The sequence below is a fragment of the Nuphar pumila genome, chromosome 10 (genome assembly GCF_984573655.1).
Source record: "Nuphar pumila chromosome 10, dmNupPumi1.hap1.1, whole genome shotgun sequence".
Classification (NCBI taxonomy): Eukaryota; Viridiplantae; Streptophyta; class Magnoliopsida; order Nymphaeales; family Nymphaeaceae; genus Nuphar; species Nuphar pumila.
In genome coordinates, this window is record NC_143258.1 from 10149180 (window position 1) to 10293358 (window position 144179).

At 38.2% G+C, this 144179-nt stretch overlaps 3 protein-coding genes and 1 pseudogene across 4 annotated transcripts; 1 reads left to right on the forward strand and 3 right to left on the reverse strand.

Annotated features, from left to right (window-relative positions):
• Window positions 1–5904: 5904 nt before the first annotated feature.
• LOC149823470 (BTB/POZ domain-containing protein At2g24240 pseudogene) lies at window positions 5905–6619 on the reverse strand (annotated as a pseudogene).
• A 13462-nt stretch (window positions 6620–20081) lies between these two features.
• Window positions 20082–24490, forward strand: LOC149823471 (putative WRKY transcription factor 4). Of its 2 annotated transcripts, XM_090020056.1 has the most exons (5): window positions 20082–20449; window positions 20742–20879; window positions 21856–22523; window positions 23307–23456; window positions 24009–24490. In XM_090020056.1, the coding sequence occupies exons 1-5, from the start codon at window positions 20255–20257 to the stop codon at window positions 24193–24195; spliced, it is 1338 nt and encodes a 445-aa protein (XP_089876182.1). In that variant the 5' UTR covers window positions 20082–20254; the 3' UTR covers window positions 24196–24490. The 2 variants fall into 2 exon arrangements, with proteins under 2 accessions (XP_089876182.1, XP_089876183.1); XM_090020057.1 differs by lacking the exon at window positions 20742–20879.
• A 23027-nt stretch (window positions 24491–47517) lies between these two features.
• Window positions 47518–74124, reverse strand: LOC149823472 (protein TONNEAU 1a-like). Its single transcript, XM_090018855.1, has 8 exons — window positions 73891–74124; window positions 60849–60981; window positions 58422–58510; window positions 58183–58305; window positions 48661–48803; window positions 48541–48566; window positions 48308–48461; window positions 47518–47698 (listed from the first exon to the last, which is right to left on the reverse strand). Exons 1-8 carry the CDS (start codon window positions 73975–73977, stop codon window positions 47641–47643), a joined length of 813 nt encoding a protein of 270 aa, XP_089874981.1. The 5' UTR covers window positions 73978–74124; the 3' UTR covers window positions 47518–47640.
• Window positions 74125–127660: 53536 nt separating this feature from the next.
• Window positions 127661–131494, reverse strand: LOC149823473 (peptidase M1 family protein). The gene is made up of 4 exons (XM_090020058.1): window positions 130443–131494; window positions 129211–129444; window positions 128740–129066; window positions 127661–128162 (listed from the first exon to the last, which is right to left on the reverse strand). Exons 1-4 carry the CDS (start codon window positions 131412–131414, stop codon window positions 127866–127868), a joined length of 1830 nt encoding a protein of 609 aa, XP_089876184.1. The 5' UTR covers window positions 131415–131494; the 3' UTR covers window positions 127661–127865.
• Between the last annotated feature and the right edge of the window lie 12685 nt (window positions 131495–144179).

A 144179-nucleotide genomic window follows, 5' to 3' on the forward strand; every position in this document is an offset into this window, starting at 1 on the left:
TCTGGATGTCGATTAAATTCAGGATGTTCGTTGGATTCAGTAGCAGAAAATCAAAACCATATCAGCATCCCAGTACAATCTATGGTTTTAGCTTGCCAAATCAGACTAAAGGAACTCGGATCCGGTCAGCTATGGAATAAAAACCGATTCATTGACATCCCTACGAGTGACAGAACTCACAAGCTCAGGGTGCTTCTGTCACTTTGGAAAATCAAAGGCCAATATGGTCTTTCTATTTCTCTTCATTAGGCAGCCAATCCGAGACGCCCTCGCCCTCCACCAACCGAGACGGTTCGCCTGGCAGGACCCCCCATAACTAACGGTCCTGTATGCCGGATGACTGTGAAGGAGATTGTGTGTTTTGAGGGGGGAGACATTGGCACGTGTGCCAACCATCTTCACATACCAACTCTTCCAACCTCACCTAATTCCAGTCTTAGGGTTTTGGACCAACCTGATAGGTAGACCCACCCTAATAACGATCTTCCCATACCAACTCTTCCAACCTCACCTAGTTCCAGTCCTAGGGTTTTGGACCAACCTGATAGGTAGACTCACCCTAATAAAGGGATGGTTTAACGGATCATATGAAAAGGTTGCTGTGGTGGGGTATGGGATTGGGCATTTTTTTTTTAATTTATAACTCGAAGAAACCGCACCCTGCACGAAGACCTGGTCGCGCTGGCTCAGCCCGTCATACCTATGGATGTCATGCGTAAAACTTTGAGGTTAGGACCCCTGCCCTTAGGCCCTATGCTAGGCATTGGCTTATGTAGAGGGGTGACACTCATGAACATGAAACCTTGACTGCCCATCTAACAAGGCCCCACCCCACTAAGGCAACCCCACTTGGGGCAAGGGAAAGGGTGTTTGGATATCATTTTCCAGTATGAAGATGCATGAACTGTCTGTCTCGGGATCTCTTTCTTGTATCGTCATCTTGGGGGACAACATATATAGTCATAAGTCTAGGTCTTCGTTCATTTTCCTAGGAAGAGATAATCTCTTGATTTTTTAGAAATTTTTTTTCTCACAAAAAATTGGTTATTAAATTTTAAAATTATAAAGAAACCATATGAATTAAACTAAAGTAAAAATGTAAAAATATAAAAATATGTAGGAAAAGGTTCATATTATGTTCATAAAACAAAAATATCGTGATAAAAATGCCATATTTTCAAAATAACTGATTTTTTTAAAAATATCACAATTTTTTTTAGATTATATCAAGCTTTGAAAATATTGTGATGTTATCACGTGCCTTCAAAATAACTTAGATATTTGGTACTATGCTTTGGAGTTTGGACAATAAATAAATACAAATCCCTAAGCAGAAATGACGAAGATGATGCTCAACCAGTGCATGCTAAACCAATCCTTTACTTCGTCGTGCTTAAAAAGTTGGCCAATAACATAAGTACTAGAATATTTTATTGCAGATTGAATCAACTGCTTAGAGTTTAAGGTTGGAAATTGTGCTTTCCTTTCACTGAATATGATGCAGATTCTCTGAGATATGTTGGTGTGTATGTATACGTGCAGGGGAAGGACCGAGAATGGCAGTTCCATCAGGCTTATACTTTCTTTCTTTTTTCCTGCCAGCCTCCTGTTACGTCGCACCATTGGGCGCCAAGGTTTAGTTTTCTAGTTGATTCTCTTCCATTTTATTATCAAAATTCTCGGCGATGGGTAGGGATGGCAGTGGACCTGGGGAAAACGGGCTCCCCTTCCTGCCTTGTTTCGTTTTGACCAGAGATGAAGGACATGAAATGAAGATGGCGGCGGGGATGAAGGTTACAATCAAAACCTATGCGAGGATGGAGGTGTGGGGATGGACTTATGCTTCCCCCTGCCCCGTCTCCGATCTCTGTTAGTAAAATAACTAAAATACCTTTAAAGATGGCAGTGGATCGATGAGAAACGGAGCCCCGCCCTGTTTAGACCAAGGATAGAGGACATGAACAGGAATGGAGGCGGGGATGGAGGTTAAAATCAAAACCCATGCAGGAATGAAAGCGAAAATGAAGGGCAGAATTTTGAGACGGGGCAGGGGTGGAAACCTTGTCCCCCCGCCTCTGCCCTTGTCCACTGCCATTCCCTAGTGATGGGTTTTGTGACATAAGAAGATAATGGCTTTGTGATGATACATATCTTAGTAGTAGGTACATTTCACTCTCCCAAATAACTCTTTCATGGCAAGGCATATTATAAGAATTGATTTACCTAAGTCGACCTTCGTTATTTGAATTTCACCCTTTACAAAATAAATAAAAAAAGGTTTCTTGGTGAGAAAGAAAGAGGAAGGAAGATATTTGACTGCATCTTTTCATATCTTCCGATCAGTCTTCTACAGTTCTTTGATATATAACCTGAAACACATATTCTCACATGGTATCAGAGCAGGATCACACCTGACTTCAGTTCAAGGGCGTGAAACAAATTCCAGAAAGTGTCTTGAGAGATTCGTCTTCTGTTCCAGGTTAGTAAAAAAAAAGTTCTGTCTTCTATTTTCTTTATCTTTCTGTCTTCTCTTTCCTCTTTGTTTTCTCCTTCTTCTCCATATTTTTCTTCCAACGTCATCCTTAACATAATCATCGATCTTTAATTTCAAAATCAAACTTTTGATTTTTTATTTCGATTCAATATTTGGATTTCAAAATCAAACTTCTAATTTTTATTTTAATTCAATCTTTGGATTTCAGATCTGATTTTCGTTCCAGATTTGTTTCTCTTCTTATTGCCGACGTCAAAATTCATTTTTTACTCATCTTTCTCGTTGATTCCAGATCTGATTAGTGCATCAGATCTGTTCCTGTCTTGCATCTATTCCTATCATGCATTAGCATCAGATCTGACTATTCACCTCAGAATACTCATCTTACAGACTTTATTGGGTTTCAAATCTGCATACCCAATTTTCGTCAGACTTGACTTTATATCTTTGAAGTCTGTGAAAAGTCTGATCAGACTCTGACTAGTACAAATCGTGCAGTCCACTAAAGGTATTAGAGAAGCAGTGAGTCAGACCTAAAAAAAAAAGTGTGGTGAACTCAGATTGTTGGGTCGGTTGTTTTTCTGACTTGTTAGACTGTCTTATTGATCTATTTCTCGTTTTTCTCTTCAACACCATTTATTTTTATTCTCTTCAACACCATTTATTTTTATTCTCTTCAAGGATTCTCCTTCTCTCCCATCGAGCTTCCTTGGCCAACTTATTTATGAAAAACTCACCAACTCGAATTACTTAACTTGGAAGAGGCAAATATTGCCTTTTATTAGGAGTTTGGATTTCTTTGGATATCTTGATGGATCTGTCTATGCACCACCAGAGTTTGTCTTGCAAGAGAAAATAGATGATAAAGGGGAGGTTTCCAACAAATTGGTTTGTAATCCAGAATTTGCAGCATGAAAGAGAAAAGATTAGGCGATTGTGGCATACATTACCTCTACACTTTCCCAAGAGGTATTAGTGATCATTCCAGATGAATGTTCGGCTATGGAGCTGTGACAGATATTAGCACAGACTTATTCACAGATCTCAGAGGCCAGGATTCTGCATTTAAAGAGAGTTTCAACTTTTGAAGAAAGAAAACTTATCAGTCACAGAGTACATGAACAAAATCAAGACTATCACAAATCAACTGACAATGGTAGGTTGTGAGATCCATGATAAAGACAGAGTTCAACAAGTAGTGAATGGTCTTGGGTCGGACTATCACATGTTGGTCACCTCCCTCCTATGTCTCCTTTCATTGCCCAATTTTGAAGATCTTCGTGCAAAGCTACTACAATATGAAGTTACCATTAGAGGTGAGGAGATGACTATGAATTCCAGCAATCAGGATGTGTTAGTCATAGGAATGATGCTATGAAGGGGACGTGGTGGTTTTAGAGGAGGACAAAGACAGGTAAGAAATGGTCAAGGAGGTCGTGGATTACTGCCCACACCTAACATGCCTACTAACACCTTCTCAGGGAACCAAAACTTCTGGAATGTACCAACATGTTTCCAATGCAACAAAAATGGGCACATCAAAGCAAACTATTGGTACAATCCACAAAATAAAGGCAAAATTAATGACACTTAAGCTTTCACTAGAGGAAAGGCAAGAGAAGAATCTAAGGATGATGAGAGGGATAATGTGAAGAACATTTTGATTTCTGCTCTTTCAGGGTTGAGCTTTAAACAAAGTGAACAAGGAACTTGGTATATTGACTCCGGGGCTGCTGCACATATGACAGGTGATATCAGTAAGATTTTGAGGCTCGTTTCTTATCGTAAAAAAATTAGTATTAAAACTAGAGATGGTGCTCTCCATCTCATCTCTCATACTAGAAATGTCTTTCTTCAACTTCCTACTTCTTATTTACAATTGTCTGGTGTTTATCATTCTCCCAACATCGTCAAAAATATTGTTTTTGTTTCTAAACTTGTTGATGATACTAATTCTTTTGTCGAATTTACTCCTTCTGTATGTATCAAGGATCTTCTCACGAAGACGATGCTCGTTGAAGGAGAATGACAGAGGAATATGTATGTCATCAAGGAGTCTTCATCTGTTCGTGATGTTTCGTCAAAATCACAGGTTGTTCAGGCATTGTCATTCGAAAATTATTTTTTGTTTATCTCAGTGTAATAAGCCAAGAATCTGGCATCGTCGTTTGGGTCATTGTAATCGCTCATCCATTGAGAGACTTGCGTCTAATGGACTTGTTCCATGGTCTAGTTTAAGTGTTGAGTCTGATTTTTCACTTTGTTCTAGTTATCAATTATGTAAGAGCCATGTTCTTCCTTTCAATTCAATAAATCAATGTGCTTATGTGCCTTTTGAGATTGTCTATTCTGATGTCTGAGGACCTGTCCCACAACCCTCCTTATCAAGTAGTCGCTATTATATTACGTTTATCGATAGTTATTTCAGATACACTTGGATTTACTTTATGAAGCATAAATTTAAGGTATTTAAGCTCTTTTGTTCATTTCATGCTCTAGTCTGTAATCAGTTCTCGTCTAAAATTCAACATTTCCAATGTGATGGTGGGGGAGAGTATTTATCAAAGGAATTTACTAAATTTCTCCAAGATAATGGAATAAGCCGTCAAATTTCTTGTCCTTATACACCACAACAAAATAGTGTGGCAGAAAGAAAACACCAACATATTATGGAAAGTGCATTGAGCATGTTACATGATACTCACATCTCCTTAAGTTTGTGGACTGAAGCCTTTCATTCCGCTGTGCACATTATAAATCGCCTCCCAATGAAGTTGCTAGATAATTAATCTCTTTATTTTACACTCTTTGGTGTTCATCCTAACTATAATGAATTGTGAGTGTTTGGCTATGTATGTTATGTTCATATTGATAGTTCTCAACGTAACAAGTTTCAGGATAAAGCGTACATGTGCAAGTTCGTTGGTTATGTTGATCAGTACAGAGGGTATAGTTGCTATGATCCTACCACTAATCACATCAGAGTATCACAGAACATTGTATTTGATGAGACCAATATTGAGGATTTAGTGAGGGTAAATGGGCACAACAAAGATGTTGAAACACTACATGAAAAATGCTACTTAGCGACGAAAATTTGTGACAGATTTTTTCCATCGCTAATTTACGACGGATCAGCGAGCGAAAACTATTTGTCGCTAACGTTTGAAATATTTGAAAAATTAGCGACGAAAATATTTTCGTCGCTAAAGCCGTCGCTAATTAGCGAGGGATTAGCGATAATATTTTTTTCGTTGCCAAAACACCAAAAAAATGCTAATTAGCGACAAAATTAGCGAGGAAATTTTTCTGTCTCTAATTCGTCGCTAATTAGCAACGGATTAGGGACAGAAAAATTCCCTCGCTAATTTTTGTCCCACCTGAGACGCGGAATTTTCCCTCCCCCCCGTTCAAAAATTTTCTTCCCTTTGTTTTTCCCTCCTCCCGTTCGATTTAAACCATCCCGACCTTCCTCTGACGACGCGCACAAAGAGTCGATCCCCACCTATGGAGAAGTCGCAGATGGAGCCGTCGTGGCTTCGCCGGAGACGAGACGTCAAGACCCAATCCGACCCACAAAACACAAAGATGCTGTCGTTGGTGGAGGAGAAGAGCTGGCCTCCGTGGGCGGCCAACTTGGGGTAGCACCTCTCGTCGGCATTGCCCACCTTGAGCAGCCTGCTCCTCGTGCTCCACCTCACGCTATCGAGATTGCTCCTCAGATCCATGAACCCGCAGATCGTCGTACTGGTTCAAGACGCAAATAGAATTGTCATCCTCCATGACGATGGCGTCGAGCATGAGCTTCTCGTCGACCGTCACCGATGCCCCGACGTCCGACCAGGACCAGACGGCCCTGTTCTCCCTGAAATCCAGCATGGTGATGTAGCAATTCTTCGTCCTCGGGTAGAGAGTGGCGACGAAGAGGAGGCTGCTGTTGGAGAGCCACTGGAGCCTGCCGGAGTCGCCAACGGACCAGCCGGAGGTCTCGTAGTAGAAATCCGATTGCTTCTCGGTGTGGTCGTCCCACACCCCTATGCCGTACTCGTTGCTCCTCCCCCTGCAGCTCGCGAAGATCCGCGTGGAGTTGCAGCTGAAGCTGAGCGCCCCCGCCGTGAAGAACGCACCGACAACGAGCAAATTTTTTTTTATTTTTTTTTTAAATTTAACGACGGATATTATCCATCACTAATTTAAAATAGCGAAAGACTCGTGATGGATCATATCCGTCGCTAATCCGTCGCAAATTAGTGACAGAATTAACGACAGATAAGTTCTGACACTACTTAGCGTCGAAAAATTCGAGATTAAAGTTTTCTGTCGCTAAACTGTTTAGCGACGAATTTAGGTCGTCGCTAATCCACAAGTTTCTTGTAGTGAAAGCTACCAACCATGGCTTGCGGCTGAGCTATTTGATCAGATGGAGAGACAGATCTCTTCACCACATCATTTATTACCTATTGAATCGAATGGGCTAAATGCACAAATGCAAAGAGAAGAGTCATCAGATGCACATAACATTGCAATACCTGTCCCAAATATCACAAAGTATCAAGGGGCTGTCTACGTGCGACAAAATAAGAATAATGCTCAGTGTCTTGATGTGCAACCTAGGAAGTTTGATAAGACTCGTCATCCCATTGAGAGATAGGTAAGTTATGACAACTTTTCTACAGAATTACAATTGTTCATTTCTCAGATTGAAAAACAGGATGAACCCATTAGTTTTGTATAAGCTTCTATGTCAATCAAGTGGGTTGAGGCTATGAATGAGGAGATGGAGGCTTTACATGAGTGTGAGACTTGGAAGATTGCCCCTAGACCCTCAGACAAAAATGTTATAGGGTCCAAATGGGTTTATAAGATAAAATACAAACCTGGTGGATCTATTGAGCACTACAAGGCAAGACTAGTAACAAAGGGGTTTACTCAAGAATATGGGCAAAACTATGAGGAGACTTTTCACCCTATAGTCAAGATGGGAACCATTCGATTAATCTTGTCTTTATCAGTTCAGTATGAATGGACTCTCAGGCAACTTGATGTTAAAAATGCCTTTTTGCATGACACCCTAAAATAAGTGTATATGAAGCAACCTACTGGTTATGCAGAACACAGTCCCAATACACATATTTGTAAACTCCGAAGAGCCATCTATGGGTTGAAGCAGGCTTCTCATTCGTGGTTTGATAGCTTCCCTCTCAAAATTCGATGGCACGGGTTCCTTAGGTCTCATCTCGATCATTCATTGTTCATTTTCCAAAATTATCAGGTGAACACTTTACTTCTCATATATGTGGATGATATTATTATTATTGAGAACTCTACTGAACATATAGAAGCTACAAAAGACTTGTTGAGTCGGAAGTTTAAGATGAAAGATTTGGGTGTTTTGCGTTATTTCTTGGGGGTTGAGGTCGATTGGCATGATGGATATCTTTTGTTAACTCAACACAAATATACATTAGACCTATTGGATAAGGCAGGTATGCAAGACTGCAAACCGTTGTCTACTCCTAGCGTACTTAATCATAAGCTTAGCTCACATGATGAGGAGACATATGGAGATCCTAGGCAATATCAAAGTCTTGTGGGTATGCTTCAATATCTCACCTTCAGTAGACTAGACATTGTGTATGCAGTGAATCAAGTCTCGCAATTCATGCATGACCCACGCAATGGACATATGAATGCAATTAAGAGAATTCTTTGATATTTAAAAGAAACTCTTAGAGATGGCCTAGTCTATCATCAGTCTAAATTTAAGGGTAAGAGACATCGACTTGGTGTATATATAGACGCCGATTGGGTTGGAGATCCAGATGATAGACGGTCGGTTTCTGGGTGCTATGTTTTCATTAATGGAAGCTTAATAGCAAGGAGTAGCAAGAAACAACGTGCAGTTGCACAATCCAGCACTGAGGCTGAGTACCGATCCATGGCAGCAACTACAACAGAGGTTACATGGTTGAGGCATCTCTTGACTGAAATATGAGAAAATATTCTACCCACTACTCTTTTATGTGATAATCAAGAGTGTCATATAGATTGCCTTCAATCCTATTCATCATAGTCGCACAAAGCATATAGAAATTGATCATCACTTCATCCGACAAATTAAAGGTAGAAGATAGAGAAGTGAAACCAGCTTATATTTCGATGACTGATCAGGTGGCTGATTTGTTCACTAAGGGGCTTACGAGCATACAGTTTTGGTTCTTGAAGAACAAGTTGTATCCATGGTTCAAGACCATGCACAACTTGAAGAGGATATTGAGACTGTACGCTGTTTGTTCACGGGTCTGGATCTGGACCCCTGGACCTAATGACCTTATGTAACATCTATGTAACATCTTTTGTATTGCTGTCATTATTGGGTCTGCCAAAGCCGATCTAAATTGTAACATATATAATATGAAAATATAGGGCACGGCAGTGTGTGGAGGATTGTTTTTAGCAGCTGCCGCCCCTTGCTCAACCCATCTTCTCCTTCTTCTTCATTGACAATAACCTGAAACACATATTCTCGCAGTATTTAATAGAAACCATTCTTTGAACATGTATTTCCAATGTATATGTCAAACTTTTGGGAGTTGAAAAATCAACAACTTACATTGTACTGAATTTTTAACCCACACAAATTCACATTTAGATGTCCAAAACATATGAACCAAAAATCCCAAAATATTTTTATTACTAGTTTACGAGCCTATAGAAACTTAGTCAAGTTGAACACTCCTTGTTTGCATTCGGCTTGCCCAGCCTATTTTACAAGTTGGAACAGACTCTTTACAAGGTGGATACAAGTTCAGCTTGCTTTGTTTTGCAACTATACCAGTGGGATACCATTGTAACTATCATGTACTTTTGGTTTGATTTGGTCATCTCGATCTTATTTTATTTCCCGATTCTCAAGAGACATTCTGTATCTTGTGTGAAAAGGTCTTACATTCACTTAGTTTCTAGAAACATGACCCTTACACCCATTCAAATGAACATCTTGAGGTCCATGACCATGATTAGGACAAATACCCTAAACAAAAAAACCTCAAAAAACCTAAAAACAAAAAAATAAAAAGAATAATGGTGGGTTTCTCACAAGCTCAAAAAATATCATTTTGCATATTATAAATTGTATATTCTAAATAATTAATGAAGATGCACCTGGGATAGAGCTTTAACCTAATAATGACTTCATTTGTCTTATTCTAAAGCTCATTTAGGCTACACCTTTAAACTTTAGCCTTTCCAATGATAACAAGGGAAATGGTATTCTTGAGAAGTACCACTATTCCCTCAACCACCTATTTAGTAGAACTTTCTTAGATCTAGCGAGATTTAGAGAGAATAGTTACAAGTTACTTTAGGCTATCACCCTCTTAGGCTTATCCAAATTAGGTTCATTGAACTTAATTTTTATCATTTACTAAAACCATAAGTCATGTGGGATATCCATATTATAATTGAACACTTAAATACAAGATAATTTTTATAAGTTCTTTCATACAAAAATATTTTCAGAATAATATTTCCAAAATTTAATATTCTATATAGGCCTCTTAAGAATAATATATCAAACCCATAGTCTATGTATAATTGTTCATTGAGGATCCAAAATATTAATACGATCTTATGAAACTTTGAATAGAAAATTTACTTTTTAAAAATAATTTTAATAAAATACTTTAAAATTTTGTTTATCAAATTATCAAGCTTGTATTTTTTCTTTTAATCCAAATTATATTTTTTTCTTAATGTTGGATACTCTCCAAAAATGTTTTTGGATCCCTTGTTGGATACTTATGATTGCTCAAGTATTTCATTAATTATCCAATATATACCCTTCAATAAATTTATTACAACTTATTTAGGTGTAATCAAAATAATTAGATCATTTACTTAGTAATAAGCAAGCTCCTCAGGTCAAAAGATATTTTGAACCCTTTTGTGCATGAGAAGATTATCTTCTAACAGTAAATGGTTTTTCAAGACAGTTTCTCATGTGTAACCAATCAATATACAATTAAGCACCCACATGTTGACACAAATTCCTTAATTCGATGATTCGAGAATCGGTCATTTCATATAAACATCATACACACTATGACAAACATATAAATGAGTTACACATCCTCATCCACAATTGTGATTATTTCATGCATAAGGATATGAAAAAACTAGTTTTTCCATGTTGACCCCAAGTCAAACATCTAGTTATTCTACTATGTAACCTACGGACCCTTATGATATCTTATATCATATTAATCATTTGGTTGACAATTTTGTTTAATACACCCATAAACATAATGATCTCATAACAATAAATGCGCAATAATTTTGTATCAAATACATTTTATTGGATATTTAAGGAACTATTTCCAACGGATATATCCTTGCAATTAGGGTGCTTTAGTCATCTTTGGGTAGTTTCGCTTAAGACATGAACCTCCATGTTTCCAATACTCGGCTTCTACTTGCCAGGGCCAGATGGTTTCACACCCATCCTAGTCGTTGCAGAAGAAAATATAGGGCTTTCCTTTGGCTTAGCAAAAAAAAAATACTCAGCTGCTAGTAGCAGAAATATTGGAGTACATAAATTTGTTCATATTTCATTGAATATGTCTAGTCTAACTAACATGAGCCACATAGGTGGCATGGTCACGGCACATTCTGAAAATATCTCTTTTATAGAAACAATATGTGAAAAGCTATACAAATTTTGATATCTTTGGATAACACCTATCCTCCATGCACCACAGTTTTATCTTAATATTCACACGTTTCTAAAAATTCTACAAATTTTCCCATCAGATGTTCCCTCAATTTTTAAATTTTGCTTATGCTGATTTATTTTTTGGGGATTTTTCCAAAATCAGTTTATTTTTTTTAGGGCATGTATGGCACTGGGAAAAAGGTCTCGTAGCAAAAGAAAATTTTGTCAATAAGTAGTTTTATATGTTTCTCTTATTTATGTGACATTAGAAGATCCAGATGAAAAATATTAGTGTTTTGATTAGATTGGGGCTGCCCTCTAAATTGAATTTTTTATAAGGGAGAAAATTTTCTATTATAATCAGGTCAAAATAGAAAAGATTTCATTAAAAAAAATTATATTATTTGGAATGAAGGGAAAAATGTTTGCTTTTCCTTTCTGACTTGTATTTTTTCACCATTTTCTCACATCCAAACATATGCTGAATTCGCCCACAAGGGTTCTGTTCATCTAGTAGGGGCGACTTGTGAATGTCACCAAGTTGACCGGACGTCACAAGTTCCAAACACATAGGTGGTATCCCTTGCGGCAAGGTCAAAGCTGGGTGTACTCTCCGGTGGGCAGGGGGGACCTTAAGTAATGGAGGGGAATTTGCAAAACTTGATAAAGGTTTCTAATTTACTCAATGTTGATGAAGGTGATAGTAGTTTATGTGGCTTTTGGTGAGGTTGTTGTTGCATCCCCTACTTCAACCTCAAGTGTTTGAAGCTCATAAGTAGCTTTCACAATAGGTGCATTAAATGCCTTTGGTACATTTATCCAATCTGGCATGGGGTCCACATGTTTGCAATGCCTTGTGATTCTTAGATTTTCTTGAAATCTTGTGAGTTAGTAGGACATGAGAAAAGTATTGTGATTATTGCCTGTCAGATTTTGTCTTAAATCTTGTAAAAGTTGGCCACAAGAGATTAGATAAAAATGTCTCCTTTAAAAAAGTTACTATTATATACATTATAAAATCTTTTATATATATATATATATATATATATATATATATATATATATATATATATATATATATATATATATATATATATATATAACCTAACCCTAACATAAAACTTTTTTTGGAATCTTTTCTCTCTTCTTCCTTTAACGAGCCATGCAAGCTCTCATTTCTCTCATCTCCTTCTTCTAACGGCAGAAGGTGAAAAGCGACAACAATAGAAGGATAAAAAAAATTGGAGTCTCACCCTGCTTCATCCCGTTTAAACTGAGAATTGAGTACATAAAACGAGAAATGGATCAGGAATGAAAGTTAAAATCAAAACCCATGCAATAATGAAGACGGGGATGGAAGGCAAAATTTTGAGATGGGGTGAGAGTGAAGACCTTGTCTCCCACCCCGCCCCAGTCCACTGCACCTTATGACCAACAATCACAAGTGATTGTTCATCCTCACCCAACAAAGATAAGCAAATGATGAATCTCAAACTCCCCCTACAATGCATATCACTATAAGTTTCCAATAAAGATTCAAAGTTAAAAATATGTGTATCTTAAACCATTCAAACACACGAGACTGGGCAATGCATATTGAATCTTACATGGTTCATTTTTCGAGATGTGTGCCACATTAGTGTGGAGCCAACATTAATTAACTAAACACTTGGATAAACAAATTTTGGGTGCAGCAGACATGGAACCAGTTCTAACCGAGTTTTACTCAAATCATCTGGGTTGGGACCCCACTCGGATCGAGTTAGCCTGTCCAAACCGGCTAGTTTACCAACTATGATTGGACCCCAAACGATTTTTTTCCGAGTTCACCGGGTGGGCCAACTATGATTTGCACCCGAGTCACTAATAGTTTGAACATGAGGCCAACTAAATGAGCTAAAATTTAAAAACTAAATGCCTAGAAATCCACCACTTTTTTTTATGGCATTATTAGATAACTAAAAATAATTTAAATATGTATAAAAGGTAATAAAAAACTTAAATCAAGAGAATTAATGGCAAGCTAACTAAAGGTTGTCCAATATGACAATGAAAAATACAAAATACAACATGCATACAAAAAACAACCAAAAGCACATATTGTGCATGAAAACAACATGTATTAGAAAAGAAAAAAAATTGAAAATGGCACCTAGCCTTTTGACATATTCAAAATTGTACCCAACGTCTAAATTTTTTCAAAAAAATATAAAATTTTTGTTTATATAGTTTTTTTTTTACTCGAAGAAACTGCCCCAAGATCAGAGATCTGGTCGCGCTAGCTCTACCTGCCATACTTACGATCCCTGTCCCGGCAGCCTAAAGATGAAAAATACACTTTTTGCAAGTTAACTGCAGTTACTATTTAGTGCTAACCTTCCTTGTGTTGGTGTGAATGTATTATCATTTTACCCTCTAACAATTCAGATATATATATATATATATATATATATATATATAACCTAGGTTTCCAAGTTTTTTTTTTTTTTTGAACGGCAAGCTAGGGTTTGGCGGACCCCAACCAGAAGAACATCGGCCCCATGTGGCAGAGGAATTCGATCGTGAGCCTTCAGCTTGATACAGGACCCCGCTTACCACATGAGATACCACCTCGGTTAGGTTTGCAAGGCTGACGGATTAGGCGGGTTTTGATTTTTTTTTTCTTCTTCCCTCAATTTTTGAATTTCATTGTTTTTTTTATTTGACCTTATCATGTAATAATATTAGATGATCATCGTCCCCATGCATAGAAAAGAGAGTTGAAAGTTTTAAGAAGAAGTGACTTGATTACAAATTAATGCCAAAATTGAGCATATGTTTTTTTATTAACTGTAGTGGTTTCTACGTTAAGTTTGGAATTATGCTGAAAATAAGTGCCACAATTTGAAAATTACACTTTTTAAAAATATTTTGACATATTCATCTTTAAGGAAAATTATGATCAGCTTTTAGGGGCAGTTTGATCGTTTTTGCTTTAAATTAGGGAACTATGTCACAGGGACATGCGGCTTTGGTGACGTGACAAAAGTGGACACGCTCGGACACATGGACACAGACATTGACATGTATGGACAAATATTTTAATAATTTATTATTTTCAGGTTTATTTCAATAAAAATATATTTTTAACATTAGATAAAAAATAATAATTTTATTGATTAAAAAATTAGTGTCCCCGTGTCTTATTTCTCAAAACAATTTGGAACTTATGAGTCAAACCCGCACCACGCATCCCCATGTTAACGTGTCTCTGTGACATATAGGTAGGGAAATATGTTTAGACACTTAAAAGTTTAAATTTATTAGTGAGTTGGCCATTTTCTTTTTGTGATAGATGAAGTTTGCCATTTTCACCAAGGCTCTGTTTGAAAAGTGGTTGGAAATTGGCCGTCGGAAAGAATTGGGAAGACATTTTTCAGAGATTCATGCTTACCTAATTTATGTAAAACCATTTATAGGAATAAGGAATTCCTATAGGAGGTTATTCCATGTAGGTGAATTCCTCCATTATCTCATCATTTTGGTTTTCTTTCTGGAGATAATTACCATTTCCTTCACCGGAAGGAATCCAATTGATTTTGGGGAATTTCGGACTGGTAGTAGAAAATAATGGGAGGACTCAATGATGCACAAACTTTAGGAATAGTTGAATGTAGTTGATGGGGGCGGGCAATCTAAGTTCAAATCTTATGAGCGTCGCCCCCATGCGTAAGCCGAAGCTTGGCAATTCCATGGGGTCGAAGGGTAATATAACGTCCCAAAATCTTAAACTTATAATTTTTTAGAAAAAGTTTGAAAGCTTTGTAATCAATCTTTTTTTAGAGTTTAAAATGACAGATCAACGAAAAATAGTGTTTGAAATAACAAGTCAATGGACCTTGGGCGCAGTACAAGCAAATCTTTATTTACACAAATAGCATTGAAACCACATAGATTTAAAACAAGGTTTTTGATAATTTAGAGTTTATACAAATAAAAAATTTTCAAAAGAAAACCTTATGCAAAGTAAAAAAAAAAATGCTTAAGAACAAAATGTAAGATAAAGAGTGAGATCTTGATATCATCACGTCATCACACCATCACCTGCCGTACCAACCTAATCATCACCTGTACCCCATAAAATAGGCTAGACTTATAAAAATTTGATAGGTATATAAATAACAAAATTCAGAACAAGACTAACATATGTGTTGTTCATTTCTTGATGTGCAGTTCAAAATAAGTAAAATGAGCATGATAACATTGTTTCGATATTAACTATCTTAAGGGTACGTACAAGAGAAACATAAAAACAACTGAGACTGCTCGGAGGTTTGTTATGCTATGTATTTTGATACCCTAGACAACTAGCTGAGTTTGTTCCTAAGGGGACAACTAGTGACCGAAAGAGAATTTCACAGAGGCATTCATGGAAAGGAATACATCCAACTTCTGCAAAAGTCCATAAGATGTACCACCAAGGATAATTTTTTGTAGCCCTATCCCGTAACTTCGATGACCGAGAACACCGAGTTTAATTGCTACTCGAGGAGTGTAGTTGTTAACAACCTGTCCATCAGAGTTTTTATACCATCTCATCATCTCCCTTGACGAAACCAAAGAGACGAATGTGTAGTCAGGTTCTATTTTAACTGATGACTCATTCTACATGCTTTTGTCTTTCAAACCAACTCGATCATCTTGCCTGTGAAGGCGATCATCACCATTTATATGATTTTTCTTTTTTATCATTGTGTATTTGCAAGCTACGAGGTTACCATAAATCTTTTATCCAATCATCGTAGTACTAACATGATGTGCATGTCTGATAGTACTACTACGATGAGAGGGGTATCCGTTTCTCAGCAAGAAACCCCAACATCATTTAGAAATTCCAAATACCAAAATGAATGACCGAATGTATGTACCACTTAGGGCTATGTAGTCGAAGCTTTTTCATTATGCAGGTTTGAGAGAAAGACTCGATTGCGAATATGCAAATGTCAAATAGTTGTTTTGCTTTTCGAGACAATGATTAATACGAATTTTGAAATCTCGCATGTAAAAACCTTTTAAAATTAGAGACTTGACGATGATGCGCAAATCTGTGTTTTTAAATATATGCATAATGTGAAGTAGGCAGGAGTACGCAAAACTCTGTATTTTACCAAGTTATATATATAGAATACATATATATTAAAGCATAAGCATATGTACATTGCAGTACAACGGCAAAGTAAATGACATAAAGCAAGACCCAATGTGCGAAACCACACATCAAATTATATAAACTGCGTAAGCGATGCGCAATATACGAAACCGTACATCGGCTAATTAAACTGTGTAAATGATGCACGATGCACGAAACCGCACATCGGCTAAATAAATAGCGTAAGTAGTATCCTGTGCACATTACAGCACAACGACAAAGTAAATGACATTAAGTAAGACCCGATGTGCGAAACCATACATCAAGCTAAATAAACTATGTAAGCGATGCACGGTGTACAAAACCGTACATCGGCTAAATAAATTGCGTAAGTGATGCACGATATACAAAATTATACATTGGCTAAATAAATAAGGTAAGCAGTAGCCTGTGCACATTACATTGCAACGGCAAAGTAAATGACATAATTTTAAATGGATAAAAATACGCAAAACTGCGTCCTTGAGATATATATATATATATATATATATATATATATATATATATATATAAGTTAAAAATATTTGTTCTCTTATACAACTTTTCTCTACCTCAGAGAAGGTCAAACTCTGATGATTCTGAGGATAGGTTTTCAAGGGCTCGTACCTTGGTAAGTGTGTCTCATCCATTGCACTGATGTGGTATGCTAAAAGATATTTTATTGTGCTACAAAAAATAACTATGCAACAAACTTAATTTAACAAAGTAAGTAATGTTTGTGTTGCATGGGTCGAACCCGAACCTAGTTCGAGCCGACCGGACCAAATCAGGCTCGATACAAGAGATGGGGGTTAAAGCTCGACCGAGCCGGCTCAATTGCCAGGCTCAATTTGCTAACTGAGCAAGCTTAGTCTGAAAGTTGAGACCGAGCTGAGCTCGGTTGGCTACGCAACCAATGAGACGGGGTGGGCTCGGTGGTCAGGCCAAGCCCGACCTGGTCTCATTCTTGCGACAGGAAAGGGGGCTGGCTCTGTCGGGGCTCAGTTCGGCTGAGAGGGAAGCGCAAAGGGGGTGATTGCCCACTTTCGGCTTGACGAAAAATACATACAAAGAAGAGAGAGGGAGCAACAACCATTAAGCTGTTGTTGCCTTTAGGGAAACAAAGAGCTGAGCCTGGTAGCCGAGCCGGGTCTGGACCCCAACCCAAACAGGACCTAGCCTAGGCTCGGTCCTCCAGTTGAGAGAACCAAGCACAACTCAGTAATGTGACTCAGGGGACAACTACAGTTGTCACCAAAAAGACAGTCGACAGGGGGGCAAGGGCGGAAGATAGGTCGATGAGGTTGTCGACCGTGAGCTTGGCTCAGGAGACGGCTCGACCTTGGCCTCAGCAAGCTTGCCTTACGGCTCGACCATGAGTCTGTCGGTCCTCAGGCTGGTTCAAGCGAGGACTCACCTCAGGCTGTGAGCCTAAGGCAATGCCTCACCTCTTGCCGTGAGCTTGAGGCAAGGGAGGCTCAGGCGAGGACCGGGCCAGCCTGGCTTGGGCAAGCGTTGGGCTAACCTGCCTCAGGCAAGGCTCAGACCAGCCTGGCTCAGGTAAGGCCTCTCCTGATGCTCATTAAATATTAATAAGTATACTTAATTTTTTTTTTAATCGTGGAGCATAGTGCGTACTTTTATACTTGAAATCGTGTTGCATTAGCTTTGAAACAAAGTATTTATTTTGTAAGTTAATTAGAGCACGACCTAATACGTGTAGAGATCAAATCCTATTGGTTTCAGCTTTGATTTTTTTTTTTTTAAATGTAAATGAGCCAGCTCTAATTCGGCTCATTTAGCTCAAGCTCCTCATGAACTCACAGCTTAGCTTTCCAAAAGAACGAGCCAAACTAGACCTCCAATAGACGCCAAACTAGGCAATAACTCACAGTTTTCGCCACTGATTTAAGCCTTAAGCTGATGGGATCCAAGGTAATCCTTGTGGATTCATTTTAGGCCCTGTTTGGAATCGGGTAGCTGGGATGGAATCATGTACGTTTATGCATTTGAAGAAGTGGCAGATGCCACTACCACCTCTAAGAGGCCGTAGGTGCCAAATCCATAATTCTTTAGTGTAAATACAAAGGAGAAAGGGTCTCACTTCCCATCCCAAACGCATAAACGCCCATCCCAGCTACCAGATTCCAAACAGAACTACCCAGGTAGTTTGACCAAGTTTTTGCTTCGAGAACACTAAATGCATAAACGCCCAACCCAGCTTATTTCCATCAAATTCTCTCAATTACCATCTCCCTAACAGAGACTCGAAGGAACAACAGTCATATTATTAATTCCATAAGCTCTCTCTCTCTCTCTCTCTCTCTCTCTCTCCCCCTTTTTCTATGTAGAGTTAATATTTGGTACTAATAAAGTATGAATCTAGTGAGTAAAAATCACATTTTCTTTTTTTTGGATTTTCTTTTAAGATCCAGTCTATATATGTGATCTACAACATTTGTTTAGTAAAAATTAGTTTTAAATCGCATGATTGTGGCATGTAGTTATGTTTTTTAAAGGCTTCAAAAATCAACGGTTCATAGTACCAAACCTTTATAATTCAAAAAATCCTTATTTTTACATTGAAAAACCAATGCTAAGGTTTGATCCTTGACAAACAAACCATGTTGAATACAGCTATGTAATTGAGTTTATAATATCTGGCACCAAATATAAACCCTATATATATATATATATATATATATATATATATATATATATATATATATATATATATATATATATATATATAAAAGGCAACACATCCATTCTAAATGAAATATATTAAATGAGTTTTTAAGAGTTTTTTTAGTATTATTTTTAAATTATGATTATCCATATGTGATCTATGTACTTGATTTTATAGGGATCACTCTTGAAGCATCTTATTCTGACACATGGGTGGATTTTTATAAGTTTAAAAAAAGCAACGGTCTAAAATCTTTATAATTTTTTGAATCTCTAAATATCATTTTTTCAACAAAAACACAAGATACAAGTATTAATTCCTAGTAAATCGATCGTGCCCGTCAAAACCACACAAAAAAAACCCATTTAACATGTTTCATTTTAGCAAATATATATATATATATATATATATATATATATAGAGAGAGAGAGAGAGAGAGAGAGAGAGAGAGAGAGAGAGTAGTCTTACCACTTTTGAGCCTGATAGAAATGGAGGAGCGTTGTGTAACGTGAGTTGAAAAGAGCTACCTTTAGCAGCACTTCAGCACCTTAGACACAGCAAAAAGCACATGTAAGAAGCCTTTATCCGTGCTCAAAAATAGCAGCTAAGGATTTAATTTTCGCTCAGACCTTTAGCGGCGTTTCACTAAAAGCTATTTTTAACCTAAGTACCGCGTCGATTTAGGTGAGGCTTAAAAGTGGCCGGGCAGCTGCACTTTATATATATATATATATATATATATATATATATATCAACGAGTTGAAATGAACCATGTCTCCTTGCTCATGGCTTTCTGGTTGAATATAGGGTGTGTCCGCTTGTGCGTGTGGGAACAAAAATATTGTGGCACGAGAGAGAGAGAGTATTGTAGTGCTAACTACAACACGCTAAGGTTCTGGGCATTTTTTTGTGTATGGCGTTGAACACTGACGTGTGCGGGGGCGCGCGCGCGCGCACACACACACTCACTCTATATGTATAGGGATGTGTTAGTCATTTCATATAATGAACAGGATACCTTACTTTTACCTCTCTCTCTCTCTCTCTCTCTCTCTCTCTCTTTTTTGATGATTCGCAGAGTAAGGTTAAGGCCTGCAATTTCATGGTTTTGGTTGCTGGTCTGAAGCTACTACCTATGGACAAGTCCCTACCCGTCCGGAACTTGATGGGTTGCGGCCACTGGGCGTAATAATGGAAGGAAAGGAGGCTCCAAGGTTGTTGGTGGTGGCTAAGCCCGTCGCTACCAGGCCCTCCTGCTCCGGTCTCTGGCCCTTCCCGGATCTCCTCGCCGGCTCCTCTCCTCCCACCACCACCATCGCCATTCGGCCCAAGACCGTCAGTTTGAATCCCTCCCTGCGTTTCCCGCTCGGTGCCCTTCCTTCCCAGGTGGGTCCTTCCAATTCTTGGTGGGGGTTTCCGCTGTCGGATGGTTTCCCTTAGGTTTCCTTCCATAGTGTTTGGCTTGTGGGAATTTGGGACTTTTTCCACTGTTTTATTTGCTTTTCTTATGGTTTTTTTTTTCGGAAATTGGGTCTGCTTGTGCTTTGTCTCTTCTGTGTAGTTTCCGGTGTTGGTGGGGTGCTTGTAGTTGTTTGTTTGCTCAGTTGGGGTTTCTCTGATTCTTGCTGTTAACTTCAGTTCCCTCTTTTCCTGTTTGTTTCTGCTTGAAATTCTCTAGGAGGTGGGAATTGCAGCACCAACACCACCAACCCCAGCCCCCGCTTCTGATGATAATAAGGCTTTGAAGGCTGAGAAGAGACCCAACAATGTTGTTTACAAACCATTGGCAAAGCTTGTTTCAAGGGCCACCGCATCAGTTCTGTCTAATCTGTTTAGATTTGCTTGCGTTTCTTCCTTTTTTTTGTCTTTTTGTTTATTTAAAAAAGCTTTAAATCCCATCCGTTGGATCATATGAGCGAGCCCACCTGCAACTGGACTAATGAACTAATAATCAAGTCGAAGAAAACCTCATATGTTTTTGGGCATCACGGATTTTCTAAAGATCTAGATGGAAAAAGAGGCAGAAAACAATGAAGCAGCTCTACATATTGTTGATATATACATGGATTTATGGATAACTTGCTGGAAAGTCGGACCTGATTACCTCTACACTATGAATCCGTGGATTCAAGCTTCAAACCCTCTCGCCAACTGAAGTAATAGCCACTTGTTGAATCCTAATTTGCAAATAATAATAATAATAATAATAATAATTATTATTTACTACTGCTACTGCTACTGCTACTAGGAGGTTGTAGATAACTAGAGTATTCAACTTAAGCAGAAACATAAGTGTATTCCATCATGAATCATCCAGCGATTGCAGGGAGATGTTCTGAGCTTTTTTTCTTTACAGGAATTAAATTTTCTTTCTATGTTTTGTCATGGGCTAACATGGGAGGAAGGTGACGCTTTTGGAAAAATACTATTCAGTAAAAAACAATACAAATTACCGAACATGAAAATGCAGTATTTAATATGATCTGTATATGTATCGTTGTGGTTGAACACAAATTTCCATTCTGCTAATTTGTGAAACAAAAGGGGAACATGGCTTGTTCCTCTTTCGTGAAACAAAAGGGGAACATGGCTTGTTCCTCTTTCCTCCTTTTTGGGGAAAACCAGTTTCTTTGGCTGCTGTTTCTGTTTTTTCTATGAACTTCAGCTTGATGTTTTCAGCTTGATATGCTTTTCAGTAATGGCTTCCGACAATTTTAGAAAAGCTTGCCATTTTCTTCCAACATTCCCAATTGTTCATTAGATGGTCTAAAGTCAGCTTTCATTCTGAACAGGGGAACTCCGATCACAACTATCAACCAACACCTTCCCATGAAGCTCAGATGCAGTTGGACAAACGACTGGAGATTGTGTCCCCAAAAACACAGACGCAGAACACCGATTTGAGTAATACAACTATGCCTCCTGCAGCTAGCAGTGATCGACCTTCTTTCGATGGTTACAACTGGAGAAAGTATGGGCAGAAACAGGTGAAAGGAAGTGAGTACCCACGTAGTTATTACAAGTGCACACATCCAAATTGCCCTGTGAAGAAGAAGGTGGAGAGGTCTCTTGATGGTCAGACAACAGAAATTGTGTACAAGGGTGAGCACAATCATCCGAAGCTACAGCTCTCCAAGCGGGTTTCGTCAGAGGGTCAGGGACCGACTTATGTGTCTGAAGGGGATAGCCGGGATAGTTTTAATCCACTGTGGAAAGATTCACATGGTAAGAAAAATGTAGAGACTGATGGCAAAGTGGGGAAGCAGAATGAAGCAGTTTCATTGGAAAATGCTCATAACAATCTAGGAAAACTGTCATTATCTCATGGTCAAATGAATAACACACATAATACTGGTAATGCATGCCCTGAGAACTCTTGTGGCCTTAGTGATGGATGTGAGGAGGGAAACTACGGAGAAAACGGAAATGATGAAGAAGAAGAACCTGTCAGCAAGCGAAGGTAAGAGTCATCGGTGTGTTGAAGCAGATGATTTTTTAATATCGCCGTAATTTGCTTTGAGTTTTAATGATGTTAGTATAACAACATGATTCTTACTACTCCCAACCTGTAATTATGTGTTTAGATCATTGCGAAGCAAGCAGGGCTAAGCAAATCGACCCGAGTCATCTAGAGATTAACCATAATGATTTTTCCTTTTGAGTCTTTGAGTCCCTCTTATAATCTGTGACTCGGTTTTTACCCAATTGACTTTTATTTCTTGGACATATAAAAGCTGCCACTTACATGGAAGCTTTTTATTTGCTGATTTTCAGTAGGTTTTGAACAGAGTGAAGTTTACTTGAAAAGAAAAGGTTTTGTTTATCCTTAAAATTTGAAATACTTCTTTGTGACCAAATTTCTTGATGTATTCAATCTTTAGAAGCCGAGGTTTCTCTGAAAACTATTGGTATTTTTGTAGTTTCAGAAAGTTTGAAAAGGTCACTTGTAAAGAGATGTGAAAACAATTTCAGATAAATATTATTCTACTTCCTCCATTGTCTAAAATTTCCTCTTGCAGAAAACTATGATTTGTGTATTTTTGCCCTTACTTCCTCATAAATTTTTATAACTGCTACCTGTTATCTTTAAAGTGCATGGTCATTTCAGAGTTCCTAGGATGCACACACATGCCCGCACATACACACACACATTTGTTGGTTTTCTTTAACCCTTTTTAAAATGAAATTTCCTGTTGAATGGTTCTTCACATCCATGTATTTTTGCTGTGATGCTCCCATTCAGGAAGAAAGAGAAGAATAATAGTGAAGTTAGTGCTGTACTGCAAGACCCCCAGGTCATGGTGCAAACCGCTACAGAAACTGAAATTTTGGAGGATGGATTTCATTGGAGAAAATATGGGCAGAAGGTGGTGAAAGGGAACCCATATCCCAGGTATTCTTTCTGTCTTCTTTCCTTTTAAAGTAGGTGATAGACATTTAGTGTGGAATAGATCTAAACTAAGGGAATAGTTGCAATTAAGCATCTAGTGTTTGGGAGGCAGATGATAATGAACGCAAAGGCCTTTGTTTCAGAAACTGTTTCAAAGGGCCGCAAAACTTTTACATAAACTTCTATATCTTGTGGTGTTGAAACTTTGAATCACTTTTTTATCTCTAGAAAGTAGCCTTTGCAACACAAATTTTAGTTTTGCACATGCATGCGTGCGCCCAGACACAACTATACACTAGAATTCTAATTGATTGTATTGACATTGATGAAACAAGACTGTTGTGCAAATACATTAGTGCTAATGCATAAATCACTGTCATCCACGTGGTAGACGTGGTTGTGTGCGAGAGAGAGAGAGAGAGAGAGAGAGAGAGAGAGAGAGAGAGAGAGAGAGAGAGATTCTTTCCACTGGTTGTTCCCATGTTGAGAAAAAATGTAAGCATAGTTGCGGGCTTCAACTTTGTGCTGCTCACATAGTTGGTCTGGTCTATGCAGAAGCTATTATAGATGTACCAGTCTGAGGTGCAACGTTCGCAAGCATGTTGAGAGGTCGCCCACTGACCTTGCTGCATTCGTTACAACTTACGAGGGAAAGCACAACCATAAAATGCCAGGTACCCGACACTCCAATTCTGATGCTTCAGACTCTGATGCACAGGCTCCTAATGTAGCCAAGCATTAACAAGAGGTCAGATCACCCTGGTTTACAAAATAACTCCCCAAATAATGCACCATGTAGTCCATGCTCTAATCTGGCGATCATAAATTAGAGCAAGCCTGATCGAACTTCAGTTGGAGAGCGATCGTATTACTAAAATGCTTCAAGTTTGATGCTGCTGCTCAGCTTTTCTTCCATGTCTCCACAGTATTCTACAGCCGTACAGTAGGCAACAGTGCCGCTGTACTCTTTGTGATCTTAAATTTATGTAATTTTCCAAGTTATTGGTCATTTCAAAGTCTTGGTATGCTTTTCCTTTTAGTGCTCGTTACAATTTCCTGCTTAGCACACGGTCTTATACACTGGAGAGAGAGAGAGAGAGAGAGAGAGAGAGAGAGAGAGAGAGAGAGAGAGAGAGATTTTGCTATATGTAAATATTGACTGTATTGGGCTCACAAGGGCTTAAGGCTTTCAAATTGAAGGATGTTGAGAGTTCGGAACTTCGGAGTGCATCCTTTACCACGAGGAAAACCAAATGGAAAACTATCTCTGGTAGTTTAGGCAGAGTATTTGTGGAGCTTTACACTGTCAACTTGACACCTTTGGTCTCGAAATGTCCAAACGATAGTCTAAGAAATAATAAAAAATACAAAAAATGACTTTTTTAAAATGCACTACAATTACCAAATCGGCTGAATGGATAATATTGTAGGTTCTTAATTTTTTCTTGTCGCTTTTATCCCTCGCAAATGCGAATTTTTGATTTTCTAAAATAATACACCCATGGAACTCCTTAATCGCCCATGAGGTTGCAAGATTCTAAAAAAGTTTGCAAAATTTTAAACAATTTGTGAAACTTGTCACGAGTTTTGCAATGCATGTTAGTAAAAATCCTTTCTAGTGTTGCAGAAGTTTGTATTTTGCGAATTTCAAAATAATTATCACACTTGTATTGCAATTTTTTTTCCGAATAATATAAGCAAAGCTAGGGTTTCACATAAATTAGGTTTTTTATAGTATTCAACCAATGAGAAATTATGGTCATTTTTTTAGAGCCAAGCAGTGGTGGTGAGAAGATTGACGACGCTTCATAGGCAGAAAATCATCGACGATGAGAAGATTGGAGAAAATTTATCAACGTTGAGAAGATAAAAAATCATTGACGATAAGAAGATTGGCGACACTTTTGATAAGGGCATCTTATGGTATGGGTGAGATAGAGAATGAAATCCACAATCAACATTCGATCACGTGGTATGAGTAGGATATGTAGCATTCTTGAGGTCATCTCGCTCTAACGAACTTTGATAGTTGGATAGATGTATTTTCACTCTATCAACACAAAGTCGACGTATCTCACAGTCAGCATTTAATCACATGGTATAGGTGAAATATTTTGTTTTTTCTCAATTAAAGATGTGGTGAGAACTATCATTCTTGTGAAAGAATAAAATGCATTTTGATTTAGTTGGTGCCACTGAACAATCAATTAGTGGTATCAGTGATAATGTTGACAGTGAAGAATTGGATGATATCAATGATGATGAGTATACCATGTCGACAAGAGAGGATGAAGACAATTATGACATAGGATAAATAAGGGTAGGTGAAAGCGATGCACCAATGGCATTTGAAAATATGAAGTTTTGGTTCTTGTTCAATAGGTTCTCATACAATGAAGATCAATTAAAAATCATTAAAGCGAAGACATTTGATTTGTATGATCAATTGTGTAATGAAAAACTTAGTGAACAATTTCAATGGCTAACAACAAACTCAAATGGTCAAAAAATTGCTTTGGCCAAAAAGTTTAATGATCTCCATCATTGTCACGAGTTTTTGAAAGATCATGTAATCAGAAATAACTATAAAACAAGATTCTTAAAGAACTGTAATAACAAAATTACTGTCATATGCACGAGGAAGAATACACATATGATGATTGATTTCTCTTGAAAGATCCATTGCATAAAGGTATGCAACAGTTTTCTTTCAAGTAAAGAAGTATAAAAATGAGCATACATGTGGTGGATCGCTGGGCAACCTTATAGTAGAAAAGTTTCTTCTAAGTGGATTTCAAGTATTATTCATAAATGCATGCACGATAACCTGAAGATAACTCCAAGAGAAATCATGAATGACATCAGTCGCGAGGAAGGTGTGAAAGTTACTTACAAACAAGCATGACATGAACGAGAATGCACTAAGGGTGTATTATATGGTTTATTCGAAGAGTTATTCAAGATACTTATCACCTATTTGGATCATCTGATGAAGGCTAACTGAGGATCATTAGGTATATTAAGACCGATCAAAAAGATCGATTTCAGTATCTGTTCTTATCCTTTCGGCCAAGCATCAATAAGTTTTTTAGATGATGCCCTCCAATTCTTACGATAGATGACACGTTTCTAAAGAGAAGATACACAAGTATATTGTTGTCGGCTCATACTATTGATCCTTGTGGTGAGATATTTCTTGTAGCATTTGCAGTTGTTAATAATGAGTCTAATGATTCATGGCCATAGTTTTTAGAATGTCTAAAGCAAAAATTCATACACTTCGACGAGTTTAGAGGGAAAGGAGTATTGACAATTATCTCAGATAGGCATCCAGGTTTAAAGTATGTTGTCCCTCATACATGGCCTACATGTCATGTTGGATTTTGCATGAAGCATTTGATGAAGAACTTTTCAAAGAAATTTAGTTCACCACTCAGTGCACTTTGGTGGAGTGCAGCTCGAGCACTCAGGAAAGAACAATGTAATTATTTTCTTAACAAAATCAAGGAACAAAGCACAAATGCATACAATTATGTTGCCACTGACGTGGATCTGAAACATTGGGCTAATTGTCACTTTTCAACAAAAAGATATGGCTACTTAATATCTAGTATAGCGGAAAGCTTTAATTCATGGATTCTTGTCATATGTGACAAGCTTCTAATTTCATTTATTGAAAAGTTTTGTCTTATGTTGATAATACTTTTTGAGAAAATAAAGATTACAAAGAAGCATATGACAAGCATTGTGGTGCTGAGGTAAAAGAAAAGCTAGAGGAACTGAAGAAAAAAGCACAACAAATATGTGTGCAATAGTGTATTGCCTCCAACAACGGTTTAAAGCCCACGACCGATCTCATGATTATAGTGTTGATCTTCAAAGGTACTTGTACTCTTGTGAAGAGTGAAAGGTTAGTGGGATTCCTTGCGAATATGCGATTGCATGCATTTTGTATGAGGGCAACATACTAGAGGATTACTGCGATAAGTTCTTCATAGTTGAATCATATCGAACTGCATATAATCATCCCAATGGCGGATAATGTCCCACATATCGCTCAATCTACTCTTATAGTTGTCTATCTACCAAAAGTGGTTCATAAAGCAATGTGATCTACAATTAACAGACGAAGAATAGAACACAAGGATGTATTATACATGTGCAGTGTTTGTGGTGAGGTTTGCTACAATAGGCAAAAACATGAATAACAATATATTAGAGTACGTATGTATTGCAAAATATAGAATTTGTTGATCGTTGTTTAATGAATTATTTTTTTATGTGTATATCTAGTGTTTTTAATGAATTATTCCAATGTCTTATGTCTTATATATATTATCTTAGGTAGTTTGCGATGTATAGCCATATAGGTTGTCGCGGCAAAAAGATAACCAAACGGCCCCAAGTTTTGAAGAGCAAGAAACAAATTGGCGTACACCAGGTATGCATATTTGATATTACTTGTATATTATTTATTTTATTGTTAAAAACAAGTTAATGAGAAATGAAAAGCTATAGAAAAGAACACCCAGAGCCGAAAGAGTATGAGTTTGGCAAAAAAAAACTCTCTTGGCAAGTGATATAAGTGTTAGTTTTACACATTTTTTTTGTTTATTTTTTTGTTACGTTTGCATGTTATTTTGTTTGTTCTTTTCTTACTACAGTAGATTTACTATGTAACATATAACAAGATTTGTAAAAAGACTCCAAGTAGCTCACAACAAGGACAAAAAAAGACAACTTGTTGAAGACTCTTTACCTTAGTCCGAAAAGTGATGTATATATTGTTTTACTACTGATTAATAAAAACTAACTGGTAAACATTGTTTGTTCATAGCAAATGTTAGCAACTAATAGGCATCGAAGTGGGGTAGCTGACTGCTTGGAGAGCGATGACTTGTTGTATCATTTTTTTGATGTTGACAAGGTATATTTTTATACAACTTTGGATACTTACAAATAAATTTTTACGTGCACAATGAAGTTAAACTAGATTTATGTTGTAGCTAGCTCTTAATTTCTTTCAATTGGGTCCACGAGTAATGGGTTCCTTAAAAAATAGACATGAAGGAAAATGACTTCAGGTTATACAATTTCATGCCGAACATATATTTAATAGATAAAAACTTCAAACAAATAGTATGATAACATAACTTACTCAATAATATACTCGCTTTGTTGTGCATGTTTGTTATCTCCTTTTTGTACATATATGTTGCAGGTTTATTTTTTTAGCATAATTTTAGTTCAACTGTTACAAAGATTAGACGGTGCAGACCATGAAGGGTATTCCTCAACAAGAAAATGAGTAATTACTTTGCATTTGTTTGTTAACTTATTTCGTACATGTACATGTTCTTGACTTCGTATTTTTTCATTTTATAGGTATGAGTGTGGTATATTTGTCATACAATATATGTAGTACTTATGCAAAAATTGTGGATTAAACTTCACGCAAGTATGTGTTTATATGTTAGTTGTTCACTTCTTTGAGGTGTTCTTTATAGTTAGTTATTTGCCAATAGTTATTTTCAACAAGATGTTACAGATATAAAGAATCATATGATCAAGTTCAACTACTACATAAAGGACATGATTTCCAAGGATATGAAGGACAATGAAAAGATGGAGACATCAGTTAGAGAGGTGCTAGCTGAGTTGTGAACAATTATGTGCCAATTGTAATTTTATAATTGCAAATTTCAAACATTAAGGACGTTTATACATTGATATCAACCATGGATAATGTTGTTGTAAATTAAGGATGTTTTTTATGGTTTGAATGTTTATACACACATGTATGCATGATATGTACAATGTTGCTATAAAATTAAGGATATTTTTTTGTTTGGACAATGTTTCTATTGTCTTTATATTCAAAAAAATAATTATATTTGCAATGTTGCGATGTGAAGGTTCGCAAATATGTTTATGCGATTTTGGAATGTAATAAGAAATGGTCAGATTTTTGCGAATCAGTAGAATTTTCATAAATGTGTTTATGTGAATTCATGAATTATATGTGAAAAAATATGATATATGTGATTTTAGTGGTTTCAGCAGTTATGCAAAACAATAGGATTTTGTGAAACAGTCAGATTTTTGTGAATCAATCGGATTTTCTCAAATATGTTTATGTGAATTCATGAATTCTATGCAAATGAGTTAGATACTTATGATTTTAGTTAAAGCGGTTATGCGAAACAGTCGGCTTTATGCGAATCAGTAGGATTTTCGCAAACATGTTCATGCAAATTCATGAATTATATGCAAATGAGTTGGATATTTACGATTTTAGTTGTTAAAGAGGTTATGCGAAATAGTAATGTATATGCGAAACAGTCGGTTTTTTGCAAAATAGTAGGATTTTTGCAAAATAGTAGGATTTTTGCAAATATGTTCATGTGAATTTGTGAATTATATATAAATGAGTTGGATATTAGCGATTTTAGTTATTAAAGTAGTTATGTGAAACAATACGATTTTTGTGAAACAATCAGATTTTTGTGAATCAGTAGGATTTTTGCATCAATCGGATTTTTGTAAATCCAACTTTAGTTGTTTCAACGGTTATGCGAATTCATAAATTATATGCAAAAAAGTATGCTATATGCAATTTTTATGGTTTCGGTTTAAGTGAAGTTTTGCACATATGTTTAAGCAAATTTATGAAGTATATGTGAAACGGTAGGATATTTGTGATTTTAGTATTTAACAGTAAATGTAAGCAAATAGTGTAATCTATTGTTAAACTAAACATGCAAACATTCAAATGACATTATATACTAATCAATGATATTTAAATGACATTATATAAAAATTCATTCATAGAAATATATCCAAATGTATACTCAATAACCCTATTTAAATAACATTATTACAAATTAATGACATTTAAATAGCATAATATACAAATTCATTTATTGAAACATATCCAAATGCATATTCAATGACCCCATTCAAATGACATTTCTACAGTTGATGATGCAGTCATTGGCATGATCATAACTCCTCAATGACCTTATTTGAGTTCTTGAGAAGGCCAACTTGAGTACATATCATATCTTTGAGCATGCAAATTTCTTCAAGAGCAAGAGCATGCGTATCATATCCTTGAGTATGTATTGATTGGCGCGATCCAGCTCTACCAACAGTTCGATGTACAATGCATAAATCATCTTCCCACCAATATTGATGAATAAGCATGAACCAAGGAAGTATAACAAAAATGCTCTCACCGACATATCCACCTTACTACTACCGCCCTTCCCTCCAATACACAGTAGTTTTCTCCTTATCCTCCTTGTCTTACTGGGGTCATAATAGCTTCTTAACCATCAAAACATGATCATTTCGCCTTCAAACACATCATCATTTGCTTGCAAGTAAATAGCACACAAGTGCTTGAAGTCTCCCCATTGTTGTCCACTCATTGGCTCTCCATGGCACTTCAGTCTAGTGATTCGTGTCAGATCCTCCAACAGGATGGTTATCTCAATATCTCTAAACTAGAATGTGTTGGTTGTCGGATTTCAAAACTGCATAACGGCCTCTAAGAGGGGGTGACTGATGTTCTATAGTGTAATATCAAAGAATTTGCGAAAATGCATTCGATCCAACAACTCCACTTCCTCCAAAAATGTTAAAAACCATTGGTGTGCTTGGTTCCAGTATAACTAGTGCATGCAGGATGTTGGCTCTTCTGAATCAATTGGCTGAAGATCCTACTGTAAAAATTAATAATACTGAAATCAATCAATTTTAATGAATTTTTACATATTTCACACACACACACACACATATATATATTATATATATATATATATATATATATATATATATTATATATATATATATATATATATGATAAAGTAAACAATTGCATTTATTGATAGTAGCAACACTAAACTAATCAATGATTGAATGTAGTATATATATATATAAATAATGATTGAATATAAAATTGAAATTGATTATTACAAAATAGCAAATAAACAAAATACATATCCATTAACACCATACCTTCTTCCTCCTTGTGACCTCTTTGTTGTAGCTTGCACTTTCTCCTCCGCATGGAGAGCAACATCAGACACTTGAACAGGTTTCACATCAGATCCATCCACATGACCTTAACTTACATCTACTTTTTAAGGAAGGTCCATATTAACCTCAGCCCCTTGGTCAGGTACCTCCTCCGCCCTCTCACCACTACCACTGCATGTGACTTCATCTTCAACTTTATTTAGGGCTTTGAGGTTAATAACAAGCTCAGAGCAAGCCAATGGGTCACCCTTGCCCTCCTTAGATGCTTTTGGGATGAGAGACAATAATGTGCTCACAAACTACTCAACTTTTTTTCATATGCCGCCTTAAATATGGACCACTTTGAAATTTGTAATTGTTCTTTATACGACAATGAGGGATTTTTTTTTTCAGCTGATTGTCTGAGTGTAGTGAGGGCAACTGGTGGTTAAGGGTGCATTTTTTTGTGAAAAATGTTGGACACCCACATTTTTGCCTTCAGGTGTGGCTCCCTCTCTACCCACTTTTGCACACTAAGTCGTGCTTGCAAATTATAAAGATGATCAAATTCATAGTTCTCCATTGACTTTTGTTGTTGTGCTACAACACTAGAAGATGATGTGGGTGTGGACCCCTTCGACACAGTCTTTTTATTAGTTATATTGTATTAATAAATAAATTCAAAATTTTCTACCATAACAAGACAAAAAATATTAAAAAAGCATTGCGAAAAACAAACAAACTATTTGGGAGGATGAGTAATCAAACAAGTCACCATCGATGACAATATTGAAAAAGTATTAAAAAAAGGAAACATTGTTTGATTCAACCATTAAACAAAAGGGAACATTGTACTTATCGAAAAATACGTTGTCGATAGTTCAACAGTGATAAAGTGTCGCCTATAAATAGTTGCCAAAAATAGTTGTTGGAAGAGAAGCAGGTTGGAGACCACTAGTTAGGGACAAAACACAAAAAAAACCCTAGATTATGCAAAAATAAGTTGGTTGAGGACCACAACGAGTTTATATATGATTTGATAAATCCATAAAAAACAAGCAACATCTCATATTTATCATAAATTCGTAAATACTTAAGTATGATATTTGTGACATAAGGAGATTCACGAATATATTTATGCGATATTGTAAAGTATATGTGAATAAGTAATATATTTGTGAATTTATAGTTTCTGGAGTTTCACACATATATTTATGTGAATTCATAAAGTATATGCAAATGTATTTATTCAAAATATTAACATATATGCAAAAAGGTAGGCTATTTGCGATTTTGGTGATTTCAGTTTCACCAAAAATTCATAAATAAATTTATGTGAGTTTGTGAGGTCTGCATAAAAAAATGTGTGATTCTAGATTTAAGTGTGTGTTTGCACTAGTTAATGGGTGGTACAATTCTATCGCAATAAGGCATCAATTTACGGTTGTATAGGATAAAAGGGTCCTAACAATGTTGGTTATTTGTGAGTTTGAACATCGAGAGAAATATAAAAAATTATAGGGTTTTTAAATAAACATGTCAAATTATCCGTGTAGTATGATCATTTTCTGAAAATACAATGTAGGGATTTCAAACTTTGTAACATTTCAGGTATGTTTATCTTGCTGGCCATGTACCACTATAAATCAAATGTGATTTGGAGTCATACGAATAACAACTGCAAGGGACCTCTTGTGATTCAAATTTTGGCTGAAATGAGAAAATGACTCTCATTTTCTCAAGTCCCATTGTGTGTGTGTTTGTTTTTCTTCTTTTGATGAAAAGAACCTACCTAGGAATATATGTCACTTAAATGAGAGTTTGATTGTGGGGATGGCCTCATCCACTCTCAAGGCATGGGGCCCATGAACCCACACAAATGCATGACATGCATGATGTATGGAATGTGTGTCTCGTAGCGTCCCACGTGGGTGCGTGAGATTGACCCACATGGGTGCGTAAGAGTGTTCCACACCATTCTATGCCTTTCCCTGAAATAATGGCATCCAAATGGAGTAGGACGCCCTACTAAAACAAAAAAATTGAAAATAGAATTCCCCCCACCCCAACTCCAACCTCAACATCTGACACCCCCACCCCACCTGATTGCACTCTCCCTCCTTTGTCCTGCACAATGCTCTCTCTCTCTCTCTCTCTCTCTCTCTCTCTCTCTCTCTCTCTTTGTAGTTGCGCTATTGTTGGGTGAACCCTAACTTGATTTTAGGGTTAGGGTTTGCTAAATCCCAATTTGTTTCTTGATATACTATAGCTTTTAGGGTTTTTTTTTATTTTAATCCTTATTTTTGCAATTTATTCAGTGAATGATGCTAAATCTGATTTTTTTATATGCTTTAGATTTTAAGGGTTTTGTATTTTAAGTCTTATTTTTGTAATTTATTAATTCAATGATGTTAAATTCATTTTTTTATATAATTTAGATTTTAAGGTTTTTGTATTATAATCCTTATTTTTAAAATTTAGTGAGTGAAAGATGCTAAATTCATTTTTGTATATGCTATAGATTTTAAGGTTTATGTATTTTAAGTCCTATTTTTGCAATTTATTGATTGAATGATGCTAAATCCAAATTTTTTCAGATATACTTTATATTTTAAGGGTTTTGTATTTTAATCATTATTTTTAAAATTTATTGAGTGAATGATGCTAAATTTAAAATTTTTATATAATTTAAATTTTAGGAGTTTTTTATTTTAGTTTCTATTTTAGCAATTTATTGGATGAATGATGCTAAATCCAAATTTTTTTATATTTTTTAGATTTTAAGGGTTTTGTATTTTAATAAATATTTTTGCAATTTATTAGGTGAATGATGCTAAATCTGACTTTTTTTATATGCTTTAGATTTTAAGGGTTTTATATTTTAATTTTAATTTTTATAATTTATTTATTAAATAATATTAAATTTAATTTTTTTAGATATGATTTAGATTTTAAGGGTTTTATATTTTAATCCTTGAGGCTAAGAGGTAAGCCCACAAAGTTTTATGTTGTTAGGATAGTACAACACGTAGAGCCAGCATAGCTAGGTTTCTGATCTTAGGGATAGTTTTTCTATGTAAAAATTTAAAAAAATATCTATTATTGTAATTTATTGAGTGAATGATGCTAAATCTGGTTTTTTTCGTATATAATTTAGATTTTAGGGTCTTTGTATTTTCAAATTACGTTTTGAATCCAAAAAAAATTTTAATGCTTAGAATATGAATTTCTTATTCTCATCAAAATATACATATTTTAAACATTTGTGTCCAAGTTGTCAACAATGATAAATCAAACACGAGATACATGCACAATAGTGCTCTAACATGGTTGATGCAAACACTACACAAAGACACTATTTAACTGGCCTAGATAGGGTCAGAACATAACTGAACGTAGTGTCTTTGTCCAGCATTGTCAATGGCCCCCTAATGAGCTTCCCTCTTAGATAATGAACCTTGAGTAACTTAAACCGCAAGAACAACCACCATGCAAGCTGTCATGTTTGTTTTGACATGAGATGTAGCCAATGAGAATCACTCTCACTTGCTCATGGGGTGTAAACTAGGGATGTCAACGAGTTCGGTTTAGTTCGAACTCATGTGGAACCAGACTTGGACTAGCTTTTTGGGTATGGTATCATATCTGAAACCAAGTCTAATCACGTCTACTATAAGAAAAACCATACCCTCACCCTGATAAAAACTACATGAACCAAACCCGAACCATACTCGGTAAAACCATATTTTTATCATTTTTACATTAAAAATTTATGGGTCTTAATCGAAACTCAGGTCGGGTTCAGGTCTAATATAAAATTTCACAAACTATACCCAGGTCTATGTATTAATCAGACCTTCGGATCCATACCCAGATCTTAATTTGGGCTTCTTATTTATCACCATACCCGGACCTTGTAGGGTTTGGTTCAGGTCGGGTCGAGGTAAACCATGCCCATTGACACCCCTAATGTAAACAAACACTTAAGATGAGATCAGGTGATAATGATTTTCAAAGGCCGTATGTCAATCTTCTATTTAAAAGAATTTAATTTTGGGGATTTGGCATCCAATACAAAATGATTGAAAATTGCAGTTAAGGGTGATTTCCAATATCATTGCTCGATGGAGCTTGCAAAATCGATCCTTCCATTAACCCATGACGACAGGAGGATCATCAACTCTTGGGAGTTTAACCATCTCTTTGCCCAACATATATTCAAGGACCTCTTTGAGGGGCTGATCTAGAGGAGTAAATTTATGATGGTAACCCCAGCCATCGCGCTTTAGCTTTTTCTGAGCTTTCTGGAAGGGCTCGTCATTCTGCTTGAAGGTATTTCCCCTTTTGCCCTCATTATTGCTCTTTTCGGGTTCAACACTTTCTGAGTTGCCACTCTTATTACTATTGCCATTGTTGTTATCTCCAGCGGTGTTCATTGAGAAGGTGACATGCGCCTTCTTGTTGGTGTCTTGATTGCTTTTAACAAGGGTGATACCGTCATAAACCTCGTTTTTCATTTCTATCTCAAGTCATTCGGCTCGCTTTGTCAATTCAATGAAGGTCCTGGACGAAAAAGTGGAGATAAGACTCCTCAAAGGCTGAGAAAAATTATTGAGAATAATTTGGAGTGCATGCTCCTCTAAAATGGGGTTCCTCATCTTATTGCAGGTGGAACTCCACTTGCGAATGAAATCTCTGACTTTTTTGTTGTCTTTCTGTTTAAGATTGCAGAGATGATTGAGGGTTGGCAGAGCCTCAGTGTTAAACAAGAAACGTTCGATGAACAGATTGACCACCTTATCGAACTCTCGCAGCTCGATCAGATTGTTGTGCTTGGCGTACCATTTGGCTGTTGTGCCTTCTAAACTGTGAGGAAAACATCTGAATAGGGCTCGATTGTCCCTTTTGAATCTATTACATTATGTAAAGAACATGGCTAAATGAGCCTTGGGATCGCCGGTCCCATCGAATTTGATGAATTTTTAGGGAAGATCCTCCAAACTATCATCCCCTTCGAGACCATCATAGAAATCCTCGCTGATGTAGACTCTCTTGCCTTTATCCCAAGCATGCAGGTCATCTCCTTTAATTGCAGTTGGATAGGATCTTCAGTTGACTGATCCTTGGGCTTATTAACAGAATCCAGGCTCCAGGATCTGCTTTTGAATGCTTAATGAGTTGGCAGGAATGCTTCTCGCTCTTTATCAGAAATTTCATCCGCGGAATCTGCCCCTTTCGAAGTATCTTCATACTGGGCCTTTTTCTTGGTGATCTTGATATGCTTTTTGATCGACTTATCGTTAACTTTCTTTTTAGCGGGGACTTTCTCCGAACTCACCTCAGTCTGCTCAGATAACATCTTAGTCATCATTTTCTGGAATAATTTGTACATGACTGGGTCGACATCATCACTGCCTGTCTGGTCCTATCCTCTGACTGAAATTGGGGAACTCATTTCTTCAGTGTTGTTCTTGCTGCAGTGAGGTGAAATGGTCTTCTTCCCAGACCTTATCTGAACCATTCGACAATGCCAAGGTTTTCTGCAGAATAAAGAAGGTTTAGACCCATGAAAGACTTTTTTTTTTAAAGTTTGGTAAAGAGAATAATGAATAAAGTAGGAGTTGAAATTAGGTTGACGATTGAAAAGAGTATCCCATTACCAGGTATTGGGTTGTCACAAAAATTGTGACAATTACGTTATCACTCCTAAAAAAGGAAGTAAACAACTAAAATATGCTTTGTTACACAGACGGGAAAAATCCAAATCCTCCCCTTCTTTCACTAAACCAGGTTTGGCCATTGAAGAAACTGACTACATAGATAAATAAATATGCAAACAATGATTGTTAGATTTCCCATCTTTTTGTTTTTTAATAACTTCTTGCAATGTGTAATTGAGGCCGTGTTTGAAAGTGGGAAAGGAAAAAAATCTACTCTGATGTGCATGTGATCATGCTTTTTGCATGATATGTTCTATTTTCCTATGAATAATTTTACCATTTCCGAATATGGGTTTAAAGAGTTAAATTCACCATTATTGAAAGTAGCTTGTTTGATTATTATTATGTGTTGGATTGGATTGGACCGGTGACTTGGATCCAACCAGTTGAGGATGGATCTGGGTTGGCTTTGCTGAATCAGCCCATGTCCGTACTTGATTTTGATAATGCATATGGTGACTCCCTGAGTCTGCCAACTTTTACAGGAAAAAGTTGTCAGTCAAATGGGTCTTTTAAGTCTTGGTCGGTCCTCAAATTTGGACCAGGACCCTGACCTGATCACAAATGATAGGAGCACGATCTGTTAAGGCTGCTGGACCTGACCTGAACCCACCTGGTCCCGCCCGACCTGTCCATATTGGTTGGCCAAACATGCACTGTACAGTGACAGTCCCAGCTTCTCAAAGTGTCAACAATCATCATTGCTCGAAGGTTTAAATGAGACTTCTGCCTGTTAATCAAAGAGCATAGTGACAAAATGTTTTAAACGGCATATCTCGGCAGCCAAAATATCAATGAGAAATTGAAAATTTTATTTTCTTGCATTTTCAGAAAAACATCGATATCCGTAAATAAATTAAAAACTAAAAATAGATTTTATGAAGAAATAAAAATAAAATCACATTTTTTTACAAAAATCAGCCCTTCGACCATGATAAAAATGTGATATTTGCATTTTAACAAATTTCTCACAATATTTGAAAATCTTGTGAGAAATTAATGTTTAAAATAGCAACTCACTTTCTTGCAGTTTTTTTAATATTTAACATCTGTTATTTAGGATGCATTGATTGATTTTTCCAAAAAAAAGGAATTATATGGTCATTTCCGTACAAAATTATTTTGAAACAAACTATTAATGTAGTATTTGATTGGGTTGGATGGTTTTGAGCTTATTTGTGTTGGGACTTTCGGTAGCCCACATCAGATGGCCAATTGGCTATAAGGAGGACCATTAATGTGGGGGCATGCATGTCAATGGATCGGATATCTGACATCTTACTAAATATGACTGTGTTTTGTTGGATTTGGTAGACCAAAACCTTATCCCTTTATTTAATCGGATGAATACATGGTTTTGATTTTTTTACTATCAAATCCAATGGATATCCATATTTGACAGATATATGCATGTAAAAAATGGATTTGGTATGAGTTTTTCACAATCTGAGTCCGAATCCAACTCATCTATATCCCTACTTTGGGATAAGTTACAAATGCCACCAACATGTATTGCAAAGGATCATGTGTAGGGGTATCAACGGGTTGGGTTTGGTTCAGACCCAGGTGAAACCAGACCCAAACCCTATTTGAGATGAAGGTACCTGGTCCGGACCTGGGTCCAATCAGTCCCACCATAAGAGAAGCCATATTTGGATCCTATAAGGATTATATGAACAAGACCCAGACCATACTCGCTAAAATAATATTTTTTATCTCTTTTACATTGAAAATTTGCGGATCTTAGTTGGAACTTGGGTCGGAATAAAACTTCACAAACCATACTCAGCTCCATATATTAATAGAATCCTTCGGGTCCAAGCCAAATTCTAATCAGACCTCATTTATCACCAAACCCTCACCTTATAGGGTTTTGGGTCTGGGTCAAACCTGACCCATTGACACCCCTAATCACGTGGAACGTGCTCAAGTTGGTTGTTTCTGTTTTCTTTCCCCATCAATTAGGGCACTACAGACATGCATTCTATGTCGTAACGACGCTTGCGTGTACCTGGTGAGAGGAATCGGACGTACGATGACACATTGACATTATCTGAACATGTGCAAGCATTATTTTAATATATTTTTAATAAATTATAATTAAAAGTATAAGTCTTTTATTGGTTAAAAATAAAAAGAAAATCCATGTTCTGGTGTCCTATTTTTTAAAAAATTTAAGAAACCACTCAAGGTCAATCATTAACAACTACAAGAAAAATTGCCATTATTGCTAGAGTTGAATTGCCGCAATAATAGTGACTTCACCGATATAGATATATATCTATAACAGCGACTTTATATATTACTATTACGGCGATTAATAAATGTCATTGTTATAGGTTGTCTTTAACGGGCGACATATGTAGCCGTTAAATCTTGTCGTTAAAATACTTTTGACAAAAATATTTAATGACCATTAAATGTCATCGTTATTGATTAATAATGATGATATTGCAACATCACCATTATAGGGTTTACTCTATAACGATGACCTTGTATGCAGTGTTGTGAGAGGCGTACGCCTCAGTACCTAAAGCGTACGCCTCAGAGGCAAAGCGCACACTCAAGGTACTGAGGCGTTGCAGTGAGGCGTTTACCACTTTGTGCTTTTTGTAACATTCGCATCATCCATATTTTCCTGTTAAAGCAAATATTTTTGGGATATGCACTTTGCTGATGTACGAATAAGATGAAATAGCATAACATGCAGAAAAATCACGAGCTAGCTGATTTATGTATTGCATCTGTTCTTGTTCTTACAACCAACAATCCTGTGAGTTCAGTTTAATTTTCCAACTATTTTCTTTACACTTTATAGTGGTACTGTGATTGTGAAATTGGTGTGACCTTTTTTATTGGCAGCAAACCATATTTTAAGAATTCTGCCATAGCCTTTGTTGTTTGAATGATTTTAACTGTATTTTGAAATTATACACCTTGTTGCATTGACAATTTGCTTCACCATGCAGCATCATGGATCTGTTGTAGTATTGGATGGGTGTCCGCAAGTATCACTTATTGTGAATGCCATCTTTCTGTTATAGAACACTTTTTTCCTTGTATATCGTTTTTCTTTTCTCCTCACATGCTCTGCTTGTGCGTGTAATAATATTTCTTGAGGTTTGGATGAGTTATCTAGATACAACCTTAACAGTTCATGTCCTATAATAGAAGGCCACCCTGCATGTTGGCGTAATGTTTCTTATCATCTCAATGTTTTCATTGAACCAAGAATAGATAATTTGAACTGATTCTCTGTTGGGACTCTGATCAGAGCATTGCATCAGAGCCATAAGTAATCTGGATGATGAGAAACCCCAGAAAGGACAACCAATTACTCGTGAATGGAGTGGTGCGTAGAAATGAGAGTCTAATTAAGATGTTATTGTTGGAAGTCGATAAGGTTGAAAAAGCTGAACTTAACAAAAAAATATTGCCAACTTAATCTTCTTGCCAAATGACCTTATAGATCGCCAATCAAGCTCGCGGAGCTATTGACACCACGCATGCCAAGTGTTTGATGGTATGTGTGAGAGGACAGTGGTCTTGAAGCTTATTTTATTATTTTGATCATGAAGCTTACGCTCTAACATCTCGAGGCTTATGCCTCGCTTCGCCTCATCGCATTTAACAACCTTGCTTGTATGTCACCATTATAGATGTGTCATTAAAGGTGACGTGAGGTTGTTAAATATATGTGCAAGAATTAAGGTCAATAGCGGCAACACTTTAACGATGACATTTATGTCACTGTTATAGTTTACTCTATAGCAGCGACATAAATGTTACCATTATTGAGTCTATAATTAGGGTCCGTTGGATCTCTCTCTCTCTCTCTCTCTCTCTCTCTCTCTCTCTCTCTCTCTCTCTCCGGCCTCTGACCTTCCTCCTCCCAGCTTGGATGATCCCATCGGACTCCGGCCTCCCTCCTTGGTTGACATCGCTAGACCCCAGCCTCCCTCCTCTCTGCTCAGTTGACACCGCCGGCCTCAGCCCCCCTCTCGAAGGTCTCTCTCCTCCGCATCTTCTCTTTTTTTTCTTCTTTTCTTCTTTTTCTCCCCTCGTTGCCGCCTCTGTCGAACCCAGTCTGGGGTACTGAATCAATTCACACTTTTATTTCTATTTGGGTCATGTTTCAGTTTCTTCGGGTTCTTGGATGATGATTTTTGATGTTTTATTAAGATGAAATCTATTTGGTTATGGAAAGAAATTATCTTCCCTCTTAATGGTGCACCCATTATTCTGTTTCACTTTATGTTCTCATTTTATCTTTATTGGGTTTGGGGACAATTGTATCCCTGTTTGTATTGAGAGTTTGTTCTTTAGATGATCAGTTCTCAAAGAAAAAGAAACCATCTGAGAAAAAAGATCATTGTCGCCGTCTATGTAGGCTATGAGATAAAATATAGTGATGCTTGTTTGCATTGAGTGTGCACCATCTTATTAAGACGTCCATCCAAGTATAATATGAGAGGAAGAAGTCAAACCCCGATTTAAACCAAATGACAGATTCCTAAATGCTCTAACCTCGTTAAGGAAATATGTTGTCAATACATCCCTCAAACATTTAATCACTCCCTAGTGAATATAAGAAACTAATGTCAAAACCGTAGATTCAGGGAGCATTTACTACTTCTTCTTCTCCTTGAAACTTTTAATTTATTGAATGACAAGAACAATTTAAGGCAATTCTGACGGGCCCTTTAGCACAAGATTCAGAGCTATTTATGAGACGAGTGTGGTTATCATAATTTGCACTTACAATGCTCCAAGGAAATACTTTGTGGATTGTGCCTTCTCGACATCATTTGTTGGCACTCCTTTCCATTTGTTTTTTTTTTATTCTCTGTGTATCAAAGAAGTGGTTCTGTGTTAATTATTTATGATTTTTTTTTTGTTTCAGGTGTGAAATTATTCAAATCTTTTGGCAGCCAACTCGATTCAACCAATTGGTTTTTTTTTTCTTTTTTCTTCTTTCTCCTTCTTTCCTCTTCTCTCATTTGATATTGTGCACTTGCCAAATGCTTTTTAACATGCACACGTTGATGCTTTATAATTAAGTACCTTGCTTCACATAGCAAAATACATATAGAGCAAATGAGCATGTTATCTAGTTATTCACTTTAGGGGGCTAATGTCACCCCCTTAGAGGAACCAGGCTTGTTTTGGCCTCCCAAGGAACGACCATGACTGTCAATAGGCTAGTTCAGCTTCTTCATAGTTTGGAGTCTCTTTTACTTCTCTTCATGAAGCTTGTCCACCCTATAAGTCTCCTCCGAACTCCTCATATGCACAACTATGACCTTAATGCAAAGATCCTCTTGCAATCCGCCAACATAAGATCAGAGCAAGGTCTCATCATTGACTTAGGGCAAAAGTGTGTATAGATTTTTAAATTTCACTTAGTAATCATCTAAGTTGTCTTGTCGTTTAAGATTTTTAAACTCCACGTGGTGATTCACCAATACCGTGGGCCCAAACTTCTCTATGATCGGATAGACAAACTCTTTTCAAGAGGGCTTCTCATGTACGAGATCCAACTACTTGTATCATTGAAGGGTGTCACCTTCAAGAGGGGTGACCGTTTCGGTCATGTGTGCCTCAGGGTGCATGTTATGATAAGTAAAGAAGTGCCTGAGTTTAAAAAACTCACGCTCGCATGTTCTCATCCATAAAGGAAGCTACTTCGAAAGGAGGTTTCTTACTCATACCTTGTGCGAAGTTATGATGCAACTCCTTGAGAATCGAGTATTTTGGTCCTTTCATGCATCCATCGTTGAGCACAAAGCCCTGGGGATCTAGTTGTAATGGTATATTGAGTGTGAGTACCTCAGTGCATCCTACCATCGACCAGACTATACGCTTCAAGTGGTTTCCTTGTTCCATGCTTGCTGTTGCCGAAAAAGTTCGGTTTGCATTTGCTCGGCAAATGTCCGAGCTTGTTCCACATACTTACAGATCTCTTCTATTTTATCATTGTTGGAGGGTGGAAGCTCTATTTGAATATGTTCACTTTAATACCAATCTGTTATAACCTCGAGGATATTCGAATTTGATGGTTTGAAAGAAAGCGCTGAAGGTAGGTCTAAATTCTTGATGGATGAGTACTTCAATTTGAGCTTAACGAACTCAAGATGATTAAACCTAAAATTCTTGGATCGTGGGGCCTTAGGTGCATATGACAGAGGTGTTGAACTCTGCTAGGCATGGTGGAGAAGAGGTCTAAGGTTGCTCGTGGTTGTAGATTGGGCAAAACGGGAGAAACAATGCAAAATGGCTAAATTGGGTAAGTGCGATTTGGGTCTAGTAAGTGTTTTGAGTATAGTTTCGGTCCAAAATTAAGAGATTGTAGTCTAGGGGTTCTAAGAACACCTAGGGACATGTGTGAGGGTCTATAATATGGCCTAAACTCATGAGAAGGTTGTTGATAATCAGGGGTTATCAGTTTAGTGAATTCAGGAGTTTCGAGCACCTGACGGGATATGGTTTTGGGTTTTGAGACCTAGGAAGTTAATGAATGCTAGACTAAAGCTAAGAAAAGTTAGTAGAAGTACCTGGAAGGTCTATAGCAGTCTGGTATGAGGTTGCACATGTTCTGAAATTCGGATACATGATCTGCAATACAAAGATACTACTCGACTTGTCGAAAATGCAAAACACACTGTCTGCAGGTTGGGGGAAGCTCGGGCTTTAAAGAAGGGTTGGGCGTTCAACCTTCGGGGATCTGATATGCAAAAAGGGAGGGGTTGTGAGAGAGAAAAGAGAGGAAGAGACATGAGAGAGAGAGGGAGGGGGATGACTAGATAGAGATATGGGAGACTTTAATAATCAATTTCATAAATCAAATAAGTTACCCTAGACCTTCTTATATAGAGGGCGCTGTGGTTGAGTCTTAATTAAGTCACACTTTATCTAATTAAGAAAAGTCAATAATTCATGTAATCTAGGACTCCTACTCTATTAAGAACTCCACGCTAATTAATTGAACTAATTGAAGATTTTTAATTAAAAGTTATCTAAATCATTTTCTAAAAAGGGGATGTCCTTTGGGATTCTCAGGATTCATGCCCTTACATGTAGGGCCCATCAGATAATTAACTTTCTTTCTAGTAATGCCACATGTCTAATTTCTCATGTTTTGACTGAGATTCCAAATCAATTAGTCTTCTGTTAACTAGAGAAATCATTATCTGGGCCGTAACACACCGGTGTCATGAGGGCATGTTGGTGAAAGGATCACTATCTCTCCCTTAAGCTTAGAGAACCAAGGACTTTTACAGCTGACAGTAACATCAGATTCCCAAGTATTAATTTTGAATCAGAGAAGCTCTTGAATACAGGAGGTCTCGGATGAAGGAACGATAATCCCTAGGGAATCAAAAACTTGGTGAACTGAGGTTCCTAACAATGGGAGGGGTCGTAGTCCAGGGAACATTGGTGGGAAATGGAGGTATGTATGTAGCAGAGGATAAAGGTTGGGAACATGGAGAGAGTTAGGAGGAAGAGAAGGGCCAGAGAAGGAACATCAAGAGAAGAGTGGCGATAAAAGGAAAGATGAATCTTGGAGGGTATGAAAGGAATAATTGACAAAGGTTTGGGCAAAATGACGGGAACATGAAAGCAAAAATGTTGCCAAACTGTTAGAAAATTCAGAAACTGTTAGTAGATCCGTAGGGGCATGAATTAGGAGTCGTACTCGACAATGGGAGGGGTGTCCATTAGACGAGGAGGTGTCACTTTGATCAATAATTGGGAGGCAGGGAATAATCAAGTTCATCATGAGCGGCCACCTCAAGCAATGAGCTTTCCTTTTTTTTCTTCTTTTTTTTTATTTATAACCCGAAGAAATTGCACCCACTAAGACTTGGCCACGCTAGCTCAGCCTGCCATACCTACGGTCGTCGTGCTGACAGAATAAAACTTCGAGACTAGGACCCTTGCCCCATGGGGCCTATGCTACACGTTGGCTTGCATAGAGGAGTGATGCCCATGAGAATCGAATCTTGACTGTCCGTCTAGCCCACTACGCCAACCCCTGATGGGGTGGAATGAGTTTTACTTGGGAACCACAATTGCCAACTCAGACCTCGAGGGAGCCTCAAAAGAGGCCGAGGACATTCCAAATTTCACCTAGGAAATACTTCAAACCCAGCTCATTCTGACCAGATCACCCGAAAAACACAGCAGCATATGGCTAGATCCATCGAAAGCACCATAGTGTATGGGGAGAATTGGGACGCCAATGGTTCCAATTTTCACAGAGATGGCCGACGAGGTCTCACACTGATTAGATTCTATCCCTCTACTCTGGATTGGAGCTGCACGATGATTATCGTGAGAATTAGAATACCTCTTCTACGGGGACAAAAATCTTGACCTCTGGCAGACGACTTAATCACAAACAGATTCAGGTTATCCTTTCTCACTCCATCTGCATCTGTAATAAACAACGTGTCACCCAAAGTTTAACGAACAACACTTCTCACACCACCAGTCCCCCACCCTCTCTGGGAAGGTGGCCACTTTCTTAAGCAAAGACTGGATTCTTTTCTCCCTGGCATTCAGGAGCTGTCGATGAGAAAAACCGAAGGACACTCCAAGCAGAAAAAGGGAAGGTTAGGGAAGCCTTAACCTTGCAGTCAAACAATGGCTGCCTAGGAATACAATGGATGAATGAATAAACCATAGGGGCAATCCAGAGAATCAGCATCCAAACAATCCTTGTGTGTAAAAGGCAGCTTAATGAGAATTTCTTGATTTATATCCTAGCAACCTTTAGATTTGGAAATGATACACCAATTTGCCAGCCTTCTTCTGAGATTCAGAAGGAAGCTATGGTTAACCAACTTCTCATGTCGCCATTGGATGCCCCAAGATTCCTCTACCAATAATGGTAGGAGACAGTCTGTGGGTGCACGGCCGGAGGATGGTGGCCATTTGAAGTTCAACCGAAGATCTTGGCCAGTATGTACCACCCGACGGCAATTCGCAGAACACCTCATCTCACCCCGCTCTATCCCCCTACACAACTTTTTTGTTATTTTACAATTTCTCAAATCTCACACTTTCTTAATGGACACGAGATTGGCACAACATTACATTCGTATTCTTGAAAACAAGTCTACTTCTGAAGACTCAAGCCGATTCATATTTAATGCATGTTTTCTCAAACAAATGTTACACGGGTATAGTATTTTCACACTAATATTCGATCTTGCTCAAAGTTAGTTTGAACCATAACTTGAAACTGGGCAACTTTTATTTGCAACCCAACTTGGACTGATTTCTAATTGACATGTATGAATAAAGTTGGAAGCCTAGACAGAGCACGTTAAGTTTCCATCCCATTCTCAGAAAAGCCACAAAGGCTCAAATAATGAATCACTACGATTTCGACACAAGATTTTTTGAAAGTCAGGAAGCAGAATCACTGGTCAGTCATTCCCTTTTTAACCATTAAGCAGAATGCAGATTATGAGAATGTGTTAAAAGAGTATGATAGTGAACACCTATGGCATTGGCTGAAGAAGATGATGTCCCAAAAAACTTCACAAAATTGTTTCACCCTTGTGGAAGCAGCAGGGAGAGGGAGAATTAAAGAACGTGGGATAAATGAAGGCAAGTTTCCTAATGACCAGGATTTCACATTTGACAAAAGGTACATTAAAAAATTTACTTGGATAGATTGGTTAGGTTGGTAGACATGCAATAGAAGTTATGGACGGTAACTTGGCAGATATTTGCTTAACTCTGACAAAAAAATTGGTGAAAATTTGAAAATACAAAAAGTTTGATGTGGCCGTGAATTAGGCCAAAAAGTTTGGTGGGTACTTGAAACTTTCCCTTTCTTCTTCTCAAAGGGCTCTATGTAATGGTTATTCCGCATCTCTTCTTTTTATCTGTCTTCTCTTCCCTCTCCTCCCCGCCCTCCCAGTTCTTATTTTGCTTCTTCCCTTCTCCTGATGTCCCCCTATGAATGGTGACCAGCTAGACAGCAACAGAAACAGCCAAAAGCTCCAATTTCTTCTTCCCTTTCAATTTCTTTCCTTAGGGGCTCCCCTCATAGCCTAATTGGGTTTAGTAGATGGACCATGGATGGTCCCCAAAAAAGGATTCAATAAAGCCAGACCACACTTCTCAATTAACAGATCAGGTCATCCCAAAAGGCTTGGCAGCCTAACCCTTCTTGAACAGCAGGCCAAACATGCAAGCAAAATCACTAAGGTCTGCTGTATCTCATCCTAACCATATTTTCTTGACCCAACTAGAAAGCTCATAATTGAGATGTCAAGCTAACTGAACAAAATGAAAATGGAGGGGGGAAATCAAAGGAAAAGAGAATTATCACAGGGAAGTGCAACAAAGATAACAAAAACATAGATCAAGGACTCATGTATCATGAAAAAGAAAAGGCATCAAGGTCAACTACACACAGAAGTGAGTTATCAGAGGCGATCCCGATCTGGATGAACATCGTCTTCAGAGATCCCATCCGCAGAATGCCTGCAATCAGACACTCTGTCTTCATAACTTTTCAATCAAGTGTAAAGCAAAAGATTCACACAAGCATCACATAGAAGTTCAAGTTCCAACAAGAGCAGCAGCACTTTAGGCTTCAAAAATGATCATCACATGATAGTGTGCAGTGATCATCACAACAAATAAATAGTGCATGTTGATCGATGAAAGGAAAACAGAAAATTTTGTATAAATACCAAAGTTCTACTCTTCCCAAAGACAACCAATTTTAGGATCAATCTTTCTGACGAAACAGACTAAGAAACCTGAACCTGTCCAATAATACAGAAAATGGGCCTGCGTAATGAGTTGCAGGAGGTTATCAGGTCATGCAAGGTAGATTCCAAACCCACTCTGACCCAGTCTTGGATCCAGTTTGGGCATCCGAATCTCTGTACATGAATCAGGCTCAGCCCTTTCACAAAGAAAATTTGGAAAACCCTGTTCACTATTTCACAGTCAGAACTGGACCTGGATATCCAGGAAGGGTCTTGAAGGTAATAACTTGGACCAACTGTACCGCACCCAGCTATAGGCTAAGACATCATAATAAACAACTGGCAAGAAGTGAAGTTTCCAGCAGTTAACACCTACCTCCAAGATGTCAAATTCCGTGGTTTTCTGTCCAGCTGAATATTTTCTAAAGCATTTGAAGCTCGAATCACATCCTCTGAGAGCTCATCATTATCATATCTCCAATTGTAATCATCTTTCCTAAATCCAGTCATAGACGAGCTTGGTCTTCTGTCTGAAAGACGCACAAGTTTTAGGGATGGAAAAAAAATGGCAAGTTAATTGCAACATTAACAAAATTCTTTCAACATTACCAGATGATTGTGAGAGAGGAATGTGCCTGTTAAGTCATTCAAAACATAATGTTAAATTCAAACACACACGAGGAAAGGGGGTAATTATAAGAATATTTTGATTATAAATGGAAATAATACCTCCCTAATGGAGGTATGCCTCCAACAATGGATGTAGAAGTGGGTCTTCGCATGGCCCTCAACTCAATAGCAGTTAATGACTCTGTCTCTGAGCCAGGCAATCTTCTCACATTTCCCCGTGCTTGAGAAGATACTTGAGTAACCTGCAGTTCAATAAATGCAACAAGAAATAAATTTGAAAAAGGAAAAAAAAACATGAGCAAAAAATCCCGTAAAATTTTAGCCATCATTTCCATTAGAGAAGACTTTTTAACCAAAAATCATTGTTTTAAAACCAGCAGGTTGACTCATCGCAGTTCACCTGAATCAATTTACTGGGTCAACCAAAAGAATGGATTAGGGAACTAGCAAAACCACGTAAAACTTGGTCAAGTCGCAGTTTAATGTGTGTGTGTGTGTGTGTGTGTGTGTGTGTGTGAGAGAGAGAGAGAGAGAGAGAGAGAGAGATCACATGCATCTAGACAGGTCCATCATTCTGCTAATACAAATATGCTACCAACAAAATGTGAAAATGTCTATGAATAGACAATACGCATACAAGCATAAATACTTTATAAAAGAAGTGTACGAAGACACTCTCACAACACTTGAACAAAATACGCAAAAAGCGTAATAATAACAAACATGCAATAATGCATGTATTTTATAAAAGATGCAAATGCTTGAGACTCTCAAGCTTAGGAAAAACAAAGGGGGAACACCCCTATTTATACAAGAAGGAGAAGGTGCAAAGGGGCTCCCAAAGGAGTCGTTGGGGAGCCCCCAACGACTCTATTGGGGGACCCCCAATGCACCTTTTATGAAAAAGCAAAAAGAATAAAAAATAAAAAGAAATACAGAAAAATAAAGATGAAAAATTACAACATATTCCAAATGGAATATGCGCAAGAAAGGAAATTACAAGAATACCCTTTTTGGGTAAAATAAAGTAAAATATATAAATATATATATTTATATATAGAGAGATACATATACATATAATATATATGTATATGTATCTCTATGTATATAAGTATATATATTTATACTTACAACAGAGATTTTTGGGAGGTACATTTTAACACAAGATGCCACCACCAACACCACAAAAAGTGCCACATGACAGTTATATGAAGCGCAGTTATTTGGTAGCCAGCGACCTGACTTGATTCAGACCCGACCATAAGCTTATCAATAGAGATACATGATCTAGTTTGGGAACTTATCCAAGACAGATCTGATCAGGGATCTAAACTATGTTAAAAATGCCACTATTGAAAATATATTAGCAAGGGCATCTCAAGAGATTTTAAAAAGGATCATTTGATCAGAAAGTATTGTAAAAAAGTTCAATTTTTAAGAGTGTGTGTGTATATATATATATATATGGGCACTTCTGTAGTGGTACTGTGCCACCATAGCTTATGGTACACTTGATTTACATAGATCTAACCTCCAACAGCAAAATCTAATCCTTTGATCATGTTTAGCATGTTCTATTTATTATTTTCATGTGTTAAAGTTGACTCAAATATGATATTTTAGATCATTTTTAAACCACCCTTATTTTAATGAATTGTGAGCTATTGATTTTCACCTTCTCAAAAATAAAATCTTATGGTGTATTAAACATGATAAAACCTTCTAACATAGTAAATAAACCATGCTTAACACATCTGTACAGTTAAATTTACCAATGGTGGTTAAATCTATGCAAACAAGAGTGTGTGTCACCATATGGTATCATGGTACAGAGCCACTATATATTTTCCTTATATGTGTATATAGAGAGAGAGAGAAATGGGCACAGTGCTAAATGAAACATGCTATTGGATTTCTGGTGTGTTTTTTTAAATTTCAACCCCATAGATGTGTTCAGCATGATTTATTTACTAGTCATGCATTTTGGATGAAAAAAATGGTATTTGGAGCCTCGAAGATTTATGAAAGTTGTAGACAGTTGATTTTTTAAACATTATAAAAACCTATATATGCATTGGAATCAAGTGCTCCAAGAAGTGATTCCTATAAAAACAAGCATATAGATCACATCTGTACTGTCAGAATTTTGAATGTGTTTCTTTTTAATATTGTAATTTTATGTTAATCCTAGGTTAATCTCATAATCTATTGTGATAATCAGAACAAAGTGGGATAACCTTAAAATATGAGGACAAAGATGCTAATTGACTAGCCTGAATTTGGTAGATATTAAATCAGACCCAGATCCACCTTAGCTAATCTCATCAGGTCGAGACTCACACCCAGTATAAGCACCTTAAAGTTACATCTAGACTAAAAGACACCTTCGTCTGGGCTATGCCCAATGTGTTGACAGCCCTAGCCAAAGACACCAAAAAGAGAAAGTGTAGTTAGAAACTTAGAATCACAGCCCTCCGGGTACAAAGCAAGCTGCTCTGCAATCTAAGGAGCAGTTGCCGAAAGTTCAGACCCCTTTCAGAATGAATGCATTTGATATCTAGGTTGGTACCTTGTACTCATGATGCCATGCATAAGAGGTGGGCTGGACTCACTTTCCATAGGAGGAATTTAGCTTTACGGGAGTGTGCAATACTCCAAAAGCTTCTTGGTCTTAAGCAAAGGGGGCTAACCCAAGACCTAAAAGGAAGTAGCAAGCTAACTTCAAAATGAGTTAACCAGTTACCTTGAATTCCCCCCCATAAATGATCTTCATGGTCCATGGTACCTGTTTGGGAGGTATGGAGGCAACAGATCATCCCTTTAACGGGAACCTGTTGGTTCCCACAAAAGATCTGTATAGTCCATGTTATGGGTTGGACAGATTGAACTCTGAAGCCAACAAGCAATTAAATGAAGCCAGACAACCTCCTCTGTGAGCCAAAGCCGCCAGCAACTCTGTGGTGGCTCATTTCAAGCAGCCCTTGGTAGGGAAGCAAGCAGCTCATAGCAACAAGGTTCCATGATGGTAGTAGTGGTCATCCAAGACAGTGTAGACTCACCAGTACTGAAAACCATTTAATGACAAAACAAAGGGAGGTTTTTCAACAGGCCTTTCTATAGTTCAAAATCCATTATTACAAGCACACAACCATGGAGAAGGTTATCAGTTCTCAAGCAGCAGTCCATGGGTATTGCTTGCACAAGAAAAAAGTTTTCCATGGAGAAGCAGAAAACCAGCCAATGGATGTCAGAGCATGAAGATTAGGTAAAAAGGGCTATGCCTCGTCCTTTCACCAGGCACACTCTTGTGAAATGTTGGAGCAGCAGTTCAGCCACCACAACAGGGTAGTTGAATCCTATTTCTACTACAAGGAAAAGACAAGCTCAAGTAGACTACTGTCACGGTCAATTTGATCATATTCAACTCCATCTTTGGGTTTGACAACTAAAAGTGGCTACTTAAGAAGGAATTCATGATCAGTTAGAAAAGGAACACCATTTTGTTTAGAGTATATAACCATTGCATTAGATGTATGATTACAGGATAAGAAACATGATCATGTAATCACTTATGTTCGAATAAAAGTAACTTATAATCAAATGTTTCAACTCTTAGAAGTTGGATCCTATCCCTCGTATTGCCACAGTCACAAAGGTACCAGTACAAACATGGTTTTAAAACCCGGCTCGTCCTTGAATGACTCGTCCGGGTCAACTCGGTGACTCAGTTGGGTCATGTTAACTTTATATTTTATATAAAATATATAAATATGTATATACTATCTATATTTTATAATACTTAACCAATATATTATATACAATATGCATTATATGATATTTTTTATAATATATTTAATGTATAATTTTATTAATACATGTATAACCTAAGTCACACAGGTGCGGGTGCGGCGATGAGCCACTTTAAAAAAACTTGGGAGCGGGGTGCAGGAGGGTATATATATATATATATATATATTAACAATTAACAGTAACACTACAACAACAACAACAACAACTACGCCTTCATCCCAAAACAATTGGGATCAGCGATATGAACCAAAAAAAGAAATTCATTTTGGGTCTTCCACATGAATCCTTTTCCTCCAATCATTTCTATCCAATGCCATGTCCTCGGTGAGGTTCAAAGCATTCATATCCTTTCCTATCATCTCCATCCAAGTGTTCCTAGGCCTACCCCGACCTCTTTTAACTAATATATTTTCCCATTTCTCCAACCTTCTAACTGGAGCATCATTAGGCCTTCGCCGAATATGTCCAAACCACCGTAAACGATTCTCTCGCATCTTATTTTCAATGGGTGCAACACCTACCTTCTTACGTATCTCCTCGTTCTGAATCTTATCTTTTATTGTATTTCCACACATCCATCTAAGCATCCGCATCTCAGCTACACTCATTTTTTGAATATGATGTCTCTTGGCAGCCCAACATTCCGTACCATATAGTAAAGCGGGCCTAATAGTCGTCCTATAAAACTTTCCCTTCAACCGCAATGGCATTCTACGATCGCACAGCACTCCAGTTGCACTTTTCCATTTCATCCACCCAACCTTTATCCTATGATTTACATCTCCATCAATTTCTCCATACTTTTGAATGATGGATCCCAAATATTTGAAATAATCATTCACCGGTATTTCTTGCTCACCAAGCTTCACTACACTCCCATCACTACTTCGTTGCTTACTAAACCGACATTCCATATATTCAGTCTTACTCTTACTCAACTTAAAACCTCTAGCTTCCAATGTTTGTCTCCATAATTCTAACTTAGCATTAACCCCAGCTCTAGACTCATCAATCAAAACAATATCATCAGCAAACAACATACACCACGGTACATTTTCTTGAATTGATCTCGTAAGCTCATCCATCACTATCGCAAATAGAAAAGGGCTTAAAGCAGATCCTTGATGTAACCCAACCGTTATCGGAAAATTGGTTGTCACCCCTCCACAAGTGCGGACATTGGTTACAGTAACACTAATGAAATAAAAAACAACTATCATAATATCATCAAATCAATTCATCATCATGCATGAAATAAATAAAATTAACAATCTACAATTATATTCTTATCATAAAAACTAACCACAATTAAATCAAGGCATGATTTGCAAGAGAATCATACGTTAACGACACTGTAGAGCTCAAAATTTAATTTTGAAGTTTGCACAGTTGCTGAATATATTATAACTTTGAGCTCAAATGTGAAATTCGAATGCACGATTTTGAATGAACACTGAAGTTCAATCAAAATTGGGTTATTTGAGCATATAGGTTGTGTTTGAAGTTTAAGTTGCAACTGATTCATAAGTTTGTTGAGCTTTTGTGCTGATTAATTTTCATTGTTGGGTTTGAGTTCCTTTTCCCAACAGGCATCAATTTCATGGTCTTTCTGATCTTATTGGTTTCTTGGTGTTTCTGATCTTAACTTTTTTATCATGGTAGGAAAACCCAGTTTCCTTCCACATGAGATCTCCAAAAGACAATTCTTATACCTTTAGATCTTGTATTAGGATACCGAGTTGAAGATACTGAATTTTTGTAAGTATTCTGAGATTTTCAGTCTATGTTTGATAGGGGAACATTGGGGATCACCAGCAAACAAAGGAACTGAGCTCATTGGAAATCCAGGAGAGTCCCAATTCCAATAGTAAAATCTCCAGTTCTACACAGTTTCGTGTAGACAGCAATGCACCACTGGTCAGTGCATTAGAGGCTTCTGCCAGGTGCAATGCTGCTGGATTTCACTTTCCAGGACACAACAGGGGCAGGGCTGCACCATCCGTACTGGCTCAACTTATTGGCAAGAGGCCTTCTATGATTTGCCTGAGCTACCTGAGCTTCATAATTTGTTCTCTCCAGAAGGTGTTATCCTCGATGACCAGAAGCAAGCTACAGAACTGTTTGGAGCAGCAGAGACATGGTTTCTTGTGGGAGGAACGACGTGGGGTTCAAGCCTCGATCATGGCTACATGTTCACCAGGGAAAACACTTGTTCATCCTAGGAATTCCCATATATCAGCAATATCGGGCGTGGTTTTATCTGGCTCTTTGCCTAAGTACATAATTCCAAAGTATAATTCCTTGTGGGATATTTCTGGTGGGATCAAAGCACATGGGAAGGCAATTGATGAGTTGAATGAAGAAGGTAAAGAAGTAGGTGTAGTTTTGGTCACCTTACCTACCTACCATGGAATCTGCGGAAATCACTGATCTATGTGATAATGCATTCATGATTATCATAAAATGCATACATTTATGTGTGCCTTTTACTGTGTTAAACCCCATGTTTATGTTGTTTCAGGTATCACGGAGCTACAATTCAAATTTCATGCAATTCGGAGTTAAAACGACCAAGTTATGGCCGTTTTACGATTTTGGGAGCGAACTTCGAGGCAAATCGGTTCCTAATCCGGTCCAAATCATGCCAAATGGATCATGGATCCATTCTAAACATGATTAGCATGCATTGAATCCAGATCCAAGTGAAAAATATCCAAACACCCCCCCCCCTTAGTTGGCGCCAACCCCTTTCTGTAAATTAAAATATAGTTTAAGTAATATTTTGAAATATTTTTTTGTTTCGGACTAACTTTGTAATTTTTGGTAAAACCTAATTTACTATTATAAAAACTCAAGGGCTGCGTGAAAAGGGTCTTGAAACCTTCAATTCACGCAACCCTCTTTCCTCTCTCTCTCTTCTCCATGCCACCCTCCTCTCTTCTTTTCAATTTTCTTCTTTTCTCCTCTTTTTCTTCCTCCTTTCTTTTTCTCTTCTGCAGGATCTATGTGGGATCCAGGCCGGAGGTGCTGCTGCACATAGAACGAGGTGAAGAACGCTCTCTTTCCTCTTTTCTTTTTTGATTGGGATCTGGTTTGGTACAAAGTGTCCCTTGTACCAAGACACGACACGATGGATGAGATTCGCAGACAGGAAATCAAACGAAGTACGATTCTCGAAATCTGTCCTACGCGATTTCACAATTCCCTATCATGATAGGTTTCTGAAAATCGATAAAACAGACTAGTAAATCGGGTCAGATCCTGCTAAAAATTTGCAGGAATGTTCCTGACACAATCAGGAACCCAACCCAATTTATGGAATTAGAAATTCCTTACGAAACTCCCGAAATGAACAAAAGAACAAAAAAAAAATCAGACATGACAGAAAAACGTATATTCTGGACAGCTTCGCGTATTCTGCAGTGACAGTCCATCAGTTGGGATCAGAACTAGACAAAAATTTTCAGGATGAAAATAGACTTGTCCAGTGATCTGACCTACTTTACGGATTCGAATTTGGAGTTTGGAAGCTCCAGATTTACGAAAAACAAAAACAATAAAATAACAAGAAAAAAATGAGAATGAACTACACGAAAATCTATATTACGAGTACTTTTCACTAAACCAGAAAATTAATTTGAATTAATCAAATAAATAAAATATGAAACTAGCTAATTTAGATCCTAAATGAATAAGTCAAATAACACAAAAAAAATTAAAACATTAAATCTAAACTAAAACAGAAAACACGCACCAAGAAAAAAAATGATGATCCAAGGACCGATCTAGGCTCGGGTTGGACATTGGCCAATCCGAGCCATGGATCATCATTTCTTTTTAGTGTGTGTTTTCAGTTTTAGTTTAGATTTAATGTTTTAAATTTTTTTTTTGTTATCTGGCTTATTCATTTAGGATCTAAATTAGCTAGTTTCATATTTTATTTATTTGATTAATTCAAATTAATTTTCTGGTTTAGCGAAAAGTACTCGTAATATAGATTTTCGTGTAGTTCATTCTCATTTTTTTCTTGTTATTTTATTGTTTTTGTTTTTCGTAAATCTGGAGCTTCCAAACTCCAAATTCGAATCCGTAAAGTAGGTCAGATCACTGGACAAGTCTATTTTCATCCTGAAAATTTTTGTCTAGTTCTGATCCCAACTAATGGACTGTCACTGCAGAATACGCGAAGTTGTCTAGAATACGCAAAGCTGTCCAGAATATGCATTTTTCTGTCATGTCTGAATTTTTTTCTGTTCTTTTGTTCATTTCGGGAGTTTCGCAAGGAATTTTCTAATTCCATAAATTGGGTTAGGTTCCTGATTGTGTCAGAAACATTCCTGCAAATTTTTAGCAGGAACCGACCCGATTTACTAGTCTGTTCTGTCGATTTTCAGAAACCTCTTCTGACAGAAAATTGTGAAATCGCGTAGGACAGATTTTGAGAATCGTACCGAATCCCATCCATCGTGTTGTGTCTTGGTACAGGGAACACTTTGTACCAGACCAGATCCCAGTGCTTCTTTTGGGATCTGTGTTTAGAGATTGTAACTTTCTCATTCTTTTTATTTTTTTTTATTTCTGTGATTTTGTGAACTAACCTAGCCATGCAAGTGTTTTTGTGTTTGCTTTTCGCAGGTGACTGCCACTGACAGGTTGCCCAGCGCTTAATTGGATAAACAAGTGGAGTCTGCAAGGATTTTGATTCTCGTGCTTAAGCAGAGGCGGCTTCTCCATTTTTTTATTTTCTTTATTTTTAATTTTTAGTTAATTAAGGCCATAGGCCACATTCGGTGTTGTATTAAATTTACTTTCTGCTCGCCACATTGTAATAAGTTGATACGCGCTTGTGTATTATATTTTTACTTAATTTTTATTTTTATTAAAGGCAATAAAGGTGTGTTTGTATGGAATACAAAGTATTTTCACTCGGTTCCTTGAGTTTGACCTGGATCTCACCCTAGTGTGAGTCGGTTTTTATTATTTGGTGTTTAGCTTGAATAAAACCTTTTTATCAAAAAAAAATCTTTCAAAATCTATTTCATAAGAGTGACATCACTATGTCATGCACAGGGCATTCCAATAATCATTGATGAAGCTCATGGTGCACATTTTAGGTTTGATGTTCGTCTTTCAAGAACTGCACTGGAGCAAGAAGCCGAGAAGAGCGAGAGAGGGTGGGCAGGGGTTTAGCCGAGAAGAGCGAGAGAGACGAGGGGAGAGAGATTAAGAGAGAGAGAGAGAATGGAGGCATACCTCCTCGATGTGCTGGAATCGCCATGTTGGACTGATCGCCTTGGCGTTGCTGGGTTGGAGACGGAGAAGAGGAAGTGTCGGGGTTGGGAGGAGGGGGCAAAATGTTTTTGCCCTAATCTCCCTCCCAGCCTATTTCATCGGGCAATTTTTTTTAATTCAAAAAATTGGACACTTAAGACCCTAGGTACGTTGACCGCACCTAGGGTCAGTTTGACAGCACCAGGTGCCACACCCGCGTAGAGTCGACGCGGGTGAGGCACCCGGATGGTCGAATCCTTGTGTCATAGTGTATAACCATATTTTTATATATAATATACGTAATATTTATATTATATTTCATATAATATATGTAATTATATATATAATATATTATATATGTATATATATGCATGACTCGCCCATGACTCAGCGAGTTTTGTAAAAACCAAGTTCAACCAGTTTTTTGACCCAGTGACTAGGCGATCCGGGCTGAGTCAACCGAGTCACTGGGTTGACCCGGCGAGTTTTTAAACTATGGTGCAAACTAGCATAACAAACTGGGAATGGAAAGTGCAAAACCTCATGCTTTAAGAATCCTTCAAGAACATCCAAAAGCAAAGGTCCATGTTCTCCATTCCTTGAATCATGTTCACTCCTGCTACCAAACTTGTCCCTCAATTCAGCCTTCCAGAAGTCCTTTGGCTGAAAGAGAAAAACTCAATCAACAAACATAAAATACAAGAAACAAAAGGAATAAAGTATAAGCAATACACTTTCAAGTCTACATGGAAACTGAATAAGAAATCTCACAAACTCACCAAATTACATTCTGGCAAATAAACTTTCAAAGTATGACCTAGCTGAGCCCACTCCAAGTATTCACAAACCAATGCTGTTAACAGCCTTCCTGAATGTTATAAGTGAAATTCGCTTAGAATGCCAGAGAAAAAGCAATTACTCCTCATCCTGAAGCCATATTGGGTTGCGAACAGATAATAAGTATGAGCCAGATCATGGCAGGTTTAAGACCAGATCTGAATTTAAGCAGAATCTAACAATACTACTAAGGCGGAATGAGACCCCCCGTGTGTGAAGCTTTTTTGGTGTTTAATGAGCCCTTTGTTGGATTCATGTGGAAGACCCGAAATGATTTTCTTTTTTGGTTCATATCGCCGACCCCATTTTTTTGGGATGAAGGCATAGTTGTTGTTGTAATGAGCCCTTTGTTTTGTCGTCTAACCGGTTTGCGGTTTTTAAGGTTGGGGCTCATACGTGTCGTGACTTCGTTACGACAGACACCTTCTGTTGTGGGACAAATCAAGGGGTTTAAGATGGGGGTGGTACATGTCGTGGTTATGTTTTGGTAGGTGGTTTCTATTGTCGGACCCAACGTTTTGTGTGGGTGGTTGTGGTCATGTAGCATGGTGATGTGGTGATCTATATGGGTGTGGGATGGGCTTCAAGTGTAGGTGGGTTATACATGGATGATGAGATGTGGTGGTTTGTACATGTATGGTGATGTATGCATGTGGGATGTGGGATGAGATGTGGGTCGCGTTTGTGTGTGGGCGGTGATGAATACCTGGATGGTGATGTGGTGATCTACACATGTATGATGATGTATGTGTGTGGGATGCGGTGTACATTGTTTGTTTACCACACCATATTGATGAAAAAAAGGCAACAATGGGTGTTGCGATGGTATGCCGTGTATGGATGAGTAATCGCAAATCGGCCATACAGTATAGACAATGGGTGTTACAATGGTAAGTTATGTATGGATGTGGTGATGTATGTGTATGGGATGCGATGTGTACATGGGTGTTTACCACACCACATTGATGAAAAAAAAGGGCGACAATGAGTGTTGTGATGGTATGTCGTGTATAGATGAGTAATTGCAAGTCGCCCATACGGCATGGTTTAACGGTGCTACTTGTTATCAAGGCAACCACAAACAGAAAAGCAGGTCTCACTTCCCACACTATTAGGTGGTATTGGCACAAGAAACCATGACACCTTAACGAGTCCTCATCAAATGGTGGTGGATGATAAGGAAGAACATAAATGATGGATCTGATTAGTTGTTAATAAATACTCTTTACAAGGACCCCCTTGCCAGTGAACAGAAAGACCTAACTGAAGAAGAGAATCTGGGATTTGGAATGGGTGGATTATGGTCTTCGACAAATTCAAGGCAAAGATTGGCATGGAAACAAAGGCAGGCACCAAGGTCAGATTGTGGAAGGACAACTGGCTCAGATGTGGGGGTATTGGCTGATGAGTTTACAATATTTTCTCTCACTAGAGAAAAGGACAGCACTGTAGCTGAATGTTTTATCGAGAATGGCAGATGGCACATGAATTTGAGGAGGTATTAATCCAACCAATCATAAAGAAGAATAGACTGATGCAAATCTTGAGAAAAAAAAAGATGAGAAAATTACCTGAAATTGCAATAAAGAAGGTAATTTTAGCATCAAGAGCTCTTTGCACACTATTAGCCCAGGTATGGACTTACTACCAAAAAATGCACTTTGGGGATTCCTGCCTATCCAAGAGAGCTACAGTCTACCCTTGGTTGGTTGCCCTTGATGAGGTAACAACACATCACAATCTTAAATGAAGAGGTTTTCTGCATGCAAGTATGTGCAAGCTTTGCAAGATGGTTGAAGAAACATGTCTGCATTTATTCTGGAGATACTCTTTATTTCAAAAAATTGTGCCTTCCCTGGCCAGAATGGAAAATGCAAAGGATGACAATCTTAGACCTGCAACAAGTAATATTGGCAAAGTGGGCAAGGAGGAAGGGGAAAAAATGTACTTGCATTTGGAGATGTTGTAAGCCCAGTTGGAAAGAAACCAACAGCTGTTTCATGGTAAAGAAACAAGTCCACTCATCATTCACAAGAGAATCCAAGTCTCCATGCACTTGTATACAAGAGAGATTTCGAAGAAAACTGATATGAGCTGGATTGGCTTTCCAAGATTGGGCCAGAATAAATAAATCGTGCAGAACTCATAATATTTCCTTTTTACACATGATCTTCGCATGCTCTGTTTGGATGGTCCCTCGTCGTTCTGATTTAATAACAAGAACATTTTCCTCGGTTTTCCTCAAAAAAGAAAAGAAGATGATAGCATCCAAAAGTTTAAAAGAATATGCATAGCAGCTATGGAGAAGTGAAATCATTGAGGAAATGTTAAAATCAGATAACAACCATCTGATTGGATGGAAAAAGAACCTGATGGAGAAGCATGTAGTTGCTTAGCTCGGTCATTGCAGCTGCCAAGCAAGGCAGGTGGTCCACCATCCTCATTTTCAATCGCCAGATCCTCCTCTTCTATGGCCTCAAACACACTTGCTCTAAGCTCAGCCTAACAAAAAATAAAGTCCATCTTTTTACAAGTGAAATTTTCAACCTGAGATTCATCACTCAAGATGTGATGGATCTACACATTTATCAAGGTAGTGTACTTTTGTCCAATTAAATGGCCACAAAAAGAAACTCGTGTTAATGAAAATGGACCAAAGCACATCAAATATACTAAAAATAAATTGAAGAATGGGCTAAATATACAAGAATTTTTAACTAGCAGCTAGAATGGGATCCTTTTAAATTTCTTGTAATTACATAGATTAGATGGTTTGACTAAGTCACTGTTTTTCACTTATTGGCATTCACCTCAGCAGATTTCACCACCCATAATAAAAAATATCAAGTATATATATATTAGCACTACCAGCTTATATATCTGCTCACATACAGTTCCCTTAAATCCATATGCATTCCGGTAGGAAACAGAACTAGAAGGCCTGATGAAGACGACATAGAATTGAAAATAATTTGTGAATGCTAATAGAAATTTCATCTTCTATTGCAACCACTACAAATAGAACCATACCATAGAACACATTCTTGCAGCTTATCACCATGGAAAAATAGTAACAAAATCCAAATGCTAAGTAGCACAATTTGTAACTCAACCTGATCCCTTTCCCTGTTCATTTTTCTAGGTCCTCCCCCTCTGAATTTGATGCTCCAGATGAGATTCCAACAAATGTACACACACGGATGTTCAACTCATTAACAAGACAACCCTTTTTGTATGTCTCCTCAATCACACATCAGCCAGTTGGCACATCATCCTAATTTTAAAAACAATAGGGAGACACATTTATGTGTGGCATGACTAGAATTTTGCATGTGCACTAAAATCTTTCAGTAATTATCAACTTGGAGAGAATAGGGTCAACACCTGAAAGTGGCACTGCTAATCCACAGTATACATGACACTAAAGTGAGCACAAAGAGCCAAAGATCTTCAATCCATTTCTAATGAAAGATGTAGAGAGAGAGCATAAACCAAGTGAAGAAAAGTGTCCATCTACAAATAAGAGGTTCATATTGTGAAAATGTCTTCAAAGAGACAAAGTGTACAAAAACACTAAATGCTTAATATGTAATGTGTGCACAAAGGCACAAGATGAACACTTGAAATAAGTATGCTCAAAGGCACAACACATAGAAGAGATCACAAATGCACAAAGGCATATAAATGAAATATAATCTTTATTGAATAGTGAAGAGCTTTTCCTAAAAGCTTAAGGATTTACAAAGGGGAAGACCCCTATTTATAACAAGAGAGGACCATTGGAGGGGCTCCCTCATGTGAACGTTGGAGGGGCCCAACGTTTCTATGAGGTGGGCCCCTCCATAGCTACAAGACAAAAAAGAAAAGAAAAAGAATAAATAAATAAAGAAAAGAAAAGTGTGTGAAAAGAGGAAAAGACATATTTACCCCTAGTGGGTATTACAATAGAAAGAGTATATATATTTATATATATATAAATAACTAGTTACATATACATATATATGAAATATATATGTATATATATCTTGTTATATATATATATATATATATATATATATATATATATATATATATATATATATATATGTGTGTGTGTGTGTGTGTATTTGTGTGTGTGTGTGAGATACAATTTAACACCCCCCACTCAAACTTAGGGCAAAATGATTGAAAGTTTGCGAAGGAGAAAGTTGAATCTGGGAGAACAACACGCCTTGGTGAAGAAGTCCGCCAATTGATATTCTGATGTTACATAAAGAAGGTCTATAACTCCAAATATTTTTTTCTATCATAGTATCAGTCCATCTCGATATGCTTGGTGCGCTCATGAAATGTGTGATTTTTGGCAATATAGATTGCGCTCTTGTTATCACAGCACAACTTCGTGGGCCCTTGAACATGAATCCCTATGTCTTCTAGTAGTTGATGAATCCAGACAATCTCCATGGTAGTAGTTGTCATGGCTCGGTATTTAGCTTCAGTAGATGATAAGGACACCTTTTGTTGTTTCTTGCATCTCCATGAAATTAATTATTCTCCTAGAAACACACAAAATCTAGTGTTGGAGTAACGATTATTTGGGTCACCACCCCAGAAGATGAAGATAGAAATACTCCCTTATTCAAAGATCCCTTTATATATCTGATGATCCAAATAATTGTACTCATATGAACTAATGTAGATGCATGTTGGAATTTGCTTACAATATGAACAACATGTGAAATATCAAGTCTAGTGATACTCATATACATTTGAGATCCAACAAGTTGCCTGTAAGGGGTGGGGTCTTTTAGAAAAATATCATCATCAATTTTCATCTTTGTTCTTGCTACTTTAGAAGTTTCACAGATTTTATCATCTGTAATTCCTAACCTGTCAATAATCTCAAATGCAAGTTTAGTTTGAAATAAAAAATAACCGCTATAAGCCTATAAGAATAGGTTGAAGCAATGGTAATGAAACATCTAACAGAGACCATACGTGCAACAAGGGCAAATGTCTCATCATAATTTATTCCATATTCTTGACTATATCCCTTGGCAACTAAGCAGACTTTGTATCTTTCAAGAGATTCATCACTCTTGGTCTTGACTTTGAAAACACATCTATACCCTATAGCTTTCTTTCCACTAGGAAGATTTTGAAATTATCATGTCTTAGCTTTCCTAACATCTCTAAGTTAATTATCCATAGTTTCTCTCCATTCAACACTCTTCTTGGCTTCTTCAAAAAATTTAGGTTCCACATATAAGCGAATGGCGCTAAGATAAGCTCTATATCTAGGTGAAAATGAATCACAGGATATAAACCACTGCACACTAAGTTTTGAATGAATTTTAAAATTGCTATGCTCAGCCGTCTCGAGCCAATGCTTTGCGTCTCAAGGAGTTGATCGAGTGCAAGAAGGGGGATCAATCCGTATTGGAGTACTTAACAAAGATTAAAGGCTATGTGACCACGATCGGGAAGCTCGTAGAAGACTCAGAGAAAGTGACGTATGCTTTACGTGGTCTTGGAGAAGGATACGAGACCTTCATTGTTGTAGCCTCTTCTTAGACTCCACATCATACTTTTGTTGATTTGCGCCCAAAGTTACTTCATCATGAATCCATGTTTCCAAACAAGTGCAGTAACAATCCTAATTCGATTTAAGCTGCTGCCAGTAATGTTCTATATGTTGTCAATAATAATTTCACTGGCTATGGTGGAAGAGGCCGCAGAGGTGGCCGTTATAATAATTTCAATAATTATAACGGTTGAGGACGTGGAAGAGGAAGGAACGAAAATTATGGCAGTTACAATAAGTATAATAACTATGCTGATCATGGAGGTTTTCAGCATAATGGGTAATGGTATTCTCCCCACATCGAATCAGAATTTCGGTAATAATTATAATCGGTCAAACATTATTAATGGAGGAAATTATAGCCCTATGTCATGCTATATTTGTGGTGTTCGAGACCACCTTGCTGATATTGTTATGAGAAGTTTGGTGCAAGGAACAACGGTGAAAAATTGGGAGTGCATAACTTTGGTTATCAAGGGTAAAGGAGTTTCTAATGAAGATACTGGCAGCATCAATAATGTGACCCATGCTCTTGAGAACATGTCTATGAATGCACTATCTAAAGCTCATGCTTGGTTCACGAATAGTGGGGCTGCTAATTATCTTACCAGAAACTTAGGTACTCTCTTTTCCATTGTTCCCTATAGTGGTAAAGGGTGGTCTCATTATTGGTGATGGTTCATGATTGTCAATCACGCATGTTGGATATGCTAGAAACTCCTCCCCTTCTGGTATCCCTATAATGGTAAAAGAACATGATTTCGGTGTCTCAGTTGGGTGATGACTTTGGCATTTCATGTATATTCACTCCTAAATATATTTTCTTAAAGGACCAATCGGGGACAACATTTTTTAATGGAGATTGTTGAGGAGAACTTTATATCATTCACAATTGCTTCCAGAGAAGTTTCCTTCTTATGTCGTCAGTCATTTTGGGTTTGTTAGTCATAGCAAAGATGTTCATTTGTGGCATCATCGTTTGGGGCATTGTTTAGTCGGGTCTTTGAATAAATTGTGTATAAAGGGATTTATTCCGTCCATTAACTTTTGTATCGGTCCTTTGATGTGTCATGGTTGTCAGTTGGGAAAACATACCAAACTTCCTTTTTAGTCAAGTAATAATGGAAGTATTTTTATTCTTGATCTTGTTCACACTGATGTTTGAGAGCCAACCCCTAATTTATCCCTTTTTGGTTCATGTTATTATGTAGTGTTTGTTGATGACTTATCCAGATTCACATGGATTTATTTTCTTAAATGCAAATCCGAGGTGTTTGATAAGTTTAAGGAGTTTAAATCCCATGTGGAAAATCAATTCTGAAAACGTATAGATATCCTTTGGTGTCGGGGGGGGGGGGGAGTACACATCCAACATATTCACCCAGTATCTTAGGGATAATAGAATAGAGAGACAATTTTCTTGTGCAGACAGAACAAAACGGGGTAGCTGAAAAAAAATATAGGCATATTACTGAAGTGGGTCTCTCGTTAATGTTTGCTAGTGGAGTTCCAAAAAGGCTATGGACGGAGGCATTTCATACAGCTACTTTTCTTATAAATAGATTGCCAGCTGATGAGCTTGATAATAAAACCATGTACCAATTGTTGTGGGGTTCTAAAGCTGATTACTCAATACTAAGGAGTTTAAGATGTTTATGTTACATACATGTTGATCAATCCCATAGAAAGAAACTTGATCCTAAATCTGAATTGTGTTTTTGTGGGATAGCCTGTTCAAGATAAGGGTTATAGGTGTTTTGTCCAAAGGAGACATGTTACTTTTAATGAAGCTATGTGTTATAGGGATATTTTTCATATTAATACTGCTGAACAAAATCAGGGAGTTCATGACCAGCATAATAAGTCATTCTTCATTTGTCAGCCTCCTAAAATCAGCACATCAACAACTGGGGATCAAGAGCAGTCATGTGTTGGATACGAATTTGGGCATTACATGTAGGGATGGCTGGGGGTTTTCCGGCGAAGCGACAAACAATCGGCATCCCTGTGGCGATGGCCCTGCATAACAAACAGAAAACAGAGCGTACCTGAGGCGGCCATTGACGGAGGGCGGAGGATGTTGCCGGAGAAGGGCGTTCTTCAACTCAGCCGGTCTGCAGCCACCACAAGTGCAGGCCTCCTTATGCAGACGGTGAGTCGACTTCTTCCCTCCTAATTTCTGTATTTTCACTCAACGCATGGGTTGCTTATGAAACCCTTTTATAATCACCGAATGGAAACGGTTTAACAACCGTTTCCCTTTTATTCGATAATGGGTTTAACGGAAGGAACAAAATTTATGTGGGGAAGCGTTACCCACATCGTGGGTAACCACCACCAACGTGGTGGTTTAACCCAACATTCTCCCACTTGTTCTGACGATAAACCCTCTAACCAGAAAACCTTATGGGAATAACTTGATGAATAGAATGGCCTTTATATTCTATTCTATAGATCCTTAATTGAATCTCTAATCCTTATGAGATTAACAACAACCATAATGAGAATCAAAAACTGATAGTGATCACTTTATTTACATGCATATGTCAAAAAGAGTTTAACAATCTCATCCTCATTACATGTTCGGAATATAATCTCGGTGCTAGCCCTTTAGTAAGAGGATCAGCGATCATCTCTTTGGTACCAATATTGACAATATGCACTAAATGATTCTCTGTCCTTTCTTTAACAACAAAATACTTCAATTCCATATGCTTGCATGACGTAGTACTTTTGTTGTTGTTCGAAAAGGACACTGCAGCTTCATTATCACAGTAGACCTTCAGTGGCTTCTCAATGGAATCGACTACCATTAACTGTGATATGAAGTTCTTTAACCATATAGCCTGCGATGTAGTCTCGTACAAAGCTATGAATTCTGCCTCCATGGTGTGGGCAGCAGTGGTCGTCTGCTTTCCACTCCTCCAAGAGATCGCTCCCCCAGCAAGTAAGAAGACGTACCCAGTAGTAGACTTTCTACTATCAAGGCATCCTCCTAAATCCGCGTTTGAGTAGCCAATGACCTCGAGGTGATCAACTTTATGATACGTTAACATATAGTCTTTTGTCTCTTGCAAATACCGCAAGACTTTCTTGGCAGCCTTCCAATGGAGTAAACCTGGATTAGACTGAAATCTGCCAAGTACCCCTACTGCAAAAGAAATATCTAGTCGAGAACATGTATGTGCATACTGCAAGCTGCCAACAACTGATGCATATGGATAAGCACTCATCTGTGCTTTGTCAATATCGTTCTGTAGACAATCATTTAGGCTCAGCTTGTCACCTTTTGATATGGGTGTAGAAGTAGGAGAACAATTCTCCATCCCATATCGCTTTAACACCTTTTCTATATAGGATCTTTGGGAGAGGCCTAGAAAACCTTTTGCTCGGTCTCGACGAATCTCAATGCCAAGAACGTAAGTTGCCTCACCCATATCTTTCATATCAAAATGTGATGCAAGAAACTGTTTTGTCTCTGAAAGCAACTTTATATCGTTGGTTGCAAATAAGATGTCATCCACATACAACATCAATATAATGAACTTACTATCACTTTCCTTAAGGTATATACATTGATCAATAATGTTTTCTGTAAACCCGAAAGTCACAATAACTTGGGAAAATTTAATATACCACTGTCGGGAGGCCTGTTTAAGTCTATATATTGATTTGTTAAGCTTATAAAACAAACGATCATTTTCAGAGAAACCAAGAGGTTGTTCCATGTATACCTCTTCATTCAAATCCCCGTTGAGGAACGTTGTTTTCACATCCATCTGATGTAGCTCTAAGTCATAATGAGCTACGAGGGCCAGAATAATCCTCATTGACTCCTTAGTTGAGACAGGAGAGAATGTCTCATTATAGTCAATGCCCTCCATTTGGGTGAATCCTTTAGCAACCAATCTTGCTTTATGTCTCTCTATGTTACCTTTGAAGTCTTTCTTGGTCTTAAAGACCCATTTACACCCTACGGGCTTTACTCCTTTAGGTAACGTGACAAGATCCCACACTTGATTTTTAGCCATAGAGTCTAACTCTTTTTTCATGGCTTCAATCCAGTGCGAAGATTGTTTGCTTTCAACAGCTTCCATAAAAGTCAACGGGTCATCATCCATATCTATGAAATCACCAGGATCCTTAAGGTACACCACATAATCAGGATGTATGGCAGATCTCCTAATCCTTGTGGATCTCCAAACAAGTCGTTCCTCAAGCTCAGATGGAACCTGGTTATCCAGGTCGTGCTCTTCCGCATTGTCCACAATAGGTTCACTTTGGATTTGTGCATTAACAATCGAATGATCAACCACACAATCATTAGGAATAACAATGTGGTATCTTTCGATGTTTTCCTTAACGGGTGATGAAACTGAATCTTGTATTTCCTCAAAACCAATGCTTTGAAGTGCACTTAATCCTACTGAACCATCTTCTAGGAATTTAGCCTTATCTGTTTCAACAATCTGTGGTGAGTGAGATGAGCAATAAAACTTGTATCCTTTTGATCTTTCTAGATAACCAATGAAATATCCACTGGTTGTTCTTGGATCAAAGGCTTTAATGTGGGGGTTATACAGTTTAGTCTCTGCAGGACATCCCCATATGTGCATATAAGACAGTGATGGTTTCCTACGTATCCACAACTCGTAAAGAGTTTTAGGCACAGATTTCGTAGGAACCTTATTCAAAATATGCACAGTAGTCCTTAAGGCTTCACCCCACAACTTTATGGGAAGTGTTGAATAATTCAACATAGCCCTGACCATTTCTTTAAGCGTACAATTTCTCCTTTCAGCTACACCATTCTGATAGGCACTACCATGCATGGTATATTGAGGCACAATGCCTTCCTCTTTAAGAAATCGCGCTAATGGTCCTTCCCTTTGCCCCATCTCAGTAAACCTACCATAATATTCGTCACCTCTATCAGACCTGACTATTTTAATAACCTTATCGGTTTGTTTCTCTACTTCTTTCTTAAATTTCTTAAACATCTGAAAAACATCAGATTTTTTGAAAATCAAGTAAAGATACATATACCGAGAATAGTCATTAATAAAGGTGACGAAATATTTTTCGCCTGTGTAACAGGGAGAAAACGGTCCGCATACATCCGTATGGACTATTTCTAATATCTCACTACTGTGTTTGGCACCCTCTTTATATGTGTTTGTATGCTTAGCCTTTATGCAATCAACACATGGGTCATTGTCAGTAAAATCTAGAGATTGCAAGATCCCTTCATTTACCAGTCTCTTTATTCTCTTTTCAGAGATATGACCCAACCTTCGATGCTTAAGATTTATCATCTGTCATGCTACGTTTATTTCCAACCAATGCGTATTCAGAAGTCAAAGGCTCCTGAGTTTGGATCTTCACATTCAATCTATATAAACCATCATAAACTGATGCAGAACCAATTTCAATTGAATTTCTGAATATGAACAATTTGAAATTTTCAAACTTAAAACAATATCCAAATTTATCCAACTTTGAAATTGAAATTAAGTTTCTACTATACGATGAAATATAAAAGACATCATGAAGATCTAAAACTACGCCCGTATCCAGAGTAATCCTGCAGGTTCCAACACCCTTCACATGTGAACGCATCTTGTTTCCCGAATAGATGTTTTTCTCATGCATTGTTGGTTCCCTTCTGCTCAGGAACAGCTGTAGACAGTTGGAAATATGAACAGTAGCACCAGAATCAATCCACCAGCTATTTTCAGGAATTTGTAATAAATTACATTCATGAGAAACAAATGACAAATTACCTCTCTTTTCCAACCACTTTTTGTACTTTATGCAATCTGCCTTTATGTGTCCCTTCTTCTTGCAAAAGAAGCACTTTATGGGAGCAGAGTTGGATTGCTTATCTTGGGATGACTTATCCCCAGTTGGCTTCTTCCTAGCATTTCTCTTAAATGCATTCTTCCTTGATCCTACTTTGGACGTATGAGAAGCCATATGTGCACTCTGCACCTTCTCACCTTTCATCCTATCTTCTTCTTCAACACACTTGGACATGAGTTCATTAAATGTTCATTCATCATTATGTGTGTCGTACAAGATTTTGAAAGGTCCGTATTCCAAAGGTAAGGACGTTAGAACTAAATGCACTAGAAAAGAATCAGAGATGGTGAGCTTCATGTCATTCAGCTGAGACGCTATGTTTCTCATCTCCAAAATGTGCTGGCGAATGTTTCCCCCTCCAGTATATTTCATAGATATCAGTTTTGACATCAGGGTACTGGCTCTGACCTTGTTTGAACTCACAAACTGTGCCTCAATGGCATTCATGAATTCTCTCACTGTTCTGCATTGTGGGATAGCACTCCGAATGTTCTTAGCTACTTTAGATTGCAAAAGCAACAAGCTAAGTCTATTCGATCGCTCCCACTTCTCAAAAGCAATCTTTTGATCAGCAGTACTCTGATCAGTGAGGGGAGCGGGTTCATCTATCCTTAGGGCCAAATCTAGATCCATATACCCTAATGCAAATAAAACAGTTTCTTTCCAATCACTAAAATTGGATCCATCTAAAAAAGGTATAGAGCTAGAGTCATCTAAAATCACAGAACTAGAAACTGCATGACAAAAGACACGTATCAGGAAGCAATCATACGAGACTAAAACTTTAGTGAAAAAAGCAAAATAATAAAGGCCCTTAATATGCTTCTTTCCAGGCGAGTGAAGGGGGTCATCAGAGTTCTACTTTGGTAAGAGCTCCGACACGCGAAACCACTTCGCCTACCGACCATATTCGGTAAAACTAAGGTTCTTGTGAAGATAGACCATCAACACAAGGTATCTTTGGATACACATGTGTGATGTATCTCAACACATTTACCTTATTCTACCCTACTTAAATTCCAAACACGATAAAACTACCTTTGGGTCATCTATCGTTTCATGAATATAAGTACAACAGTAATATTGACTAAAACCATATGATAGTACAATATTTTGACAACATACGTGTATTCAGTCACTTTGATGACATGAATAAACTAAGTTATCTGACTATCATTAATGCCAATATTATATATAAAATAATATCTTAAAATAGTCCGTAAATCGAATGGACTAGACATATGACTCTTGAAATGGTTCTAAAACTGAATAAACCTGTCATATGTTCTACGAACCGGTCTTAAAGCACTCTGAACCGGTCTGAAACAGCCCCGAACCGGTCATCCAAGGGTCCAAACCGGTTCTGAACCTTATGAACCGGGTCAAATATGAACAAAAGTTCATTAAAACCCTATAACCGTATGCCAAAATCCCTGTATTTTCTTATATTTAAGAAAACAGGGTCTTAGCATCTCGAAACCGGTGAAAAACTGGAAGGAACCGGCCAAAAACGGCTCTGAACCGGTCCTGGAAAGGGGCTGAGTCAGTCCCTGATCCGGTTCAGGCCAAATAGTGCCTGGACCCTCCTGGATCCAGGTCAGACCCGACTGCAAACTGGATCCGGGTCAGATCCGGGGTTCTCCGGATCCGGGTCGGACCCGGTACAGGCTGGATCCGGGTCGGACCCGGTACAAGCCGAATCCAGGTTAGACCCGGGGTTATCTGGATCCGGGCCAGACCCGGGGTTATCTGGATCTGGGCCAGACCCGGTTAAGACCGGATCCGGGTCAGACCCGAGGTTATCTGGATCCGGGCCAGACCCGGTTAAGACCGGATCCGGGTCAGACCCAGGGTTATTTGGATCCAGGTCAGACCCGGTTAAGACCGGATCCGGTATAAACCGGATCTGGGTTAGACCCGGGTTTATCTGGATCCGGGCCAGACCCAGTTAAGACCGGATCCGGGTCGGACCCGGTACAAACCAGATCCGAGTCAGACCCGAGGTTATCTGGATCCGGGCCAGACCCGGTAATGACCAGATCCGGACCAGACCCGGTAATGACCGGATCTGAGTCCGACCCAATACCGGACCCGATCTGGTTCCTGTCATTAAAGAAAAAAGAAAAAGGGGTAGAAAACCCAATATTTTCAGAAATAAGGGGTTTTCCCCTTTTTCATTGCTGGCGACCAATGTCGCCGGTCGGCGACCCACGCCGCCTGTCGGCGACCCACGCAGGAGCTCTGACAGGGAAGCACACGGGAGCCCCTCCGGTGACGCACCACCGGCAAAAAATGCCGCCTGACACAGCCAACTGCCCTAGAATATGGCGCCGAAGTGTCCTGGATGTCACCGTCGCCGTATGGCATCTGATGCCGGCAAATCGTCAGTCAAAAGGTACAGCTTTCCTCGGCGAAAGACCAACAACCTAATGGCCTCAGGTAAATACCCGAAACCTCTGTATTTTTTTTTTGTTGTTGTCTGTCACCCAACGGCGACAGTCACCGACGCAGTCGCCGTTGCCGGGGACAGGCGCCGGTGACCAGCAGCAGCGTCACCCCACAGTGACCTGCTTTGCTGGTCGACCCAGAGCACACCCCGCAGCGGAAGCGTGGTGTGGGCCCATAACCCAATATAGGGATGGCTGGGGGTTTTCCGGCGAAGCGACAAACAATCGGCATCCCTGTGGCAATGGCCCTGCATAACAAACAGAAAACAGAGCGTACCTGAGGCGGCCATTGACGGAGGGCAAAAAATGTTGCCGGAGAAGGGCGTTCTTCAACTCAGTCGGTCTGCAGCCACCACAAGCGCAGGCCTCCTTATGCAGACGGTGAGTCGACCTCTTCCCTCCTAATTTCTGTACTTTCACTCAGCGCATGGGTTGCTTATGAAATCCTTTTATAATCACCGAATGGAAACGGTTTAACAACCGTTTCCCTTTTATTCGGTAATGGATTTAACAGAAGGAACAAAATTTATGTGGGGAAGCGTTACCCACATCGTGGGTAACCACCACCAACGTGGTGGTTTAACCCAACATTACATAGAATTGAATAAGCAAGAACAACCTCAAGAAGTCATTAGAATCCATGATGATGTTTGTGAAAATCAGTGCAACCTTGCATATGATAATGGACAGCCTAAAAAAGAGATATAACATATAAAAAAAGGAAAAACATGATCCAACAAGCAAAGCAAACTACTCCATCTCGTTAACAAAACAAACTGTCAAATGGCATTTAAATCCAAGGACCTCTAACACAAATACAAAAAACAAGCACGTAAGAAAAAACACGCAGAAGGCATGACTTGCTGCAAATGCCATTATGGACGAGATGGGGGTTAAATAATAACGAGAATTTATTAACTCGTACCTCAATTTGTGCTCAAAAGGTTCTACCATGAAGTGCTAAAAATTACAGCTAGAGAAAACATGCGTCAAACAGGTCATGTTACAACTCGTTTGCAGATTATATTCCTCCGGCGTATAACTATTCACTTGATCTCTCCCTACTCGATATGAGTTTCCAGCTAAACATACTATTCTTTCTTCGATTCTAGCACACCGTATTTGGCACAGAACCTTGCCGACGCAAAATAGGGCACGAGGAGCTTCTTCGACGCCATATGGCTCCAGAACTGCGTGACAGAGCGGATCGCTAGACTGCCCCACTTCCAAAGTAAACGAACGAACAAACGGCACCCAGATTGCAGGAAATTAACGATCGTTGTGTTCACGAAGCACGAATTCAGATCGCATTTTTCCCTAAAACGCAGATTTTTCAGGATCCTCACTCTTGAAGGTCTTGATCGTCTTCTCTATTTCTTTCATACAACTCGAACAAACAAAAATGCACGAACAAAACGCAAAACTTCTCCAATTGACGTGAGGTAGCTCGGTTCAACAGACTTAAACACACGATTTTCTGTTCAATAATTGCTTGCACAAAAGAATAAGAAATGGAGAAGGAGAGAGGGAACTACGAACCCGGATCTTGGCGAGGACGCCTTTCTTCTCGAGGGTGCGAGTGACGAGGGTTTTGAGGTCCATCATTTCCCTGGTGTAGTCGTCCATGAGCTGGATCAGCTGCTCCCCCTCCTCCAACTCTACGGAATATCCCAAAACCCCCCAACCCTAACAGAGAGAGAAAGAAATGACTCTCTCTACTTTCCTTCTCCCTCTCTATCAATCTCTGCTACTTTCTGTGCTGGAAAAAGGGGCAGTCGTCACAGTGGCCTTTTCGACTGAAGTACACAACTGGACAGCATGTTCAAAAATCCGACGATGTTGGGGTTTGACTGTGGTTTAGGGATGTAAATGGATCGGATTTTATCTAGCATCCGATTAAATCCGAATTCGTTTAGTCAGCATATCTGACTAGAATCGGATGCTGATATGGTTTTAGGGTTTGGGGAATAGGACGAATATGCCGATTTGATGAAGATCGGAATCTGATTATTCGTATAAAAACAGATTCGGTTTGAGTTTTTTTAACCAACCCAGTTTCGAACCCGAGTAGGAATCCAAATTTGTTCAAGCAACATCCTATTAGTTGTAGGGATTTCTGTGGACCGGGGCGGGGGTAGGGGACAAGGTCTCCACCCCCGCCCCATCTCAAAATCCGAACCTCCATTCTTGCCTTCATCCCTGCACGAGGATGGATTTTAACCTTCACGGGGTTGAGGCGAGGCCGAGCCCCATTTCCCCTCGGTTTATAGTCATCCTTTAAAGGATTGGGGACGGGATGGGGTGGGGCAAGGTAGGGATTGGGATGGGGACGGGAGAAAGCCTAAGTTCATCCCAGTTTCATGCCCTTCATCCCCAGTCCAAACGGGACTAGGTGGGGGCGGCACCCCGTTGTCCTCGGGTCCACTGCCATCCCTAATTAGTTGAATATGATATTTGATTTCATCCAATGCAGGGAAACCGGTTACATCCTTAACTGTTATCATGAAATATCTTCCTTGCCCTTCCTTATGGATCTTATATATATTGGTAGATGTACACATGAAGTACTAAATGATAAGGGCTTTTCTAACCTTCTTGTATTATTTTTACAATTTCAACCCTATAAATGTATCAGTCATGGTTGATTTATGAGAAATTCACACTTGTCTCATGTGTTTTCCATGAAAAATTAATATATAGAGCCTTGAAAGTTTACAAAGATTTTTTACCATTGATTTTTTGAACCTTTTAAAAACTCACCCATGTGTCGGAATGGAATGCGCAAAGAGATGGTCCCTATAAAATAAAGTACATAGATCACATCTGCAGGGTCAAAATTTAAAAATAAAATGAAAAAGGCTAAAAACTTTTTTTACCACGTTCATTTTGCACCGGATGTGTAAGCAGCTACCAATCAATATATATATATATATATATATATATATATATATATATATATATATATATATATATATATATATATATATATAGTTGCTGACTCGTTCAGTAACTCAACTGGGGTCACTCAGTGTATTTTTTGGTTCAAAAATAACTTTTAGTGGCACTATGTTAGCATTAGTAAAAGTCTAAAAATGTCTGCTAAGACTTTTAAGAAAGGTTTCTTGCACAAAATGATGTTGAGCATCTATCACACCGCAAGATGGACCCTCAGCATGAATGACCTATGTTTGAGCACCTTTAGAGTCACTAGAATATGAGAACTGAAATATATAAGCATTTTCTACACTTTTTTGCAAATCCAACCATGTGGATGTGGTTGGCATGGTGAATTTGCTAGGAATCAATCATTGGATCATGTATTTTTTATGAAAAAAATGTGATTTTTGAATGCTTTAATATTTCTGAAGATTATGAGCCACTGATTTTAAAGCTTTAAAAATATCAAGTTTATACATCAAAATTGGATGATATAAAAGTGGGTTCTTATAAAACCAAATATGTAGATCACATGTTAGCTTCAAGAGAAAAGAACAAAAAAATTATGAAAATCACATTTCACACATTAGTTATTGTATTCTAGTGATATATATATATATATATATATATATATATATATATATATATATATATATATATATATATATATATATATATATATATTAGGCCCCATTTATCGCTCACAGGTTATTCAAATGAGGAAGAGAAATTTCTCAGACAAAAAAACGTTCATGGTTTTTAACTTCTCCTTTATAAAAACTCAAAGAGAGAGAGGAGAAAGGGCATTTAATAGCCTCTCAATCATATCAAATGAGTGGAGTTCAGTAAATCAACTATGTTTTAGACCAATAGATGTTCTTTTAAACCCAATAGGTGTATTTGGGTTACCCACTAAACTCAATCAATTCAAATAAAAATTAAAATACTCAAAATCTCCTTACACCCTCCAATAAAGATATTTTAAGGGAGCTATTGGACCTAGATCCAGATTCAATTGTTTAATTGAATTAAGAAAATCCTAAAAATCAAAATAATTCATAAATTCTAATGAATCATATTTTTGGGTAAAAATTAATAGCAATTCTTTTTCAAAAGCTCTAAAATACCAAAATTATAGATATACTGAGTTTGATGAAATATTTTTTCTAAATGTGTCCTCCATATGCGATGCATCAGTTCCCCCAAGGTCAAAAAACTCCTGCTTCGGAGTCTGGGCTTTGCCAGTTGGATTACTATAGTACATGTAAAAATATTTATCAATAAATATTTTGGATAGAACTAATTTTAGAAATTTAAGGTGAACAATACATGACTCACTAAACTTTTGTGCTTAAGCAATATCCTTTCTCTTGACAAAATAACTAATTTGCGAAGTTCAGAGATTACCTTTCATCGACTATTATTAGAATACTTGCGAACTTTTCACAAATACGAAAAAAAGCAAAATGAAAGTTGTTTCGACTGCAAAAATCTTCACTGTTTATTTTTGTAAAAGGACTCGATTGCAAAAGACATTTTGGAACACATAGTAGTTTTTTTTTACATAAAATTTCACCAAGTAGAGAATATTTAACAATCTGTAGTTGTGACAATGCTATCAAAACCTTAGAAAATTTGGATCATCAACAGGTAAGAATTTATTAACGTAACAAGTACAAGAAATGATTTATTGCCGAGAGCATTACATGATAATTCAATTTCTATTTGAGACAAGAAAGTAATAAAACACTCTAAAAATAACAATTCAATTCTTCACTCATCCCCTAATCTATCCCTGATATGATGAGACAAAAAAAATTTGAGGAAGAACACCTTTGAGTTGTTCCATATACTCGAATCACACTCAGAATCGAGGGGAGTCGTATCACTCATGTGGTCTTTAGTGAGTTTTTCGTAGGTAAAGCCTATAACAAAAATCAGATGGACTAATCTGTGCATAACCTGGTGAAATTGTGACAAAATTATAATAGGCTTTATTTAAAACAGTTAACCAACAACTAAGTTCACTTAAAATAATCACGATTACATATTAGCACTGATTTTAAGTAACAGTGCGAAAAAAACAGAAAACATGAAGCTTGGAATCAGTTGGACGTCAACTGGTTCACACTCAAACAGGATTTTAACATGCAATCTAGATGATAACAATATACTAGATTCAAACAAATGATTTTGTCCTAACACGACATTTTCAAAAAAACATGTTCACAGTGCATCCATCTTCCCATCTTACATTCAGATGTCAAAATTATTGAAACAGAAATTTTAGAGGCACGATTTAACATGAATCAATGAACAGTAATCAGATTTAGCAAAATAAATTTTTACCCTAGCTATCCTCACCACTAAAGGCATAAAAAAACTATAATAAATCGTTAACAACCTCTCCAACCAAGATAACAAACTCGTCCAACACAGGATATTGGTGGAATGATCCTAGCAGTAAAGAGAATTGTTGGAATATAAATCGGATCGAACCTAATGCGACTCAGTTTTACCGGGCAGTTATTGCAACCATGCCATGCATGGTGACCACTGACCACCCACTAAAACCTCTCAATGCAGGCCTCTCAGAAATCTATAATAAGAGGCCTGATTGCTTGATGAGAACAACCAAGGGGTGTCTTCTCTTTTTTCATTATGGGTTCATGGTCTTGCTCACCATGGACGTGATCGCCTGGGCTCATCATGGGCGTTGATAGGTTGAGGAGAACGCAGAGCACCCGCGTATAGTTTCATCCATGGTGTCTGCTGGTATGTATTGTTGCTTTCACGTTCCGATTCAGTTTTGGAAGAATGCCAACAATGGGTTATGGGCCTATACCGCACATCCGCTGCGCGTGGTGTGGGTGTGCCTGCATTTTTGTGGCAATCACCGAAATTTTGTTTTTCGGCTAAGACCCAGACATGCATAGGGCGGCAAGCTGTTTTTTATCAGCGTTTGGCAGCCAACGGCCACTAGCGCGGATGACAGTACGACCAATCACATTTTTGCAGGAATAGGGGGACCATGTCGTTGCCTGCAGTGGGACGTCGGTCCATTTCCCGTTTCTGCAGACATCACCGGCTTTGAGCTGCTTGCTGGTGGCATCCAAGATCCACTGCTGAAGACAACCGGTCACTGTAAAAATAGGGTTTCCTGTTTTTGTAGTTTTCCTGCCTGTGCAACCACCGACCTCCACCCAGACGTTGTCTGCCGGAGGAGGGTAGCTGATGCCGGCAGTAGGATGCTGTCGTCGATGACATCTGGCTCTGGTTGCGAGAGGTCGTTGGCGGTCGACTATAGACAGGAAAACCGTAGAAACTGGTTTCCTGTTTTTGCAGTCTTCCGGCCACTGCAATTGTTGGAAGATGGCGGTGGTCGACGACGACTGATTGCCATCGACCGACCATCGCCGTCAACCGCAATGGCTGGACGTCAGTGGACAGTGGACAGATATAAAAAAAAAAACTTTTCCCTTACCTTCACCAGTGTCTCTTGGCGGAGGGTTGATGTTGCCAGGGGGGGGGTCACCATTGCCGACGAAATCTCCGCCATCAGTTGACTGATGATCGTCTCCATCTTCATCCTCGTCTTCGTCGGTGGCAGAAGAGGGTTGGCGATTTCAGGTGGAGATGCTGAGGGACGTCTTCGCCTTTCGCCGACGCTGGTGGGGAGGAGTCGCCATAGGATGGGCTTCACCGGTGCCTACCTGAAATCTGGGGTGACATGAGAAACCGAAGGTTGTGGATGTTTTTCGGTTTCTCAGAACCGAATGTATTCGGGTTTTTTTTATCGGGTTATTGTTCCTGTACGGGTCGGGTTCAGATGTGAACCCGACCCGGTGAGTGGCCTGATCCGTGTGGATCGGGTATTGGATCTAAGTCTGGGGCGGACTGATTCAAACCCGAATAAGTTGAGGATCGGGTCTCCATGTAAGACCCACGATTTTTCTGAGAAAATGCAATGTATGATGTGATTCTGTGATAAATCTTTTTGGTATTGTTACAAGGTTTTTGCACATAATTATATGTGTGTGTGTATACATATATACGAAACCCTAACGTATACACATATAGGGGTACGAATTAATACGAATACAAATCCACAATGCATTAATTGTCGAAACCCTAAATTCAATTCAAATGGTATAAGGTTAACTAGATCTAGAATCGAAGAATTCAAATGATGTCAAAACCCTATTAGTTTATGTGAATTAATGAAGAATGTATATCGATAAGGTATGGGTTATATAGGAGATGATTTTCACAAAGGATGTAAATTAAAAATGCACTTGGAAATTCTAGTTATAATTGAGAATTTAATCATAATTTTCTTCGTTTATGCCTTAGGTCCGACTAGGGGAGGAGGGGTGACCCAAGCCCTTGGTCGACCTCTATTTGTGTTTTTGGACAGCCCTAGACCAGCTGGTCAAGGGTTGACCAAGCTAGGCGATGGCATGGAGATAGTTCTATGAGTCTTTTTGAAAGAGTGCCATAGATTGGCCAAGTGGGTGGCGCCCATGGCAATCCTGTTATTCCTTTGGAGGCTCATAATAAGCCATGCACAGAGCTCAAGACCTCATGATGATGCATGGGGCATCATCATGAGGGTGGTGCGCCATTCCAAGAGATGCACAGGGTTGCGCCCCATAGCATTTATGATATGTTTTTTGGTGATTTTCAAAAAGAAGAATTCAAGTGGTGGAGTCGGGCGGCCATGCATGGCAATTACAAATTTGCCATGGCATGAAGGGGCGTGAAACACCCCCAACCCTCCATCTTCCCAAGACTAAATCCTAGCCACTCTATGTGATTCTCTTGCATTTAAAGGCCTTCAAGAAAGAGAGAGAAAGAGAGACAAAAAATTGTGATTTTCTCTCTCTCTCTCTCTCTCTCTATCATTCTTCTTCTTCTTTCTCTCCACAATCGTGTGAGTGTGTGTGTTGCTAGGGTGTGTTGTGCAACCCTTTGGTGAGGGAAGCTCTCAAGCTAGTAGACGATTCCCTCATCCATTTCCATCCGAAAACCCAAGGTGAAGATTTTCAACGTTGCTTTCCCATTTTCCTTAGAGTTTGGCATGTGGTATGAGAACGTGTGAAGCCAATGGTATCCTTGTGCATCTGTTGCATGCATGGATCCTTGGCAAATTAGTGGGTTTCATTTGATTAATGCTTGTTGTGCTTCATCACTTTTGAACACCCACTCACTTAATATATTTTTTTCATCCACATTCTTTACATGATATTTTATTTGCTTTTATAATGCTTGCTTCTTGAGGCCTGGAGTAAAGCTTTGAACCGCTCTATTTCACTCCATGAAGTGTGAGGGACTTTAAGCTACTTGTTCTTCCTTTGTTCCTTGCAAAACAGAAAACACCTTCTTGTTTTTTTTTCTTTTCTTTTTAGCCTTGCGCATGTGAGTTCTATTTTGATGTTTCATTCTTTTTCGGTTGGAGCCTGCCTCGTTCCAAGCAATTTCTCTTTGATGTGGTGTTTAGCAGGGCCCGCTTGGTGGGTCTTAGAAGTGCTGGAGAGACCGGATTGGGGTCCCTCGTAGCCCAGTCCAGCCGCTGCCCCCTTTTCCTTCCCAGGGCGCAAGCAGTCTCCTTTTTTTCGCCCTCTCTTCTTCTTTTTTCTTCGCTCGTGGCTGAGTTGCAGCAGCACCCTCAGCCAAAGCCTATTTTAGCTCCCAGACCCTACCTGTCAGGGTGTCCCCTGGCCATCAGGGACTCGGTCGGGGCACCCTTCCCCTCCCCTCCCCCCCCCCCCCCCCCTTCTTTTGGAGAGCCTTATAAGGGCTAGACCTATGTGCAGGCTGCACCCGAGTTGTGTTTTGAAGGCAAGTTGCTCCTGTGCAGGCCCATGACCTGCATCCTCCTAGGTTGTACCTAGCCAAGAGCACCCTGGTCTGAGCAAGGGTTCGACCAGGTGCTCCCAGCTAGGCCCTTGGTGCGGCAGCAGGGCGCCAGGTGCTAGTGCACTCGGGTGGCCTAGCTGGCTACGGTTTTGGCCGTTGGACCGGGCTGCACCCTTTGTGTAGCGCCTGGTCTGAACCCTTATGCACTAGCAGCTCTTTTTAGCCTTGGGTTCAGACCAGGGTCCCTTGTGACCCCTGTGGTTTGGTCTGAAGTTCCAGACCTAGTGGTCTAGTCGTTTGCTTGGCTGAAATGTCGGGCGATCCCAGTCATGTGCGGTTCCAATGAGGTTTTTCCCTCTGCAGCACCCACCTGGTCTGAACCACCCTGGTTCAGACCAGAGCGTGGGTAAGCCCACCTGGGCCTGGTTCCATTTGGGCTAGGCCAGGGTGAGCTCCCCTAGGTGTTCAGCCGCTTGGCCCGTATTGCCTCTTCCCTTGCTGCAATTTGTTATAAAAAAAAGAAATAAAAGAGAAAAGAGTTAAAAAAATGAGAAAATATTATAAGAAGCATAGAACCTATGGTTTGGGAGTCCCGTGTTTGATGTCCTACAGACATCCGCTTTGGACACTTGGCACAGACGGTGTATGTCTAGACCCATGGCATGTGGCCTTCCGGGTCACAGTTTGTGTTTTGGGTTTGTCGGCACTTCGTGCCTTGTGCATGTCACTTTCGGGTGGCCGAATGTTTGGTGGGCCCGCAGTAACCCTCGTGGCCTCTTTGTTGTCCCGTCTTGGCAGTGTTGTGGTGAGTTATTTGGTGAGCAGTACGTTGCCCACCCGTATACTTCTTTTTCTCCATCTTAGGTTTTAGTCGTTTCATCGCAAACTATCATTTTTGCATCGTTAGTTTTCGCAAGTGCGGTGACCTACCTTGGAAATACTAATGTAATTCCCATACGTATGGAAATATTCCAAATTGGATACTTCGACACTCGTGTGTATTGATATCGTGAGACCTTTAGGCATATGATCGCTCTATACAAATTTACCTATGTACGATGTGTTGAATGCATTTACTTGGAATTTGATGGTTTTGGCTCGTGCACGAATATCTGATAAAATGTCTTATCTTGATATGCAATCATGATTAAGTTACGCATTCATGAATTTTGTATCATATGAATGTTGAATAATTCACTCACTTGCATATTCTCACAGGTTGCAGTATGTTCACTTAAGTATGCATAAGTGCCATTATTTCTATTACGATACTTGTGTGAAAGAATGAAATTATGTGTAATATAGCTTCGCACATACACATTGGCACATTTTGACACTTGTACTTGCTATTTCGTACTTCGAGTGTTAATCTTAGTCTCGTGCTCGAGATATCGAAAGGTGCACCAAGTGCACATTACACACTCGATATAATGAATATGACTTGAACACCTTAGGGTATTAGCAAAATACATGTTAAGGTTTTTCGACTCTACTGGAGTCTTTGAGCGAAAGTCCCATATTCGTGATTGAGCTCACGTATGTCTATACCCTAGAAATGAAGATGATAATATGGTGTTATGATCACCTTCAGAGGCTGGGTGCTCTTTCCGTGGTCGTGTGAGGCCGAGCACGTGAATGGGCAGGCTAAGACCTCGTTTGCATACCCTGCAGGGACCACGAGGCAAACATGTCTAAATATCTTGGAAGGATATATGACTTGTCAAACCAGCCTAAGAAAGACAAACTGTCGCGCCCCATTCACAAAATGGTTCACCTTAGAGAGGGTAGATGGTACAACCCTGAGTGACTAGCCGTTACTACGACACATGTTTTTATAGGAGTTGAGGCATCCTTTGACCTCTAGTCACTCTGAGTTAAGAAGGTCGAGGTTACCTGTTAAGGTACCTCTACTACTGCAGTAGTGTTGATTGGAATCCATTACCTATGCGAGGGTTCTCTCTGTTGCATGCTGCTCGCATGAGGCTACTCGGTCTGTAGCATCCCTGGTTACCACATTAGAATTTAAATAAGAGATGTCAGCTGCATGGCTCACAGAATGCGAGGTTTCTTTGCGTACCCGAAGGAGTAATCAGAAGAACATAATAACTAACCAATCACAGCTAACTCACTGTGTTAGTTACTTTGCTTGCTTATGTTAGTGTTGTTATTGTACTTACTCGTTGTTCCTCAGTTACTTGTTGTTTAGTAGTTGTTTAGTTTCCTCGCTTTGTTGTTATAGCTTATTGCACTTGTTACTTACGTTGTTGCTTAGACTTGTAGCACGTGCACTTATCTAACACATGCACATATACTTGTTAATGTACCTGTTATCATGCTATATGCATTTCTCTTGAAAAATGATAATATATCATTGTTATTCTTCACCAACTCGCAAGAGTTCTGACCTTGTTTTATGAGGATGCAGGTGATGAATAGGTTCAGCTGTGATGCGATGACGCACGGTTGGAGGCTTGGGGGCCCACACTTAGACTGCAGATCCTAGCTTCTTCTTGGTTTTGCGGTTGAGAGGATTTTTCTCTCTTTTGAGAGACTATTGAGATGTTGTACCTTGTCTCATTTTGAATTTTGAAACATTATGGCATTGTATATATTTTGAACTTGATTTTGGTATGTATCACTTCCTGTGGCCCGCTCAGACTTGCGGCCTTTGCTTATCCATTTTCTTTGGTATTTCCATTGTTCGTTTTAAAAACTATCAAAAAAATTTTTTGCTCAAAAACCAAAGGATTTCCCAAGGTCGGGGTTTAGGGCATCACAGAGATTGGTATCAGAGCAGTGTTAAGTGTGGTCCAAGACTTCAGCGTGCATCGTCAATCGCATTGTAAGTATGCTTAAATTTGAAATTGTGTTATTTAGTGCTCTTTTTTCCTTTAGTTAGGATTGTATGCTTAATTGAATATGTATGGGTTAGATGTCGTCGAATACAATGTATGATATGATTCTTGAAGCTCTTCATGACTTGGTTGGAGGCGAGAAATTCTTGGATTGAGTTGTTCAATATTTAGCATGAGGTGTTCATATGATGGCAAATCAGGCACCTCCGTGTGCCAGATGCCTTGTGGATCAAGCGAGACAAATCTGTCCCCGTGAATTGAGTGACTGCCCATACTGAAGTCTCATAGGGCATGTCGAAGAGGAATGTCAGACTAAACTATGTGACGAACTTTGGAAGAATAATGCAAGGGATATAGAAGATGTGGCATCTGAGATTGGTCCAAAATTGCTAGAAGTTGGTAGCCACGAAGGAGATTGTCATGGTTCGCCAAACTCTCCTTAGTACTCACCAGAATCCTATCCGTACTCAGTTTCCTCTGAGTTTGTGCCAGATCCTCTTGTTCTTCCAGTGCTGATGGAAGTTCAAGAGATATCAGATTCACCTCTGAACACTCCTGCATCTCCTTCTCGTAATAGATCGCGATGATGTGGAAGCTGGAAGGACTACCGAGACTTCTACACCAATAGGCAGTGATGGTGTTGTTTGGTTACAAACATTTTGTGGAAACACTAAGTCAGTGTTCCGTTTTGATTTCTTGTGTAGTCGGATACGTTTTGTAACCATGTCTTAGACGAAGGGTATTTTTGGCATGTAATGCATGAAAACATTTGCTTATGTAATGAAATTTGCTTTTGAAAAGTTGTATTGTTGCTTATACGTTGTTTTCTTATTAAAGATGGTGTGGCGTACCCCTTGTGATGATTTAATGAAGTCTCTTAACAACTTCACAGAGGTTGTTGGTCGGCAAGCTAAAGCAATGCATACCATGGGTGACCATCTTCAGCAGACCACTCAGGGACGGAAGACACCTGTAAAGACTCTTGCTACCGTAGTTCCATACAAGCAATTTATGAGCATGAATCCTCCATCCTTCGATGGAAGGTCTACATCGGAAACAACAGAAGATTGGGTACGAGAGGTTGAACGTATATTTTGTGTTCTACAAGTTAGCGAGGATCGAAAGGTAGATTTTGGGATGTACAGACTCTGAAAGGATGCAGAAAGGTGGTGGGCGACCACCTGGGAAATCAAGTTCGTGAATGAGCCGGTAACATGAGAGCAGTTCATGAAAGTCTTTTATGCAACATACTTTTTGACACATGGAAGGAGTAGTAAGATGCAAGAGTTCCTTGACCTGCAACAAGGAAGCTCTATGTTAGCCGAATACGTCACCAAGTTTTAAAGTTTAGAGCGCTATTGTCCTAACTTATATGCCATTAAGAAGGATCGAGCGATGAAATTTGCTCGAGGTTTGAAGCCTCTTCTCCGTAGAAAGGTGTACACGCGCACTCAGATAACAGTAGATGAGGCTTTAGAGACAACTACACTCTTAGAGCAAGATTCGTTCGAGTCTCAAAGGACTCAACCTTTTCGAGGATCCTAACAGCAAGGCCAAAAGAGTTGGCCTAAGAAGAGACAGTTTCTGAAGCATCCTGGTAGAAAGAAGTTTTATCCACCGACGAAGAAAAATAAACCCCAAGGCAACAACAACCACAACCAACATCAGCAGCACCAGTACTTCCAACCTCAGCAGCATCAACATCAACAGCAACAAAGACAGTTAGCAGCGACCCCGGGTTGTCCAAAGTGCCCTATCGATCATCCTGGTCGACCGTGCCTTCGTGACACCGGAGGATGTCTTTATTGTGGCAAGATGGGCCACTATATCAAGGATTGTCGGAAGAAGCAGTCAGACGATTTAAAGAGGAATGTTACCGAAACATCCCAGCCAGCGTATCAGAGACTGCCTCAGCAACAACAATAGCAGCCACAACAATCGCATCAACCGAGACAAGGCAACCAGAAGACGATAGCAGGTCGAGCTTACGCAGCGACAGTTGAGCAAGTGACCAAAGGAGAGTTGATCCAAGGTACTATTACAGTCGCTGGACAAGCCGCTTTTACGTTATTTGATTACGGAGCTTCTCATTCTTTCATATATGTTAGATTTGCTAGAACTTTACCTTTGTCCGTAGAATCTTTGAATTACCTGTTGGAGGTTTGTACTTTGATCGGTGATCAATCTTTGTGTATGTCATATATTCTGAGCATCGAGGTGTCAGTGGCAGGGCAAAACTTGTCAGCTGACGTAATCCTTCTAGATATGACCGAGTTTGATGTCATTCTAGGCATGGATTGGTTGTTTGAGTATCATGCTCAAGTTCTTTGTAGAGAAGGCAAGGTGGTGATATTCCATCCCGATCGTCCGATATTGGAGATCAAGCTTTCTCGACCGTTACGAGATAATTGTATGATTTCTTCTTTCAATGCCCAGAAGTACTTGCGGAATGGGGGTACTGCATTCTTGGTCAGTATTACCCCAATTGAGCCTGAGATAATTCCGATCGAGAACTTAGATATAGTTCAGGAGTTTCCCGATGTGTTTCCTAAGGAACTGCCCGAATTACCTTCGAAGCGTGAAATCGAGTTTTGTATCGAGTTATTGCCTGAAACTACTCCTATTTCTAAGGCACCGTATCATATGACTTCAACAGAACTTGAAGAACTGAAGCGTCAGTTGAAAGAGTTATTGGAGCAAGGTTTTATCAGACCTAGTGCGTCCTCATGGGGTGCACCTGTGTTGTTCATGAAGAAGAAAGACAGATCTTTAAGGTTGTGCATTGACTACCGGATGCTCAACCAAGCGACGATCAAGAATAAATATATGTTACCGAGAATCAAAGACCTTTTCGATTAGTTGTAGAGAGCAAGGATTTTCTCGAAGATAGATCTCAGATCAGGCTATCACCAGCTTCGAATTAGAGAGGAAGATGTTGCGAAGACAGCTTTTCGAACGAGATATGAGTTGTATGAATTCGTAGTGATGCCTTTCGGGCTCACGAATGCACCAGTTTCATTCATGGATTTGATGAACCAGATCTTTCATTCATTCGTGGATACCTTTGTAATCGTGTTCACTAACGATATCTTGATCTACTCAAAGAGTCCTGAGCAGCATCGAGAGCATTTGTGTATCATTCTGGGAGTACTTCGTGAGCACAGATTGTTCACCAAGTTCTCCAAGTGTGAGTTTTGGCTCAAGCGAGTTATGTTTTTGGGTCACATGATATCCAAAGATGGGGTGTGAGTTGATCCAGCGAAGGTTGAAGTTGTGTTAGGCTAGAAGCAACTTCAGAATGTCTCAGAGATTCATAGTTTCCTTGGCTTAGCAGGATACTACCGACGATTTATCCAGGACTTTTCTAAAATTGCATTACCATTGACGAAGCTTTTGCGTAAAGGCATCAAGTTTGAGTGGACTGACGCTTGTGAAGAGAGTTTTCAGATCTTGAAGTCGAAGCCGACGACCTCACCACCGATGTTAGCTTTACCTTCTGGTAGATGTGGTTTTGTAGTGTACACAGATGCCTCAGAAATATGATTGGGTTGCATGCTAATGCAGCACGACAAAGTGATCGTGTATGCATCGAGGAAATTGACGATTTATGAGAGGAATTACCCAACTCATGACCTTGAGTTAGCGGTAGTGGTGTTCGCCTTGAAATCTTGGCGACACTATTTGTATGAAGAATCGTTCGAGGTCTTTTCTGACCACAAGAGTCTCAAGTATTTGTTCTCTCAGAAGGAGTTGAATATGAGACAGTGTCGATGGCTCGAGTTCATCAAGGATTACGATTTCACGTGGTCTTACCACCCTTGTAAGGCGAACGTTGTGGCGGATGCGCTTAGTCACAAATCGAGCAATATTCTGGCTAGTCTTATGTGGAGTCAGAAGTTGATTGAAGATTTTGTGGCCTGGAAGCCATTTTCGATCGGATGCGGGACGATCAGATTGTCTGGTTTAACCATTCGATCAGAGTTTTTGCCTAGAATTGTCGAGGCACAAAAACTTGATGCCCAGTATGGGAAGCTTCTAGCTCAAGCAGAGCAGAAAGATACATTCTTTAGAATGGCAGACGATGGTAGCATTAGTATGAAAGATCGACTTTGGGTTCCAAATAACCTTGAGCTGAAGAAGGGGATTCTCGATGAAGCTCACATGTCAAGGTACACTGTTCATCCTGGAAGCACAAAGATGTTCAAAGATCTACAAAGGAAGTATTGATGAAACAGGATGAAGCGAGAAATAATAGCATACATTTTGAGGTGCTTAACTTGTCAGCAAATCAAGATTGAGCACCAGCATCCTGATGGTTCCATGCAGAGGATTGAGATTCCTCAGTGGAAATGGGAAGATGTTACTATGGATTTTGTGGTAGGTTTACCGCGAACCAGACGTAAGCACGATGCAATTTGGGTAGTTGTGGATAGACTCACTAAGTCTGCTCATTTCTTGCCTATCAGGATCAGTCAATCTCTTGAAACCTTTTCTGATTTGTATGTTAGAGAGATCGTGCAGTTACATGGTATACCGATGGCGATTATTTCTGATCATGATCCCAGGTTCACGTCACGATTGTGGGGACAATTGCAGTCAGCTTTGAGAATGAGGTTGAAGTTCAGTACAACTTTTCACCCTCAGACTGATAGTCAATCAGAAAGAACGATTCAAACATTAGAAAATATGTTGTGAGCTTGTATGCTCGATTGGAAAGGCGAATGGGATTCACACCTATGTTTAGTCGAATTTGTGTATAATAACAATTATCACGCCAATAGCGAGATGGCTCTGTACGAAGCACTGTACGGGAGACCCTATCGATCACCGTCATATTGGGATGATATCAGCGATAGATCCAGTGAATCGTCGATTGTTCTTCAGCACTACACTCAGTAAGTGCAGAAGATTCAAGAATGCTTGAAGGTTACGCAAGATAGACAGAAGAGTTACGTCGATAAGAGACGACGAGAGGTATCTTTTGAGGTTGGTGACATGGTCTTTGTGAGAGACTCACCTACCAAGAGCATTTTTCGTTTTGGTAAGAAGGAGAAGTTGAGTCCTAGATACGTTGAACCGTTCAAGATTTTAGAAAGAACTGGAGAAGTAGCATATTGGGTTGAGCTACCTCAACAATATGCCGAGATTCTTAATGTTTTTAATGTGTCGATGTTAAGAAAATACATTCATGACCCATCACACATCATTCGGTATGAAGACATGAAAGTTCAGGAAGATCTAACGATAGCCGGGCAACCTGTTGAGATTGTTGATCGACAAGATCAAGTTTTGCGTACAAAGATTATTCTGTTGGTTAAAGTGCGTTGGCAACACCATGGCATTGAAAAATGCACATAGGAGCCTGAAGCGAGCATAAGAGAGAAGTACCCTGATCTTTTTGTAAATTGATGTTTGTGATTTCATGGACGAAAACCTTTTTAAGGAGGGAAGGATGTAAGACCTATGATTTTTCTGAGAAAATGCAATGTATGATGTAATTCTGTGATAAATCTTTTTGGTATGGTTACGATGTTCTCTCTCTCTCTCTCTCTCACACACACACACACACACACACACACATATATATATATATGTGTGTGTGTGTGTGTGTGTGTGTGTTTATATAAATATATACAAAACCCTAATGTATACACATATAGAGGTACAAATTAATACGAATGCAAATCCACAATGCATTAATTGTCGAAATCCTAAATTCAATTCAAATGGTATAAGGTTAACCGGATCTAGAATCGAAGAATTCAAATGATGTCAAAACCTTATTAGTTTATGTGAATTAATGGAGAATGTTTATCGATAAGGTATGAGTTATACCAGAGATGATTTTCACAAAGGATGTAAATTAAAAATACACTTGGAAATTCTAGTTATAATTGGAATTTTAATCAATATTTTCTTCATTTATGCCTTAGGTCCGACTAGGGGGGTGGGGTGACCCACGCCCTTGGTCGACCTCTATTTGTGTTTTTGGACATCTTTACACCAGCTAATCAAGGGTTGACCAAGTTGGGTGATGGCATGGAGGTAAGTTCTATGAGTCTTTTTGAAAGAGTGCCACAGATTGGCCAAGTAGGCGGCGCCCATGGGAATCCAGTTATTCCATTGGAGGCTCATAATGAGCCATGCGTAGAGCTCAAGACCTCATGATGATGCAAGGGGCATCATCATGAGGGTGGTGTGCCATTCCAAGAGATGCATGGGGTTGCGCCCCATAGCATTTATGATATGCTTTTTGGTGATTTTCAAAAAGAAGAATTCAAGTGGTGGAGTTGGGCGGCCATGCATGGCAATTACAAATTTGCAATGGCATGGAGGAGCGTGAAACACCCCTAGCCCTCCATCCTCCCAAAACTAAATCCTAGCTACTCTATGTGATTCTCTTGCATTTAAAAGCCTTCAAGAAAGAGTGAGAGCCAAAAAATTGCAATTCTCTCTCTCTCTCTCTCTCTCTCTCTCTCTCTCTCTCTCTCTCTTCTTCTTCTTCTTCTTTCTCTTCACAACCATGTGAGTGTGTGTGTTGCTAAGGTGTGTTGTGCAACCCTTTGGTGAGGGAAGCCCTCAAGCTAGTAGACGATTCCCCCTCATCCAATTCCATCTGAAAACCCAAGGTGGAGATTTTCAACGCTGCTTTCTCATTTTCCTTAGAGTTTGGCATGTGGTATGAGAACGTGTGAAGCCAATGGTATCCTTGTGCATCCGTTGCATGCACGGATCTTTGGCAGATTAGTGGGTTTCATTTGATTAATGCTTGTTGTGCTTTATCACTTTTGAACACCCACTCACTAAATATATTTTTTTTCATCCACATTCTTTACATGATATTTTATTTGCTTTTACAATGCTTGCTTCTTGAGGCCTGGAGTAAAGCTTTGAACCCCTCCATTTCACTCCATGAAGTGTGAGGGACTTTAAGCTACTTGTTCTTCCTTCGTTCCTTGCAAAACAGAAAACACCTTCCTGTTTTTTTTCCTTTTCTTTTTAGCCTTGTGCATGTGAGTTCTATTTTGATGGTTCCTTCTTTTTCGGTTAGAGTCTGCCTCGTCCCAAGCAATTTCTTTTTGATGTGGTGTTTATCAGGGCCCGCTTGGTGGGTCTTAGAAGTGCTGGAGCGACCGGACTGGGGTTGCTCGTAGCCCAGTCCAGTCGCTGCCCCCTTTTCCTTCCCAGGGCGCAAGCAGTCCCCCCCCCCCCCTCCTTTTTTTTTGCCCTCTCTTTTTCGTGGCTGAGCTGCAGCAGCACCCTCAGCCAAAGCCTGTTGTAGCTCCTAGACCCTCAGTCTGACTGGTCTGAACCACCCTGGTTCAAACCTGTCAGGGTGTCCCCTGGCCATCAGGGACTCGGCTGGGGCACCCTCCCTCCCGCCCCCCTTCTTTTTGGAGAGCCTTGTAAGGGCTAGATTTGGGTGCAGGTTGCACCCGGGTTGCGTTTTGAAGGCCAGCCTCTTCTGTGTGAATCCATGGCATGCATCCTTCTGGGTTGTACCTAGCCAGAAGCACCCTGGTCCAAGCAAGGGTTCGATCAGGTTCTCTCAGCTATGCCCTTGGTACGGCAGCAGAGCGTCGGGTGCTAGTGCACTCGGGTGGCCTAGCCGACCACAGTTTTGGCCCTTGGACCGGGTTGCACTCTGCATGCAGCGCCTGGTCTGAACCCTTGAGTTCAGACCAATGTCCCTTGTGACCCCTATGGTTTGGTCTGAAGGACCAGACCTAGTGGTCTGGTCGTTTGCTTGGCTGGAATGCCGGGTGATTCCAGTCTGGTGCGGTTCGAGTGAGGTTTTTCCCTTTGCAGCACCCACTTGGTCTGAACCTCCCCGGTTCAGACCAAAGCGTGGGTGAGCTTACCTGGGCCTGGTTCCATCTGGGCTAGGCTAGGGTGAGCTCCCCTCGGTGTTCAGCCGCCTGGCCCGCATTGCCTCTTCCCTTGCCGCAATTTGTTATAAAAAAAGAAATAAAAGATATGAGTTTAAAAAAAAAAGAGAAAATATTATAAAAAGCCTAAAACCTATGGTTTGGGAGTCTCGTGTTCGCAGTCCTGTAGACACCCGGTTTGGACACTTGGTATAGACGATGCATGTCCAGACCCATGGCATGTGGCCTTCCGGGTCACAGTTTGTGTCTTGGTTTTGTCGGCACTTCATGCCTTATGCTTGTCACTTTCAGGTGGCCAAATGTTTGGTGGACCCAGAGCAACCCTCGTGGCCTCTTCGTTGTTCTGTCTTGGCAGCGTTGTGGTGAGTTGTTTAGTGAGCAGTATGTTGCTCACCCATAGACTTCTTTTCCTCCATCTTAGGTTTAGTCGTTTCATCGCAAACTATCATTTTTGCATCGTTAGTTTTCACAAGTGCGGTGACCTACCTTGGAAATGCTTATATAATTTCCATATGTAAGGAAATATTCCAAATTGGATACCTTGACACTCGTGTGTATTGATATCGTGAGACCTTTAGGCATATGATCGCGCTATGCAAATTTACCTATGTACGATGTGTTGAATGCATTTACTTGGAATTTGATGGTTTTGGCTCATGCACGAATATCTGATAAAATGTCTTATCTTGATATGCAATCATGATTAAGTTACACATTCATGAATTTTGTATCATATGAATGTTGAATGATTCACTCACTTGCATATTCTCACAGGTTGCAGTATGTTCACTTAAGTATGCATAAGTGCCATTATTTCTATTACGATACTTGTGCGAAAGAATGAAATTATGTGTAATATTGCTTCACACATACACATTGGCACATCTTGACATTTGTACTTGCTATTTCGTACTTCGAGTGTTAATCTTAGTCTCATGCTCGAGATATCGAAAGGTGTACCAAGTGCACATTACACACTCAATATAATGAATATGACTTGAACACCTTAGGGTATTAGCAAAATACCTGTTAAGGTTTTTCGACTCTACTGGAGTCTTTGAGCGAAAGTCCCATATTCGTGAGTGAGCTCACGTATGTCTATACCCTAGAAATGAAGATGATAATATGGTGTTATGATCACCTTCAGAGGCAGGGTGCTCTTTCTGTGGTCGTGTGAGGCCGAGCACGTGAATGGGCAGGCTAAGACCTTGTTTACATACCCCGCGGGGACCACGAGGCAAACATGTCTAAATACCTCGGAAGGAGGTATGACTTGTCAAACCAGCCTAAGAAAGACAAACCGCCGCACCCCATTCACAAAATAGTTCACCTTAGAGAGGGTGGATGGTACAACTCTGAGTGACTAGTCATTACTCCGACACATGTTTTTATAGGAGCTAAGGCGTTCATTGACCTCCAGTCACTCGGAGTTAAGGAGGTCGAGGTTACCTGTTAAGGTACCTCCACTACTGCAGTAGTGTTGATTGCAATCCATTACCTATGCGAGAGTTCTCTCTGTTGCGTGCTACTCACATGAGGTTACTCAGTCTGTAGCATCCCTGGTTACCACTTTAGAATTTAAATAAGAGACGCCGGCTGCATGGCTCACAGAATGCGAGGTTTCTTCGCGTAGCCGAATGAGTAATCAGAAGAACATAATTACTAACCAATCACAGCTAACTCACTATGTTAGTTACTTTGCTTGCTTATGTTAGTGTTGTTATTGTACTTACTTGTTGTTCCTCAGTTACTTGTTGTTTAGTAGTTGCTTAGTTTCCTCATTTTGTTGTTATAGCTTGTTGCACTTGTTACTTACGTTGTTGCTTAGACTTGTAGCACGTGTACTTACCTGACACATGCACATATACTTGTTAATGTACCTATTATCATGCTATATGCATTTCTCGTGAAAAATGGTAATATATCATTGTTATTCTTCACCAACTCGCAAGAGTTCTGACCTCATTTTATGGGGATGCAAGTGATGAATAGGTTCAACTGTGATGCAACGACGCACGGTTGGAAGCTTGGGGACCTACACTTAGACTGTAGATCCTTACTTCTTCTTGGTTTTGGGATTGAGGGGATTTTTCTCTCTTTTGAGAGATTATTGAGATGTTGTACCTTGTCTCATTTTGAATTTTGAAACATTATGGCATTGTATATATTTTGAACTTGATTTTGGTATGTATCACTTCCTGTGGCCCGCTCAGACTTGCAACCTTTTCTTACCCATTTTGTTTGGTATTTCTGTTGTTCATTTTAAAAACTATAAAAAAAAAATTGCTCAAAAACCAAAGGATTTCCCAAGGTCGGGGTTTAGGGCGTCATACTTCGCCCATCAAGCGGTGGACCCGATCTGAACTCAGATCCGTTATGGAGTTGGTGGATCAGGTCTGGACTCATTGTATGGGTCAAACCCGTACCTAGAGGATCAGATTCAACCCAAACCCGTTTGATGTTTCGAGTCTGGGTCTGATCTGGACCGGCCAGACTCAGATTCAATTGGGTTTTGGGTGTGGGTCAGACCGGGTCGTGGTCCAGATCCGACCCAGTCAGGTTTGGACCGAGTTTGAGTTTGGGGCGGGTTGGGTTCCTGGATCTGACCTGGGTCCTGTATAGATCAGGTTTGGATCAGGATCGGGTTGAGGTTCGAATCTGACTCGGGTCGTGTTTGGACTGGGTCTAGATCTGGATAGGTTTTAGGATCCAGATCTGACCTATATTTGTTACGGATCTGGATCTAGATCGGGTTTAGATCGTGGGATGCAACCCGAGACCAGGTAATTATAGGTTTGAATTCATATTGGATCCAGATCGGAGGATCTGACCTGGAATCCATTGAAATTGGATCTAGATCCATATTGAATCAGATCAGATCCAAAAAGGGGTCCATGCACTATTTACACCTGAACCAGTTCTATGACCGATACGAGGTATTCCAAGATTGATTCAGAGTTATTTTTGACCGGTTCCTATCAGATTTTCACCAGCTTCTGAATGTAGAGACCTCATTTTCATGAATCAATGAAGGAACATGAAGTTTTGCATTCGGTTTTAAGGGTTTATAAGTTTTTGTACATATTTTGGACCGGTTTGACAATTCTAAGACAAGTTAAGGCCCTTAGTTGTTCAGTTCATGGTCATTTCAGACCGGTTTAGAGCATTTTTATACTGATTCCAGCATGAGAACCCTAGGTTTTACCTAAAAGAACATGTTTTTATTATTTTTTATGTTTTATAAGTGTTTATTGACATAAAAGCATGACTTTTTACATGCATTTGATGTTATTTAAGTAATGCATGATATTTAAGCATAAATTATGACTAAATTCATGGCATTTGTAATGTCTTTTCATCAAAATTTATTTATGCATATAAGTTGGAGCATGAACTTGTATTTTTTATTATATAATATATATTTTATCATAAATATACATGCATTATCATGTATTTATGTGCATGCTCCATAATACGAATATGTTTGTGGTAAAAGATCTCGATTAACTGACTCATGCAATCACCAAAGTGATCTGAGTTGTGTTGATTAAGGATTCTTTGGACTGTGTTAAGATTCAGTATTATGATTGTGTGTGATTTTATGAAACAATATTTCTACTCAAAGGTGGGTCATTGTGTTACAAATTCACACATAGTTTAATAGTAGATGTGTATATCATCCCATGAAGCATGTTTGTACCCAAATGTATACATGATTTACTAGTTTCACCGATTGAAGTCAATTCCTTATGAATTGAAGAGACGAAGCATCTATGATTATTATCGTGTCCACCAAAGTGGAATGATAATGACCCAATTATGCTTGTCTCAGAAAAGATAAATAATAAAGGGTCTCACATTTACCTTTTCAATATGAATCTTGTATAGAGTGATTAATCTCCCACTCATACGGAGAATAAAATAACCGCTTTGAAAGTTGTCTATGAGAAATGAGAGCGCTTAAAAGGATGTCTATGAGAAGTGGGAGTGCTCGAATAATGTTAGCCTATTGTTTTGCAATTATGAGTGGCTAAGAATATTTGAGGCAATATCTTTCATTGCAGAACAATAAAAAAAATTCTGAAATCTATTGGGGCAGAAATTATTGATTTTATACGAGATTTTATCTCATGACATATGAATTAAAAACTTCATTATGAATCTTGGTATAGTGGGCTCTATTAGAAGGCCATTAAAGATCTTATGTGATAATGAAGCCATTGTGTCTTTTATGAATAACAACAAGAGCTCAACCTTGTGTCGACACATGGAGTTAAAGTACTTTATTGTTAAAGAAATGACTGAGAATCATCTAGTATGTATTGATACAATCGATACAAAGGAAATGACTACGGTTCTCCTTACTAAATGGCTAGTACCTGGATTATATTTCCAACATATAAGGGGGATGAGTCTGTCTTATTACTTATAATGTATGACAATACATTATGGTTATATACGATCATATTTATGAAACTAAATTGATTCTCTATGGCTTTATGTATTGTTGATTCTGCATAAATGATCCATTATTTGGTTAGAGAGAATAACAAAATAACAATATTAAAGGGCCAATAGACTGGGTCAAAAACCAACCTATTCATAGAGGTAATCTTAACATGCTAAAGCACTAAAAATGAATTATATTGTAGTGTATAAAAATATGATATTTCATAAAGAAGTGTTCATTTTCATGATTCGTATGATTAATTCTTGTGATAAATAATAGCATCTGAACCCACATGAAAAATGAATCAAGATAACAATAAAACCTTAATAAAGTATTTTTTCATGTCAATGGGTCAAGTGGAAGAATGTTGGAATATAGATCAGATCCAACATGATGTGACCCAGTTTGACATGGGCACATCACGGGATGACATAACTCATAGGAGTTACAGGATAGTTATTGCAACTGACAATGCAGGGTAACCACATAGTGATAACCACCTACTAAAACCTCCCACTGCAGGCCTCTGTCAGAAGTCTATAAAAAGAGGCTTGGTTGCTTAACAAGAACAACCAAGGAGTGTCCACTCTTTTCTCATTATGGGTTCAGGGTCCTGCTCACCGTCGACGTGATGGCCTGGGCTCATCGTGGACATTGATAGGCTGAGGAGAACGCAGAGCACTCACATATCATTTCATCCATGGTGTCTATTGATATGTATTGTTGCTTTCACATTCCAGTTTAGTTTTGGAAGAACATCAACAAGAATCACCCGAAAGATGTCCCGAACCCATCGACGTCTCCTTAGCTTCAATGCACACAATCACTGGCCAAGGAAGGAAATACGTTTGGAACGCTTGCAACACTCAAACGAACCTCTCAAAGTTGACATCCAGCCGAGATTTGGTAGCACATGCATCCTAGGATGACCACCAAGAGAGAAACCCTAGGGTATCTTCACCGAACTCACAGGTTATTCAAATGAGAAGAAAAAATTTCTCAAACAAAAACTGTCCACGTTTTTTTAGCTTTTGACTCTGATAAAGGGTTTGGGTAGGACATATTTGGATTGGGTATTTGGGTGGATGGGTATAGGACTTGGCTCATATTGGGTTTTGGTCACAAGGTCTCAAGACAAATAAGGTGCAAAACATAGTTAGGAGACAATGTAGGTTTCAGATAAGGGTTCAAGTCAAATGGGGTTGAATTGGAGCCAAAATGAAGGTTAAAATGGGTTAAGGGGCTTGGAACCGATTTTGTTACTCTGGACCAGTACCGGAAGTTAGGTTAGAATATATAGAGTTTGAACTGGTTCAGAACTAAACCGATTTGGTTCCTCATACACCACCCATGATGGGAAGAGGGAAGGTGGTAGCGAGCCACCACCGAACTTGGGGAACCACTGATGGGGCCTGCCTCCAGTTTGAGGTGGTCAGCGGCCATCGTTCGATGGGATCCCTATCAAAGTCAAATGAGTAGGAGGAGAAGTAAGAAGGAGGTGTAGGTGAAGGGGTTGCCCGCTGGGCTGGCAGCTGCTCGCATGTCAGTTGTGGGTGGACGGCAACCATTGCCTAGATTGCTTCTCACCAAAGGCAGGTGAATGGGGGTGGCAAGTGAAAGAGAAAGAAGATGGGGAAGAAAAAGGGAAAGAAGTAACGAAAAAGGGAAGAAGAGGAGGAACAAGGAAAGAAGGAACGAAAAAGGGACAAAGAGAAGAGGAACAAGATGGGGTTCACCACCAGTGCCCAAGCTTGCCACCGGCTAAAGACTCAGTCTGTAGGTGGTTGGCTTGGCTTATTTTGTGGTGGTGATAGTGGTGGAAAAGAAGACTAAGGATAAGGTAGTGGTGGTGGTGGGGAGCAAGAGGGTGGCGTTTGTAGAAGTGAAGAATAAGGTTGATGTTATGACTAGGGGTGCACATGAGTGGAGTTTGAGCCTAGTTTGGTCTGTTCAAACTCGGCTCACATAGAAATGTACTTTGTTCAAACTTGAGTCAATCTCAGAGCCAAGTTTCAATGACCTTATGTAGACTCGGCTTGGTTCTAAGCTCGAGCTAAGATGGGCATTAGTAGTTAAAAAAAAATTGTTTTACATTTTTCAAAGGTGGGATTCGATCACTCAGCTCTTTAAAAGGGAGAGGGTGGTGTGTGTTCTCCCCCAAAGACGGTCGTTAGCTACATCGCATGTTTGGGGGGTCTCAATGAGCGCCACGTATGTAAGCACATGGGGCTCGTACCCCCTTGTTTGTCAGCATCAGTTAGCATCAGAGTCTGGTGCGGTTGCAAAGACTTAAGTAACCTTTCTTGCTATTCTCACCATGAAACGATGGTTCAAGAAAATAACAAAAATATCCTCCATTCAAAAAAGGGAAACGATGGTTCAAAAAATGGATAAAAATATCCTCCATCAAGAAAGTCGAGGATGATGTTAACTCTTCAAAGTCCAAACAGCGAAACAAACCTGAAACACTCTCTCTTTCTTTTTCGTTTAAACTTTTCATCATCATCTTATTCTTCTTCCTTCTTTGTGAAACACTATATTAAGGGAGGCAAAGAGTCGGCGATCCGATGGTGATCGTCGTCCTCTTTCTACTAGCAGTGGCCAGAATGCTGCCCTCGTTCAGTGAGCAACCGACTATGGTGGCCCCTCCACCGCCTTCACGGGACACCTACAACGGATTCTTTCAAAGTACAATCCGTCTACCCCTACGTCGACAATACTTCCGATCAGGGCTATGCCTTCCATTTCACCTTGACGCTGCTCAACAAGGGCGTTCGCACCCTCAAGTCTTGGCGAGCATTCATTGGGTTCTGGCATCGCGAGGTCCTCATCTCGACCTCCGGCACCATGCTCTCTGACAGGACCCACCTCCTTGCCAAATCAATGGCAAATCGCTATGTGATTTTCGTAAATCGCTAAATCGAGTAGAGATTTACGAAAATTGTGTAGCAAAAAAAATGGAAAGTCGCTAAATCGAGTAGTGATTTACGAAAATCGCGTAGCAAAAAAAATGAAAAATCACTAAATCGATTAGCGATTTGGCCCAAAAAAATTTTGTTATGGGGGGCGCTGCCCCTCAAAGACCCCCGCCAAGGGCGGGCCCCCTAGACCCCCGCCCGCTGACCGTGCAGCGAGACCCGTGCTGAGGGGAGCCCACAGACTCCCCTCTTGTAAGGGCAAAAACTCTGAATCAGGCTTCACAACTCATCAGATTGAACCATGCTACATTATAAGATCGTTTGCTGGATGTGCACAGAGGCAGTGTGCAGGTCAGTCGGTGCTTGATGGAGCAGTGTAGGATCGTCTGCTAGATGTGCACAGAGGTAGAAAGAGAAGGGAGAGAGTGAGAGAGGGTTGATGTTCATGGCCTTCTTCAGGGAGGATTTCTTTCTCGGATAATCCTACAGTGCAGGGACTGGGTCTTAAATAACCATCTTCGGGGTACTTAAGTCTTTGCAACCGCTCCTTTTCTAGAATCTTTGTTTTATGGCACCAATGGAGGAAAGGGTACTTAAGTCTTTGCAACCGCACGCTAACTAATGTTGACAAACATGGGGATACGAGCTGCACGTGCTTACATACATGGCGCTCATTGGAACCCCCGAACACACGATGCAGCTAACGACCGTCCTCGAGGGGGGGGGGGGGGCATATAACCTGCTTTGTTTAAGAGAGAAAGGTGTACATAAGCTTCACAGTTAGGCCAAGCTATTTTTTTTGCATACATGGGCGAAAAAATAATACACATATTAAACACAACGACTAGATTATCATCAAATGTGAAAATTAAAGGATAAAGATTAGACAACAACACTTTTTGGGAAAGAGACCATCGCCCTACCCAGTAAAGAAACATTAACTTATTTTTGGAGACGAGCCTAATCAAGTTTAGCGACTTAATCAAGCTCGTCTCATTAATGTAGACAGAGCCTGGACTTGTGTTCAAGCTCGATTCATTTATTTTCAAGAATGATCTCGACAAGCCAAGCTCGAGCCTTGGTCAAGCAAGCACAGTTTGTTGTGCACCCCTAGATTTGATGAGTCAAACGACCACATGGTATAAGTGGTTGCATTAGCCACCATGGGTATATGACATGATAAACCATGTGGCCATGTGATTTTCCTTGATGGCAACCATGCATGCTTGCCGTGATCTGGGTAATTATAAGTCAAGCGATCGATCAATATTGATCCCCAGGTTATTCATATTTTTGATGCCAACATGCTTGTCCTTTGAATCGTTCATTCAAAAGAACTGAGAGGACAAACCTGCTCTAATACCAACTAATGACGCAAAAAGTCTTAGGTTACTATACTCCTAGTCAAATTGAACTACTAAAAACAAAAAATAATGAAATTTAATAAAAAAAAATTATAATTTATTTTAAAAAATATCTAGACTATCAATCAGTCAACAAGCTGTAATGAGTATTTACACTACAAGAAAAATATTAATTAGCGACGGAAATTTGTAATAGATTTTTTCCGTCACAAATTAGTGACGGATTAGCTAGAGAAAACAAATCGTCGCTAAAATTGGAATTAAACACAGGATTAACGACGGAAAATTTTTATTGCAAATTCCGTCACAAATTAGCGACAGATTACATTCCTTCACAAACTGTGTTGCAACTTAGCGACAGATGAGCGCTAGAATTTTTCTCTAGCTACTTCGTTGCTAATTTATGATGGCATTTACCTCAAAAATTTTCTGTCGCTAATTTTTTATGTAAGCCTGTCTAAGACACAAAATTCTCTCTCTCTCTGATTTCCCCCAAATCGGGTTCTCAGATAGAGAACCTGTTATCATCATAAAATTTTTCCCCTCCCTCTACGAGAGAGAGAGAAACGATTCTGCGAGTCAAACTCAACCAAAGTTTTGAAAATTGATTTTGAAAATTACTCGTCTCCATTTTTTAAAATTTACGGGAAAATTCCGTGAAATGGGATCTGCCTGTCGGTACGAGGTTCAACCATTTTTGGTGCCTTTACTAGGAGTAATTGAACCAAGGATCAAATGTGTGTTTTAACGAAGTCCAACTATCTGAATCATGTTCTATTTTCCTAAAATGCATAGAGAATCAAGTATCTTCTATGAAGTTTTAAAAAGATGCACATTTTGAGAAATATGATGTTTGCTTCTGATATCTGGAAAATGTCTGGAAAAATGCTTGAAAAAGGAATTCCTGGGAAAATCTTTGAATTTCATTGAAAATCAGAAATTTATATTGGAAAATAATTTTTGAAGGGAAAATTGATTCTCAGGAGAACTTGGACTTTGAGAAAATCGATTTTGAGATTTGGACTATTTTTCTGAGAAAATCGATTTCTAAAGTGGATTTGGGAATTCTGGGAAAATCAGTTTTAGAGATAATTCAAGGATTTTGGGAAAATCAATTTTTGAAAACTTGGTATTTTGAAATTTAAGCATGTTAAAACATTGGAAAATCATGATTTGAACTTGGAAAATACTTGAAATATCATTTGAAAACCCAGAGTTTTTGAGAAAATCAATTCCTGAGAAAGACTTAGAAAATTCTGAGAAAATCGATTTCTCTAAAATGGAATTGAGAAATGAGTTTGAAAATGATGCAAATTGAATGAATGAATATGAATTTGAAAGATATTTTCTTGAGGAATTGGGAAAATCCTTTTGAGTTTTTGAGAAATGCAATGCATTTTTGAAGTTAGCCTAAGAGTGTAGGTTGAATGTGGCTAATACGAAGATCATAAATCTGGGTTTCATTCGTATTCTGACTATGGCCATAAATACGAATTCTACCGAGTTTGTCAACTCCCTAAGAGCTTGTACAAGTGTCATTCGTGTCAACCATAGTGGATTTGAAAAAATATGCATGAATTATACATTCATCAGATATTGAAATTGTTAAAGCAAACTATATGCAATGCACCCTATTATAAGCAGAAAATGTAACTCTTATTCCAAATATTACAACTTGATATTTACATTAAATTGAATGAAATAAAAATAAATAAAAGAGTTAGGTCCTCCACTTGAATAATCCTGCAAAACTAGAAAACATGTTAGCACAGAAATGTAGGTTTATCTAGATTTATCCAAAAATATTGGAAAATTATCGGATATTATCCAAATGTAAACCCAATTCATACCTCCCTGATATAAACATAAATGATGAAATTGGGTTGGAAATATGAAAATGAGTTTTGAAAATTTGAAATTGGGGTCAAATGACCAAAATGCCTCTGATACCAAGACTATGGCCTTGAAATCAGGGTTTTTCAGAAAGATATTTTATAAAAATACAAATTTTGAAATTTAAATAAGAATAAATCAAACACAAGATCACATGGTATGATGAAAATATGAAAATCAAAGTTTAGAAATTTGAAATTGAGGTCAAAATAACCAATATACCTCTGATAACAAGACTATGGCCTTGAAATCAGGGTTTTCTGAAATAAATTTTGTAAAAATGCAAATTTTGAAATTTGAATGAATGAAAATGATGTGTAAATCAACTATAATATGATGTAAGATGATGATAAACATATTAAAACTCTAAAAATGTAAAAATATTATAAAATATTGATTTTCGCCTTATTTTTGCTTGAGTTTCGCTTTTGATTTTAAAAATTAACTAACACAAAAAGCAAATGAGCTTGGGATTGGCTCAAACTTGGCATGGACACCTAGACTAACCCTAACAATAGAATGGAATCCGAAAAATAATATTTTTGGTATTTTTCAATATGAAAATTCAAATAAAAACCCTAAATTACATGATTTTTGCCTAAAACCCTAGATTTTCCCTAATGAAAACCGAATTTGAGGTACTAACCTACCATAGAAATTTTCCAAATTTTATGAGGTGATATAAGACAGTTAGGCAAAGATTTTTGCCTTTTACAGATTTGGGATTTGACCTATGATCGGAGCTTTACAGCTCCGGCGAGTCAGATCGAAATCCGGTGACTCTAAAACTTAGGAGCAAACTGATAGGTTTTTACAAAAAATACATGAAAAATGGTAAACAGTGGCCAAAATGGCTGAAATGTTAGAAGGATGGCCCTAGCACATAGAAAAACAATTCCTCTTTTGACAGTTTTGGCATTGGACCTATGGATTGTAAGGACACAGAGGATTATCAATAGTGAACTTGTAAAATCTGAAAAAAATAGAAATACGAACTTTAAAAATCCTGACATTTTGGAAAATGGTAGAGGATTTCATGAGGAACAACTCCTCTCTTGATAGTTTTGTCATTGAACCCACAGGTTAAAGTGTCACAGCAGATTAGAATCGGTCTAGACCCTGACAGGCAGAAAACAAGATTTTCACAAGGGTCTAGAAAATCTATTTTTTGACAGAGACTAAATCTATTTATAAAAATCCATAAAAATACTAGAAAATAATAGGTTCTACCAGGGACCTACAATATTTTTTGGAGAAGGATTCAAATCTCCCATGGGGGAGATCTTGGGTCCTCAAGTCTGCTAAAATGGGATTTCAGATTTTCAAAGGGTTTAAAACCTGATTTAATGTTTGATTTATTAAATAAGGTTGGAAAACCCGAATTCATTCAAAATTTTGGCAGGAAATCACAGATAAATAACCATAACTATCATGAATTTTCTAAGATTTATAAAGAAAACTACATACATGAAATATTGGTTGGACTTTGCATAAAATCAAAGCTTAAGTTAAACACTAATCAAAACAACAATAAATGTTCATGAAGTGGCTAAACTATTCTAAATGCATATTAAGAATGAAAATTACATGAAAAAAATGAAAATAAATATGAATCAATAAGAGGTATGAGATACTTTGATATTGCTCTCATAATGAGAGATCCGATCCATCGAATGGATGGATCTCTTCATTTACTTAGCCTACACACACAAAGTGTTTTGTTTTTTTTTTCTTTTATATATTTATGTATATCCTCTTTATCATTCAAGGTCATGGAAGAGACTTTCATGTTCTTTTGGATCCATTTGCACTTAGCTACACCTCACCCTCATAAAGATGGGGGTTGTGATGCTCATATCAAAGCACAACAAAAGACAAAAATCGCCTAAGATTATAAAAAAGAAAAGAAACTAATATGTAATGTTTGAAATCAAGCAAGGAGGGTCTCACCTTGAGTCGGCTGAAGCAAAGACAATGAAATGGCTAGATGAAGCTGGAACTCGACTTTGCTGCAACCAAGGAGGGATGGAACTTGGAAGGAACTGGGCATCCACCAAGTGTTGAAGGTGAAGACTTTGGTCACCAATGGAGGAGTTGTGGCTAGTGGTAGGCACCGGTTGGAGCTTGCTTCCAAGGTAGGAGGCTGAAGGAGGAAGGTGGTGGAGATCACTGCGCCAAAGGAGGGATTGCTACTGCTTGAAGAGGAACTGAGCCTTGGAGTGGAGAAGGAGAGAGAGCTGAAGAGTAATCTCCCAGCAGTGTGATAGGTAGTTTCTAGGGTTGAATGAGAGAGGCTAAGGGTGCTAGGCGTGTAATTCCTTGGGAGAGAGAGAGAGCTGGACTGAGAAGGTGCATCCACCGTATGAGTGTTGCCTAGGGGAAATAGAAAGGAAATGGAATAATAAGGAGAGGAAGAAAGGAGGGAAAGAAAGGGAAGAAAGAAGGAAAGAAAGGGAGGAAGGGAAAAAGGAAAGAAAGAAGAGAGGGAAGAAGAAAGGGAGAAAAAAAAAAAGGAAAGAGGGGGTGTCGACCAAGGGGGAGAAAAAAGGAGGAAAAAAGAGAAGAAAGAAAGAAAGGAAAGAAAGAAGAAGAAGAAAAAGAAGAAAAGGGAAGAAGAAAAGGAGGGAAAAGAAAATAAAATAAAATTCTAGAATTTTTATTATTTTTCTTTTTCTTTTTACATGTGGTGCCACCTTGGAGTGGGGCCCACATGGTTTTTTTCAAAAAGGGTTCTCAAAGTGGGTGCCACATTGGAGTGGGCCCACGATTTCTAAAAAAGGAAACATTAAAACAAAAATCAAAAACTTCAATATGACACCACTTAGAGTGGGTCCCACTTGTGACAAAAAGCAAAAGGAGTAAAATGACTTTATAAAATTCCTCAGAAAAACTTTTGGATATTTTTTCTAGTTTTTGAAATAAGCTTAGAATTTAAAGTTCTATACCTCGTTGTGAAGCAAATTCAGTTTAGAATTTGAAAAACCAAGTTTCAAAAGAATTTAGATTATTTTCTCGGGAAAATATTTCCAAATTTAGAATCCTGGGGGTAAAAATGTCAATTTTTAAAACCCAGGATTTGAAATTGATTTTTGAAAACTTTAAAACTTGAATCTAGATTGGAATTTTCAAATCTGGAGTTCTGGATCTTGAAAATGAAATGAAATGTCAGAAAATGATGGAAATGATGAGAAATGATATGAAATGTTATGCAAGATGCTAACCCTAAATGAAAAAATTTGACTATTGGACCCCGATTGATACTTGTACCTGTTCAAAAAGTGATAATTTTGACAAAAATGAGCAAAATGGTTCAAGAAATGATTTTTGTCTCTGTCGGACTATAGTGACACTGAAAATTAGGGCTTGAGCTAGATTGAACTGAAACGAACTGGATTGAGTTGGGTTCTAGGGTTTCAGAATTCAGATGGATTAACGATACACTGACTCAACTAAACTCTCAGACTGAATTGTCAAGAAATAGTGCTATTTTTAGAGAAATGGTAAGAAATGATCATTGGAGTGAAGTGAGTTACAAACACGAGCTGGGTTTGAGCTGGAACAAAGGTCAGTAATACTGAGATGAACTAAAACTGGAGCTCAAACACTAGCTCAAGTGGCTGGACTCAATTCAATTTCGGCTAAAAGAGCTGAAATGGGCTAAAATGGGTTCCTAGACACTTGAAAGTAGATTTGAACGAAAACTGGAGCACTTGAACTCCTGGTGAGCTCAAGCTAGACTCAGAGAAATATGATTGATTGGAAATGACTGACTCAGAGACAATTGGCTTGGATTTGAGTGAGAAATGAGCTCATTTCTAAAGAAATGATCCCATTTTGGCAGGAATGGTCAGAAATAAAAAGGATCTACTCACTGTGAGCTCAGGTGAGCTAGAAATGACTGCCATTCTAACTGTTCTGAGCTTGATAATGAGCTTGACTGACTCTCACTGACATGGGTCTAGTGTGACCTAAGGGTAAAATGATAATTTTCCTAATAAAAGTGGGTAAAATGATAATTTTCTAAAATAGACTCGTGGTTGGACTCCTATACTGACCTATCAGGGTTGGCATCCACACGAGGGGGGTGGTCAGAGAATGAATGAGGAAAATTTGAGGTGTTTACAGAACCCTAACCCTCTACCACTCGCCTCTTTGCCTTTGGTGACCCTCCCAACCTCCGACGACCCTCCCAGCATCAGGCGACCATCCTTGCCGTCAGCAACCCATGCTGAAGCCACCTCGCCGCTGCTCCCTTCTTTGAACCCTGATCCTCGCCTCACTGGAGGCCACCCCCAAATCGGGCTCTCTGTCATCATCGCCCCCTTGTTTTCTCTTTCGCCATGCCGTAGCCACCGGCAACCTCCGACGATCGTCGGTAGTCCTTCGTTGCCGACCTTCTTCCCTCCTTCTTTCCTCTCTGCTACCACCGCCGACTAGCGCGACCGACGAAAGCAGCCGCTGACCTTCCATTCCTTCTTCCTTGTATCCTCCGACCAACCGGAGTCGTTCTCATCGCTTTTATCGGAACAACCCTCGACGGAACCCCGAGGCTAGCAGCTCTTAGGTAAAACCCCTTTTTCTCTTCTTTCTTTGTTTCTCCTTTATCTTTTTAGCAGACAGCAGGGTTGCCTTCTGTATTGCCTTGTAGGATTGGTCGGGGCTGACCCCTAATATTTTTCTTGTCCAGCGAGGGTTGCCTCCTCCTTTTCAAGAGCCGTAGGGGCCCCTGCTCCCCCCCCATTTTTTTTTCTTGGTCCGGCAGGGGCCATCGACCCCTGCCCCTCTTTTATTTTCGGCAGGGGTCGATGCCCCTGCCCCTCTTTTTATTTTCGACAGGGGCCGATGCCCCTGTCCCTCTTTTATTTCTGGCAAGGGCCGATTCCCTTGCCCCTCTCTCGCCCCCGCCCTTTCTCACCTTGCTCTCTCGATGTAACCCCAGCCTCTGTCTCTCTCTGCAACCAACCCGCGACCGGATCCCCTTCGTTGGTGAGTCTGTAGGTATATCGCCTCTCTCTCTGCCAGGCGGTGGTAGAGCCCCTGCCACCTCTTGATGGGTTGCTACCCCTGTCGTATATAAATGTGCTTTGTAGGTGCACAGCTAAGCTAATTATGCAATGCTTAGTGCTAAGTATCGCATGCGGCTATAAATGCAATGCAAAAAGAAATAAGAAAAAAATGCAAAGGCAATAGCATGCAAATCGGGTAAATACCCGTGGTGAGTAAGTGATGCAAATGCATCACAGGTTAATTATTTTCTTGGATGCAACACTTTTATGTTCACACACTCACTTAGTTGTGGATATCTAGGACTGCTTTGATGGAGTTTGGAGATCATGCTGAGCATGATTTTAATGTATAAAAATAGAAGTACTCTTATTTTTGGACTTTGAATTTCATGGTAGTAGTTAGCGAGATATTGGAGTGTGTTTGCTGCAGGTACATGTTTGACATTGTTTTGATATGAATGATTTGAATGTATTATAATATTTGATGTGATTGTATCCATTCTTGCATGAAGTTATTTTCAATTTGATTATGCCTTCCATATAAAATTATATCATAAAAACATGCTTCAAATGAATGTATCGTGTTATGAATGAGTTTGCACACAAAATTGAATGATAAGTTATCAATGTTTCAAATATGCTTCTAATGAATGATTTTGCACATGAAAATATTAAGTTATCAATACATGCATCATAGTTCTTGTGATTGAATGACATCATATATATATATATATATATATATATATATATATATATATATATATATATATATATGTGTGTGTGTGTGTGTGATATATATCAAATCATTACATCCACCATGAATGCATGATAAATTAGATATTTTTTCATCATAGCATTCTTATGATTCTCTTTTAACTGGTTAGGATAGTATCTGTAATATTCGTCGCCCAAAATGACTGCAAACCGTGAATGAATGTACCGTAGGATAGTTGACAATGAGGTATCACTTAAATATATGGATGGTGTTGATAGTTTTATTGAATTTGCAATGGCAAGTGTCAGTACAGTGGATCCCACAGGTCGGATCAGGTGTTCCTGCACGATGTGTAAGAACAATCGATTTGTAGAACCTCATGACATTAGATATCACCTATACAGGAAGGGTTTTGTGAGTGATTATCAGAATTGGATGCTTCATGATGAAGAATTTTGGAACAATTTTGACACATGATTAGATGTGGTGCACGATAATCCATATATGGATTTGATATTTGATGCCGCAGGACCAGAACTGGGTTCTGCTATGGGTCGTAGTGATGTACCAACTGGGGTAGAGGAAGAAGCAACAAATGATGCAGCTAGTAGATTTTATGATTTACTTAGAGATACTGATGAGCCACTTTGGAATGGTTGTGAGAGTCACACTATATTGTCTGCAGTTCTTCAACTAATGAATTTGAAGTCCGAGTATAATTTGAGTCAATCATGTTTTGACCATCTGTGCTCTATTGTGAAGACTATGTTGCCCAAAGATGAAAAATTGTCATAAAATTTCTATCGTGTGAAGGTTATGGTCAACGTTTTAGGTATGATGTATCAAAAGATAGATGCTTGTCCAAATCACTGCATGTTGTATTTCAAAGATTAAGAAAATAGTAGATCATGTTCGTCTTGTGGGCATCCTCGGTTCAAGCCAAAGACAAGAGACAATGGTAGCACGAGGTCAAAAGAAGTGTCATATAAGTTGCTCCGCTACTTCCCTCTCACCCTTAGATTGCAACGATTGTATATGTCTTCGAAGATAGTTAAACACATGAGATAGCATGCAAATAAAGTTTGACATAATAAAGATAAGATCACGCATTCTGTTGACGCAAAAGCTTGTAAGCACTTTGATCGTACTCATCAGACCTTCGCAATGGAAATGAGAAACGTTAGGCTAGGTTTATGTACATATAAATTTACTCCATTTGGGGGTAGATCAACTCCATACTCATGTTTGCCAGTATTTTTCACCCCATATAACCTTCCTCCAAGCTTGTGTATGAAGCATCAAAATCTTTTCCTGTCTCTATTGATCCTTGGTCTGACCTGTCCGGGCCAAAATCTTGATGTATATTTAAGGCCATTGATTGATGAACTGAAAATATTGTGGGATGACAGTGTTCTCACGTACGATGCCCACAAAAAACAAAACTTCAATATGAAGGTTGTTGTTCTATGGACAATCAGTGACTTCCCTATATATGGTATGTTATCTGGTTGGAGCACACATGGGAGGTTGGCATGTTCGTACTGCATGGACAATACAAAATCTTTTTAATTGACGCATGGAAGGAAGACGTGCTGGTTTGATTGTCCCCATCGATTTCTACCCAGCGACCATACATTCCGACGACAAAGGATTGTGTTCCGAGCAGGCATAACTAAAATGGAAGGTCCACCTACAAGGTTGTCTGGCATAGAGATTTTAAGCCGATTGCGATACTTTCCATATGGACTGACATATGCCCGTAGTCTAATGCCCTTCCTTGGATTTGAGAAGGATCACAATTAGACAAAGAAATCTATATTTTGAGAACTACCATATTGGTCGACCTTATTGATACGACATAATTTGGATGTGATGCATGTGGAGAAAAATGTGTTTAATAATGTGTTCAATACGGTAATGAATGTCAAAGAGAAAATGAAGGATAATCTGAAGGCCAATGAAGAAGAAGAGGAGGAGGAAGAAAAAGAATATGAAAGTCAAACAAGTGATGAGGAAGCATACTCGAGCTAGTGAAATACATCTTGTAATACATACCTTATGTTTGAATGTATTGCAATCTTTTAGAGTTGTGTAACTGATCCAATTGTATTGCAAGTTAAGAATAAGTTATCCATGATTAGCAAGTGATGTCATATCTTATGTTTTAATGTATTGCAATGTTTGATGTAAATGATTTGAATGATTTGAATGTATTACAATGTATTAGAATGATTTGAATAATTTTAATGTATTGCAATATTTGAATGTATTGCATAAAGTTATTTTCGATTTGATTATGTATCCATAAAGATATAGAGTTGTGTAACTGATCCAAATAAAATTTTTATTTGTTAGAATATGGTTTATGGAGGTCACAATGGTCGAGCACCCAGTGGTAGCCAGTCTCAACCTTCATCTTCACAGGCTGCTTCGATACGTATATCATTTAACTAATTGTATACTTGATTAGTTTAAATGCGTATTATGTGAATTTCTAACTCATTTTTCTATAGATGACGTTTCGCCTGCACATGACCCACCTACACCAGCTATTCATACATGTCACGAGACAATGCTGGATACAGGGTCTTCTCAGTTTGACACACAATGACTCATTTAAATAGTGTATATCGATAATCGATCGTAAGTATTTCATTTTTACTTATCCAATACTTATCTTATAAATAGTGTATATCGATAGTTAATGTGTACCAATTTATGTGCAATGCGAGGTTCGAGCCACAAGAAGTAACATGAGAGATTAGGCAGTCACTAGTTTAACATCTACCAGGACCGATCACTCAATGGAAAGAGTACCTGAAGGAGGTGTTGGACAGATTATGGTCCTCATTCATGGTATACAATCGTTTATCATAGCTAATATGTTTCATATTTAATTTTTTGTTATAGTCATGTCTACTAATTGTCTCAAATTATTTATAGGCTTCGAATCGCTTCGCAACTGCGATGGAGGAGCAGGACGCGAGGCGGGTGTGGCAGAAGATGGTTGACAGTCGATTTGCAGACATACTGCACAATATGAAAATTGCAACAATAAAATCATTTGGTGGGATAGATGATCCACTGCAATGGAAGGGCCATGGCCCTCCTACTATCAGGTCCGATTTTTTGATGCAATGTGCGAGAAGTGGGTGGGGCATGAATTTCAAAACCGCTCAGCAAAGGTTGCACAAAACTGAGCGAAGATACCAGATGCCCATCTACACACAAGTGGATCTAGGACTTTTGGGAGCCACCTGAAGAAAATGGTAACTCATCAATATATATATATATATATATTATCAAATTTATAAGTATTGTTGTATACTTTTTAAATGAGTTTTTTATCATTTAACTTCGCAGGAAGTAGAAAAAAAAGACATTGTGCCTTACAAGGATGTGTTTATTGAAACACATAAACATAAGAGCACGGGAGAGTTCGTATCAGAGAAGGCGAGAATGACAATAGTATGTATTTATTGTATTAATAAATATTGTAATATATAAGTTACTATGAACATTGTAATTCTTAATTATTAATTCATACTGTAATCATTACTTTGTAGGAATCATACGAGCAACAGATGGTAGAGCGATATGATGATGACTCCACTCAGCATCCTTCTTTTGATCCTGCAGCATGTGTGACTGCAACCGGTGAACCCAAAAAGGGTCGTGTGTTCGGGTTTGGAAGTAATATGAACACCACACCAGTCGTTCCCTCCTCCAGCCAGGGCTCTCCGAGTTCTTCCATCAGCATCAACTCCAAGTGTTCGATTGACCCCGCTAATTCTTGGGATGGTGTCCACCAGCTTGTTAAGGACACAATGCGTGACTATTTACATGACGCAATTTCTGACGTTGTCCGTAATGAGTTGTGCAACTTTTTTCGAGACAGGGGAACTTCGTCTGCAGTTGCCTGTCAGGTATGAATGAATCACTATGAAAGTTTTTTCACAACATTAGAACACATATAAACATGATTCTATCACTATGAAAGTTTTTTTACTAGCTTATAACACACACACATATATATATGATTCCATCACTATGAAAGTTTTTAACAACCTTTGAACATATATATGCATGTTTAAAGTACTATGAGAGTTTTTTGACAACATTAGAACACATATAAGCATGATTTCATCACTATGAAAGTTTTTGACAACCTTCGAACACAAATATGCATGCTTGAAGCACTATGAGAGTTTTTTGACAACATTAGAACACATATAAGCATGATTTCATCACTATGAAAGTTTTTGACTGCCTTATAACACATATATGCATGATTGAATCACTATGAAAGTTTTTTCATAATATTAGAACACATATAAGAAAGTTTTTTTACTGCCTTATAACACATATATGCATGATTTCATCACTATGAAAGTTTTTGACAATCTTTGAACATATAAATGCATGCTTGAAGCACTATGAGAGTTTTTTGACAACATTAGAACACATATAAGCATGATTTCATCACTATGAAAGTTTTTGACAACCTTAAAACACAAATATGCATGCTTGAAGCACTATAAGAGTTTTTTGACAAAACTAGAACACATATAAGCATGATTTTATCACTATGAAAGTTTTTGATTGCCTTATAACACATATATACATGATTGAATCACTATGAAAGTTTTTTCACAATATTAGAACACATATAAGCATGATTCCATCACTATGAAAGTTTTTTGACTGCCTTATAACACATATATGCATGATTTCATCACTATGAAAGTTTTTTACTGCCTTATAACACATATATGCATGATTGAATCACTATGAAATTTTTTTGACAACATTAGAACACATATAAGCATGATTCCATCACTATGAAAGTTTTTTTATTGGCTTATAACACATATATAAGCATGATTTCATCACTATGAAATTGTTTGATTGTCTTAGAACACATATATGCATGCTTGAATCACTATGAAAGTTTTTTGACAACCGTAGAACACATATATGCATAATTAAATCACTATGAGAGTTTTTTGACAACATTAGAACAAATATAAACATGATTGTTATACAGAAGACATTTATTTGACAGCCTTATAACATATATATGCATGCTTGAATCACTATGATATTTTTTTGACAACCTTAGAACACATATCTGCATGATTAAATCACTATGAATTTTTTTATGTCAGCGTTAGAACACATATCTGAATTTTGTTAATGTCCTTCACTTTATTGCTAGCTAGTCTATGTGTAATTTATTCATGTTACTTTGATTGTCTTAGAATAGGTGCATTGCATATAAATTTTTTCATTATATTTTGTTTATCAATACTAACCTTTTTTTTCTCTTGTAGGATGCTTGAGATAATCAGCGTAGAGGAGCTGATGGAGGCATGGATGAAGAGGCAGATCGAGACAATGAAGATGATGATACTCAAAATCTTGGCGATGTTTAGATTCATGTATTGAATTTGTTGTACCTTCTTGTTGTTTCAAAAGAAACTCTTTTTAAATATTCACTTGTAAATAATTAGAACTTGGCGAGGATTATAGTGGATCGATAAATTGTATCAGCTGCTTTGTGTATGTATTTTTTATGTGTACTTTGTTTTTTATACACATGATATATAAATTGTATAACGAGAAAAATTTTCTCGATATTTATATTTCAAACAATTTTTTTTATTTTTTGTGACAGATTAGCGACGGATAATATTTGTCACTAATTAGTATTGGCCTCCAATTTAGCAATGGATTAGGGATGATTATTTATCCATCGCAAAACTGAATCGGCCGATGTTTTACGATGGATTGTAATCCATCGCAAATCCATCGCTACAATAGCAATGGAATTAGTGATGGATCTGTATCTATTGCAAAACCAAATCTCTGTAGATTAGTGACAACCTCATGATGGATCATGACATTCGTTAATTCAACGCAAATTAGCGACGAAAGTAGCGACAAATATGTTCCATCGCTAATTAGCAACTAGGAAATTATGATGAAAGTTATCCATCGCTAGTCCATCGCTAAACTTTTTAGCGACGGATTTGCGCTGGATTACGTTTGTCGCTAATCCGCAGATTTCTTGTAGTGTTATAGGGAACACATGAAACCATAATTCTGAATTAGATATGAGATCGATCCATTACATGACAAAAAATATTCAAATCTAAATAAAAACTCAAATAACTCTAAACTAAATTAGATCGAAATAGATATCTTATAGATCTGAATTACAAGTTGCTTTGCTCTAGCATCAACGAGTTCAAATCATAAGTTTAATTAATTTTTCCAAAAATAAGACACAAAGACATGAATTGTTTTTTGATTTTTTGATCAATAAAATGCTTGTTTATATTTTAATATTTAAAAATGTTTTTTTATTAAAATACTATTAAAGGCAATGAAAATTATTAAAAAAAATTAAAATAACCCTTCCAAATTAGCATATCATAGTGTGTCTGACTGTGTCATGAGGAACAAGAGGCAAAAACGGTATGTTGCAATGACAAATTTTTTTTGTGATAATCTAAGGGAACCCCGCCACATCCCACCACCCCCCAAAAAAATACTAACCACATATTGGTTGTCCTCCATTTGGTAAAACCCTTAAGGTCCCCTTGAATATAATATCATGTATTCTCACACTTAGTTGAAATTGAGTTTTTTAAAATTTTGGCTAAGTATAGAAGAAAAATTGGGTAAACCTTGATAATAGGACTATGTCCTTTGAGTCTGGAATCAACTCGGGTCTTATTGACAAGGTCTAAATGAGCCAAGTAAAAGGCACAAAAAAAGTTTTATTTTTTACCTTTAAACTCAAGCAAATTTTAAGCAAAACTCGGGTTAAATTCGAGCGAATTTCGGAAGTGAAATTTAAAGTATATGTCGTTGGATGCGTATCAGAATCTTGAGTCCAACGATATTTTACTTTCCCCAATCCGAGCTACGGTTGGCCTGAAATTCATTTTTTTTCAAAAAAGGGATCGCATTTCGGTTGGCCTGAAATGCATTTGATCCAAGTTAATATGGATTTGGACTTTGTCCAAGACCCATATTAATCTGGAATTGATGCATCCCAGGACCCAATTGGGGTTTGGATATGGATTTGGATCTTGGATATGGATCCAGATCCAAACCCATACCCAACAATAATATAGCTTTAAATTTGTTTTTATATTCAAATTAAAGTTAAAAGATCCCCAGAGGGATAAGGTACCCTCTAGAAGCTTTTGGATAATTATTTATTAATAAATAATTAAATTAATATTAAATATAAATTAATTCCGATTTTCAAAAGTTGCTTTATGGTAAGCCTCTAGAAGAATCTACTTTAGCCTTAAAACAAGGAGAGAAAAAGGCAAGTAAAAGTAAAAGAAGGTAAGTGAAAGATTTGAAGTTTGAAAAAGTTACTAAAAAGGAGGGAGTTAGAGAAAAAGTAGGAAAAATAACTTTTTCTCCGACCCTCAAATGAGAAACCCTAGATCACCTCTAGGGCCTCTCCTTATTTAAAGTAAACAAAAAAAGAAGGGGGGGGGGGGGTAAACTAGAGAGAGAAAAAGAGAGAGGGAGAAAGAAAGAAAGAAGAGAGAGAGAGAGAAAAGAGAAGAAAAAAGAGGAAAAGAAGCTAAAGAGAAGAGAAGAAGAATGAGGGAGAAGTCATCGTCCTCTCCGAAGCTTCAAAGCTCTCTGATCCTCTTTTTCAAGCATAAAAAAAATGCTACGGGTTTATCTCTTTCGATTCGAATAAGGAAAAAGGGCTTAAATATGATTTAAGCGATATTTTATAAAAAGATCATGAATCTGGTTCACTTTTCCATATTTAAAAATAGAGAAAATTGACATATACATGGTGATCTAGTTGTATTTTGAATTAGGGATGTGATACCCATATAATGATGTGTCTTATTTTAGATTTATGTGTATATACGCATATATGTATATACAAAAATACGTATATATGTGTGTCAAAGTTTGTGGGTATATATATATACCTTGACAGATCTGTCCATGAAATAATCGAAAGATCTGGATAGGTCTGACCCTTTTTAGTTTTGGACAGACAGGACATATGAGACAAATAGGACAGACATGACAGATCTGTCCCAGCGCACTATTGTCCAATCTGGACAGGTCTGCAATGAAGTGCTATGATTTTGGTTTTAAATATATAAAAAAAAATTGCACGAGATTTCTTAAGGGTTGATGTAGTTCAGAAATGTGTTTTTTGAGACATGATCAGAATCTGGACATGTATTAAAAAATTTATCCATGTTGAAACATGTATTAATTAACTCGTATTCAATATAGGACTCTCTAAAGTGTTTTCTATTAGTGGATAAATCGATGTTTGGTATGATTGAACCTTGCACAAATCTTGATTTAGTAGCTACTGATGTTTGCATTAACAACTTTAAAGTTATACACACTGAAATTATGACTAGTCTAGGTTTGAAGCTACATAACTATTTTAATATCCTATTTTCCAGATTCTTGAAGAAGAAAATATTGTGTCATACTTGGGCAAATAGTAGTCCTGTCAAACCCAATCAAACTAGGGTTTGGCTGGACAGGTACAAAGGCATGTTAGGCCCAGCTAACCTGCGTTCGGATGGGTTGAACAGGGCCTGCCAGACCAGGCCAGCCGATTGAGTTCAACAGGGCTTACATATGCAGCCTATGAGTCCCAACTGAACTCAGTCCGGCTGGGTATGCGTGATCATTTTATATATATGTATACAATCTATATGTATATAGACAATTTTGAATAAATGGGCAGGCATGTGTACAGTATAGGCCCAGCCAAACTCAGTTCGGCTGTGCATGCAAATGAATATATATATATATATACTGAATACAGTATGAACAGTACAGGGCAAAACAGGAAATCCTGGGTAATGAAAAAGGAATCTACAGGTATATAACATATTAAACAAAATATATATAATGATTTCTAAAAATCTATAAAAGTAGGTATATTTGCCAAAAATCCCAGATTTTGTACTTGTCAAGCATACAACTAGGTAAAAGTGTTGAATTCTCAAATGTTACATGTTCAAATTTCTCCTTTTTGCCTGTTTAAGATTTTGACAGGGCAAGCATTCAAATTAGACATGATTAATGTATAGTTTGGGCATGATTAGAATCATGTTTTGTGTAGCTTTGTCTAGCTGCATCTGCTTATGTTCTAAATGCCCAGCATTTAATATGCATTATGTGTTAATTGTATATGTCAGTGATATGTTAATTTCATAATGCTAAAGGGGATTAATATGCATGCATGTCTTTGTCTATATAATCAAGTGTCACAAAGTGTCACCATGATTAGTGTTATAAGAGATTCTTCATGGTACAAACATGTACAATTTGTGGTTAAATTCTTGATAGTAGCTTATGAAACATTAATATGGGCTCGTATAGATTTGAATGAAATGCACGAGACAAATCCTGTGAAACAAGAAGTGTGTTTCCAAGCCTATGATCATATGCTTATGAATTTAGTTAAACATGTGCCCTCTTAATGTGTATGAAAGTATATGCATTTATGAGCATGTTGAATGGTTGTAAAAAATACATGTTCACCATGGTTTTTGTATTTGATGCATCAGTGGTCAAAAGTGAGCCAGTGTAGGCCGTGTGGGCTTGAGTAGATGTTGCTCCATGTTTAGTTTATGCATCACAAAAAGCAACTTGATATTTTTAAACTAATTGCATTGTTTCATGTGATAACGGGTCGTGGTCCCGTGATGGGTTTCACATGTTGAATTGCGAAACGAATGCTTGGCTTGTGCATGCTGAAATGCAAAACAAAGAATTGAAATAAATCATTATTTAAATGAAAAGATAAATGAGAAAATAATGTAATTAATGTTTTTCTGTATGTCTTTTTTTTTTAGTGTAGGAATCCTGGACTACGGTTGGGAAACCGTGAGGATATTAAAACTCTGTGTGCAATTGTGCATTTAAACTCAACTAGGTGGTTCACTTCTTGGCCATGGTTTTAGGGAGATTCTACCACTTTGCCTCGGGGTGGTGTGTAGACCAGTGTTGTGAGAGGCGTACGCCTCAGTGCCTGAAGCGCACACTCAAGATACTGAGGCGTTGTACCGAAGCGTTTGAGTCTTAAAGCGTACGCTTCACATGGGTGAAGCGCACGCCTCTCATCGAGGTGCGCTTCGCCTCTAAGGCGTACGCATCATGTAAAGCAAAAAACACTCGACTCCCGTCTCCTCTCCTTTCTCTGCAGTCGATGACATTCACCCGCAACATCCCTATGGCGGAAATACGACCAGAAGGCTGTGAGCCATAGCCCCTTCCCGAGGTATACTCTCTCTCTCATAGGAACAAGAGGAGCGAACCCGTACGACGATGATCCGATCGTTTGCAACGCTCGATCGGCATTCCATTTCTTTCGAGGTCGTTATTCGCGGTTTTGCATTCCATTTTGAAGATCTGGTTCAGCTGTTTTCTTGGATTCTTGATTTGTTTTCATTTGCAGATCTTTGTTTTCATTCCGGTTTGGGATTTCGTGGAATGAATTTCATCGGCGGTGGGAAGGAGGAGGCTTTGATTGTTTTGTGATGTTTGATTAGGGGGATTTCACAGTCAGGGGCGGGGAATTGCCGAGGCCGTGATGTTTGTGCGAGTTTCCGGCGAGTCGGTGCGGGCAGAACCGATGCCCTAGCAACTCTCGACGGGCCGAGTGGGGTAATTCGGGTTGTTTGCGGTTGGCTTTGGCGTGGTCTTCCGATTTCGTCGAAGTGGGAGATGAGGGATTGATTAAGGGCTTTGATTCGCGTTTGGTTGTGAGATGGATCTATCGAAGGTCGAGGAAAGGATTCTTAGCACTGTTAGATCTGTGAAGTCTTTGGGGCTTCTTCCCTTCCAGTCGGATCGTCCCGAGGTATGCCTCTGCGTGCATGTGTTGCTGTTTGGGAGTGAGTAGTAGAATTTATCATTGCAAATTGATTATCTATTTTTGCATTTTAATCGACATTGATGGAAAATTTAGGAATTACGAACTTATTGAATGTTGCGTGTTCGGGGGGGGGCGCGTTTCCACCGGCGATCAAAATATTTTATTTTATTATTTTGATCATGAAGCTTATGCTTCAACGCCTCGAGGCGTACGCCTCGCTTCATAACAGGCTCAACGCCTCGCTTCGCCTTATCACATTTAACAACCTTGGTGTAGACACAGTTGTGGTCATTGGTATACCAAAAAAGTAGCATTAGTGGATGTTGATTTTCCTAATGTCCTGACATTATATGCTGAATTCTAATGTTTCGATGAATGGTGTTGAATCCTGAAGTCAGTCGAGGGTAAAGTAGGAAACCCAATATTAAAATACCAATTTGGGTGTTAAGCTACAACTGAGGATCCAACTTGAACTCGGAAATTGTTTACCCGTTTTGAGTATCTGCGGGTTATGGTAATAAAAAAAGAAACAAAAAAAAATGTGTGCATTAAATAGGAACATGCATACAGAAAGAAAACTCTGACAATAACTTAATAAGTTATTCATGCATGTGCATTGAATCCATGCATTTTACTGTCCTGCATTAGATCATGCAACTTTATTGTTTTCTTGAATGTGACATCTCCTGTTACATAATTCTTACTATTAGAATGCATAAATAATCAGTTGAAGCATGAGATAGTTGTTACATTTCCTCTAAAAATATTGCTTGAATCTAATTTATGTTCTTTCTACTTATTTGAATTGATAGAGGAATTCATATGCAGGATCTCGCATTCTGACACCTTCTTGTATTTTTCACAATTGTTGAGACCCATTGATGAGATTTGCTATTCCAGGGAGCTACGAGAGTTACATGACTGCTAGACAGTGTTTAGTTTGGACAAAGGTGTTCAACTTTTGAGACTATTTATTTTTATTATTGCTCATGTTCATGTCTCTAAACATTTTATATTTTGTTAAATAAAGTTAGCTTGCTTTCAGTAATGGTAATGTAATATCCTTTATGGTTGTGGATGTGGTTACGACTGTATAACCCCATGTAATGCCCCAAATATTTAATTCAAAATTCTTGGAATAATTTTTTTTTTCTAAAACCACAACGAAAACATTTGGAATAAAGTTAACAAGTACTAATGGCTTCTACCAACACGCGGACACCCTATTGATGTCAGTAGGCTGCAGTCACGCCAACAGGGTATGGTGCACCCTGCCGCAATAGCTGCACCCAAACCTGGTATAGTAGACCTTTGGTCAAGCTGGGTCAAACAAACCAGTCTGTCTGATCTAACTGGTGGGGCCACCTTGTGGGTTGGGGTCGTGCAGGCTATATATATTTGAAATTTGTGATATCTATATTTTTTTTTCATTACAAGGCATATCAATTTGGAAGAAAATTGAAACACAATAGCAGCCTTGTATACATTAACTGATCTAATAATGATAAAGATCAAACGTAGCATGATACCTATTCTGGACCAGTTTAAAAATGGAAATCATAATATGATTCAATAATGACTATTTGCCTTCTATTTGTACAGGTTCTGAACAGTTAAAACGTTAATTCCACAGTGTATGCACTAAATAACCATACTATCCGATCATGCACATACATATATATCTCTTTTCAACATAACTAAACCATGAATATAACGCATATCACGACTGTAATTTTTTTAATATATATTTTTTATACATATCTAAGGTAGTTCAATGGTAACACGATATATATGGTTTTATTTTATGTGCAACAATGAGGAAATCTGATCTCACATGCAACCACGATATGATCAGACCTTACTTTATATATATATATATATATATATATATATATATATATATATATTTGAACTAAACTAAATCGCATAATAACATGAGAACTTACATGTTATAGCACATATTATAATTCGGTTATACCCATTTCCTTTCTGTTTGTGCATATCCAAAATAACTTGTGTGATACACGACAATCGCTATATGGTCCAAAATTTGCAACTAGATTTCATATTTGTATAGGTTCAAAATAAACTACAGGATGAAACGATAATCACCCTACAGTAAGCATACATGATTATAATTTTTTTTTTTGTATATGCACAATCAGAAAAATGCATATTGTATCACACAGTTAGTAGAGACGTTATGCAGATTAATAACTAGCCTTTTGATATCAGCATAATCAGAAAAATAAATGCAGAAAAACGCTATGATCAACATGAATACATGGATTTAGAATTACATCTGCAGAAAATATGCAGATTCATTTATTTTCATGAGTGCTTGCTGAAATACATGTATCACGATACATGTATTCACATGGTCAAATGCCTATACGTGCCTCACAACACTGCGCACATGCATAGAGAAGTTATGCCCTTACTTTTCGATGATTTGAATCATCGAGCGTTTCCGCATGGCGTAGCCGGTTCTAAGATCAAAATCTTTCTCTGACAACTCCCTCATTCAGCACTCTACGAAGGCAACAGGGACGAAGAATGGGTTCAAGGAAAAATCATGAAAATGAGAGGGAAGAGAGAGAAAGAGAGATTGAGAGCTTCACACCAAAAAAAAATGGTAGGTGGCTTTAGGTCAAAACCTTCTTCATGTTTCCTTTTTTTTAACTACTGGAAATTAATTCCTCTAACCTCCCCCATATGGCAGCCTCTATAACTCTCCATAAAAAAAAGATCGTGAATTGGGAAGGTAGCATCCTTAGTTTCCTATAAAGAATGTGAGCATTCAAAGCTCCATTTCCCTTCTTAGATTATTCTTAGCTTTTATGAGAAAACGTATATCTAAGGAACGTTTTCAAAAATATTTCAGATTTTCATATCTATGCTTTAGCTAGGTTTTCCATTTGGGATTTTCAGCCAGCCCATTGCCTTAAAACGTGTGATCCAATTATTAAATACGAAATTTATGATAAATAAAAAGAAATTACAAAAATGTTATTTTTGTAGTGCATTTCCACAAAACCCTTATGCACGAGGGGGTTTTGAACTCAAGTCCTTTCTCCAAAGAGGCAACAAACCTCTCCAGTGCACTATCTTTCATTTTGTTGCAAATCTTGTCTTGCTTAATTTACTTAAATTCGTTTAGACGTTAGGCATTTTTGTCAAAAAGAAAAACTGTCTTTTTATTAAAACCATGTAAGTGTTGTTCATGGGATTCAAACTCAGGTTGCCTCACAACTAGGCAATACACCTCACCACACCACCACCTCATCTCTTGTTGTATTATTGGTTTTCGTAAATTCATTTATATACAAATGGGTTTTTGAACGGATCTCAAATTCAAGTTGGATCTAAAATATACTTTAGATCTTCTGAACTCACTAACTAGCTTTTTGGATCTTGATTGAGATTCGACCATATTTGGATCCATTACGATCCACTTGAATTCTAATTGGGTTTTAGATCACTTTTGGATCCGAATCCATTCATCATATCCGAATCTAAATACTGGATCCATTTGATACTGTTTGGATTCAAGATCCATTTGGATCAAATCCATATCACGTTACCGTATTTATTTTGAAGAATTTTAATATTTATTTATTTTGATAATTATCGAAATTTTGTAGGTTTTACACCCCAGGTCTCTAGGATTGTTTCGACAATTGTTTAAAAAAATAATAATAATTTGCCACTTTTTAACAGGTCGGAGTTGGGGTCGTTACATTGAATGAGTACACCTAGCTTTGACCTTGATGCAAGGGATGCCACCCGTGAGTCTTAAACTTTTGGCATCTCATCAACTTTGTGATGTTCACGCCCTTATCATATGAGTGGAGACCTTGTGGGCTCCTCTTGCGGCAAGGGATGCCAACGGTGGGTTTTGAACTTCGGACATCTCATCAACTTGGTGATGTTCTTGCCCCTACCATCTTAGCGAAGCCCTTGTGGGATCCTATGACATAGTATAGATGAGACCCGTCTAACCCCTGCCACTTTGATCGAATGAGTTGATTGGTTTGGATTGCATAGTCACACACTATCTTAATCGATGGCTAGAATCTAGTTGGAGTAATCCCGACTTGAAAAAAAAAACAAAAATAAAAAGGAAGCCAAACCCCCCTTGATCTTTACAAAATTTACTTATAAACATTAAATAGTAGCAACTAGGTGTGTCAACGGGCCGGGTTTGGTTTGGACTCAGGTGGAACCAGACTTGGACCAGATTTCCGGGTATAGTATCGGGTTCAGATCCGGGTCTATATCTTTTATCATTTTTACATTGAAAATTTGATGGTCTTGATCGGAACTTGGGTTGGGCCTGGCTATAGTTTATGAAATTTTATAATGACTATTTGAAACATTTATAAGAATAAATAAATGTTTCAAACTTAGTAGCAATAAGATTCAAACTCAAACTTATTGTTTGCAAGCCAAACAATTCAATCATCTTCACTCTATGATATAAAATATATTTATTATTAACTAACAAGACTATGCGAGTTGAACTGAGTCGAACATTGGCCGAGCCTATTCCACGAATTTGTACGAACTCACTAGAGCCGTACACGAACGGCAAGCGGCTCATCTCGTTTCCAACCGTAAATCCAACAAAATTTCACAGAAAAAAAGAAAGATGCCAACTAGCCATTTGATTCAGTTGGCTCCTGTCAAGAATCAGCTTAAACTGTAACATGCAACTCAGCTTACATATGCTCTAATGTCAGGTGGGGATCAGATGCTAGCCTATGAGGCCCTGCTCTCATGTTTCATTGGTTAGCAGGTCCAACCTAACAAAGCTGATGTTATCTTGGCAGTCTATGTCCAATTATTGAATTCATTCAAGTATAAGACCGGTAAACCAGCAGGATGAACCAAATATGAGGTGTTCAAGCTGAACTCGCTTTTATGGTGACTTATTCCAGCTCGAGTAGGGGACGAATGGCTTGCAAAGAGATTGTTCGAACTCAACAAGCTGAACATGAACAGTGTTCAGCTTTTATAGGGTCAGTCACTAGTTGATAATTATATTTTACATTATAAAGTGTACATGGTTGAAGTTTGGCTTGCAAACAATTAGTTTAGAGTTCAAATTCTATTCAAAACACAACTTTGAAACAATACATTTTTTTTATAAATGAGCATGAGCTTCACTTAAAAGGTCTAGAGATTATTTTCAATGTTGAAAATGTATATTTTTTTTGTAAACATGCTAGCTCAAGCTTGGCTTGTTTAACTTGGGCTGGCCATTAGCTCAAGACATTTGGGTTAGGCCCCTCATTGGGATTTCAAAGTAAGACCACTTGCCCACCTGGCATATGTGGCTCTGCCTATGGCTACAAGATTGAGCCAAATTTGAACACCTTCTATTCAATGTGTTTGGCTTGTTTACCAATCCTAAGTTGAGCTCATGACAAACTCGAGCTAGAGTAGCAACTTCAAGTTGGCTCATTTAAAACTCAATCCGATGTCTCAAAGCTGGAAGTAATAGGATTTGAACGTTAGATAAAAAATACAAAAAAAGATCACACTGTACGACAAATATGATTGTTTTTCAAAATGCCACACAATTTCTTATATTCTCCCCATGTTGCAAATATATGGTTTTAAAAAAACCTTTTAACCTTCACACGTGATTTCCTAAATATATGTGAATTTTTTCTCAAATATGTGATTTTTTTTGCATAACAACCTCTATTCTCATATCTGTATATTTTGGATCATGTCGAAAGCTTGCATTTTTACAATTGTTGGAAAGCTGAGACATAGAACTATAACTTTCCTGTTTTGAGAAAAACCCATCTATGATTTCTGTTTCTGCATTTCAAAACCAGAATAGAGGCATGGTTGGGCCTTTCCTGTTTATTCTATATTATTTTTCAGTCATATGCGCTGAAAATTGAGAAAAATAGAAAAAAAAAACAGAGATAGATCAGAACGTTAGTTTTTCAACGCTACCAAGATCACCTTGATCTGATGAACGGTTGGAAAAAAACATGATCTGAAAGGTAGACCGTTCGATTATTTCAGTTTGAAGAGCATGCTTATATTTCGGTTTTGGAGTTCAAAAACGAAAACCCTATATAAGTTTTAAGCTTTGACTCAAGAAAGTTATAAGCCTATGTCTTAGCTTTTCAATGACTATAAAAACATAGGTTTTCAACATCGAAGCAGAGACATACAAACTTGAGAATAGAGATTGTTTTGCATAAAATAAATGCGATTTTCGTATATATTTTTTGTAATTTTCTCTTAAATATATGCAGAGTTCCTCCTATATACTTTAGATTTTCTCCTAAATATATGTGATTTCCTCCTATATATGATTTTTTCTCCTAAAAATATGTTTTTCTCTTAAATATATGCGATTTTCTCCTAAATATATGCAATTTTTTTCTTTATATGCAATTTTTCTCAAATATGTGAATTTTCTCTTGAATATATGTGATTTTCTCTTATATATGTGATTTTTTTTCTTAAACATGTAATTTTTTCTTAAATATATGCAATTTTTCTCCTATATATATATATGTGATTTTTCTCTTAAATATATGATTTTCTCTTAAATATATGATTTTTCTCATAAATATATATGATTTTCATGAATGAAAAATTGCATATATAGGATAAACTCCATATATATTTAAAAAAAATTAACATATGTAAAAAGAAAATCGCATATATAGAAAGAACTCTGCATATATTTAAGAGAAAATCATAAAAAATATATGCAGAAATCATATGTTTAGGAGAAAAATTGCATATATAGGAGAAACTCTGTATATATTTAAGAGAAAATCACAGAAAATATATGCAAAAATTACATATAGAGAAGAAAAATAACATACATTTAGGAGAAAATCACATATATAGAAGAAAAATAAAAAATATTTAGGAAAAAAATCACATGTTAAATAAAAAAATTGCATATATAGTAGAAAATCACATATATTTAGAAGGAAATTGCATAGAAGAGGAACTCTGTATATATTTAAGAGAAAATCACAAAACATATGAAAAAATAATATATATATTTTCTACAGACTAGTCTTTGTTCTAAAGTCTATATTTGTTCGCTCCGACGTTGAAAATTTGTGTTTTTACAATCATTGGAAAGCTGAGACATAGGCTTATAACTTTTTTATTTTGAGTCAGAGAAGAAAACCTCTCCAGGATTCCCGTTTTTGAGCTCCAAAACTGAAATAAAAGCATGTTTTTACAGATTTGAACAACTAAAAATCACATGTATAGGAGAAAAATCACATATATTTAAGAGAAAATCATATTTTTAAGATAAAAGTCATATATAAAAAGAAATCACATATATTTAGGAGAAAATCTAGCATATATAGGAGAAACTCCGCATATATTTAAGAAAAAATATATACAAAAATTACATATATATTTTCTTCAGAATAGTCTCTATTCTCAAGTCTATATCTCTCTACTCTGATGTTGAAAACCTATATTTTTATAGTTATTGAAAAACTAAGACATAGGCCGATAACTTTCTTGTTTTGAGTCAAAGTCTAAAACTCTTATAAGGTTCTCATTTTTTAGCTCCAAAACTGAAATAAAAGCATGCTCTGCAGACTGAAATAATCGAACGGTCTATCTTTCAAAAGACGTTTCTTCCAATTGCTCATCAGACATTCGAAAGCTAACGTCCTGATCTATCTCTGTCTTTTTTTTTCTCTATTTTCAGTGCAGGTAGATGAAAAATAGTATAGAACAAACACAAAAGACATAATTGCACCTGCTCCAGTATGTAAAGTGTACTTATATTTCAGTTTTGAAATGCAAAAACAAGAACCCTAAAGGAGTTTTCGATTCTGACTCAAAATAGAAAAATTATAAGACTATGTCTCAGTAAAAACACAAGTTTTCGATGTCCAATCAAAGATATAAAGATCTAAAAAAAAGGAAATGTTATGCAAAAAAAAAACAATCACATATTTAATAGAAAATTCCCATATATTTAGGAAATCGCTTATGCAAAGAGTAAAAAAATCTTTTTAAAACTAGACATTTGCGATTTTGGACATGAGAATAGCGAAAATTATAAGGTGTTTTAAAAAAATGCAATATTTGCTGTAATAAGGTCAATTTCCACAAAAAAATGCATTATTTCAAAGCTGGAAAGAATAAGAGTTGATCTCTAAACATATGGAATGGAAGTCGGACACTTCAATATTTTACCTTATATTATGTGATATAAAATATACCTAAAATATATTGTCACTATCTAACAAGCCTGTACAAGCTGATCCGAGCCAAACACCTGCAGTAATGTTCAGCTTGTTGGACCAATTTTAAAAGTTTGAACAAGTGCTTTACGAGCTAAGCATGAGCTTACCGATCTATCAAGCCTCCTTTGGCCCAAAGCCAACCTGGTAAGGCACTCACTGCAGCCATGACCACCAAGCATTTTGTACATTAGGCAGAACCCCCAGGCTACGCACAAGAGCTGGAAGAAACAATAAAAATAGCCAAAGAGGTCCACAGTTCAGTATAAAATGCTCCATTTCATTCCCATACAAGTATTGAAAAAGTTGCACCACACAAAAAGTAAAAGTTGCACCATACAAAAAGTAAGTAGCCTTTGTTGGACAGCAAGAAAAGCAAAAAAAGAAAAAGGTGCATGTTGCAGCCTGTAGATGCTTAAAGGCCAAGGTGAAGAAGCCAGAGGCCAGAGGTGGTAGGCTTCCAATCAAGAGTTCTTGCAGAGGATGGATTCAACCACACCCTGAGCTATTGGATGATAAGAATCACGGGCTTCAGAGAACACCCTCTTTGCTAGCATATGCCCTTCATCCTTTGCCTTTCCAGTAACCAGCGCGTTGTACAGAGGACGCAGATACTTCATCCTCCCCACTGCATTGAGCGTCTTCTCTATCTCAGCAAAGTAGTGCCTGAGACCGACAGATGCAGCCAACACCAGAAATGCCACCTTCACTTCCCAGTTCTTGTTCTCCGCCAATCCGTATCGAGCATCCAATGCTTGGACCTGTATGCAGTAGTGATCAATGAGAACTCCCAAGCCAAAATGGCAATGCAGACGTGAAGAATTAGAGTAGGAAATTTTAAACATCCTTGCAAACTTGTCACTCTGACTAGAACGGTTTAGTGAATGAGCTGGAAGAGTTGTTCTGAGGCAGTTGAACTACGTCTCTCCACTCTTTTGAAAAAGCAAAGTTTTCCACACAAACTGGACTCAGACTTTAAACAGGGAAACTATCGCAAAACCAGGACCACCGTTGAGAGCTACTGGATCTGGAAGGGAGTTACTGTAGCCGGTGAACTAGAAGCAAATCTGATCCATTGATAAACCTAGCAACATTCACACCCACGGTAACATGACCCACAAAGACTAGAGACAAACAAGGGCTTATGGATCACAATGCCACCCGGCGATCCGCAATCAATAGTTGATCGCTGAATGCAATGGGAGTAAACCAGAAGACTGACTACATGCAGAACATCAATGCTAATGAGCGGACACAACCATCAACATGAATTGCATAATGATCAGCAGTACAAGATAAATATAGAGGAGTGCAGGAACAAGAAGGAAAGATTGAAACCTGAGATGGATCGGAATTCTTAGGCAGGTTTTCCAAGTAGAGCTCCCACTCCTGGCCTCTCCAATCAGCAGTTTCTTCTTCCATTGGCATCCTTCCAAGCTCAAATTCCTTCGCAAGCGATACAATCTTAGTATAGAGGGTTGAGACCGGTTCCATGGCGTCAGCAGGAATACCAGTGCCATCAACCCAGACATCCAGATCGATATCCTTCTCAATGCCAGGAATACTCTCCTTCAAGAAATCGATAAATGTCTGTGTATCAATCGATTGGAATTTGAACTTGGCAATGTATTTCTTGAGGAATTCGTCAAAAGCAGATCGACCAATCTGTTAATTGAAAGGAAAGAAAGATGACCATCAGGAATCAGTCCCCAACCTTTCAGTCTCAAGAGAAGCAAGACACAGAAAATGCATCAGATTCCGGAGGAACAAACTACAGTCATTTAGGATGACTGGATTAAAATCATTCACCTGGCGCTCGATGCGCCAGAGAAACTGGAATCCCTTCTCGTATGGCACCCGGGAGTAGATCTCATCGGGGTTGATGCCTTCCTGATTTGTCCTCAACTTGGTGAACTCCATGTTGTCCTTGAACCTCTCCATTTCTTCTCTCAGACCGCTCCATCCGATCCCAATATTCAGTGTGGCACGATCTTCCCCCTGAACCACTTCCACAATCCTTCTCTCTGCGTACGTCGTAAAACCCTGCAACAGGGGGAAAATATGAGAGGAACAAGGGGAGCACAAAGAAAATGAGTGACAAGGGCACCCTACAACCATAGAACAGAGGAATGCAAATAGAGGAATAAGAAAAGACTCAGAGGAATCAGATTGACGAAAAGGGAAGCGATTCACCTACACAACCCAGACTCTGAAACAGAGACTGGTGGAGAAAGTAAACTCAAGAGCCCAATAAAAGGGCAAAAAGGACAATGTCTCAACTAAAAAGAAAAAGAAAAAGATGATCTAAGAAACATAAATCTGAAGAAATCTCCAGAACCTAGAAAAGAGAAAAAGAAGAAAATTCCAAAGCTAAGAGAAAAAGGGGAACGAGAAAGAACCAAAGAACCTAGAACCACTGAAAAACCACCTGAACCATCAAATCTGAACTCCAACCGAGAAAGAAGCAAGGAACCTAGAACCACTAAAACCACCTGAACCATCCAATGGAACTCGTAAAGAAAAAGTAAATACAAATAAATAAATAAATCAGAGATATAGAGCAAAGAACATACACCCATTAAGAACACCCAGATTACTACTTCGCAGCAGAAGGGTAAGAAGAAGACGATTGGGGGACGAGAGAAAAAACCGTAGAAACCATGACCAAGTAACAAGCTCAGAAGCACAAAAACAGACGAATCGCTGAAAATATATATATATATATATATATATATATATATATATATATATATATATATATATATATATATATATATATATATATATATATATATATATATATATATATATATATAAAACGATTGGGGGAAAAGAAGGACCATAGGAACCACAACCAATTAACAAACGCAGAAGCACAAAAGCAGACGAACTGATGCAAAATCGCAGAGAGAGAGTCTTTAAAACCATCCTTAAAAGAGAAGAGACACCTCAACCCACACTGGAACAAAGAGAACACCCCCCCCCCCCCCCCCATAATTTCTTAAACTCTAAACCCTCCCCACCAACAGGAAAAAAAGTACCTCATTGAGCCAGAAATCGTTGTTGCTGGCATTGCTGATGAGGTTCCCCGTCCAGCTATGCGCCAGTTCGTGCGCCACCACCTGAGCGCCGCTCCCGTCTCCGGCGATCACCGTCGGCGTCAAGAACACCATCCTGGGATTCTCCATCCCCCCGTAAGGGAAGCTCGGTGGCAGCACCAGCAAATCAAACCTCTCCCACTCATACTCCCCAAACAGCCTCTCTCCCTGCCTGATCATCGCCTCCGTCTCGGCAAACTCAGCCGCGGCCGCCTCCAGCACCGGAGACCCCTTCTCCGCGTAGACCATCGTCCGGGGCCCGACCTCCCTGGAAACAATCTCCCCTGCCGCGAACGCGAACAGGTACGGAGGGATCGGCTGGTCCATCCGGAACTCCTCCACCACGCGGCCGTCCGCGCACCAGCGGGCATCGTCTGGGCACTCGCCCGCGGCCGGCGGACGGCGACGGACGTGCGCGCCGGACATAACGGCGGACATGTGGGCGGGGAGGTTGAGGAGCGCGGCGAAGCGGATGCGGGCGAGCGGGGTGTCGTTACAGGGGAAGATGGAGCGGGCGTGGATGGGCTGGCATTGGGTGTAGACGTAAGGGAGGCGCTTACCGGAGGTCTGAGGCGGAGAGAGCCACTGGAGGGCGGAGGAGGAGGGGTGGGTGGAGAAGCGAACCAGCAGGGAGTCGTGGGCGGAGAGGGTGACAGATAGGCGCTGGCCCTTGATCGGGTCCGGGGAGGGGTCGAGGGCGAAGGGGAGGGCGTCCAGCGTCGCCGGGTCGACGACGGAGTGGATGGCGAGGGTTCGGGTGTCGAGGTGGAGTGCGCCCGTGTGGGGGCGAGACAGGGACAGGAGGGCCGTGCCGTCGATGGTGGTGGTGGCGAAGTCGAAGTAGAGGGCGAGCGAGACGTGGCCCACGAAGGGGTGCGCCGAGTCGGAGAAGGAGTGGGGGTCGACGGGTGCCATCCTTCCGGCGAACGTCGAGCTGAGTGGTGGTTTTCCGGCGGGGACGAGTTACGAGTTGTGGTGGGGAAGGAATCGGGCGATTATTTAAAGAGAGGGCAGCGGACGGCCCTGGGTGACTTTTGGCGTGGACGTATAGGAGCTTGCCCTTTTCTGTGACCATACTGGCCCCTTTTCGCTTTCTTTTATTTTTTATTTTTTATTTTTTATGTTTTTAGTTTTCGCTCGAGCCCCTCAAGCCTGTATTTCATAAGCAACTCGTTTGGTGTAAAGTGACAAGCCAAACATAAATAAAAGGTGTTAAGCTATGCTTGGCATGTGTAGGTTTATCTAAACAAATAATACATAATATTTTATGAGAAAATTTGGCTGCAACACAAAATACTGTACTATCTAGCTAAACACATAGGTATGTGAGACTTGTCCATTTTGCTAGGGAATTCATTTTGATCGACTAGTTTAGACTTTCCACATAAAAGCTTGATTTTCTCAATCATAAATTTTTTATAGGTAGTGGATCCTTAAATTTTGAAGCCTTTAAAAGTATCTACTTATACAATGTGATAGATGATCTAAAACATGTTTTTGATTAAACAAATTATATAAATCATGTTTAGCCCTTTCCTATTTGCGATAGTGATGGATGAGCTTACGAGATCAATTCAAGAAAATGTACCGTGGTGTATGTTGTTTGCTGATGATATTGTTTTGATTGATGAGTCTAGAGCTGGGGTTAATGCTAAGTTAGAATTATGGAGACAGACATTGGAAGCTAGAGGTTTTAAGTTGAGTAAGAGTAAGACTGAATATATGGAATGTCGGTTTAGTAAGCAACGAAGTAGTGATGGGAGTGTAGTGAAGCTTGGTGAGCAAGATATACCGGTGAATGATTATTTCAAATATTTGGGATCCATCATTCAAAAGTATGGAGAAATTGATGGAGATGTAAATCATAGGATAAAGGTTGGGTGGATGAAATGGAAAAGTGCTACTGGAGTGCTGTGCGATCGTAGAATGCCATTGCGGTTGAAGGGAAAGTTTTATAGGACGACTATTAGACCCGCTTTACTATATGGTACAGAATGTTGGGCTGCCAAGAGACATCATATTCAAAAAATGAGTGTAGCTGAGATGCGGATGCTTAGATGGATGTGTGGAAATACAATAAAAGATAAGATTCGGAACGAAGAGATACGTAAGAAGGTAGGTGTTGCACCCATTGAAAATAAGATGCGAGAGAATCGTTTACGGTGGTTTGGACATATTCGGCGAAGGCCTAATGATGCTCCAGTTAGAAGGTTAGAGAAATGGGAAAATATATTAGTTAAAAGAGGTCGGGGTAGGCCTAGGAAGACTTGGATGGAGATGATAGGAAAGGATATGAATGCTTTGAACCTCACCAAGGACATGGCGTTGGATAGAAATGATTGGAGGAAAAGGATTCATGTGGAAGACCCAAAATGAATTTCTTTTTTGGTTCATATCGCTGACCCCAATTGTTTTGGGATGAAGGCATAGTTGTTGTTGTTGTTGTTGTATGTTTAGGCTGCTTCGAGAGAGAGTATGGTACACTTAAGGGTAGTCAATATCTTTAAATCAAGAGGATGTGCTGTTTCTACTAGAGAGTGCGAGATACTTGAGGGTGCTCAAATTTTATATATCTCAATATAAAAAACATTGCAGTAGTCCCGGTGGTTGAGATCGGTGAAAGGTCATTACATTGGAATCTCACCATTAAATGAAAAAAAATAAAAGCAAAGAGAGATATCTGTTTTTTTGTTTTAAAGAAAACATAAAACTTGACTTAGACTTGTCTCAAGCTCAAGCTTGACATAAACTTAAATGACCCGAGCTCAACTTATTCAGCTCATTTACCAACCCTATTTGCTCCATTTGAGAGGTTGAGTGCACAAGGTATGGTGGTCAACACTAGACCATAACCATCCCGTGTAGATTGAGAAGCTGCCATTTGTATTTATGCAAACATGTATTTAGTGAGGGGATAACATTTGCTACCCTTGTGGGTAAGAAAACCCCTTGTTGGAACACACACACACACACACACAGAGAGAGAGAGGTTATTCTGACCAAATTTGACCCATGGATGTATTCAACATAGTCAAAATAATAGGAATCAACTCTTAGATTGTAGTTTTTCGATATAAAAATAGGATTTTATGAGGGTTAAATATTTGGTACATTACATGTCATTGATTTTTTAATCCTTGTAAAATCTTACATACACACCGTTGGAATAACATGATCCAAACACTAATTTCTACTTAACTCAAACATGTAGATCAAATCTAAAAGGTCAGATGTGTCAAAACTTGTAAACGTGAAAGTGCAAAATTTCTGCGAATTGAAGCATACGTTGTTACACTTGAAATCGCCAGAGAAGGTTCACACTTCTTAAACCTTTTACACTGCAGTAATTTTCTCACACTTAGATAATTTGAATTCAGAATGATTTTGTGTATGTTTCCAAACTCCTATACTATATTTATAACCATGTAAAGGGTTTAAGTTTGGGACACGTCTTTAGAAGAAATCTCTTCATCCCCAAAAGACACATCTTTTTGCAATTCAAGCATGTCATTATTATCTTGTAACTTAGTTTAATTAGTTTTGTACCTTAATTGTTATATGCTTGAACAATTACAACTATTGAGAGAGAGCGACTCTTGGGATGACCTCCCAACAGTCATCTTATGACCATATAACCTTACATCTCCCACTTGGCTATAAAGGATATCCTGTGTTTCTATGCTTGTTCTCAAATATAACCTTGCATACACACTTTTTGAGTGATATTTATTCGCTCACCACTTATACATATCTGAGTCCTATCTGACTCACATGTCCAGTGAAAACATCCTCAGTGACTGTCTTGGTTAGCGTATTAGCTACCATGTCACTTGAAGGAATATAGTCCACTACTATTTCTTTTTTCATAAGCATATCATAAATATATTGATATTTAACTTCAATATGCTTACTTTTAGAGCTATCAGCTCATGTTTATATAAGTCTTATAGCAGCTTTATTGTTACAATAAAGTTGAACTGGATCTTTTGGAATATCCAATTTCAACACATTTAGGAAGCGATTTTTTTACACACCAAAAGTGGTTGCCATGTTACACGTAATATACTTAGCTTCTTAGGTATGTTGTATCACACACCCTTGTTTCTTGTATAATCATGTAATTGCCTCACCTCCTAACATAAATACATAACCAGAGGTGGACTTTGCTTCATCTCTATCACTAGCAAAGTCAACATCTAAATAACCCACATGCTTTAGTCTATCTGACTGATAGCATAACTTGAGTTTCTTAGTTCCTTTTAGATATCGATTTTTTTTCACTGCTTCCCAATGAGAGAGCCCAGGAATACTTTGATATCTACTCACTAGACTTACAACAAAACTTAAATCAGGTCTAGTGCAAATCATTGCATACATCAGGCTTTCAATTGCCTAAGCATAAGGAACATTCAACTTTTCTTGTCCATCTTTTTTACAATCATTCTTACTTAATTTTAGACATTTTACTAGAGGAGTACCATTTGCCTTGATACTTTTCATTCTAAATTTCTTTAAAATGTGATCAAGATATTTTTCTTGACTTAGATATAGCAATCTTGATTTTCTATTTATTTGTATTTTAATTTTAAGGATATATAAAGCTTTACCCATATCCTTCATTTCAAATCGAGAACTTAATCATGATTTAGTCATATTTATCATGTCTATGTCATTTTCTGCAATTAATATGTCATCAACATAGAGAGATAGCACAGTAAACTTACTCTCACTATTCTTAGCATATACACAATGGTTCATACTATTTGCCTCATAACCCAACTTGGTTATAGCATTATGAAAAATCAAATACCACTGTCATGGTGATTGCTTAAGTCCATACAAAAATTTATTCAACTTGTATACTTTATCCTCTTGACCTTCAATTTTAAAACCTTCTGGTTGCAGTATGAAAATAATTTCATTTAGTTCACCATTTAAGAAGGTTGTTTTCACATCTATTTGATATAGGTCAAAATGAAATTAAGCTACCAATGCTAAAACAATATGAATAGATGCCAGTTTGGCTACAGAAGAATAAGTTTCTTCATAATCAATCTCTTCTTGTTGAGAATAATCTTTTGCTATTAATCTTGCCTTGAATTTATCAATAAATCCATCTGCCTTGAGTCTTTTCTTGAGAACTCATTTACTACCAATTGCCCTATATACATTAGGCAATGTGCTAGTTCTCAAACTTCATTCTTTTCTATAGAGTCCAACTCATCTTTCATTATTTCCTTCCATAGTTCAGATTCATTGGAATCAACTGCATTTAAGATTTTTATCTAAGTTCATGGAATAACATAACTCCTCACTCAAGAATGTATAATAATCATTCAAATAAGATGGAAGAGTTCTTATTCTTTTCTGTCCAATTACTGGTTGTGAAGTTTGCTCATTATTTACAGCTAAATCGTTAGGTTCTAACTCTTGAGTAGGTACCCCAGAATCATTTATGATATCCAAAAGGACATCATCATCTTCATGATTAAAATTACTTTATTTGGTTTCTAGGAATTCTACCTCCCTACTCTCTATAAATCATTTCTTAGGATTATATATACGATATCCCTTTGATCTTTATGGGTATCCTATGAAGATACACTTGATAGTTTTGTTATCTAACTTGTCTCTCATCTAACTAGGAATTAACACATGAGTAGGTGACCCCCACTTTCGTAAATGACTCTTGTCAGTCTATAACTCATGAGGTGTAAGCTCTACAACCTTAGAAAGAACCTTATTTAGGATATACATGGTAGTGCATATTGTTTTTCCCTAGAATTTCTTGAGAAGATTTGCATGTGCCAATATAGACCTTGTCATATCCATTAGAGTTCTATTCTTTGTTTTTGCTACACCATTTTGTTGAGGTGTACAAGGTATAGTTGTATGAAGAGTTATGTTATCATTATTGTAAAATGTCTTAAACGCATTAGAGTTATATTCACTTCCTCTATCAGATCTAATAACTTAGATTTTTCTTTCTAATAATCCTTCAACTTCATGTTTATATGTCTTAAACTTTTCTCGAGCTTCAGATTTTTTAGAGATTAGGTATATATATTCATACCTTCAGTAGTCATCTATAAATATGATGAAATATATTTTTTTATGTGTTTCTACTGTTAAGGATCCACATATATCTGTGTGTACTAAAACTAGTAAGTCACATGACTTACTTCCCTTAGAAAAAGGTTTTCTAGTCATTTTACCTGATATGCATAGTTCACATTTTTCAAATTCTATATTTTTAAGAGAATATAATAAGCTCATGTGAATTATTCTTTTCATTTTATTGATATTTACATGTCTTAATCTTAAGTGTCATAAATATGCATCAACATTAAATGCGCAATCAATATAATAAAAAATATGCATTGCATTATTTACAGAAGGAGTTACATTTAAACAAACAAAAGAGACCATGGTCAGCATCATAGTGACCCTTGAGTTTCACTTTTCTATCTTTCCAAATAGTGACCGTATTACCCTGAAAATAGATTTTAAAGCCCTTTTTAGCAAAGTCTTCGACTACTAAAAGACTTCTTCTCATAAAAGGTATATAAAGTACATTTGTCAGTAGAATATTAGTCTATTCTATTTAGAGCCTATGGGTCCCTATCGCGACCATATCACTATAAGTGTTATTTCTCATATACACCTTGTGATCTCCAAGCTTCAACACCTTCATCTCTAAAAGTCCTTCCTTTAACTTAGACACATGTCGTGTCGCCCTTGAATTAGTCCACCATCCTGGAAGATCACCATTTACGATCATTGATTCAAACATAATGCAGACTATTTCACATTCTTCAGTTACTTATTTTCCTATATTCTCTTTCTTGGTTCTATTTGGACAATTATTTTTTAAATGCCTAACTCTCCCTTCGTTACAGCCTTTGAGTTTTTAGTTTGCACTGGACACTTTTTGTTGAATTTATTCTTCTTAAATTTCTTGAAGAATGTGCCTTTTGGCTTGAACTTATGAGAGGTTGCTGGAAAGGATTCTTGGGTATTCATGATTTCTCCATTTTTGTCTTTGAACATGTGTTCCTGCTCAAGAGCTAATTACAGAGGGAGCTCAGATAGAGATAGACTTTTATGGTTTAATCTCATAGCAATTGACACCATCTTTCAAATTGAAGGAAGGTTGTTTAGTATGGTGGAGATTTGCATTCACTTAAGAATATTATTTTCAGCTATGGCTAAGTCCTTAGCCATTACCAGCATTTGATTGACATGATCGACTACATTGTCTGACTCTGTCATCCTGCATGAGTTGTATTGTTCTAGAAGAAGTTGAATATAGGATATTGAAGTCATATCATACTTCTTTTTTACTTTTTTCATCATTTTCTTTGTGGTGTTAAAGTCTTCAAATACTCGGATGAGGTCATCATGTATGAATGTTAGAAAAGTTGCTCAAACAAGTTAATCATCCTCGATAAACTTATTATAAGCTTTCTTCTCTTCTTCACTAGATTTATCAGTTAGTAAAGATTTCACATTATTCAATACATGCAGGGTCTTGTCATGTGTTAATAAATACTCCATCTTCTTCCTCCACATTTCAAAATTTGTCCCATTGAGTTTTTCAATTTTGAATAACCCAGCCATGACTATTCAATTTGTCATTATCCTAATTATAAACAAATATTAAGATCAAAGAAACTATTTCAACTAATATTTGTGAATGTAACTAATTTTAATCCTTCTAAACTAGTTTAGCGTGCAACATGATACTTAAATGTGCAAGAAATACACAAAAATGCTAAATTTTAAAGCATTATTGTCAAAAAAAGTACTAGGTGGTTTTCAGAAACTTAGGACCACCTTTCTGTAATTTTAGAAAATAAAAGAAGAGGTTTTGTGTAAGCAAAAACACATAAACCTATTTTTGCAACTTTTTGAGTTAAACAAAAAGTTCTAACCCTCTTTCTATAAATTCAGAAAAAAAGCATGTTTCTGCAAAAAACCAATAAGTAGAGACTTATTTCAAAAAAAATAGTAAATAAGCCTTTTTCTAGAATTTCCAAAAAACAAACCCTTTGAGCAGAATTTTCTGGGGGTCCTTAATGGAATTAATAAAACTGCATAGACTTAAACAAAAAAGTTTTCTTTAACAGGTATTAAAAAAAGTTTTTTTAAGAGAATGAAATAAGAAGGGTTCTCGACCATTCTTCTTCTCGAAACCCTTACAATCCCTCCCCTCCAGCGATGAGTCCCCACTGTGAAAAGAGGTATTCTGGCAGTAGCGCACTGCACCAGAGGTGGTGAATGGCAGCCATCACAAAACCTCAACCGATGAGGCCACCACTGGCGACAATAAAGGCTTTGAGGGCTGGAAAAGATCCAGTCACCAACAACGTCCGATCTACGGTGTCACCACCGACATTGGATCCAGCCACCAATCCGGTGAAATGAGGTGAGCAAAAATAGAGGAAGCCCTCTGTTTTTTTCTCTCTCTCTCTTTTTCGTCTCAACGACTCAGTCGCCACCCCTCTGTTGTTGCAGGTGTTCTCTGGTAGGTCAAGCCCTCTTCAGTAGAGTGTCGCTCCTCACAGCGGGCTGATGCCCCTTCCCTTGGGTAGATCACCTCACGGTGAACCCCAAGTCGTCAGCCAGTGGTGAATAGAAAGACAGTGAGAGAGGAAAGAGGAAACCGAGCCCTCTTTCGGCACAACACTTCTCTCTCTCACGGTTCTTCACTCTTTCTGGGGGTTTCCCCTTTCTCTGACATTGGATGGCCTCTGATGATCTAAAGAAAGGTTTTCTTTATATATATATATATATATATATATATATATATATATATATAAGAAACCGAAATCCCCAAATTTCTCTGTGATTCGACCCCTTCACCCTTTCCAACATCGAAGTTTCTCTGTTGGTGGCCAACGATTTGAGTCCTTCACAAGAGCTCTGCCGAGAGAGAGTGATCCTGTGGCAATGCTTCTTTGCAGAGATGGAGAAGGAGGAGGAGCCCACCACCCGCGTCAGTTCCGACGAGTGTATACAGAGGTAATCCGTAAAAAAAAAATGACAACGCTCGATTTTTGGCAATGCCTGAAAAACAAAATTTGCCCCACTTTTTTATTTTTTTTTCCAGGGTCCGATTATGGTTCGCTTGCACGTCGGGCAGTTACAACAACTTTCGACAAAAAAAAAATTGATAATATCTAACCCTTTCCCAAATTTTTTTTTCGTACCCAAATAAACATGGTTTTCGCAATCGAAAATCTCTGGTTCACCGGTTTGCCCAAAACAGATCAAAATAAAAACCACTCACTTTCTTCGCTAATTTCTTGTTTGATTTTGCTCTTTGTTTTGGTTTTTGATTTTTTTAGTGATGCACGCGATTTTGACTGGCACACACGATCAGCGATAGGGTTCTGTCGAACCTTGCTCTGATACCAATGTTGAAACTTGTACACATGAAAGTGCAAAATTTTGGTGGGTTGAAGTGTACGATGTTACGCTCGAAATCGCCAGAGAAGGTCCACACTTCTCAACCCTCTTACACTACAGTAATTCTCCCACACTTAGTGAATTTGAATTCAGAATGATTCTGTGTATGTTTTCATATTCCTATACTGCATTTATAACCATTTAAAGGGTTCAAGTTTGGGATACGTCCCTGGGAGAAATCCCTTCAGCCCCAAGAGACACATCTCTTTGCAATTCAAGCATATAATTGTAACACCTCAAATTTTAAGTCCCGAAAATCATGGATTTTTTTTTTGAAATGATTTTAAATTTCTTTAAGAAATTATAGTGAAAAATCAAACGAGAATAAAACTTGACGCGTTACTTTTCGTTTACATTAACATTCAAACAGGCATTTGAACTTTGAAATTTAAACATCCATAATTGAAATAAATGTTCTTATATGTCCATTATTAATAATAAAAATCAATAATTAAATCAATTTATATATCAAAGTCCTGAGCAACTCATATGCTTTTATTCATTAACTTTGGAGGTTTGAGAAAGGTATGACTCGGTCCCCGTCGTAACCTTCTACCATCGCATGTGAATTCACTCACTTTCTAAAAAAAAATATTAATAATTTATTGGGTCAGACAAAACATATCTCAGTAAGGCCGAGCTATACTAAACAAGTAATCTAAAATTCATAAGTAGGGATTTCTTCAGACTTTCATATATTTAACAATTTGAATACAACAAGGTTCAACAAGTATTGCAATTATTTCAAATAATCATATAATTGTAAAAATCAATATTTTTCCACTATTCATTGAACATAAACAAGAACAAATACATGAACAATTAACAATGCATGAACTTACCAATGTAAAAGCCCTTCATATGCATGAGTTGATTCTTATCTTTAATTAACTTTTCTTTCTTATATGATGCATGCCATGCTTATTTAATGTACATACATTTAAGTTTTAATTTTTAGCCTCGTGGGTACAAACACAGGCATATACCTGGATTAGAGCCATAACACAGAAATATTTTTATACAAGGGTGACTTTGGCCTGGTCGGGCACCTTTCACCAGTTCGGGTGTGGGATGACAAGAGCGAGAGAGACTCTCAATACCACCAACCCGATGCATTAGACTTTCACTCATGAGCTTCTTACCATCTACACTGCATTCTATTACAGAAGTTTTCTCTATCTTTGTGGGTGAGGAGGAGCAACCTTCCACGCTCAAAATATATTTTTACGAAGCCATGAGTAGCATTTGCCCCTTCTTTGCAAGCCCTTGCTTTAGTGTTATTGTAACGCCCCAACTTTTTATAGTAAAAATTTTGGAGTAAATTTTTTTTTTTGAAATAGCGGAAGTGCGAAAAACACAAGTCGGGTGCATTACAGGGTCAACCAGAGAAGTAATAAAAGCATAGCATTCATTAATTAAAGCATTAATGTCATTAATTACATCCCATGACAAAAATGTGAATCTACTAATCAGAGTTCAAACAGAAAACACTGAATAACTGAGATCTCTTGACTACTTCCATACGCGACGCCCATGATACTCCGATTTAGTTGCTTCCTGAAAAATATTTAAAGCAGAAGGGTCAGACTCCCCTGTCTGCGTAAGAAGCATTATATTTATATGTGGTGCTCAGTGTCCTGTGTACAAATATGTGCAACAACTGTAGATATAACTAGCATGGAAATTTAAATCATTCTAAGAAAATGATTGTGCTTTCTAATTCATGATACAGTGCAACAGATAACCGAACTAAAGATACATTCATTCACATTAGCATAAGTTGTAGATTCTACAAGTTTTTCGAAAGTCATAACGACAGTTCACGATTCTTCAAGAATGAGTATTTCATTTAACTTAAATTATTTAATGTTTATCTTACTCTTACTCTTACCCTTACTCTTACCCTGTGAGTACGCACATGCATAGACCTCGTAGCGGACCAAGACTATACGGGGGTTTATTAATTAATAACCCGTATGACTAGCCGTACGGATATCCAAAGGGGACGGTCTGTGACCGAGAGAGAACTCTCCAGTGGCTAGAACAAGAATTAGGATGCACCCTTGACACTTCTGCAGAAGACTTGGATCTACTACCTAGGACATACTGGTAGTCCTGGTCCCCTAACTTCGTGGACTGAGGACCGGGTGAGACGCTTAGCTCTCACAAAAAAATAAGAATGTCCACGAAGCTTGTACCACCTACCCTCTCCAAGGTAGACCATGGGTCCAGTAACATACACCATCTTTCAGGTGTACCCAGAACCCTGGGAAACCAGTAACATATACCATTTTCAGGTATACCCAGAATCCAATATATTTAATTTATATGTGTATAAATTTACATTCTTGTTTGTTTGGGTCTAGTAACATACACAATCTTTTAAGTGTACCCAGAACCCAGGGAAACTAGTAACATATACTGTCTTTCAGGTATACCCAGTATCCCACATTTAAGTTATATAATGCATATTTTGCATTTTGTTAATTTTTTAGTGTGAGTCAATGCACCATAAAGTTTTGCAAATTCCCAACCCACATTTGGGGTGATCTTAGTGTATGCTCATTACCCACTAGAAGCCCAATAGGCGGCCACCAAAATTTCTTAAAATTCTGGTTCAACTTTGTGTCCAGTACTTATACAATCGGCATTTTAAGTTTTGTTTATGAGCTCGAGTGCACGTTTCGTACCCCACTGGTTATGCCGCAACATGGCATTATCCAACTTTATCATTTCTTAAGTGCTTGTTTGGCACTCCCAACATTTAGCGAAACCACATGTTTATTTTTGAACTCTTATATTGTCCTGAACAAGAAATGATCTTCGTTGTGCAAGTATCTATACCATGTGTGTTCCATGTATTGGACATAATCCTAAAGTCCATATGTGAATCACATATTTAGTTTACCATCAAAACTATTCCCTTCATAGATATTTCAATTGCATTTCACCTAAAAAGTCTTTAGGCGAACTTTTCTAAAAGAACCCTTCATGAAAATCATTTTAGAAAACTCTTTACTTAATTTTTATGGTTTATTAGTCGACCAATAGACTCATTGGTCGACCAACCTTTTTGCTTCAAATCTTCTAAGCAAAACGTTATTTTTTTATAAAATTAGTCGACCTAAAGTTTTATCAGTCGACCGGACAAAATGTCTGTTTTCTGGAAAACTTAGCAGCAGTCGACTGAAGGTTTTATCAGTCGACTGAACCGAATATCAGTTTTCTGGAAAATTTAGCAGCAGTCGACTGAAGGTTTTATCAATCGACTGAACATAATATCAGTTTTCTAAAAAATTTAGCAGTAGTCGACTGAAGGTTTTATCAGTCGACTGAACAGAATATCAGTTTTCTGTAAAATTTAGCAGCAGTCGACTGAAGGTTTTATCAGTCGACTGAACAGAATATCAGTTTGCTGGAAATTTTAGCAGCAATCGACTGAAGGTTTTATCAGTCGACTGAACAGAATATCAGTTTTCTGGAAAATTTAGCAGCAGTCGACTGAAGATTTTATCAGTCAACTGATCATATTATCAGTCAACTAACTATTGTTTCAGTCGACTAATTTTGTCGTTTTCTTTAACTTTTAAAAAGGGTGTGTCTTTTTATTTTTGAAACATTTTGATCATTCTAAATGGACTGTTTTGCCACCCTTTTATCCTCAATGTATAGAATCTTTCAACAATAAATAGGAGTGAATTCCACACTCAAAACATCAAATCCAATCGAATTACCCAATATGAATGATATATCTTTATTTTACCATGATGTGAAATAGCAAATCACGTATACATAACTTCAGACTTGATTAAGACCATTCAATCTACAAAGTATGAAAGGTGTATTGAACAAGAAAATACAACCAAACAATAATTTCATGAATAATAATCCGAGATACTTAAGGTTCCACGCCATTCGCCTACTTAAGATTGTTTCGATCTTGAATACGTCATGGCTAACGCCCACACCAAAAATATATGCATTTTCTTACATAGATTCGAACTATAGGTTTTGATATGAGTACTACATATCCCCAGGCATAGGAACATAATGCCCTTACAAAGAACACCACAATGCCCCAACATTGGCCAAGGGTGAGAACCATTGGCTGAACCACTACATATTGACCTATTGGCGAGTAGGTGTTTCAGCTCGTGCCACCTCGGTCTCGAGGCCTTAAACGCACCTACATGTAGGTGGTGCTTGTCG

Excerpts from the sequence above, each read along its gene's own strand:
- LOC149823471 (XM_090020056.1), top strand. The coding sequence starts at position 20,255 with ATGGAAGGAAAGGAGGCTCCAAGGTTGTTGGTGGTGGCTAAGCCCGTC. Across the intron at positions 20,880-21,855 it reads TTTCAAGGGCCACCGCATCA|GGGAACTCCGATCACAACTA; the intron begins GTTCTGTCTAAT and ends CATTCTGAACAG. Across the intron at positions 23,457-24,008 it reads AAAGGGAACCCATATCCCAG|AAGCTATTATAGATGTACCA; the intron begins GTATTCTTTCTG and ends TGGTCTATGCAG.
- LOC149823473 (XM_090020058.1), bottom strand. The coding sequence starts at position 131,414 with ATGGCACCCGTCGACCCCCACTCCTTCTCCGACTCGGCGCACCCCTTC. Across the intron at positions 129,445-130,442 it reads ACGATTTCTGGCTCAATGAG|GGTTTTACGACGTACGCAGA; the intron begins GTACTTTTTTTC and ends CCCCTGTTGCAG. Across the intron at positions 129,067-129,210 it reads TCTGGCGCATCGAGCGCCAG|ATTGGTCGATCTGCTTTTGA; the intron begins GTGAATGATTTT and ends TTCAATTAACAG.
- LOC149823472 (XM_090018855.1), bottom strand. The coding sequence starts at position 73,977 with ATGGACGACTACACCAGGGAAATGATGGACCTCAAAACCCTCGTCACT. Across the intron at positions 58,511-60,848 it reads ACTACATGCTTCTCCATCAG|GAAGGCTGTTAACAGCATTG; the intron begins GTTCTTTTTCCA and ends TATAACATTCAG. Across the intron at positions 48,567-48,660 it reads GGCATACCTCCATTAGGGAG|GCACATTCCTCTCTCACAAT; the intron begins GTATTATTTCCA and ends ATGACTTAACAG.